The sequence below is a fragment of the Oreochromis aureus genome, linkage group 12 (assembly GCF_013358895.1).
Source record: "Oreochromis aureus strain Israel breed Guangdong linkage group 12, ZZ_aureus, whole genome shotgun sequence".
NCBI classification, from domain to species: Eukaryota; Metazoa; Chordata; class Actinopteri; order Cichliformes; family Cichlidae; genus Oreochromis; species Oreochromis aureus.
The window spans coordinates 27984596-28128774 of record NC_052953.1 but is presented as its reverse complement, the minus strand read 5'-3'; the positions used below and the strand labels follow the sequence as shown (position 1 = coordinate 28128774).

The window sequence follows — 144179 nt, the reverse complement described above, 5'->3', positions numbered from 1 at the left end:
GCAGCTGTCACTACATTACAGGGTGAGTTTTGTGTCAGTAGGCACCCGTGCTGCTGAAGTGTCCTCGAGAAAGCAATAAATCTCTCTCAGCTCCAAATCTGAGCTTTGACCTTCCTGTGGATGGGGAACATTTTCCAATTATTGTCAATAAAAACTTGCGGTTGAATGCTGAAGAATATAATCATCTCTAATGTGGGCATTTCAAACTCCCAGATGCACCCTTTGTGGGTTCTTTAGGTATGCTAATTGTAGTTAAGTATTGTGCAAGCATGCACACATGTATCTGAAACACACTTGCCCTGCAGTAAGGTGTATAATTTTCTTTTTGTCTCACAATATGTAAATCACATCTTAGTCCTGTTTATGGGAATGGGGAGGTGGAATTTTTCAGCTCCATTTTGTTTGGCAGCTGTTGCCCAAAGCAGCAGTCGCGTCTGCCTGCCTGGCGGTGTCTCCGCTGGCCAACCCAGCCCACACACTGTGTGGATAAGAAGTGGCATAGTGAACTCGCTGGACTATGCCATAATCCCCCTTGGTAACAAGGATCAGTCACAGTAGATGCAGGAAAGGTAGAGGGATAACCTCTGTCCTTTGTGTTTTAATGTCTTAATGCCTGTGTCCGAGGTTTTCATTGCTGGGGAAATTCTCCCACAGTGTGAATTTTAGGTTCCCATATGCACCCATTTTGCACCAATTCAGGAGGGGAGGGGGGGTGTTAAGGTGCTTTCAGTCAGATGGAGAGGTGGACGAGGTCAGTGTTTGTCACAAAGGGGAAAATACAGTTAACTGCTGTCAAGGATGCTGCTCAGAGACACAAAGACTGCTTTACAGGCCTAATGGGAACATGTGTGCAACACATGGTGAAGTTTGAACAGAGCGAGAGCCACGGGCTGGAGAGGCCCACAGAGACCTGGCTACAAACAACCACCGCACACGCACACACAAACACGTGCACAAATAACCATGTTCTTGTACATTCTCTACTTTTACAGCGGGTCGAAGGTTCATCTTATTACTTTAGCTTCTAGGTAGGACTCGGTGTGAGTGCGTGTGTGGGATGTGGTGATGAGAGATATCCGGTGCCAGCGTGTGAAAGTATGGTAGAACACCCAGGGAGCTCAGAGGGGCTGATTACAGCTAATTGCCTAGGAAAAAGCACAACAGCAGGATGTACGCTGTCATTCAAAGACAATCACGCACAGACCTTACCTCTCCTGCACATCAGTGATCTCCCATGGTTTATATTTAGTCAGAAAAGAGCTCCCTCTTTGCACCTCACTCCACATTCACCTGGCTTTCTGACTCTTGGCAAAGCCAGATCTGCAGCTCACAGAGAGCTCTGCGAGATGACTGAAAGGTTGTTGGAGTTGATTTGAGCTGGCCACGATTCAGACTGCTGAGCCTGCTTTTTTCAGCTGTGGGGTTTTCCCCCTTGCTGTGGTATTGATGGAATCCTAAAGATGCTTGCAGCCAGATGTCTCAAAGACACAGAGAAAACGGAGAGAACCGAGCAGCGTGCACCCCCACAAGGAGCCTGCAACATGCTTGAGCTCTCTTTGGACTTGCACAGCCAGAAAAGCACACATCTGGATCTTCTAGAAAATTAGAATAGTTTGCTAAATGTTATATCATTTTTTTTCAGAGACACAAAAGCAGCAACAGCCAAGTCTGCTGCCATTGTTTGAATTATAATAATAAATGCTGGAATCGACCTGCATTCTGTTTCTGACAAAGTGTTTTTGTTTCAGGAAGATTAGTGGTTCCAAAAAAGATGAAAAGAACAATTTGTTTATCGTAGCTTCAAGCAGATTTGGTTAATGTGTGTAATCACATTACATTTTAAGAAAGTGATCACTAGCAAGGCTAATAAGTCATGCATCACGTTCTTCTACACTGCTACGCTCTAAACCTCCTTTTTTGTTTTCTCTCACATAAACACAATCTCGCTCCACATTTTCATGCCTCATCTACCTCCTCTTTCTGTCTCCCTCACCCTTTCCTGTCAGTCCTCTGGTCTTTCTCCTGGAGAGTAGCCCTGGGCAGACAGGAAGTGTGGCCTCTTTTGGGCTGGGTCCATCACTGCAGTGTTTATTGTTCTAAGCTCAGAGAATTAGCATTGTAGACACTGAGTACAAAGTCAAGGGCATTGGAGCTGGTGGACATTGCAGGGGAGGTAGAGGAAACAAAACAGGGCCTGACTGGGTTGTATATTTGTTTAGTGTGGGGTGCAGGGCTGCTAACAGGCTGTGAGATGTTCAGGTGGTTGAGGAGGAGGTGGAATCGTGCAGGAGGGATTGCTCCTCCAATTGTGCACCACATCATGTTTCTCCAATAACACATTTCCTTTACTAATTAAAAAAAATATCTTAATGAGCTGGGAATTCGTTGCATGCATTTTTCTGACTGCTGCACTCCTGATTAAAAAAATAATTCCCAGGTTTTTAATGACTTTTAAAAAATGACTTTGCATCACTTTACATTATGTGCAAAATAGGCAGTGGACAATAAGAATGAAAAAGCACTTTCTTTGCTACTTTAGCGGAAAGCTAACAAATTAAAGTGCCTGTTCCTCCTTTGTAAAATGCCAAGTGAAGCTGTTAAAGTTCTTCACCTCCTTATCAGCAGGGAGTAAAAGGCAACAGGAATGTGCTCTGTCCACACAGAGGGAAGAAAGAAACACGCAATACAGTGAAGGAGAAACCTGTGAGGAGACGCCAGCTTCCACCTACACACAGAGTGTGGTAGAATTCCTTCAATTCTCTTTTCTAAAGTCAAACATATATTTACTATAGCCTGAACTGATTCATATGCAATTAAAAAAAACTACCCAATATATTGGCTAAGTAACTCATTTAATTACCTGTAAAATGTTACAGTTAATCAAATAAAATTTGTTGGTACACTACATTCAGTTTATACCAGTTACATTTTTCGTAATGACTGATTATTTGAATAAATAAACATTTGATTATACATATTCCAGTTGTATTGTAATTGGGAGGGGGGGGGTATACGGCTAGTCGTAAGGCAAGACTGTATTGGTTTCACAGGCTGACAGTGTTGGTGTAAGACATTTCAAAGTAAAGCATTAAATGTTTTTCATTTACAGAGTAATATAATTGGTTATTGTACGGAATTCAGTAATTACATTACATTTACAATTATGTCACAAGCTATCTGTAACATGAGTGGTAACATGCCTTTCTTCTGATGCACTTGTTCTGCAACCAGCTGATTTCAATTTGTGTGCAGGGAGGAGGAAAAAAGTGGAGTGGTATACAACCTTTGAGAAGTGGAGATTAGGACACGACCTCTATTTTTATTACACAAAAGAAAAAGATGGTCAAGTGCAAACTGTGTCCAGGACAGAAACATCTGCATTATGCTGCTAAAATAACATCAACTCTTTGCAGCCATCCACACAGACGGCATGCTAACACAGAGTTAGCCAAGAACCCAGAGTAAGTGTATGCAGACCCCAGCACCACAGCCAGAGCCTGAACTTTAACAGGTAACAAAGGCAGTCAGGCTTGTCGCCTCCATTTCTACTTATTCATGTCACTAAAGCAGAATCTCCATTGCAATAGTGCATTACAGGTCATGTTACAAAGTAATGCAAAAGTAATGAGTAGTGTAACAATATATCTTCCGTATAGAGTAATTATGTATTGCAGTGCATTACATTTAAGAAAAGTATTGTAATGCATTAATTTTTTGAGTAATAAATCCAACACTGCAGGTGGAATATCTACAGTTTCTGTCTTACACAATTTTAGCCCAATAGTTAACAATATTTGGCCTAAATAATATAAAAAATATATTACAACATAAAGAAGTCTCTGACTAACTAGCAGTTGCACGTGCATTCTGATTGATTGATACATTGTGTACGCACTTTATATGGTTTATGTTGCTGAAAAGAAAAGTTATCTGCTATCTCGTTATTATTTTCTTATTATTTGAAATGTATTTCAATAACTACACTATGTGGCTATTTGCATGTCCAGATGCAGACACAGATGCAGCCAGAACAGGCTAAGTGTTAAGTTGCTTAATAAACAAAACAAACAAAAAAATGGTGAGCCACAAGGGTTGGACTGAAAGAGAGTGAAGAAGCTGCTAATAACTAAACAAAGCCCTTCAGAAACTCTGTTGCCCAAGACCTCTTTTTACCAAAGTCTGGCTCACTGAAAGCAAAATTTAAAGAAAAACCTTTGGACAGTATCGTATACAGTTATATTGTTTGTTTTGTACATACATATTATTAATACTGATAGTTATATAATAATAAAGCTCCAATAATTAACTTGAAAATGTAGAAATGAGAAGAAATCAGAGTAAATATTTTTTATCAGAAAAATATTTCCACCATGCAGTACATTTACTTTCATCATATCATACAGAGATTATTTTGGCTTTACCTCCTGGGGCCATGTACGAAGCTGACAAAAAGCACTATCACATGGTTTGTGTTGGCATATATTATGCTTATGTATTTTGTTACCTTCAGCAGACCTGGTACAAGATTTGCATTCAGTGACACTCATATTTCTGCCCACCTGATCAACTTTCGCTCTGCTTTTATAATAAAAACCTTCATTATGTTCAACAGCTGTTTATTAACTCTGCGCAGCTCGTGGTTTTTTGTTTTTTGTTTTTTGCTGGGCATGATGTGTGCAGTCACTTTATCACAATCCAGCTGTTGAAAATGGTTAAAAAATGAAATGCAAAATAAAAAGAACTGTGAAAGGGTGCTGTAAAATAAAATGAGCTGAAAAATGCAGTGCTGGGTCACAAAATCCTCGTGGGCTTATTAGTATGAACAGAACTAATGAATATAATAATATAAAAAACTGGTTAGTGCATCCTTAAATTTTCAGTTTGCTTTAAAAAAAATTGATTTCCTGCTTTAAATGTCACATTCGTTAACATATCACAGGATTGGCTTAAATACACACTTTTTTGTTTATTTACCTCGATGAGGAGTATGTGGAGGATCTTTTTGTTGCAAGACTAACAATTCACACAGAACAGATAAGCAAAGAAACTTCTGTAGCACTTTATAAACCAAGTCAAATGTCAATGGCTTATGCAGTTAAAGCTAATACCCGTAGTTTGTGGTACTGAAAAAACGCCAAACGTATGAAGCCAAAGTGGCCAATAAGACAGAGTTATCCACATTTCAGTGTGATCCAAGAAATTATCTGTTTCATTAGACGAAGAAAACTTGTAATGACTTGCAGAGGAAAAACTCAGTCAACCAAGCTCCTCTCTGGTGAAATAGAAAGACATTTTTCTCCCTGCAAAAATCCAAATGGAGAGTAAGCGACAGTGTAAAGAAGCAAAACACCGGCCATGCCGGGATTAGTTACACTGTGAGCAGCCAAAGGGAAAGAAAGTTGGACGTAGCATAAGAAATTAAGTGAATTACAAATAAAAACCAGTGGAGTAATACAGAGGTAACGGGGTAATAGATTTGTCACCTGTTTCCAAAATAAGGTGGGTAAAAAAGGAGTGAGTGCATGGATTTAATGAGGTGAGTTCAAAACACACAGCAGTGGTTTGGAGGTTCACTTGTGCCTGCTTCCATTCAGCCAACTATGAAGGGAACGTGTAAGTAGATGAATTCTTTAGAGGTGATTGGGAAGTTGTCCTAATCAGATGTCACACAGAGTTTATGCCTGTGCCTTTGGATTTGTCAGGAAGGGAAAAAAATCACAGGGTGCGCCACATCACTCCAGTGTAATCAGACTCTGAGGAAATGAACGGACACACAGTGCGACTTTGGGAGAGACTAGTTTTGGCAGGATTAAAGCTGCAGTTGTTTTGCTTCAGGTTAGGACCACAGCTCAGTCAGCCATGTATGACAAATCCTATAGATGTAACTGATAGAAAGGATTTAGCCGCATGGGGACCGAAGGTCTGGTAGTTGGTTAAAGCAGGAAAGCCTTGGCGATTTCAGTCACCGTGCTCTCTGATGCTAATCAGGAAAATTCTGGTTTATTTACACAGCACCACATCACAACAACAGTAGCCTCAAGGTGCTTTACTGTAAGGGAAAGACCCTACAGTGTTCTGGAGGTAACCCCACCAATCAAACAACTCTCTGTGAGCAAGCAGTTTGAAGCAGTGGGAAAGAAAAATTCCTTTTTAACAGGAAGAAACCTCCAAAGAACCTGGCTCTGGAAGGCCAGCCATCTGCCACAACTGGTTGAGGGTGAGGAGTAAGAGAAGAAAGAGTGCACACGGGGAGACTGAATAAAACCCACACTAACGGAGAGAGAAGACAAAAATGTAATGACATGCTGCAGTGGTATATAAACACATTTGGAGTGAAAAGAGGTGAGTGGAGAGCTCTCAGTGGATCACAAGTCCCGGAGCAGTCGGAGCCTATTGCAGCGTAACTGAGAGATAGTTCAGGGTCACCTGCTCCAGCCTCAACTAGAAGTTTTATCAGGATGGAAAGTTTAATTTCTCCCCAAAGTAGAGAAATTAAGAAAAAAAACACAAAATGTTTGAATGACTTGACTCCACGGTGAGAGCTGCTGTAAGGTAAGATATGACAAACTGCCCCGAGCTTAATCTTGAAAGCAGAAACGGTTATGAGGGAGTGCCTGAGATAAAGGCGCTGATTATTGTAAATATAGGCTCCGGTGTCTGATGAATCAGCCCGCCTGGCTATCAAAACACAATTCTACGCCTGGGAAAAAGAAAAATCTGGCGAGTGGTGGTGGAGGTGGTGGTGGTGGTGGTGGTGGCGAACAATAACTCAGAACCTTTAAGCATGTGTGGTTCTGTAACTTTTCCCTCAGCTCTCCTACCACTTTCAAATCCCTGTGAGTTTTGGCCTTTGGGTTGAACTGGCGGGAGAATGCTTTAAAACTGCAGCTTGGGAGCTTGAGTCGAGGCATTAAAACAATTCAAGACATGATCCTAATTTATTTAAACTCATCTGTTTCCCATAAGGGAAAGCTAATTAATGAGCACGGCTGGTGGAAATGCTAGGCTGCACAAATGAGAGGCAGAGAGAGAAAGAGGGGAAAAGAAATGATTGTGTGGCTTGGGGAATTAGAGGACACGGAGATGCTATACATTACTCACTGTCCCATGTGTCAAATAGGATTACTTCTTAAGTTAGACAAGACGGCTGCATTCAAAAACCATTTGCACTTTCACGATGTTTTGATTTAGACCAATTTGGCGCATTTGTTTGGCGACTGGGAAAGCAGGGTAAACAAAAAGAGGCCGAGCTTCTCTTGTGTTTACTTTAACGTTGAGGCGAACAGCGTGTGTCTGCGTACCACTCATGACAGCAATTTTCTCAATCCCTGCAAGACGCATGGAAATGATTAAAGGAGAAATTTGCACTGTGGTGGCCACAGTTATTCTGGCAACAAGCACTTGGCAAAAGCCTCAGCTGGTTGTTCTTGACTTTTTTCTTGCACCTGCACGGATCCTGTTTAATAAAGAGACGTGGAAGATTTTCCCTTTCTTCATTCTTATTTCAATAATCACATCCAAGTGGAGAGAAATGCAAAATCCATCAGCTTCACATGAAAGCATAGAGCACCTGGAGATTTCCCATTCAGACAACCATCAGCCTGTTATCATATCATAGCAGGAGGAAGTCTTCTTGACCCCATGTTAGATTAAATCTGCAGCTAAAGTCTGGAGAAGCACAGTCAGCAGTGCAAAGAAATTCAGGTAGTGAAAAAGACTCACATCCCACCTGCTGCAGGCTGCTCGAATTCTTGTTTGCACAGCTGCAGCTTTTAGACTTTCTCATACTAAACTATTTCATGCACTTCTATTGCATAAGAAGAGCATTACAGAAGCCTTCCCGCAAGTAACCGAGCTCCTGGATGACCACAGCCTGACCGACGCACCGGACGTCCGCTCTCACATTTGCACCGGACAGGCTGGTGTTGACAAAGAAATATGAGGACATCTTAACTGGAAATGTGGTTGTTTTTTTCCACCAATCTAATAAAAGGCTCAGATTTCTAGAAAAGCACTAAGTCTTGGTTGACTACACAGCTGTCAGCAGCACTTGATTTCTTACCACCCAGCCACCTAAGGCAATATATACATATATATATATATATATATATATATATATATATATATATATATATATATATATATATATATATATATATAACCTCTACCAATAGACAGTTTTTGGTAGATGTGATGTATTGCATGAGATAAGACAGGATTTTAAATAGAGAAGAAGTTATTTAAGTAGAAATCCATTTAGATTAACCCGTATTTGATTACCTGCCTGTGCAAGTCTCTGAGGATGAAGTTTTTTTAATCGAGTACCATGAGGTTTCAGTTTAAATATGCTGGAGCCCATCCCAGCTGTCAGTTTTGGTCTCCATCCATTCATCCATTTCCTTCTCTTATCCAATTCAGGGTGGGGGCTGACAGCTAGCCCATCGTAGTGGTTAGTTTGGGTCTGTCTATAGCTAATTTCCCAGTTAAATTATTTTTATAAGTCTAAATGTACAAAGGAATGAAGTTTGAGCATGTGCAGTGTGAATGACAGCTAGGCGTTTGTAATCATCAACTCACTGAACTGGATCTTTCAACCTTGTTTGCTGTGTCGGTGCTTTTTTAAAGCATTTGTAATGCAGTTATTTTTCTAATTTACATGTGGTAGCTTACATCTACTAACAGCATATAGAAGAAGTCTGTTGTCTGCGGGTGAAATTTGTTGACCATGAGCGTCTTTTTGATGTTAATGTGTAATTATGTAAAAAATCCAAACGCTGAGTTGGCTCAGACGCATCGAGGTGGAATCCTATACACAAACACACTGGATAAGAGTGGGAGTGATCTGAACCCATTAAGATCATGCTTTTTCCATTAGATAGTTCATCTGCTGCAGGGTGAGATGGTAATGCCGAAGATAAGACATATTGACATAAAATGTGCCAAATCTGGTGTAAGGGTGTGTTTGTTGACTCTGGGTTTTTTTTAACACGGCTGTGCCACACCAGTTCAAGGTCATGGTGAGGTTAGGTTTCCCTCTCAGTCAACACTGTTGATAAGCCTGGGATATATAAACACAGTTTCACTCCCACCCTCACTTTTGTCTTTCTCAAACAAAAGAACGCTGATGCTATCGCAACAGAAACAAAGGGCAAATATACGTATACAAAAAACCCAAAATGTGCTAGTATTCTGTGGCGCTCTTGATATCTATGATTTTTTTCTCTGTGTGAAATTTCCACATTTTACCAGGAAAAATAGTTTTGGCAGTTTTACTGAACCTGTTCATGAACTAGAAGTAATCACATACCCACCCAAACATCAGCCGCATATTGTGCACTATGTATTTTTGGACAGTGCCACTGTTCCTATAGTTAGTGGAGTCCCAGGATATTTTTAGGGCGATTCCCTTTAAGTATTTTTTTTCTGTCTCATATTGACCGGGTGTGTCCCATTGCCTCTTTTTTTTGCCTCACTAGCAGTCAGTCACAGTCTACAGTAAAAGGCGGCAACACTAGCTATTACGGCTGTAATAAAGGTCCAAACTTCACAATTGGCAGTGAGCTAATTTTAGCACACATGTGCTAGCAACGACCAGGAAGGCCCAGCAACAAACATATAGAGGGAAATGAATGTGATACGGCGAGCCAGAAAATGTTTCTGTGTGAGAGTCAGAGACGTAGATTTGTCATCTAATCTGTCACCAGCCAACAGCCAACAGTCCTGTGCCACGCGATCACGTCTCAGTTTCTTTCTCTTTGCTGTTTAAAAGTGGTACATGTGACTAATATCCACTTCTGTCACTGTCTAGACACATTAGAGTACAATGTTCTGTGTCTGCAAGTGAAAACTGAGCCTGTGTTTTATTTTAGTTCAGTGCAAACACATTTCAAATGGCACAAGAGAGCGTGCAGCCTGTGAAGTATGGTTTCAGTCCAAGTACATGCAGTTCATATGTTATTCTGCCATTTCTAGCCCACTGTAGTTCACTCAGTCACTCTGTCTGTCAGCCCCCCACTAAGATATTATCTCAGCACGAGAGTGTACTGTGCTGAAGTTTGTGATGGTCTTACACAGCTAATCTAAGCTTGCACATTTTTATTTTTTGCCAGTATTTAGTTGGATTGCTGCTTTGTGTGGGGCAGATATTTATGGAGCCTGGTGTCGGTAAAATGTCAGAGATTATTCATGAAGACCACAAGTCCATGTCTTATACGTGTCCTCACTGTTCTTCTAGTGTAAAGTTGACATTTGTGGTTTTGACTGGTTATCACATACAGCACTCACATTCACACCTATGACCAATTTAGATTCATCATTTAACCCAACCACATGTCTTTGGATTGTGAGAGGAAGGCGGAGTACTCGGACAGAACCCACGCAAACACATGGAGATGCAAACTCCACACAGAAAGACCCTGACAAGGTGGTGAAGTCAAAGTCAGGACCTTGTTGCTGTGAGGCAACAGTGCAAACCACAGCACCACTGCGCTGTCCTCTCACCCTATCGGTCTTTAAGTGATGACGCGATGAAACCTGCTTCCGGGTCCAAACTACTCTGCATTTATTAAGGCTGTTGTGTTTTTAACATGTTTTAATGCTTTGTATCTTGTTCTATTTAATCTGAACAAGCCCCTAAAATTAGTCAGTGATCACTGTCGGCCTCTCTCGGTTTTTATTACAGCTATTCATTTTAAAGCTCAGTTTCTAAAACCTTACGATGTAAGCATGCAGCAGTAAATAATGACTAACCTCGTATTGTGGATGGCTTATCTCAGTTGTTTTCCTGACTGAAGTTGGGTCCGTTTACAGCATCCTGCCAAGCAACTACATGTTTTCCTAACCGCGGTAACTTTCATCGAGTGGAAAAAAGTTAGCATTCGTCCTCCAGTTTCACTGCGCTAATGTGTTTATATTATGCTAACATAGCTGTGTAGCTATCCACCACGTAGCACATCATTATATACCAGCTAGTCCAACTTCAGTAACCCTACAAACGTTATTACTGTGTAGTTTTCTGTCGTCATTTATGTTAGTAGCGATAGCAGACCAATACGTTTTACTTTTTTCAGAAATCCCTCAGTCAGAACATGGTATATAATGTTTTAGGTGGAAACTAGCAAGCTAACTCGCTGCTAATTTCTAACTCTGTTAAATTTAGTAAATTCTGTTTTCATGGATGCCTGGATGTTAAACTTAATTGTTACACCTGGTAAAGCAGCAACACTGATCATTTTTATAAAGATGAAAGAATTTAGATAGTTTTTAACTCTCAGTGATGCTGCAGTGTTCGTTTGATTTAGGGACCTGAAGCAGAGGTTGGACCCGGAAACGTCTAATGATGTAAGACTTAAAGACCGTAAGGGATAAGGTCCAGCCCCCCCGACCCTCATAAGGATAAATGGAAGAGATTGGATGTATGGTAGGAACACATACAGTTTGCCATGATCCTTGTTCCAGACATTCATATCAGCCTTGTGATAACTTGGAATTATTTTCGTGATCCTCTAACAACTTTATCCTCGTGACAATAGAGAAGTTTATTCTGTGGTGGACTCATTTCATGTTCTTGTGTCAAACTTTTGCATCTGGCGCCAGAAGCATACATGTGTTCTAAGCTGTAGGTTGGACTTCCATCCATCATCCACATTTTATTTGCACAGACCAACCATCTGGGATCCTGAGTCACATTTACAGCCTCAGTCAGAGAGATACCGGTGTTATGGAAAATATCCTGGACAGTTCCTGTACCGAATAAGTCGATGCCATCAGAGCTTAATGACTTAATGACCAGTTACCCTCACGTCACATGTGATGAGGTGCTGGAGAGAATCATCTCTTGACCATCTCATCCAATGTGTACATAGACCAAATCTGGAAGTGGATGATGCCATAACCTCGAGATTGCAGATAGTTTGCTCCCATCTAGATAGCAACACCTTAACCATGAGGTCCATCCAAAGCAGAAAGTCAATACATTTCTTTAATAATGCAAAAGTAAGAAAATTCAAGCCTGAGTAGCACATTTTATCTGATTCTGGCGTCCTTCCTGGCCTGCACTGTTTTGTTAAGTATCCTCCTCAAAACATCCGCCACCTCCTCCGGGTTTGTCTTCTCACCTTCTCCTCCTTGCCTCACTTTTCCACACTCTGCCAGGAATAAAGCAAAGCATTTATCGAAGCAGCACTCACAGCAATGGATGAATGAAAAATATCACACAGAAATAAATCAGTGGCTCAAAACTGTGCAAAAGAATTAAAAACTTTGATTAATAGCCCCAACTCTATCCTTACATGCAACTGTAATGAAAGTTTGTCAAGCTTTAAATGCATTAGTCATTAAATCTCCAAAAGTTGAATCTGTTCATCTGGGCGTAGCGTTTTGTGGGAGAACGTTTAGTCACTCATCCAAGTGAGTTCTTCAGTCTCAGCGACTGCAGGTTTCCCAAACCTTATAAACAGTACATTTGCATAATGACTGAAACCAGCCCACTGAAGGAACAATGGGGTGGGCTGGTTTCAGTCATTATGCAAATGTACTGTTTATAAGGTTTGGGGAAACCTGCAGTCAGCTGAGACTGAAGAAGTCACTTGGATGAGTGACGAAACGTTTCTCCCACAAAACGCTACGTCCAGATGAACAGATTCAACTTTTGGAGATTTACTTTCCTGGATGATTGAGAATGCATCAAGACATTAGTCATTAAAGATAAGAGTAAAAATGATTGTCTTTAACATGACTATTTAAATGAAATGCTCATTTTGGTTGCTTTAACCCTTTCATGCATGGTGTTCCCTAAACTTCAAGTAAAACCACATTATTTAAAATAACGTCTCTAAATTAGTAGAAAATGTCATCCCAAAGGTTCTCTGAGATTTTTACTAAAGGGTGCTTGTTTTACTCATTACATCATTTTTCACAGATTTCTATTTTTAAAAAAGGAAAACTTCACATAAATTAGTTCTTGAGATTCTCTAGTTTTACAACCAGGATCCAAAACATTTGTGCATGGTCTCCGCTTCCAACTTTGCGGGTCGAGTCTGAAACCCAACACTGGCACCAGGAGTCACCTTCCACATGGCTCAAATACCCACCACCATCTTTGTGCCCTGCAGTCACAAGACTGAGGTGGAACAGGAGGTCACACACACACACCCACACCCAATCCCCCCACCTCCCTTGTGGCGCTTGCATAACTTTAGAACTTGTTGGAGGTCGCTGGATGGGGGACCACCTCAAGGCATATGATCAAAGTACACCATGTTTGCATGTGTTATCAGTGTTGGGCCCGACCGTTAGGTGAGCTCTGCTGTGACCTTCCATAAACCTGCATGACCTCCCTCAAGCACTCTGCTCAGTCTCCCGCTCCCATTCTGAGGATTCAGTTTCAACAGAACCATGCTTCAGATTCCTGCTATCCACACAGGGGCAAACTGGAGTGAGTTTTAGAAATGGAATGGATGCAGTGACAGAGTGAGTAAGTCTGGGACAGCAGAGGTAAAAAGGTGTAAATAGAGGGATGAAGTGGCAGCAAAGACATCACATAAGCTGGTGCTTTTCCTGGAAGTCAGTGCTTCCAATTTAGTTACTGGTGCTCACAGGTCTTTAGGTAACGTGGTGTCAGTGTGGGCAGAGGGTGTTGGGCTTGCTGACTTTGCAAGAGGACATTAGAACCTGAGCCTCGTCAGACCACCCACACTACCTCCAGCCTGTCAAAATGCGGGCCTTTAACAGAGTTGTGCTGCTACAGGTGGTCCCTTGAGCATTTCCAACCATGCCATACTTACCCTAAAACACTTTCTTTGTAACTGGGATTTATAATAAATTCCTTATTACCAATGTTTATGAGTGTACTTAACAAAATAGCTGCTGACATAAGAATTTGCTACATTAAGGCCTGACCATGGAGGAAAAACAAAAGTCACATTATCAGATAACTGCAAAAAGCAGTTTACTTTATATTACCTAAATAACCTAATTTGGAGGTCCCCTACAACTACACCAAATTACTAAATGAGTAAGTAATTCTGTAATCTGTATGCTTGAGCTTACACCAGAAAGTCTGGGTAATAATCGATAGAGATTATCCAAGATTGATCCAAATATCAGCAGTTTCGATACCAACCCTGGTATTGGATCGATACTAGCACGATTTGTTGCTATCCTCTCAGTTCAGTATGTAAATATGTATATATATATATATGTGTGTGTGTGTGTGTGTGTGTGTGTGTGTGTGTGTGTGTGTGTGTGTGTGTGTGTGTGTGTGTGTGTGTGTGTGTGTGTGTGTGTACATATATATATATATTTGTAAATGTTACAACCTCAAAGATTGCAGTATGAAAAATGTCTGAACCTTTTTGCATCAACTGTCACATCTACTTTATATTTATAGTCTTTACCACAAAGCTGACCCAAAGTGCTTTAAAGGTCAGGTCTCCAAAAATCCCAGTTACAAAATACATGAAAAATGAAAAGTTGAGTTGTAAAAGTAAAAAAAAATCACAGTGATGCAGTGGTCCTTAGAAGTGTTCAGAATTTGCAAATTGATAATGATTCATGTCATAAATCATGACACAGTGCTCTCCCTGAAATAAGCTGCCTTTAGAGGTTAAATGTATCTGTATCAGCATTGGGCCTTTATCTACCTGGTATTAGATAAACACCAAAATTTGCTGTATAAGCACAGCACCAATAATCGTACAGTTCACTTTCCCTGTGAGTTTGGTTAGGCTTAAGTGTCTGACTACTTGGCCTTCTTGTCGTTGTCTCTGTTAGCCTATTTTGTCAAATTAGCCTTTAACATGGTGAAAGCAGTTTCAAATTGCAAAAAACCTCAAAACAAATATGTATAAAGCTGGAAAATTCCTGTTATCATGTAGATGGTCACAAACACAAGTTACTGACCACACGCAGCATACAGCTGAATAAATACCGTATTACACATTTAAAATGGAACAAGTTGCTCTTTGTAATGTAAAAGTTATGATATAATAAATTATCTTATTATAAATGTTATAATTTTATATACTACAGGAAGCCAAAATACATTTACCACATCAGCTCTTTATGTCACTTTATTGTGTGAACGCCTTGCTGTGTCTACATCATGTTGCAAACCTCTATTTACACACTCCAGTCACACACAAGCAAGCAGTAATAATATATTTTTTAAAAACTAACTTCCTCTATAAACCTGACAGTAATTCACTTTTCATATAAGGCTCACATAAACTGCTTTCATGCATGCACCCTAAACCTGCACCCTCTGTGACCTTGCAGCCAGTAAAGGTGACACACGCTGTCACAACATGAGATTGCACTCAGTCACAAACTCGAGCGAGTGGCCTCTGATGTAAGCTCACGCACATTAAATTCTTGGTAACCAAATGCCTTGGGCAGCCATACAGGAGCCAGCCTCCGTGAACCCGCAGAGAGATATAAAAAGAGCAGAGTGCAAGCAACAGGGCACGCCCTCTTTGCTTTGTTTGTTTGTTTGTTTGTTTTCATTGTTTCATCTGATGGTTGTCTGTTTTGTTTTGTTGGGTGGGTGTGGGGAGGAGGGGGTGCATTTGTTTCTTTCCTGGCCACATCAGCTTCCTCCACTCAGTTAATTATGATAATTGCTTACACATCTGTTTAAATAAATGTGTCATATCACATTACAGTACATGTATGTCTGAAAAGTTATAATTAACACTGTATCTCCACGTGTGCAGGAATAATTCACACAGAAAATATAATTTTGGGTTCAAGCTATATTTTTAATCCAGCTGAATAAATAATCAGAGCCACCCAGCTTTTGTCCTTGGGTCATCTTTCTCTGGTACACTGTAACACCTCTTTTTGGTCCCTTTATGTACATGAACATGATGCTTATTGTCTCAGTTATAATGGCTATTTTCTGAGTGTGCACAGATTTAACCTGCACTCTTTCTTATGGCCAGCAGGGGAAGACACTGTAGTTTCAAAAAGAAGTCAGGTTGCATAGATGTCTAACAGAAAATAACCCTTTTTTTTACTTTATCCATGATCTGGGTGAACGCTTTTCCAATATGTTTATGGTCTCAGTCACTGGGTTCAAGGCTTGTGTTATAGAGCAACTGTGTTTATGTGACATACCAACATCTTGTGTATCCATCCCTCACCAAAGCATTCAGCTGAAAGGTGATAAAATGTTTAGGGTTTTTATGTAGTTTATATAAGATAGATACTATCTAATCTTTTGGTTTCTTGAGAACAAGAAATCAACTATTCTCTTGTACTAAATGCACAAAATCATCATGTGTTACACCTGGCTTTTAGCCAGAGATGATCAGACATAAACAGCTGTACTTCAGAACACAGGGTAAAAGAATGTATAGCGCAGCTTTAGCGAGGTGTTAGCAGTCCTGTTGGGATAGAGTGTCGAGGTGCTGAAATGGCCCATTGAGCCAGAATGTCAGCTATACAGAGCCGATAGGATGGAGCACCAGTCTGTCCACAGCTGCTGCACTGCTCTGCACAACCTCCCACCCGCTGACAAATCAGGGTCAGTGGAAAATTTTGCAGTGCGCACACAAAATGCACATACATGCAACAATTCTGCAAAGAGGAAGGAAACAGATAAGTATGTAGTTAGAAGCTTGTAAAGAAGATCAGTATACATATACTGTTTAACTGGGTTTTGAGCGTGTTATTCCTTCAAAAGCCATTTTGCAAACAACCCCCACTTTGAAACACAAAAATCCACTGCCATTGTGACACATTCAAAGGAATCTGTTTCTCTGAAATGCCACGTCCCTAACAGAAAACTCATGGAAACCCTTCACAAAGCCAACATTGTTTCTCAGGCCTGTTAAAAATGCACATGGAGACAATGCTGAAGGAAAAGCACCCCCGATGCAGCGCTCTGGGTAAGAGTTCGGGCCACTGACTGATCTCTGGAAGTGAGCGCACAACGATCCACTTTTATGTATGAGTTATAGTATTAGCACATACTTTAACAAAGCAACACTGTTGTATGTTGTTTGTAAAATAAATACAAATAAACTACTAAATAAAAATTACCTGAATAATCACTGGCGTAATATAAAAACCTTGTGAGTTACAAAACAAACCAGTCAACAGAGGATTTAACAGGAAAAAAATTACTTAAGATAAGATGATAAGACAGAGCAGCACTCACACACTGACACATTACTCAACCTAACACAAAGGGTTGTGTAACAAGTAAAACAGCCCAGGAGAAAGAATCCAAAGCCAGATATGAATGCTCTACTTAGCATTCCCCGATCATAGGTTGTGACATGATTTCTGGGTAAACAGAGATAACACATAAAGACAAAAGAGCTATCTGAGAGCTTACAACAGAGCAGCTATCTCTCAATCACTGAGTGAATGCATCACCTAAGCTCAGCATTAGGTCCAGTGGGTCACTTAAGGCGGCAGGAAAAAAACTGTGGGCAAAGCCCGGGTCCTGACTGTAAAGAGATGTAACCAGTGCTTCAGAAAGACGATAACAGCTCCTCCCGTGCTGGTTGTGTTTGTGGTGTGTCAGACCCCCACGGGTGTGAGCCCCCCACCTCCACCGGCACCATCCTCCCATCGGGAGACCCGGACACGTCGACAGAGTTCACCTCCCTTTCAGTGCATGGCAGAACAAACACAGGAACCACATGAAAGCAGCTGAGCCAGGCCGCAGTGCCCCTGTGGACTGGTTTGTTATTCTCCTCCAAAGGTTAATTACAGTGGGGGATTCAAAGGCCTGGCTTGGCCATCTGTAAGGGATCTGAAAGTTAAAGTATGAAATTCCTGTCAGGCAAAATGAAAAAATAAACAGAGCGATCAATCAGCACAGTGCTTACTCACACCCTCCTCCACTGTGGTCAGTGGTGGTGGTAATGATAAGTTAATGTCTTACTGAGAAAATAGCTTGCAACTATTAGGGGGAACTCTGACACCTTTACCATCCAATCTGCAAAGAGGTTCACGTGACAGGGTTACATAAGACCAAATCAGTGTGCACAAGCACCAGAAGGAGCAAAACACTGATGGAAAGCATCTTTGTCTAAGTGAAAACACCTTCATATTGAGGTTGTGGCACTGATGGATGGAGCAAAGTTTGTGTGAGGGGAAATTACAGGGTGGAGGAACAAAACAGAGTGTTTCTCTGTGCTTGTGAAAAGAGAAGCAAATACCTTTAAAAAAGAAGAAGAAGAAGGGGAGACAAAAACTAAAACTCAATGGAAAGGAGAAGTTGTAAACAAATGCCTTTGTTTACCTAGCACTTCAGGCAGCCTCAGTTCCTACCCTGTCATAACTCCACAAGTGGCGATAGTGCATTTCAAGGCCCTCTGGTGTCCCTGGAAGCTCTCATTAGTGCTATGAATAGTCAGCTATTTGTGTTTGTGCAACTGAATCCTGGGTTATTTTATGACTGTTTGTTATGGAGGGAGTCATCCACGCTGTTGGTTGTCACAAATAAATGATACCCGCTGCCAGGAACGAGTGAGACTGCGGTTCAAATAAGGGTTTGTTTTACCCCCTCTAAAGAAGACCACATTGGTGGAGTGGGGGTTGTTATTGTATTGGCACTTTTAAAATAGAGGCTGGTCGATCGCAGGAGAGCAAACCAAAGTCAATTTAAAATGCACCTCTCCAAACTTTCTCACGCTGATTGTACCGCCAGGCACACTCACACTGTACAAACTGCTCCTGTGGTCAGCTTAAACAAACCACAAGATGTATGTGAGCTCGCCTTCAACTCTTTGGTCTGTTTGCCACTCGTCGACTTTTTCCCAAACCTGCACGCCAATTCTGTTTATTCTAATAAGGTACGGAGGGCTAAAAGAGACGCATTAACTGGGTATAGAGGGGCAGTGCCCCTCAGTCTGTATTTATTATTCCAACATGGAGAACAGGCGTGCCTAATTGCTTGAACAGCTATGTGTGTGTGTGTGTGCGTGTGTGTGTGTCCCTTTTTTGGGCTGGGAGCACACAGGCTGAATTGAGAAGTGGGTCCCTTGCAGAGCGAGCGAAGCCAGGCTCACATGGTTTTAATGCTTCCTGCTTGTTGTTTTATGTGTCTGCATTAAATGGAGCCACATGCTATCAATAAACTTATACACATGTGGAGGAAATATTCATCCTTAAAACAAAGAAGAAAAAAAAGATGGGCCCATTTATTTCAACACATTTCTCAGGGTAATCAATAGATGAATCAATGGAAACATGGGCATTGCCGGTGGAGCCATAAAATTAAATTAAAAAAAAAAAAAAACTCGCAGGCCTACAAGGTCTTTCAGTGCCTCGAGGGGCGGACAGGCAGGATTCATTTTCATTCATTTTCATTTGCCTCGTTTGCGTCAGAAGCTGAGTTATTTTGCGCAAGCAGGGTGTGTCTCGGTGACATGTGACGGCCCGGACAGTGCGGGTGTCATATTCACGGTGTGAGTCACAGTCTGCATCCCTTACTGCACAGTCACTCTAACCCAGCGGCTCAGGTGTGTGTAGGTGTGTGCGGGTGTGTTTGTGTCTGTGTGTTTGTGGCTCAGCACCCGCTAATAATATCAGACCTGCTCGGCCCGCCACACTCCCTCCGTGCCTGTGCGAGCACGTTCGAATACGCATACTCACACGCCATCAGTGAGCAACCACAAAAGATGACTGTCACACAGTGTTTGTGTGTTTTCACATGCAAGTTGAATAATGTGTCACATTTTGAAATAACCAGACAACAAAAACAACTGTGCACATGCTTTGGTGTCAAAGGATCAAATTATATGTTATTATTTCCTGCTGGATAGAAGCCTGTGCCTGCTAACATACTGTATATGATCAGTTTTTCTTTATAGCCAGCAATGATTTGTTAACAAGACAAACGTCTCCTTGTAGTTATAAATGTTCGATCTGAGGAAGCAGAGATGTCACCTTCTTTTATAGGCCTCCAAATATTAGTGACACCTATTTTTATAAGCTAGAAAGAATGAAAGTATCCTGTTTTTCTTCTGATCTCAACCTGATATGTATATTTAATATGTGCATTCTCAGTTAAGGTGCACAAAGAATCACACAAGGAATAGGTTGTAGCCAAACTCTTATGAGCACAGCCTGTTCATACAGGTGAGTATGTAACGATGCCGTTTACACATGAAAAGCCAGGAGTGATGGAGCCTCAGTATGAACAGGAACACCATATGTGCACACAGTGCTATACAGTAACATGTTGACCCACTATTTCCCCTTCTGCTCCCAAGTTGTGGCTTTGAAAAATAGTTAAAGTACTTTTGCAAAACATTATGATATCCCACTGAAAATGACCTTTGACCTTCCTGCTTGAATCATTGAATCATTGCATAGATTTGTGAGTTACAGCTAGAGATGTGTTTTGTGTGGTCATCCCAAGTTCATCCCAATTTTAAAAAAAAAAAAAGTTACCTCAGGCTGCATGACAAGTGAACGGATTTAAGAAACAAAACAAAGAAAAATAAACTGAATGGATAACGGACGCGCTAAAAGCACGATGCCTCCAGCTACACCCGTCGCCCGTGTGGCGTAAAATCCCTCTGTTCTCTGCTAGACTTCCTATCAGTTATCACATCGTCAGCTGAGTTTAGATAAATCCCTGTATGACATCCAACCCAAACATCATGTCACTCAGCCCAAGGAAGAGCCTTCACGATGAGCTGGCAATGAAAGAGTGATGGTTTTAAATATATCTGTCAGCGGCGTTGGTGGCAAATCTTCTTCATAGTGGATTTTTGCCTCCCAGTGCTGAGAGAGTAAAGAAGGAGTGCTTTGGGGAAACTATAACGTGACGGATCAGCTGCAGAAGTTCATTCTGTACAAACTAAAACCAACACATGTAGTCTGAGAGCCGACTGCCCCCAAAGCTATTTTTTTACTCGACTATGTAGGATATGTACAGCAAGTCGTGGCTATCAAATATTTTAGCATTGTGGCAAATTTTACATATATATATATAGAGAGAGAGAGAGAGAGAGCTCTAAACGCAATATCTATAGATGCTGGGGGCGAACCCAGGCGACGGCAATAATCGGCACACTCAAGGTTGTAACCACCAAAATGGGCTCCAGCAGATCCCAGGGACAACATCCGAGATCTCTGACCAGAAGAGCGCAGTTCTAGGAACAGCAAAGATACTGCACAGGACCCTCAAGCTCCCAGGCCTCCGGTCAAGCACCCGAGCCTAAATGATAAAGTAAAATAAGAGCAACAAACTTTACAATACATATAAGAGTCTGAGGTTGAGGTGGGACCACCTCTGATGATAAGTGGCACCACTTTCCTTACGGCTGTCCACAAAAATGTTCACAAGGACTCGAAATTACAAAGCGGATGCAAATGAGGTGCTCCAAAAGTAAAAGAGGTGCCATTTTCAGTGAATAGTAAATGATTGCATGCAGCAGGCAGGTTGAACCTTTCCCAGAGTTGACTAACAGGGCCAAGCTGCAGACTTTTAGACTCACATTAGCAGAAATGTGTGTTTAAATCTTCCTCATCTTCCTTCTTAGTCTTCTTGTAACTCCCTTTGAACTTCATGCATTTTTTTTAAGCTGAGGAATATTTCTCTAAAAGAAAACTGCAGAAATAATTGGAAATAAAATGTAGGACCGAGCTGACTCCACAGACCTCTCATCTTAAACCTTATGCACTATACAATGATAGCTCTCAGTCTATCAGCCTGAAATTACAACTGAAAAGCAATATTTCCCTACCAGCCCGTATGTAAAATGGTAAACACAGTCTGATGCAGTGGTGACGCAGACGAGGGGAACTGAAAAAGCGTAATAAGACGCCGGCAGGACCAAACAACCCAGAGTTCCCCTGCAGCTATAAATCACTCGTACGTTTTAATCAGCCAAAAAGGCAAAATGAACATCCTATGCCAAAAACTGCACATTAAATTCATTAGTGGAGTCCTTACAGTAGGGCAGCACATACAGAGTGGCATTTAAAAAGTCATTTCTAATTCGTCTCAACATAAAACTTTTGAGCTGTCGTTTGAACTCCGCCCCGTCCCATTTTCCTTGCGGTATTTGGGCTTTGTGAAGGATAAAAGCAGCCTGTGAAAGTGGATCGGGGAAAATGGACCAGTTGGCTCAGAGCTCAGAGCAACGAATAGAAACACATCTCTCCAAATCCCTCCTATCCAACGCAAATACTGCTGCTGGTTTAGAGGCAGGCAGAGCTGCACTTGCCCCACCATTCACTGCTCTTTATAGCTTACATATGCACAAATCTCAGATCCCTGTTTTGGATGCTCAGGGGCTAATGGATGCCGTCAATGTGAAAATAAACCATTGTGGAGGGAAATGGTCCGTGACTGTCTGACTGAACAAAAATAAATAAACCTTTCTCACGTTTGTCTGACCTGCCGTTCCTGTTTGACGGCCTTGCAGGTCAGCTTAGGGAAGCCCGAGAGGCAGCTGCATGCTGCGTTGGCTGTGTGTTGGTCGGTTAGGGTGAACGTGGACTTGTGGGACAAGCGAGTCTTCAGTCCAGCCCCGCACAGCTGAACAAACTCACTGCCAAAACCAGGCTGAAGCTCAAGTTTGAACCATCGCATCCTGTGTAAAAATGGGTCATGTAAAAACAGAGAAGCATCTCCAAGTTTTAATCACTGCAGGTGGAGTTCTAGGAAATTGCAGCGGCCTGTCTAGACAGGACACCAGAATATTTTGGGCTTTTCTTAAATCGGTGTACCAAATGATTTGCCACTGTTTGTGCACAATATATTGTACTACAGCAAAGAGCGTACATTTGCATGAGTGCTTATGTAGAATATGTCTGACACTTGTTGAAACCACCTGTTGCCAGCAGGTTAAAAAAATGCATTGTTTCTACACTGAATTACAGTATCAGGGGTTGTGCTTAGACCATATCAGAAGCTTTGAGTGGCTCCTTTTAGGAACTAACTTCGTGGAATGCAGCCCGCCTCTCTGACTGGTCACGTCCTCCTGACAAAGTGTAGACACTTACAGGAAAGAAGCCGCCGTGTTCTGTAATTGTATCAACAAGAACTGAGTGGAAAGTGATTACAGTGATAAAGGAAAAATATTTTGAGGTGGCAGCGTAGTGCTGCATGTGTTCAGGAAACTTGTTCAGTTTTGCAGGGAGTTGCTTTCTTTGTTTTTTCTACTTCACCTACTGACTTCCATTGTGTTGCCCTGTTTTTGCTGGAAATACATTGTGATGATATAGTGAATTATGACTTTTTGCCTGGATGGCACAAGGGTGAGGTGGTTAGCACTGAGAGGGGCCAGCTGGGGCTCTTTGTCGAGTTTGGATGCTCTCCCTGTACCAGGTATGCAGCAGTAGTGGTGTGCGATACTGCATATTTTGGTATCGATCCAGTATCAAGGAAATATGGGCCAGTATCGCCGATACCGATGCTTTTCAATAAATAAGGTGGATGCGTCATTGAATTGCTAAATCTCAATTCATTTTCATGGCGTTAAGTATTTTTTGTGATAGTTGAAACCCAGGACGCAATTAGGACAAGGTTTATAATTAAATAGAAAATGCTTATAGAAAATGAATATTATCAATTTTTTTTTAGAAAAATCTTAAATAAAAAGTGCACACAAACTAGTTAAATTAAAACAAACAAGTACTGTTGAGAAACTATTATACAAAAATTTCAATTAAAATCCTGAACAACAAAAACAACAACTGGTGAAAATATAAATAATATGTAAACAACTAAACAACCCTCAACGCGTCTAAGTCACGTCACGTGACGGCGCAACATCTAAACACAAGAGGGGGGGAGGGGGAGCAAAGTGTGCCTGCTCTGCGCTGACACAGGAGCGGCGAGTCCAGCGACCTGGCTGTTTCGTCTTTGCAGAAACCACAGCGCTGCAAACAAGAGCAGAACTTAGAGTAAAGAATAGATCTCACCAGGCTAGTATCGATCAGCTACTGGTGCCGACTTGGTATTGATACAATCGATATTTGGATCAATCCGCGATCGAAATTTTCTACGCGGCAGGTAAACTGCTGATTCTACGTTGGCCGCAGGTGTGAACGGTCTGTCTCTTTCTATGTTAACAAAGTGACAGACTGGAGACCTGTTCAAGGGTTAGCCTCGCTGTCACCCAGTGTCAAATGGGATACACCTCAGACACATCCTGAGCTAGATGAGTAGGGGAGACCGGGGATAGTTGTAACATTTTTGACATTTCTGTCTGTAAATTGGAGCTCTTTTAAGGTAGTGGATTGAAAATGTAATGCAAAGTATTTACATGTCTCTGCTATTAAATAGTGCAGCTATTTTCTCTGCAGCACAATTACCCATTGCATGGTATGGTCTCAAACACAAAGAGTGAAATGTTACAATTAACCCCATAGTCTGGGTTAGTTGTAACATATCCTGGGGTGAAATGTAACACAATGAAATAAGGGTACTGACAAAACATTAACATGTAATCTTTTTTATTCAACACATGAATGCACTTAGAGCCATTTATGTAGCTATGTGTGTGTGACAGAATGCAGAAATCTAGCTTTTGAACATATTCCAACCCCCCAAAAAAGACAAATGATGGAATTTTCTGCAACTGAATATTTCATTAATTTTGGTTGGTCTTCCTTGAGTTTGGCCTCATTGGCTCAGTGGGCATTATAACCTACCACTCTTGCACCAACTTTTGAACATATGAAGCTGAAAAAATGTAGTTGTGCACCAGCATCGCAATTCCATTACTTTTTATCATGGCTTACCTTGGTGTGGTTTGCAAAGTGCTTCAGAAAGATGAGGAAATCTGTTTCTTGCACCCATCCTGATTTATTTCCACTACCAATACTTCCTACTGGTCCATCTCTGACACAGTGGTCTGCATAATGTATGTGTGGGAACACAAACAGTGGAGGTATTGTGTTGCCAATGGCATTAACCGCATATACAAAAGCGACCAGTGAACCTCTCTCTGCTGATGTCGTTGCCCCAACTTGTTTAATATAAGTTAAAGTAATAGTGTGGTAAGTTGTAACATCTGCATTATTGTTACAACTGACCCAGACTCCTATAGCCATGAACTAGCTAACATTACAGCCAACGGCTAAAACATTAGCACTAAAGACCTACACAGAATATATCCCCATAGACATACAAATAACATAATTTAAGTTTGATGAGTTTAACTGCAAAGCAGATAATGCTATTAGAAATTGAAATAAAGTAGAAAAACTTACTTTTTGGCATACAAATTATTTTTTTTCGTGTTAAATTGTCTGTGTTTGACAAAATGTGCGGATTTTTCACATGTGATAGAAGAACTGAATTGGGCATGCACAGGATGAATCACATCATTTGAAACTTAGCCCTGACTGGAGAAATTGGAAGTGTTACAACTGACCCACGTTACAACTATCCCCGGTCTCCCCTAGTTAAGAAAATGGATGGATGTGTTTTCACCTAAACAATAATGAGTCAAAAAAACAATATTTGCTCCAGTTTAAGTTTTTAATAGCTGCTTTTTAATCTTCAGTGTGATGTGAGTAATGACAGAGTCACTGACTGTGATTAGAGCTGTCTGTAGGTAACATTCTCGGTTGTGGTCTGTTAATATGATGGTCGATGTTAATATGTTACCATTTTAATATGGTGGAATTATACGTGGAAAGACACACACCTTGTCTTAAAGGAAAATGTTGATATTTTAATTTAATAGGTGGTCACTGTAAAGCTTTTTCAGATATGCTAATTGTCTTTAATGCAATTATTTTTACAGACTGTTCTGCAATGGCACAGTGTCTGTAAAAGTATGAAACAGACATTTCTTTTCCCCCTGTGTAGAGTATTGCTTTTCAGTGAGTTATCCCCCACAAAAATGTCCTTAAATGATGTTTACTTTTTCCGATTTCTGACAATAAGCTTTTAGCGAAATCGGCTTCAGATTACATACCACTCGGGATTAAACGCCGTTACTTTCCCTGCATAGAAGCCCTTTACATCTCTCTGCAGTGTGCAAGAGATGCGTGCATGTTACGCTCTATGGGTGTGCAAGAGTGCAATTTCATTCAGTCTAACAAGTTGTGGCAAGAGTTTTTGGTGTGGCACTTCGAGTACACCCACTCTGTATCGGTTTGTGTGCCTCTGCGTCCCCGCGTGTCTACAGGTTGAGACACAGGCATCTAAACACAGCCTGTTTACCCACAGCTGTGTTAAGCAACAGCTCAGAGATGTATCCTCCCTGAGGCCAGAAGCCAGACAGGGGCTGCAGAGAAAAACAACCTCAGTCAGCATGTGTCACTAAGACAAGTCTGATTCCAGTCTACCATTAACCAGAGCCTTGAGGCACTTCCAGCTTTGATCAATTATCTAATAATTTTACAGCCTCCGTCTGGTTTTTCTAAAGAATTCCATTTAAAGAGTCCATTTATTGGACTGGATGGTAAGTTGACCATTTTGCTCTCTGGCAGGGTAAATTCTCCCAGGTGTTCAAATGGTTTTTACTTTGGATCTTGGTGCTGAAAATGTAACGGGGGGAAAATATGAGGAATTTGCTTCTCTTTCATGTTTGCAAGGCTTTTCCAGATACCTCAAGCCCCGCATGCAACTGTAAACCATCTCCGCACTCTGCCACTGTCAGACAACAGAGGAGAGTTTCAACACGTGCTGTAAACCGCAGGCTGACATATGAACAGTAACTCACAAGACTATCTCCAAACATAGCCGCACACTTCTCAAGTCATGACCTGGCCAGGAAGGTGGAGAGAGAAGGAAGAGGCAGGCAGTGGAATGAAATCAGAGAGTTCAAAGGTCAGCGCTTTGTTGAAGAGGTAATGCCAGACTGGAGAGGGGAAAACAAAAAAGATGTGAGGGAGTTCAAGCAAGCCAGAGAGAAAGTGCATGAGTAAGTGAGTGATTAACTGAATGGGTGAAACTGGGTGACTTTGAGTGAAGGAGAAAGAATGTAAGCAAAGGTAAAAGAAACTGATAGAGACGAGTGAGTAAGAGCCACAGACGCAGATTCAACTCACCACTCTGTGTACAAATAGTCGCACATTAACATCCATGTACGTCAGCGGTATGATGGTAGGAGCTTTCTTAATTCTGACTAAAATTTTCATTTAAAAAGCCTGTGTGGATTTTTTTTGTGCTTTTCTCACTGAAAGGTTGTCATTGCTTTGAGAAGCTCTCTGAGTTACCTCTGCAATTCACTGAATGTTTATGCCCGTTGCTTCCAGTCCTAAATTACCACTTAACCTTGTGTTTAGATTTGTGTTCAGTACATCGTCATCGCTTATTTCCTGTTTTTCAGCTTCATCTCCATTTTTAGTGCCAGTTTACCTGCCCAGTAATAATGTGGCCCAAAGTCCAGATGAATGTTCTACCTTCCCAAGTCTTATAAGACTCACCAGCTTTGTCAGCTACACCTTACCAGGACTGGGTTGGACGCCCTTAAATTCTTCATGGCACCGATTCAACAAAGTGCTGGAAACATTCGATCTGCGTCCAGCAGACATTTGGGTACTCGCTGTGCTGCCGTGTAAAGCAATCTAAGAAGGGCAGAGAAGGTTTTTAAAACCACCGCTATTAAACTGACGAGTGAGCACGATCTGATATCCCTGTTGGCGGTGTTCCTATATCATCATAACAATGTTTGTCCAGGATCAACTTTGGGACTCTAATGACATTTTCTGAGCATTCAATTAACATTAGTTGACAAGTTAGCTAATGCCATTAGAACATGAGTAACATAAATTTGACAGTAATGAACTTAGCTTGATTATATATTTAGGTTATTATACAAATTGATATATAAAACACTTGAAATGCTTGCGATTTGTTCCAGAAGAGAGTTTTATAGAAACAAAGGCAATTTTCTTCCCCACGCTGCATAGTTGTGACATCACAACAACATTATTGGTCAGTTGTGATGTTAATTCTGGACAAGACAACCTCATTTCTACTAAGAAACGGAAGGTTTACAAGGTTTGCAGATGGTGGCAGTGACAAAAAGAGAGGAGGTGGTGTTGGAAACTTTGAGACTTTCATTGGGAGTGATCAGAATGGATAAGATTAGAAATGAGTAAATCAGAGGGACAGCTCAGATTGAGCAGTTTGAAGACAAAGTTAAAGAGGCAGGGTGGAGATGGTTTGGACATGTGCAGGAGGCAGGAGGCAAAGAAGAAGACCACAGCGAGGTTCATGGATTTCGTGAAGGAGGACGTGAAGGGTTGGTGTGACAGTGGAGGAATCCAACGAGGGGGTGAGATGGAGGCGTATGATCTGCTGTGGTGATCCATAAAGGGAGCAGCCAAAAGAAGAAGAAGACGACGTCGTGTATTGCTACTGAAAAGATTACAGTGTTCCCTAATAATAAACCATAGGTGACAAGAGAACACTGCCAAACCTTCAATAAGAAAAAGAGAGTTTTCTTTTCTGGTTTACAAGCTGATAAAAAAGGAGAACTGAGAGGCCAAGGGTGCTATAAGAAATCTGCCAAACGTAAATGCAGAGACAAAGTGGAACAAAAATTTAAGAGCAGAATTCTTCGCTCGGCATGACTGGGCTTGAAGAATTTGGCAGCTGTGAATACAACCTAGTCCTCCCACGAGTTTATTCAGGTTGAAGGCAGTAGTCCAGCATCAATTCTTAATGACCTTTCACATCAGATTTGAGCAAGACAGTAATTGCCACTAAAATGTTACCATCTCCCCACTTAAACCTGGAGACGCAGCCCTTGCAATAACTACAGAAGCACTCAAGAAGACCTAAGATAACTCAGCAGCTGGGCCAGATAACAAGAATTGTTTTAAGATTGTGCTGAGCAGCTAGGGGGCGCGTTCCTGCTCTTGTTCCTGAATTCTATCGATGGCTCCACTGTACCATCGATGTATCAGCTATAGCAGCAATCCCTGATTACTCCCATTCCAAAGAAGAGTGCTGTCAGGGTCCTGAATGAGCTCAGGCTGGATGAAGGCTATGGAGAAGCGTATTAAAAATCACATCACCAAGGAAGTAGATTCTCAGCTGGACCCACTAAAGTTTGCATATCGAGGCAGAGGGGCTGAAGATTCTTGTGGATGGACACCATTCACAAGTCCCTGGAAACCTCTAACACAACAGCCAGGCTCCTGTTTGCAGATATTTCTTTTTTTCATTTAACACATGTAGCCACATATTCTTCCCCAGAAACTCTTATTTCTGTTTCATCTATGTAACCAACAACTCAGCTGGTTCCCCACAGACTTGTGTTTTCTCACCCTTGCTTTTTATTCTATTTATTGTAGGGCCAAATTTCTTGAATGTGAACAAAGAGATGGTCATGATATTTTTAAAACAAACAGAGGCAAGTGGTTGATGTAATCATAAACACCATCCGAGGGGAACAGGTAGAACTGGTAAATGAGTAAAAGTATTTGGGGACAAACTTTGAAAAACAACTAAAATTCAACACCAACACAGAGAAGACTCAGGAAATGCCAGCAATGGGAGCGTATCCTGAGAAAACTCTTTAAACGACATCCTTGCTATGTTCTACTATTCCTTCATAGAGCGCTTTATGAAGTTCTCTCCTATTATTGGATTCCCAGTCAGAGTCCTCTCCACTCTTTGTGAGCAGTAGATTCAAAATAAAGCTGTCAGAATCACGCGTGGCCTCTCCCGTGTGCTGTGGTGTGTTCATTGGATACCTTCTAGACGCCGGCTTCGCTGCCCAGCCTGCAGGTCTCAGGGGACACCTCCATGCCCAGCTTTTTAAAGCATAATCATTCCTCACCCAGTCCTTCTTCTGTGTGTTTCCATGAATTGCTGTCTTTCTCTATGTGAGTCCAGTCACAGACTGCCACCTGTCAAAGGTGCACCCTGCCTCTAGATAGATGGATGGATACCTAATAATCCTTTATAATCACCGGGCTCCACAGCATGGGAAAAGCATGTCACTATAAATGAGATTACTTTACCCTCTCGTCCAGGATGCTTGAAGCTAGAAACCCATGTGAGTCATTCAGACTGCAGACAGATGCACATGGAGAACAGTTTGTACCCCGACAATGAAGCCAAGTCAAGATGTGTTTTTTTTGTCACCAGAGAGCAGCAAACCGTTCTGCACAGCAGGTCCTCTGACCTCTGGAGAATGGGCAGCTCATGAATAACTCTCTGCCCGAACTTTACAGGGAAGTCCTGATACTGCTGCCCTGTTCTGACCCTCCTTAAGGCTCAGAGAGAAAAGGAGAGAAAGGGTAATGGTAATGCTGATTGCATTTGACAGAAGCAGTGAGAAATATTATACATCTACAATGCAGCACACAGTGTTAAGTAGGAAAAATCTGGCAAGGCTCTGTCAAATCACGCTGTCCACTCCACGCCAAGTGTTCAAAGAAGGGAACGTTTAACAGTCACTTACAAACAGGTTATTGTTAAACTCAAGCAGTGCCGCATCATTTAAGCGAGCATTTTGAGAAGATTAAAAGTAAACCGATGAAGCCAAAAACAATTGGCTCTAACTTTCCCAGAACAACAGCGTATTTACACCAGCTTTCAAATAAGTGTTTGCTTTATGTAATGAAAAAGAAAAGAGTCAATTATCAGTTATTACGGTGTGATCTCTTTAAGTCTTCATGTCAGCCTTTCCAAATAAAGGGTCATGATGCTGCCCAGGGTGCAAGCATGCAAACATAAACGAGGGATTATGGTTTCAAACACACATGCGCACACGCACAAACTCAAACTGGGGAACAGTAAGGCAAAAGCACACATGGGTGGTCCTCGCTTGTCATTTCATTCCTGCAGGCTAGAAGGCAAACACAAAGCACCATGGGAAGCACGGCCATGCTCTGATAGCAGAGGGGCTGTCAGCCTGCAGGAGACAAGTCATGAGAAGTGACTGGAGCACAAATCACTGTGAGATGAGAGTTTAACCTATCCCCCAAGGCAGCAGAGGAGAGGAAGCTCTCTGGAGAAAATGTACTGTAGAGAATAAATCCCTGCGTCACTGAAGAGGAAGTCCCAGATTGTTTCTTCTTCCTACAACCTGGGCTAAATCGCTTTGGTCTAATTGTGTGGTAATAAATATCATGTTACTGTGGTGAGCTGCTCGTCGTTGACATCAGTCTCAAATTGTTGCATTTGATTGGTTACTTATGCACAGCTTACGCTCTAACCCAAACCGCAGCCCTGAGCAAACATGTTGAGCAAATAGGCAAGGCTCCTGTCACGGCCCGGGAGCGGGGCTTGTTTATGCCTCCAGAGCACAGAGCGCAGGGCAGGGTGTAGAGATGAATGGAGATGAATGGGACAGGAAACATAAACAGCTGTTATCGCTCTGTCCTTTACACATGCCGTGACCTTTTCTTGTCTTCTTTGGCTCACTCACTTGGCTGTGTTTGCTCCCCCGCTGAGCCCAGCTCTCCCTGTGACCACTGCACACCTTGTTCGGTCAATAAATACCACTGAAAATCAATAGAGTGTCACTGCCCGCATTTCTTTTTTCTGAGGGTGGATACCACTGACACTCCTGCTCCCTGCTATTTGTCTGACAGAGTTTTGTGACTCATGTGGACCATGTGCATGTCATATCTATAAGCCAGAGACTGACTATCGACTGTCTGCGCACAATGTCAATTTTTTATGACGTTACACGTGTTTAAATTGTCACTATGTAATTACCTCAGCAGAACATAGATCCGCATGTGCGCTGATAAAAGACAATGCTCTAAGTCTGCATCATGGAGTATATCGATAAACACAGTTAGCCGCTGTAACTGACACGTTAAACAAAAGTCAGCGTGCGTGTTTACCTACTTACTGTTCACACAAAGCAAAGATGTCAGAGGAAGAAGAGTGCAGGTGAATCACTGATTACAGCTGAGAGTGGATGAGCTGCTAACATGCAAGGCCAACAGCTGTGGAGCCCCGGGGAAGTCCAAGTAAGGGGGTAGCAGAGTGTGCAAGACTGCACAGAGCAACACAAACACTAATCAGCTCAGTCCAAGATCAAGTCAAGACATATTTATGTAGCTTCCTCTAAAAACAAGACTCTCCAATGGACAGAGCTCAAGGCAATATATGTATATATGGATAGATAGATACAATACATCAGGGTATGATTTAGGGTCTAGCTAAATTTCCTGCGTACATTCATCATTTGTACCGGCAGCAGATTGATGAAAGCATCCTTTAGATCGAGGATGTCAAACTCATTTTGCACTGTGGGGCTTACAGCTCACTTTGATGTGGGGATGTGAAATGGGTTGGACACATGAATCTGCCCTCTATCTAAATGTGAACTTTAACTACACACTGAATACCTCAAATATCTGAATATAAGGAAAAGAAGTGCAATTTTAACACTGTCAGCACGACTCTTTGTGCTTCAATAGTAAGAAAAACAGAGCTGATTGGCTACACTGTCCTGTAATTATACACAAGAAAGCTTTTGTTAGATGACAAAAAAAACTACAGTGGAAAAACAAGCATTTTTATAGTAACTACTCTGGTGTTGTATGATTGACCATGGGGGAGGTCATTATCAATAGGAAAAATGGTCAAACCTATAAAACATACAGTAAAAAGTCCAAAATGTATGCACGTCTTTACATTTACCAAAGCCACCCAGTGGGCTGAACTGAAGTTTTTGCCAGACCGATTCTGGCCCCACTGGCCTTATGTTTGGCACCCATGCTTTAGCTCAGGGGTGGGCAACTCCAGGCCTCAAGGGCCGGTGTCCTCCAGGTTTTAGATGTGTCCTTGATGCATCACAGCTAATTTAAATGGCTAAATTACCTCCTCAGCGTGTCTTGAAGTTCTCCAGAGGCCTGGTAATGAACTAATCATTTGATCCAGGTGTGTTGACCCAGGGTGAGATCTAAAAGCTTGAGGCCTGGAGTTCCCCACCTCTGCTCTAGCTGTTAATACAGTGACTCGTAACTGTGGAACTGATAGGTTGCTTCTACGTATTGAGCCATTGTTAACCCTGCAGTGTGGAACTTTTGCTTCCTCCTTTTAGACGTGACAGGAATATTACAGTAAATGCTTTTACTTTAGACTTGTTCCCTAAGTCTTCCTCGTTGTCATTTTCACATTTGCTGTCTTCCTCATCTCTGGCAAAAAAAATAATAAAATCGCTGCATTCAAGTTAACATGAAATTGTGGGGAAAAAATCCACACAGAGCTAGACTGATGCTCCAGATTTAAATCTCTTGTTTACATTTTTCTGTAGATTTATGAGGTATCTTTGAGTTGACCCCTAGTAAAGAAATATTCCAATTTCAGACCATCTATATAGAAAAAGAGTTTAGAAAGAATGGAAGGAGAAGAGATTTAGTGGAGATAGAGGAAGTCTGTGTACATTAATAAAACCAGATGCAGCCAGGATCCTGAGAAGTGCATTTCACAGTGAACTCTGTGGTTTGGATGGCACACTGAAAGTCAGCCAGGCTCATCAATCATCGTGTCAAAAGCTGTTTCTTTTCAAACGGGCGGGGGTAAGGCTATCAGAGGAGAGGTGCAGCGGGGCCACATGAGTCTGCTGAACGAGCAGTCGCTGTTTACGTCTACACTGTGTGAAAGGCAAACTGGAGAAATGGTCACCTATCTGCAACATGGAGAAGATTCACAGCTGAGTCTGTGTGTGGAAACAACTCTGACGTCCCCGTCAGCTCAAAATAGACGTCCTGCTGGGAACAGCCCCTCTGCACCTTGTTTACACTGAGGGCTACGCCGAAGCAGGCACACACCCCCACACGGACAGTGAGCTGCACTGTGAAAACGTGAAAAATTGGTCACGGGGGCTAAATGCCTGTTGTTCTGTTGTTGCACGCAAACAAACTCGCACAGACACACCTGCGCCAACCCCTCCTCCTCCTGCTGTTACTCTGGTGCAGTTCGTACAGCTGGCTTGGCAGGATTGTGTGACTGCGGAGAGAATGCCAGAGATTTCTGCAGATCAGGAATGTGTAAGAGAGCGAGCCTCTGAATCTATGCAAACATGTTTGTGTTCTCACATTTGTGTGTGTGTGTGTGTGTGTGTGTGTGTGTGTGTGTGTGTGTGGCAGGATGTGAGGAATGATTGCCCTGTGAGGGGGAAGGATGATGGAGTACTTAAAAAAATGAATCATCAGCCGACAGCTTGACTTTCCTCCCCCACTGTGTCTGTCTCAACGCCTCCTGGGATCTCCAAGCTCTCAGAAACTCAGGAAGAATATTGATTGCAGAACTCTTCAATCAACTCCCACAGAATTGGGTCAAAATGGTAAACGTGCCTGTTAAATAATATTTCCTGAATAAATGGAACGAATAAAACAGGTATGCAAATGGCCGTCCCCAAACATAATAATGGAGTAAATCATCTCCCTGAACATGTGATGAAGGACATGGAAAATACATTCAGTTTGGTCATAAAGTAACCTCCTTATGTCAGCTGAACTGACTTCCTCTTTGCAAAACCTGTAAACTCAAACAATGGGCACTGAAATATATACCGGGGAAATTAGCTCGGATGTTGTGTTTGCGTGTTAGAAATGAAGCTAAACTGTGTCAAACTGTCTCAGATTTATTGTAACATAGATATACAAAACAACATTAATGTAATAGTCATAAAAGTTTATAAGAACCTAATCAATATGTTTCTAAAGAGGATGTTTAATAACTTTGCGATCAGTTCATCCAAATATCATCTGGTTGCTGTTTAGTTATACTATTATTATCTCATAGTTTATGCCTTTGCAACGACTTACAACCTTGAATTTGAAGAAACCACAAGACTTCAGTCTGACCATAAAACACCTTGCTACATTTATACCAAGCACAGCAAATTAGCACAAACACTTTATACCAACTGTCAGGCACGGTGGTGGAGGGATGATGATTTGGGCTTGTTTGGAGCCACAGGACCTGGACATCTTGTAGTCATTGACTTTACAATGAATTCCTCTGAATGCAAAAGTATTATAATCAAAGATAGGGTCATCTGTCTGACAGCTAAAGATTTGCCAAGACTGTCATGCAACAGGGCAGTGATCCCAAGCGCTGCAGCAAATCTACACCATTGACCCAAAGTCCATACCTCAACCTGAGAACCCAGTTCTCATGAAACTATTTGATTCCACATTTCTATATGTAAGATGGCTTCAGATATTTGCTTACAAACTAGAATTAGATGGGCTGATTGCAGGTTTGAACTGATCTATCAATGCGCCCACGTGCAGCATGGAGAAACCGACCCATGTGTAAAATACCAAGATAAAATTCTACCATGCTCACTCCTGTTATTCTCACAGCTCTCTGGGTTATCCTTCGCTGAGGTTGCAATTGAGCGACTCCTCCTTTCGGCATGCTCACAGACATGCCTGCACCCACGAAAGTGCTCATCATCTGGGTCCCAGTGTCTTACGGCTAATCTGTACCAGATCTCCACACTAATCCTTGGAATGTCTGAGGATCAGCATCACTGGGCTCTTAAGGATGGACACGATGATACAAAAACACACCTGATGCAGGGAATGCTAGTAAAAGCCTCTCTCCACGGTTTCCTGCTGCGGCTTCCAAACAGAATACACGGAGGAGGGAAAACAGTTCTCAGCAAACAAGATTACAGCTGTGCAGGCTTAACAGGCATGCCATTAAATATATCTTCCAGACAACAAAGGCAAACACAGAGTTATCTTAGTTTTTATGAGAACTGAAAAAACAAACAAGGAGGAAAAAAACCCATCATGCATGATTTCCTGGAAATCTGTGGTAATCACCATGAAGAGCTGCTGGACCATCAAAGATACAATCAGCCACTTAAGAGTCTGTGCAGTTCTGCACTGGCTGTTATTTATGCTCTGATTTCCCTTTTGGCAGAGCTGCTGTTTATAAGAGTATGAACAGAGAGCGCAGACGTTATGCCAGGGAATGATCAACAAGGATTCAATTCAGTCTCCTCTGTCTGACACAGTGACTGCTGCCTGTTCACTCAGGTCTGCTTTGTTTGTGTCTGTGTGTGTGTGTGAGAGCAACTCATTTGGTTGCTGCTGGATGGAGAGTTACCACCCGTCTCCACCCAGTCCTGAAATATACCAGGCAGGATAGCTACAGACACGCAGACACACGGATCTCCTGAAAAATAATGAATCGCTCTTTCCTCACTAAATGCTTTCCAAACAAAAGCAAACTGCTTAAACAAAGCAGCTGACTGAGCATTTCTTCACTTAACTAAACACGGCTGGCACGAGGATGCTTCTTGACGGGACAGGATTATCTTTGAATATATCTGGGGAACTTTTGAATAGCTTTGTGTAAAAAGCTTTCCATATCAGAGCATGTTTTCAAAACAGATTGTGTCAAAAACGATGGTAGATAACACTGTTCTGTTCAGCTGTCGGACTTCTTTCTTCTTCTTTTTTCCAAATGCGTGCCTACACATGTCTACATCCACAGGATACTTTGTTAGATACACTGCTTGGACCCCCTGTTGATTTCAGAACTGCTGAAATTCTTCATAGCATAGATGTAGTAAGGTGCTGGAAACATACCTCAGAGATTTTGGTCCATATCGACATGATAGCGTCTCACAGTTGATGCAGATTTGTCAGCTGCACACCCACAACACAACTCTCGTGTTCCACCTCGTCTCAAAGGTGCTCTATTGGCCGTTTGAGTACAGGGAGCTCATTTTCATGTTCAAGAAACCAGTTTGAGAGGATCTGAGCTTTGTGACATGGACTGTCATCCTGCAGTAAGCAGGTATCAGAAGATGGGTACACTATGCTCATAAAGAGACAGACATGGTCAGCAACGTTACTCAGGTAGAGTTTAGATTTTAAATGGTCCTCAGTTATTAGTAAGGTTCCAAAGAGTTGCAAAAACATATCCCTGAACTTTGTCCTTAATAACCTGAAGGCAGGATGGATCCATGCTTTTTGGTGTTTATGCCACATTCTGACCCCACCATCATTCCTCTCTCCAAGGTTGTCTTTAAAATTGCACTGATGTGTTTCACATGAAGAGGGTTTTATTCATCTTTAATTTTACTGGGACTTAAAGTTCAGAGAGGTTTTTCTTTTCTAAAGCTATAAAGGATACTAAACATTACACACAAGTCTCAAAGGCTAAAAGTCGGCGCTGTGGTTGGTTTAAAAAGTTTATAAAGCTTTAGCATGAAGGTATTTAGAAAGTTTCACAGTGAAAAAGGAGATTATGGGAAAAATATTGCAACAATACTGGCACTGTGTGTTTGAAAAGGGTTGGGGTGAAAAAAAGACTTTTGAAGTTATCTAAAATACACTTGGAAAAGTATCTTTTCATGTTGGTGAAATTGCAAGAAAATGTCAGCATGACAAGTTTCAACCTGATGAATCACAGCGGTGACACAAACAATGGATAATACCTGCTATACTAACATTGCTAACAGCAAACTAAACTACAGTGCTGACTGCTCAGTGCACAGACAGGACTTACACCAGTTACTGTTTATGTATGAATGGCTACTGGGCCCTGCAGAGGCCTGTGACAAACTAAGCTGGCAATGCTGCAGATGATGAAGGAGAATTTCTAAACGCATTTTTATTTAACTTCAGTCATAAATCAATGAGTGATTTATTGATTTGCAAAATATGAGTAAATCAACAATTCATAAGTACATATTATGCAAATGCAACTTAATCTCCAAAAAATCTATCTAAAATAGTGTTGAAATTGTATATATTTATTCGTTTTTATTGACACTTTTGAACTTTCTTCATGACATGAAAACCGAGAGACAGGAAAGCCTCGTGGGGAAGTGAATGGGAAAGAATTTATTGTCAGAAATTCTTCCATTTTATTTTTATGCTTACATTTTTTTTCACTCTCTCTTTGGTTAGGGTGAGGCAACAAAACTATTTGGGTGCAGTCTCCAAAAAATACAAACATGCTTCCAACCGAAACAGTCCTGCTGAATATCCATGCATCCGTACAGGCGCACAAAATCGCATTTTGTGACTACTTCATGAATTGCCACGAAACGATGCAAATAATTAATAAAAGGATTGCTCTGCTCAAGTCGTATATCATTAACTTACAATTAATTATTAGCTATAACCAAGTGCAAACACTGAACAAGTGTCAGAACAATTTGCTTATTATACGTATTTGTTTTTCAATTTTTCTTCTTCGCCAACACTATGAAACGACTCCATCACAGTATCTGTTCTCGTTACTAGCGGATGATGAATTACTTGTCCCTACCTACTAATTATAATATATCTAAGCAGATCGGCGACTGCAGCAGTCAGGAAATTAGATAATTTGCTTAAATGCGCGTCAGCAGGTTTGCAAAACACACCAGCCAAACTGTACAGGAGGAGCTGGGAGGATGTGCTCGCCCCTGTCGGTTGTACATGGAAGTGATCCAGATCATGAGGGGCTGGACTAGATCCAGGTACGGAGGGGGGGCCGAAAAAAGCCTGGCAGGATCATTAAGAGGGAGCTCTCCAGTGAAGAGCGCGCACACACAGTGCGCACACATACTGGAACACACGGTCAGAGCAGAGGAGCTCTCCTGCAGCTCGGTGCCAGACGCGCTGTCGACTCTTTGTTTTTTGCGCGAGTTTTACTACGTAGTTGTTTTTGTTTATTTGGTTGTTTTTTTTAATTATAAAACAGATAATATTTCACTTTGGAGCTGAGTCCGTGGCTACCGTGTGTTTGTTTCAGACTTCTTCGCGCATATTTGGAATATCTTTCCGGATTAAAGTGGATACTTGACACCACGCAGGTACAGTAAAGTTTGAAGTTTGAAGCTGAGCTGATATCAGTCTGAGGGGTTTTGTCCAAAGCCTGTGGCCAGTGGTTAAATGCCATTCCCTGATTTTTTCTTTTCCTCACTTGCAGAAGTCTTCTTGAGAGAGTTCGCACAGGATTGTTTCTGCTCGACTCAGGAGCGCTTCAAGGAAAGAAAAAAGTATTGTGAGTGCGACTGGGCTTCATTTTTTTTAAATAACTGAGCCGTCCCAGAAATGGTGGGGCACCTACATTTACAAGCGATGGATGACAGCCTCAAAGGAAAGAACAGGGAAGGTCTGCTCGACAGTCCGGATTCGGGTTTGCCCCCGAGTCCAAGTCCGCCCTTCTGCTCACTTTCTCCGGCTCTGATCGAGTCGCGCTCGGGGAGCTGCACGACGCCCGTCGAAAGCCATCATGGATATTATAAGAAGGAAAGCAGAGAAGGGAAACTGGTAAGAAACAAACTGCTGCACTTTATTGTTTTAATACCGCGGATACTTATTCCTGGTCTTTGTGCCCAATTTTGCACTCAGACGCTTCAGTGACACAATGAATTAAAGGACAAAGGAGTTCATGCTCAGTAATGACGCTGAAGGAAGAGAAACTGAAAACCTGAAAGTATTTTAGCGTTTGGCCAGAAACAGATTTCACATCAGTCCCCCTCACACAACATCTGGAAGCTCTCTCTCTCTTTTTCTGTGTGTGTGTGTGTTTCTGGAATTCAGTTGCAAACTTATGAATTTGCACTCTTGCTACTGGACCCTCCACAGTACAGTATAACGTTTTTATTTTTCAGCCTCGTGCATCAGCTGGGCCCTGGGTCTAACCGTGTTACCAAATTAGGGCCCAGGGACTCCCAGGGGTCCTTTCCAGAATTCCCTCAGAACGATGACACTTATTAACACCGTTACTTCATCAGCATGAATGAAGGTGGCAGGCTGACCAGATCAGTAAATAGTCAAATGTGATCAAAATGATAATGGTATGTAATGATTTGCATATGAAAAAGCTTGGATCAGGCTTTTACTCAGAGTCTGCTGTCGCTACAGGATCGCGACTGTGAACTTGTAGACAGAAAACCAGACTTTTAGTCCTGTAAATTAACCATCAGCAGCAGGTCTGTGCCCTCTTGTTGAAACCTGCTGGTTCAAATTAGTTGATTTTTAAGGCGGTACTTCAACCTGTTTTGCTTGTTATCCTAAAGCAATGTACAGTATTAGCCTTCACAGTCTGTCATGTTGCATTCCCATGGAGGGGTGGGGGATTTAGAAAAGTCAGTAGCACAAATATGTACAGACAGTCCCCTGCAGGTGCAAAACTGTCCATTTCAAACACTAATTTATTTGGCTATTTTACTCTGACTTTGATCTCTTGCTTAATATTAATATTTTTGTCCATAGCTTGCTAGTCCTGCTCAATCTCTGAACTTTCACAAGCCCAGCTCCTTAAAAAGAATAGAATTACAAGTATCGAAATGAAGTTGCAGGGTATCCGAGAACCTCAAAAATCACCAAAAAGATCACTTAATTCTAAAAAAACAAACAAACATCTGGACATCTGGAAGCCAGCGTCTTTCTGCATTAAATGCTGTTCACAATGAGTTTAAATGTGGAAGTAATAAAAACTCTGTCTTTATATAGCCTTTTGATCTTTGTTGTTTCTTGTCTTATCTGAAAATCCTAAATAGCTTCCTGCATTAGCAGCAGTCTTCCTGCCTATATGGTAAACAAATGTGCAAAATGAGTCAGACAGTGCAGTTTAAGGCAATGTTGCTACTTTGTCTTTGTTTTTTGCTGGGGAATCAACATAACACGAGGCATTGTCTCTTCTTTCAAGGCAAACACTTTTCATTGGCACGTCCTGCAGTGAATCACATGACGAGGCTGATTTGATTGAAAATCATTTCCAGGTCACTCCCAGTTCCAAAAGTCTTAAGAACATGTCTGCACAGGCTGAGGTGGCTTTTAAAGTGTGTGAAAGAGGCCTCAGAAATGCAGCGCTGCATCCTGGGAGGTGCACGACACTGGTGTGTGCTGAGATGTGAAGCAAAAAAAACGATCATCTAATCCTCTGGAGGTTCGGATTAGAGCGACTCCTCCGCTTTGTGGTTTTTCCTTTCCTTTTTCTTTTTTAAAGAAAGGAGCTGCTCCTGTTTCTGTCTGTGGGCCTGTTTGAATTAAAAGAGTCAAATATTTCGATCTAAAAAACAGTTTCCCCAAGTTTACCGAGTACAAGTCTGCTGGCAGGATGAAGGGAGGTGTACCTATGCTCCATTTTTTGTTTGCTTTTTGTGTTTTTACTCCTTCCAAATCTATTTCTGTGTTGTTTTTGTATGCTACCTAAGAACAATCCTCTGGTTCTATTTCAGAGGTGCAGGGGGGGCTTGTTATAGCGTCCTCACGCCATTGCATAAGTGCTTGATGACCTCTCACTTCTAAATTAAACACAGATAAATGCTCAGCCAGCTTCGTCCGTTTTCAAACGTGGTTCAAATTCATGCAGATGCAGGATAATTATTCTTATATCTGCATCTTTTTATGTGTGAAGAGATTCACAGGAGCGACAGGATGCATGAAAAGCACATGCGTGGTCGTGTAATCGCGTGTATTTCAGAGGCTGTGGACGTGTCCAGTTCAAGGAGGTGGCTCCAGCTGCTGGTGGATTAGACAGGAAGGACAGGAAGGAGACAGATCACTTTTTCTTAAATTTGGCTTGCTGTGGGATACTGATGAGCCGGGCTCTGCTCTAATACCTCTACTGCTGTGCAATTCAGCAAATTTTGGTATTGATCAGATAGCAAGTGAATACAGGGTCAGTGTCGATACTAATACCAATACTTCAAATCTATAAAGGCAGCTTTATGTAAAGGAGAGCAGCGTGTCATGGTTTTAGGGCAATGCAGTTATTTACTTTTCATAATAATTAGTTACGACAACATGCGTTTTGAAACTGGCTGTTTTTGGAGACTGTCAGCTCTCCAGCTGTCCGTTCCTGTGTCTGCAGCCAAGTAGAATCTGGGCTTCAGAGGATAGAAACAAAGTATCGATCCTATCAGGCTAGTATCAGTCCGATACCAATACCAGCACTGGTATCAATACTATCGATATTTGGATAACATCCACACAAACACAGACTTTGCTGCAACAAACAGCCCCCAGTTGGAAGTCTGTGTTTGGGTTGGCGTTTCTCTCCATAGCTCTGCATTGTGTGGGTTGCTCAGCTGCACACTATTTCTTCTTACGTGGAAATGTGCTTCCAGTGGGGTGGTGGTGGGGGGGGTGCTGTGCTGTGTGTACATGCTTGGGGATACGGCGCCTGGAGGAGGCCACCCCTCCATTCACGACTGTTTGCTTTGCAGACATTGCCAGAGCGCACCGTCTGCGGCGAAATACCTGGAATGCTCTCCACGCGGGAGCAGCGGTGGAAAGACAATCAGACCCTCGCGCGCTGTTTCCAGGTCACAGAGCAGAAAAACGAACCAGGCTGAAGTTCAGCTTTTTGTTCGCTGCTGCGTGGCAGCTGTTGAAGCGCGGCGCCGTCGCTCGGATGGCACCGCGCGGCGATGATGGTGGGCTGTAGGTAAGACGAGCTTCTCGCGGTGATCTGCAGCGCCCTTGGCCTTCTCTCGCTCGTCCCCTGTAGCGGCATGTGCAGTCCAGACCGCAGCATGTGACGGCTTCTCCTGTGTAATGTGAGAGGGAGCAGAGCTGCGGTTGTGGAGTGGTTTGATTCGGACGGGGTTAGAGTTTTTAATCGCACGTGTACAGAAAAGGGTCCGTTGCATTGTTGCTGCACCAGCTTTTGTGTCCACTGAGGGCTCCAGAGGGGGCCAGTCTTGTAGGTCAGAGGTCAAGTCACAATCAGAGCTTCAACAGACAGATTATACAACAAAACCAAATAATCCCCAAATTTTAGCCCTAGGGTGTGCTTAAAACAAACTATCACTTTAAATTTTTATTTATCATATTGTGTGATATTTGGGAGCGAAGTCTTGATAGAGCATCTGTAATCCACATGTCATAACACCGTGAACAACCCTGTGTAGTAACATATAGCCAATAAACCAAGCTGTACAGGTATTGGATTGGAGCATTTTTGGTTATTGGTTGTAAAGCATTGCAGAGATAATAACTGTTTCTTTAATGAGTCAGATAGAAAATTAAAAAGACTTTTTTTGGCTCTTGTGGGACAGAAAACCAAATCTTTTTTTTACTCTTTTAGTGAGACACAGTAAGAAGTCAGCTTTAGCTTCAGGAGGATATGGGGACAAATTTGTTAATGGATTAAAAGAAAATGTCTTCAATCAACATAATTAATGCATGCGAGGTAGTGCAGCTAACCTTTTGTAATCTAAACTCATTTTTTAAAAAGCACATTGAGTAACACGCTGCATCTCTACCAGCAGTGGTGTGGATGCGTTAACCTCCTTAGAGCTGGGATGTTGGAACAGAAGGGCAGGGGTGCAGAATTGGTCCGGAAAAGGAGGGCTACGTTTTTGAACTTTTAAATGTATTTTAAAATCAGCTTTTCCTGTTGATAAAGACAGGCTGGAGAGTGAAAGTGTTGTTGTCTTTCTGGTCTAACTGTTGTAGTACTGGCCTGTACCCTCAAAAAGGCGAGTTGTTGGGAGGTTGAGAAGAAAGAGGGTGGGCACTCCAGTGATTTGAACTGACTCTGTTGGGATTTCTTAACTGGGATGATTGTTTGCTTATATGTGAGATTGTAACCCGTGTTTTCTCTGCACAGCTGCCCTACCTGCTGCTGAACTCCACGGGAACCGACCCAAAGACTCGCATGCACCCCGTGTTCTTTGGAGAAAGCATCGAGGTCAACCCCAAACCAGAGAAGGAAATCAAGTAAGGGCGCATGGAAAGATGTGGCACTGTTTTTGCATCCTCTTTCATCTGAGCGCTGTTCTCTTGTCAGCACTCCCACCTATTGATCCGCTTCACGTGAGTTTCTAAACGGCCACTTTGTCGTTTTCAGGTGTAACTCTGAGGTCAAGTACGACTCCGACAAGCACTACCGCGACCGGGTGTTTTGCACCCCCGTTCCCACGGCCACGTCCTTCAGCGAGACGGTGGTGGCGGTGCGGAACTGCACCTGGAGGAGCTACAAAACCCAGGTGTACCTGGAGCCCCGGCAGAAGCCCGTCAGCTACCAGAGCACCACCATAATCTACCCGAAACACGCCAAGAACACTTACCGCACCACGCTCAACTACAACGCCACAGGCTCCCGCCGTTGGTATGTCTCCACAGTGAAACTGGAGTCAAGTGAGGATACTAGTCCCTGCATCATCTACACAGAGGACCTGTAGGGTCTGGACTGCATCAGCCTGCACAGGAAAAAAAGGCTATTTGGTGATCGTCCTGGTTCTTTTCTCTTTTTTTCTTCTTTTTTTTATTTCAAGGACAAAAAAAACTCACAAAGGCCCACACTGAGAGGGAAATACTTCAAGCAATATCTGGACTCCATGAAAACTGCTCTGTTCACCTTTACTGGCCATGGAAGAAACTGCAGTGACATTTAATAACCTGATTATATTTAGATTTTCTACTGTTGCAGTCTCTAAAAAGGGCGCTGGTTTTCTGGCAGCTCAAAGCTGCGCTTCGGTGGTTAATGTCTTATTTAATTATAACGCTGACAAGTGGCCTTCGCATTACTTCGGGTTCCTTTGCAACCTCAGTGATGGCAATGATCAGAATGTAGATATCTGTGTATATAGGGAAAAATCGAGAATGACTCGTGTTTTGGATTTCAGCCGAGCCTTTGAAAAATCAGTCACACACAATGTAAAGCTTTCTAAATAATGGCTTTATTGCACTTGTTTTCTATATATCACAGTTCTCTCCGAGGGCTTTTGGCACGACACGGGGGAATTTCAGAACTGCGTATGAAAATTTGGACCAAAGAGCGTTTTGAAGAGTTTGTCTCCCTCGAGTGAGACTGCACACTGAGGCAGCGCGCTCGCTTATCATTGGACACTTTCAATTCAAGCTTGTGCAGTTTGATCGAGAGAGCTAAGGCTAGAGTCTTTCAGTCAAAACAACACAGTTAGAGAGAATATACGAGGAGACATGGGATCTCCGTAAAAACTCTCTGTAGCATTATATTTAACTGTGTCGGATCACAGCCATGACAGCTGTTCAGTTAAAACGAACACGTTGGAGTTTTGGTAACTGGTTTTTGTTTGCTCTCTAGGAGGTGCTGAAGGGCTGCAAAACAAAAATGAATAAATAAATTAGCAATATATTAATTGTTTAATGCTTAAAAAATGAATTTAAGTGTGGGTAAAGGACCACATCACCTGTAGTTCCAGTATAACTGAGAACAGGACCTTCAACAGTGATTTCCTTTTTTTTTTTTTTCCTTTTTCAAACAGTTCACTTTTAACAATCAGAGGGAAGTATGTAACACTCCCCCGTCATAATTCTCGGTACAGAACAAACTGTACAGTGGCGCTCACTCGTCTGCTTCTCTGTCAGGCCTACAAAACAAACACAAAACAAGAAGCTTTTCCAAATTCACTCTGTGCGGTGATCTTACATCTCTTTTAACTGTTCCTCGTGTTATTGCCAACACTGCTCCACATTCAGTGGCAGCGGACACTATGAAAGACATCTCGTTAAGTGATTTCATTTAAAGATTGAGGAATACCTTAGCGAGTAAAACCGTCCATAATAATAAGAATAATAATCGAAGTAATCTTTGATGTCGAATCACAACTTGTAGCATAACTTCCAAAAAGCCAGTCTTACCCAACAAGCTAAACTAGAGTCCTGCCAATACTATCAGCTGATATTAGCAGACCTATCTGTGATAAACACATTTGAAATGCAAGGAAGAAACGGGAGAAACACCCTGAAGTTTAACTCATGTCATGGGTGTTGTTGCACAGTTTGTCCACCAGAGGGCAAACTATGTCTGCGGCTTCCCTCCAGGCAGCACACTGGATCAAACTCCACAACCAGCTGATGTGAGCAGTCAGCAGACAAGTAAATAAATAACTACACAGGAAAATGTGAAAAGTTGGGAAAAAGTAAATCTGCAAATTTTTAGAAAGTTCTGTGTCTGACAAGAAAAAAATATTGGCCGATGTATCGGGATATCTGATATTTAAATCACCCGATATTGGTATCCGTCTTAAATATCCTGTATCAGTCGGGCCTAAGCTAAAGTAACATTTAATTAAGAAAACAGAGCACTGTGTCTGTTTATCAGATATTTAGTCAAAACTACCCTGTGTAATCCAACCTCTGTTAAGTCACCGAAGTGCAGACTTTCATTAATAAAATCTACTTAACTAGGCGAGTCTAGAATAAACTGAGCATTTCCTTTTTTCAGATCCACAGTAGCACAAAAACTCACAAAAGTGAAGCAGTGAACCCACGCCACATTTCTCCATTGAGGGTTTCATCTATTTCTTTATGTGTGTCTAATATAAATATATGTAAGTGTTTTAATTACTGAACATGGCGAATATTGAAACTTCAGACTTTACCTCAAATTTTCTTAGGTATCAATTTTAAGTCATTGCCAGTGTGTGTTGTTGATTGTCAGTTGAGGTTTTCTTGTATTTTCACAGTTTGAAATAGCCTCCGGGTTAAGTGTCAAACGGAAAAGTAAGGCGTGCACGAAGCTGAGGCAGTGCATCAGTACTGTAAGATGGGTTTTTGTAGAGAGGAAGAAACAAATGTAAAGAGCGAGAAGAGACGAGACAAGCAGATCTGCTCTTTTCAAAGAAAAAAATAGAGAGCGGCTGAGGAAATTGTTCAGGAGACGGTTTTTTTCTACAAAACAAAGCTCCTCGGGAAGATGTTAGGAGTTTTGCAACGTGCAGATGGTGCGAGAAATGTCAGAGACGGCCTGTGAAATGTCAGAGGATGACGAGAGACAGTCGACCAGTGTCGAGTGTAATACCTTGGTGGCTTTATGTGAGATCCTTTGTGTGTTTTCTAACACTTGATTTTGTTACTGTAAAATATTTTCCTGTTGTATATGTGGCATCGAGGCACTTCGCAATTCTCTTTCTATTTTTGTACGCCAATCATTGTTGTTATTCTGATCGAAGAAAGTAATTTAAAACAAAAGATGATTATCCTGATGGAATAAAAGACGAGCAGTTCCCAAACCTTACTTCTGTTGTTTTTCTTGCTCATCTGTGATCACGGGAAACAGAAACAGGTGTTTCTATTTGACGGACTGTGCCGCATTAAAATAGAGTCGAGGCCTGTCCATCAAGCAGAATGTAATGTTAATGTTTTCAAAGCGTTATCCAAGAACAGAGGCTGTAAATCAAGGTGGCGATCGTTCTGCATGTTCATCCTCGGCTGGTTTTAAATATCAGACTGCAACAAAAATAACATTAGCTGCTGCTGCCAGTGTTGGTGCGGGGTTTTGGATGGGAGTCTGCAGCAGCCCACATCATCATTCGGCGCCTCATCCGTCTCTCCCACGGCGAGGCAGCAAACGGGGCGTGACCGCACTTTCACATTTAGGACCTCATCTATAAAACGCTTTTTCTCTTGGAGTGTTAATCCAAACTGTACATTTATTATTTTTAAACAAAACACCAAAAGGGAAGGCTCACCCCAAAATCAATATTAGAATACAGCCCTTCCTCTATTTTTTCTAGTGTCTGTTCTACTTTTGCAGAAATGTCTGCTTCCTATTGAATACAATGTAATTATTATCAGCTCGCCTCATGGTGCTCAAAACATCAGAGACATGTGAAAAATTGCTTAGATAACCTTTTAGTGTCAGCTTCCTGTAGGAACTAGTTTGTAGCTGCACCTCAGTAAAAGACAAACTTTCATTGTGACTAGAGGCTTGTTCTAGTGAGAGCATGACAAGATATACACATTAATATTGCCCCACCATATCTGAGCCATTTTGGACGGCTGACAAAATAAAACCACAAGCAGGTAAATATACTCTCACTTTATTGTGAAACTTCATCTCAAATTTGATATTGTATCAATTTTAAGTCCCCCAACAAGGTGCTGGAAACATTCCTCAGAGATTTAGTCCATTTTGACGTGACGGCATCACACAGTTGGAGATTTGTCAGCTGCACATCCACGATGACACCAACGATGACACCTCAGACACCAACAAGGCATCCTGTCCCACCCACATCCCAAAGGTGGATTGAGATCTGATTGGGGAGGCCATTTCAGTAAAGGGAGCTTGTTTTCACATTCAAGAAACCAGTTTGAGATGATGTGAGCTTTGACAAAAGATGGGCACAGTGTGGTCATAAAGGGATGGGAGCGGTCAGTAGCCTCAGGAGGCTGTGCTGTGTGCTGTAAAATAAGTGATTTACCACATCCTAACACCAGCAGCAGCACCAGCCTGAGCTGCAGATGGAAGGCAGAACGGATCCAGTCTTCAGAGATGCTCTTCTGCATACGCTGGGTCTAACAGTGGTTATCTGAGTTACCGGTGCCTTCCTATCAGCTCAAAGCAGTCTGCCAGTTCTAACCTCAGACACCAACGAGGCATTTGTGACCACAGTCTCTTCTGTCAGTCCTAATAATTACATGACAGATTGAACTGGAACTTTGCTGCTGATGCTTACTGACTCTCAAATCTTATACATCATATGATTACAAAGTGAAATTGCATCCTATTGGTCGGTTGATTTCAGGTTTTATCGGGCTTTGTTGAATTCGGCAAAATCCCCACAGAGCACGTGAAGCAGTTTTATTTTGTAGCGGCAACATTAAAATTATTTAAAATGCAGCTCGACTTATTTTCTTCAATTCTTCTGTTTAAGAAAGAAGAAAAAAAAAAATCTTCCACAACAACACATTCAACATGCAACTGAAATATTTGCGTGTACCGCCCCCTGCTGTAAATCAACCACCATTACTTTAGGCTCCAATGATAAGAACAAATGGAAAACGGCAGCCCCTCAATCAAAGCCACTGCCAATAAATAACAAGAATGAGACCATGAATGGCAATAAGCTTTTTATTTAAACATTAAGGCAGTGTCTCTTTTGTTTTTCATTTTTACACTGCTATCCACAAAGCTTGCTGGTGGGCATGTAGAATTTAACCATGTGAATATTTCTTCTTTCTTTCTTTTTTTTGTAATACCAACCTCGAAGCAAGCCACATAAATATTTACATCTCTTCAGTTGTATATACAATCCTTGCTATTATACAGTGGGTTATAATTAAAAAAAAAAAAAAAAATGCACAAAATGGTTGAACAATGTGTTGTTTGTCAATCCCCCACCCCTCCCTCCCCCAACCCCCCACCACTGGACAGTCCAGGGAACACCATCAGCAATCACCTTTGTCCTTTTAGGTTTGAATGATTAATCTGGTTTCAAATGAAACAGGCGTGCACTGAACAAACAGTGAGAACAAAAACAAAATGGATACATGTTAAAATTCATTTTTAGTATACTTAAAAAAAACAAAACGTATTAGTCAGGGAACAGCTGGATATGGCTTAGTCTGTTTAGCGTCACATTCTTAAATTTCATCAGTGGATAAGTGATAGACACGCAGAGACCAATGCACAAGGCCTGGCTGTGTTTCTGCCGTGCCTGATGAAATAAACCATCCATCAGTCTTGACAGAAAAAATCCCAACAACTTTAAAATAAAAACTAAAAGAAAGAAAAGAAAGAGACCTCAAACACAGCTGAGATGAGCTTTTTGCAGGTAAGGCCAGCTAGATGCTTCACCGTCAACAGGTAGGATGAAGGAGGGAGAGGAGGTAGTCCTATAACAGTCATGTTTGTGTTGCGAGTATCACGAGCTTACTGCCGCTGCTTCCCAGTCCCAGGCAGGGAAGGAAAAACAAGCTTTTCACATCAATTTACAGAGTTAGGGTGACCTTTAAAACGCTGCACCAAAATGTGCTAAAATTGTGAGATATCGTCGTGTAAAAACTACCAGGATGCTTCTGAACGCCTCGCCCCTCCACCTCCTCTGACTCGTACAAACTCAGGAGCTGCAATGAAGTACACTTGAATTAATTTGTCATAGGTCTCTGTTTAAGAAAACATCTGATGCAGGCCCAGGTAAGCCGTCCTTTGACACAGTTTTGTCTTGTTTAGTGTAGAAATCTAATGAGTGAAACATTTAAAAGCTAAGGCAGTGATGGATTGGGAAGGGAGGGAAAAAAGATGTTTCATTTGTTTATCTCTTTGTTTGCTTTTTGTTTTACATTTCCCTGTGTGGACAGTATAAATCCCGGCATGTGGGGGCTAAAAAGAAAAATTGTGCGTCACTTGATAACTTCAGTACTGTATATTGTAAAATAAATGGCACTTAACACTAAGAATATCTCATAACTGTACAAAATCTGCCTGGATGAGGAGTCGAGTCTCAGCGCCTCTTTTGGGCAGCAAAAGGTCAGAGGTCAGATCATCACGACAGCTTCGAGACGGGATACCAGCAGGCCAGGTGAACCCGACGCTGCCATGGACCAAGAGTCATAGAAGGATGGCTTCTTTTTTAATTCTTTAAAGTCACCTTTTTTAATGCAAGGAAACTCGAGTGATGCTGTGGAATTCGCCTTTTAGCAGCTTTAAGTTTGGTCTGCAAACTGGCTCGAAGCGGCTTAAGTCATCGATCACCGAAACGTGATTGTCGCTTTGAGTGCGGGGGAGCTACACAATAGAGGTGGCAAGACCAAAAAACAAAATGAGCAGATGCTGAAGGAGACCTCCACAGTGGGATTTTCGACGCAGTTCTTGGGTCCATTTTTTTTTTTCCCACCTGCCACAGGAAACAGATTCTTAAATGCCATTGTGAACAGATTGACAACTAAGTGCTTAATATCCAAAAAACCGTTTCAACAAACACAGACATGGTTAATATAAAAAAATAAAATAAAAAAAATAAAAACAGTGAGAAAGTGTCACTTGTCTCAGTGCCATCCATCTGGCAAATCATCTCTCCGCACATGGATTCCTGAAGTCAAACTAGGGCTTTGCCTTTTCTCCAGGGCCTTCCCCACTATGTGACGACATCAGCAATGAACAGCATGTTTACCCTGTAAACCAATGATATGACCCACCCACATAACAATCTCTGCCCCACCCCCCCGCAAAAAAGATACATCCTTACAACAAAATGACACCATCAAAAGTTCACCATCAAAATGTACTAAAGGTCTCAGCTCACCAAACACAGGACTGGACTGACAGAATTTAAAGTAAAAAAAACAAATCCGAAAAAAAAGAAAACAAGGAAAAAACAAAACACGTCGATTCTCCTCCTGTCCACCCTCGCCTGTGTTCTTGTAGTGGTAGCAGTGCGCGGGCCACGTGCACCTCGAGTTCACCATGAAGAAATACGAGAGGGTCCTCCGTGTGCATGCCGCTGCTCTCAGGTCAAATCATCTGTCACTAGAGCAGCAGTCATCGGCCTCCTGACCAGACAACGACACAATCTCAGTCCCTTCCACACAAGTGTAAAAACATTAGACCAGGATACCCGCAAAGGGTGGAGGTCCATGTGTGTGTATATCGATAAGGCCAGTGAGGAAAAGTAGTAAAGTAAGAAGAAAAAACAAAAAAACAAAAAGTGATTTGTCCTTTGGAGCAGTCCTGGAGTGAATGCATAACATGTAAGCGCAAACATACATACACGTGCGTGCACACATGCATGCACGGGGGGTGCAGCAGTGTTCCACTTCGTCGCTGTTTGGCGTATCAGGTGCATGAGAGGAGGACGCGATCCATTCTCGATGACCGATGGAGGAAATGCGTGTTGGAATGGTGTGGGAAGGTCTGCGGATGCCGTGTTTGTGTAGGTGAGTGACCGTACGCAGGTCCTGTTAAATCTGGCGTTTCCAGTCACTCGCTGTCGGACAGGGTCTCGTATTGAGACACGAGCAGAGGTTTGTGCTCCTCCTCCCCCCAGGAGGGGCGACCCTGTCCGGGTCCGGACCCTGGTCCCTGGCTCCCTTGTTGGCCAGAGGAGGGTGAATGAGCAGGCACCGGTCCGCTGGGGTAACGCATGATCAGCGGGTTGCATGGAAACGGAGTTGGTGTTGAACCTGCAGAGAGCAAAATCAAAGAGTTGTTATCAAGTGTTCATGCTGCTCCTACTGGATCTCATATGAAATCACTGTCACAAAGGTTTATACCTGCAGACAAAGGCCGGTCCTCCCAGACACGGTTGGTGAGTGGGGTTCGCCTGTTGCAGTCTCCCTCTGAGTGGACCGAGGACACAGAGGAAGGTCTCTCACCTCCTGAAAGCCCCGGTCCTGGAGACTTTGCCTTGCGCCCATTAGAGCGTCCACTACCCTTCGAGGACTTTGCGCCTCCTGCAAACAGAGGAGACCAAGCGCCGATGTGAGTCTAAAGTATACTCCATTTAAAGATGCTTATTCTGAGCCACCTTTGGCCACATAAACTATAGTTTCCCACATTAATGTTTATGTGTATGGTTCTGTCCTTCACAGCAGATCTCAGAGCAACACATGAGTAACGCCTAACGTACTCAGGAGCAGGTTTAATCAATGTAAACAAGATTACAGACAGAGCTAAACTGTATAATTTCAGGAAAATTAGGACAAGCGCCGCTGCTCTATTCTTGGGTGAGGAACGGGTTGCAATCGGTGTATTGACAATGACAAGAGCATTGATATGTGTAAAGTGTATGCAGCCCACATTAGGAGACAAATGTGATTATATTTCCAGCCGCTTTCCACCAAACTACTATGAATTGTGTTATTTTATTTTGTTCAATCTAGTCCAGTCCTCATGCAATGAATTAGTCTGAAGAACCAAACAAACCAGATCAGCACACCCGCAATCAACTGATCCTCAATCAGCCAGTTGACTTTGAACTTTTAGGCAACAAATGGAAAACAGGACTCCATAGTGCTTCCTTTATGGCTTAAATGTTGCTTTAACCCCAAAATACACTTCGGCACAGTTGCACAACAGATCATATAATCAGGGGTGCACGTAAGTGGTCCGCAGGTGCACATTTGCTGTCAAAATAAAAACGTGCACCAGATAAGAAGTTGCAATGCGCGTTTGCATACATAAGATTTTCTGGAGGAGGACAGACATTTGTTTAGAACTCTTAAAGATGTCGAAGAAGCTCCTTTAAGCAATTACTTTGGTGTTCCTCCACCTCCAGAGAAATGTCAGAAGGAGTCCGAACCGCAAAAGAAGCGCATATTCTCGGAGAAGTGGTTGCAGGAGGTGAGCTGGCTTCAAACAAATGATGAACGCACAGAGATGTGGTGCAGAATATGCCGTGAAAATCCCATTCTAGCAGACAAAAACAGTGCCTTTTATATGTACGCGAACGCGCATTGCAACTTCTTATCTGGTGCAAGTCTTTTATTTTGACAGCGGATGTGCACCTGCGGACCACTTGTGTGCACCGCTGCATATAATACACCTAACTAATAATATTTATTACTATAAATGAGAAGCATGTTAGACAAATTGTTAAAATGGAGACATCTGTTTAAGTAGAAACACCACCCCAAAAATAGAAATGCTGGCCACAGAGATTTCCATATATATGCCAAACGTTAGGTAACATGATACAAGGACGATACAAGGTGCCACTGATCAGATGGCAGGGATGCAAATTCTATAAAAATATAGTGTAGGTGTAAAATTTGAACCTTATCTGGTTTGGATTTGATCCAAACCAGATTATGTATGAAGGTATCTTAAGTGTTGGCACCTTGTGACAAAGAGTCTTCAACCCGCCCCTCTGCAGACAAACCGGAGCTCAGCGGGGTAGCGGCGTTGGATGGAGAGCGCTCCTCAGATTGATCATAATTGCCCATCAAAGCCTTTCTTATAATGGCCTCCAGGCCTATTGAGTTACCAGGCGTTTCTGGGGCTGGGTTATGGCGGACGTTTACAGGTCCTGTGAAAGAAGAGATCATTATAAATGTTAATAGTTGGCCGAAAATCAGAACACTGAGATGCAAAAAGGTCAGAAAAGTAAAAATATGTCGTTAGGGAGGACAAAGAGCATCAGCAGTGAATAGTGTCAGATATCAAAAAAATACAGGATTTCTAATTGTCGGCGTGAGTGTTTCACACTTGTACTTAATGTTACATCTGTAAATTAATTTGAGTGATTTTTTTTTTTCTTTAAATGGTTGAGCTGCAGCCTCTTCTCTCTCACACACACACACACACACACACACACACACACACACCAGCAGAGGCAGTGAAACCAGGTTAAGTTAAAAATAAATGTTCTGGCAACAAGAACCTTCGTTACTGAAAGAGCAATCAAAGCCTTGGTGTAGGCCACTATGCAAAACACCTGTTAAATTTAAAACCACTGAGCAGCTTCAGTTCACACTTATTAGCACCTGCGTTAGAGCGCAGAGGACTGTGGAGAAACCAGAAAACTCCACTCAGTGTTTACTAAAGCCAATTTCCAACTCTGCTGGTTTTAGATTTCTAACGGACTTACTAAAACTTGTTCTTTATGTTCAAGATGAAAAGACCAAAAAAAACAAAAAAACATAAAAATTTATTTAGGAAATGACAGAAGATACATTGTTTGGGGACCAAACTGACTAAGAGAACAAAATTAGTGCAAAAAATTATTCCAGAATCAAAGCATCATTTTTAATTCATGATAGATTTGCAAAATCTAGAAGACTGGCTGAGAGAGCGAGGAATGCACACAGAGTATAAGTGCAGATTTCAAGCATGTGTTCCTCTTCAGAAACAGCACAGCAATTTAGATCAGTGATCGACAGCTGAAGAAATATTTGCTCTGATATAAAAGCGTGCTCTTCTGTCACAACCTGACAGGTACTGTTTGGAGTTCAGGAAAATCTGAATATGCTATGACTGATTACTAGAGAGAAGTGTATATACATCAAGGTGTGCTGAGTAAAAGTTTTCTTTATGCACCGAATTCTGTAGAAATATGACAAAAACTGAAATCTGTTACTGCTAAAAGTACCTTTGCTGCCTATAATACATCTCTGTCATGTATACCTCTTGTATCAGGTAATGTTTTCCTCCTAACAGCTCACTTCAAGCTTGGCTCAGTTACATTAAGATACCAGCCTTTTTAAACAGCAGAAATGTGTGAGGCTCAGGTCTAAACGTTCTGCAGGACCGAGCCAAAGCAAAGGCAACACACACTTGAACAATCCACCTGTGCCTATAATACTGCCAACATCTCCCACTTGCATCCCAAATAAATTAACACTCCTAGTGTCATATATCACAGCTATGTCAGGCACAAACTAAGACATGCTTTCCTCCCCTGGCATTAAAGATTGATGCAGTAAATTGCTTTGTGTGGTTAGTTTAAATCATCTGCTCCTTAAATATTGTGCTCTGAAAGGAAAACTACTACAAATACATATTCAGTCCACTACTGTTTCAGTTGCAAACTGCAGCTCTGGCAAAAACAAAACAAACGTTTTGTTAAACACTTTCAGAAACGGTTAGTAAACCGGGTCATAATTGTCAGGCCTGTTATATTCAAACTATGCGTTTAAATTCAAATTTAAGCAACAGAGGAATTCACAGGCTAGCATAAAACTGCAGAAGACGATCGTCTTACAGAGAAATGGAGCCCACCACCACCCACAATGCTCTCAGACATGTACCCAACCACACCCATCATTGACTGATTCTAGCAGTGCATTAAGCTGCACGTCTTCAAGCTTTCGTGGCTGCCTCTTGCATGGTTGTGACGTGCCAAAGTACACAAAACTGACTTTGCGTAACAGTACAAGTCTCCAAGAGCACAGTTTGCTGATACAGAGCCTTAAGTACTGTGGTTGGTAATGAGCCAAAGCTAGCCTTCAAATCAGAGCTTTGTGTCTGCACACAGAAATGGGCTGTTAGCTAACGCTTCCTCACCGATGGAAGAATGTAAGAGGAATTTAAACTGTAAAGGTAACATGTATAGATGCTCTCATATAATTTCTCATATCTAACAAGTAGGAGACCAAGTCAAGCCTACACTGCAGCACACTTGAGCAGAACTTGAAAACATGCAGCTAGCGCTGTTCCCCAGTGAGCAGCTGATAGATGTGATCCATAACAGATTAAAGTCTGCCAAGGTGGTGGACATTAATCTTCTTAACCCTAAATCAAATGTGGCGTAGTTGCGTAAGTACAAAGGCCGGTTTTTCAAACAAAACAGAGCTAAAATGAAATTTCTGCAATTGGTCAACAATATCAACATGACTGATTTCTTTCCATGTTTATTTTACTTCACACTCATGCAGCATCTGCCTCTTGCAGACCCTTTATTACCACACAAAGGAAGATCAAGCGCAAGTTGCATTTGGAATGTTTGACTTTATGAAAATGCTAAATTATTTTTGTTTGGAGATGATGCCAGCTATGCAATTCTTTGATAAAGCTGCCGATCCATTATTATCAAGAAGGCACGGGTATCTCGGCCTAAACGTTCGCTCATTGTTCTGCTGTTTATTAATAGCAATGTGGCTTAAATGATTACCTGCAGTTGTAGATGCTGGCATATTGAAGATTTCTGTTCCAGGCTGACCAGCATCTGAAAGTGTAAACAGGGTTTCTTATTAACTGCTCCATTTAAATTAAAATAACATTGTTTACCACTGAGCACTCGGTAAGACCAGTCCTGAGGTCAGACTTACTGAAATCAGTCTCACTTCCCACTACTGTCATCTTCTTGATGATTTCCTGTTTCTTTGATTTCACAATAGCCGAGTTGCTCTCAGTCAGTTTGCTGAAGAAGGCAGGAGGCTGGGAGGCATTTGGAGGAGAGTGGGAACCCATCCTGTAGAAGAGAAAGTACTATGATGTGAACATGCACACAAACACAAACTAACCCGACTCCTGTGACAAGACAATTTAATAAGCACACGTGTAAATATAAGGGCTTCATCATTTTAAAATTGCAAAAAAATCCAAAACAACAACAAAAACCACTCATTTATCCAACTATCTTCTGCTGTGCACTGCTGTGATGACAAGGCAAGCCCACATTTTTTGTACTCAGCTGTGGTAGCTGCCTTCTATACTGAGAATTTCCTAAACAGTTAAGGTGCTACATTCAAGGCATCAGGTCATGCCACCTTATCAAGGAGCGGATGCTCTTTATTGGCATTAAAGCTCCTCCTTTCTCCTACCTCAGAGATGAAACACAGCACAATCAGTTGTTAATAAATCGTGAAACCTGGCAATCACAATTTATGGCCCCGAGGATTACGTGACAATCGTGCCACCCACTTCGGTTGTAAAAACCTTTCCAGTGCAACGAGGCTACCAAACAGATACGCAGTCATTAAAGTTTCCTCTTTCTCTGACTGAAGAAAATTAAAAGTAGGTTTATTAACCCAGAAGCAACTCGGTTATCTGGAGCAGAAACTCAGGAAACCACAATCCAATGTCAGAGTCTGTCACTGTCCTTTAAACATGACTAAACTACACATACACATGTGACAGGTACAGTATATATGCAAGCATAAAACAGTAGGCTAGTATTTCATGACCAGGACCCAAATTTTGACGTTGTGTTACAGAATTGCTCAGTGAAATAATATAATTAGTGGTGCTAAATGTAAATAAACTGTACTCATAATGGACTTTTTGGAGCGGACTCTTGACTTTCATGCTGCTGCTCCAAACCAAGTCCAAACTTACCCTTGTTCTCCCTGCTCGCTGGGGTAGGAGGCTCCTCTCTGGACTTCAGGTTCAGAGTTGGCTCCAGCAGGAGACACCGGTTCGATTCCGTCAATAGAAACACTGACAGGTGATGTTTTAGGCTGAGGTGGAGATCTGGAAAACAGCATGTATACCATAACTCTGATTATCCATTACATATATTCTATGACATAAAAATCTATTTATCACTTATTTAATATATTTTTAACATCAGTGACAAAAGGTTAGATGTACTAATTGTAACCAACAGGGATTCCTACCGGTCTCTGTTGCGTTCTCCACCAGGTCCCTCGGCATAGCGGGTCCCCTGAGCAGACTCCTGTGAAGTGGGAGGAGGCTGGGAGGCACTGGGTGGACGGGTCAAGTCCAGGACAGGAGAACCGTGGTAGCTTTGCTGCTGGCTCTGCCTGTAGTCTTTAGTTATCACCTCCTGTTTGGGTGAAGATTATCAACATCAGACATTACACAACACTGTCCGAGATAAACTCTATCAGGAGACCTGTGTGTAAGGATTTTATTTTACTCTAAAGAAAACTAAACCCATTCGACATGCATGCATTTGCTTTAATACAAACGCCAACTTCTTTTATAAAGCACTTCTAATTATTATTGTTTGATATTAGATTATTTTGCTGTTTGTCATGCAGTAGTTGAGAGGGCTTACACTGATGTGCTGTGCCAGAGTGACCACCCTTTGGCTGCCTTTGACACAAGGGGACTGGGGCTGCTGGCCTGGAGACAGTCTCTCTTCAGACGGAGGACGGTAAAGACTGTGTGACATAGCTAAGAGTCGAAAACAGAAAACAAACAAGCACGCACGCACACACACATACAGAGACAGGCAAAAAGCACACCCACACGTTTTAAAAATTAGTTTGGATTTTCAGGTTAAGGTGACATAATTCCAAACCTTTGGAATGTCCTAATGAAAACATGCATTTTTTTTTTCCTGAAATGTCTCTACACTCATCCAGACTTTCATAAGCTCAAGGTGCAAGCTTTGAAAAAAATAAAAGAAGAAGAAGAAAAAGAAAATGTATCTAAATATGAGTAAGTGTGAAGAGCTGCTCAAGATATTTTCAGTGCACACTTTGCATACAGGCTTGGCAAACTCATCTTTGACCAGAAACTGTGCTAAAATTGACAGGTTTTGCATCAGTAACTCAAATGAAGAAGTTCAGAAAGTAACTTTTTAAGTCCCTGAATAAGGGACGTAAAGGAGGATGTAAAAGTGTGTACTGCATGTTATGAATAGAAATAGGCTATTACTATCATACTAGAGTACAAAACGTAACTCCAGAAATTCCATTCAGTCGAGGGTCTAAAACATTCTCCCTGTAAGCTCTCGAGAGCACTACAGCACATGGATTTCAAGACTTTGTGTCCCTTGTGTGTCATATCTCGCTACGTGTTTTTCTTACACAACTCTTACACTACATTATTCATTTCAGAGGATGATGTAAGTTGAAAGAGGGGACCAGGATTGACTCTGTGAATCCCAGAGAGGGAACGAGTGATCCTGTGGGGACAGCATGCTCTGCCTTTTCTTGTTAGCTAGAAAACACATGAGAGACTCTGGGTTCATTTCAGCAGCAGCTTTATAAGCACCTGTATTTCTCTCTGTGGATCCATCTACTGTTTTGTGAACAACATCATCTTGGTGTTGTCATCTAGCTCAACCATCTCATCAGCTTTGAGAAGCATGCTTCCCGAGTACATTAGCTCGCAACATCCATTCAACCTCAGCATGCACTTGCCTTAAAGCCTTGTATAAAAAAAAACACTATTCTACAAGCAGAAAACCACAAAACAGAATCACATTCCAAATGACAGAAACTCCCCAAAGGCTTGACCGAGAGAGAAAGATGTGTTTAGCGCTTGTGGTGAGTGTGTGTGGGGGGGCAAAAAAAAAAGAAAACCTAAATAAATCAGCATAAATTACAGTGAGCAGTAAAACAGGAACATGCACAGATTTGGAAGGCCAGAAGCTGTAGTACCCCCTCCCCCTGATTCGCTGAAAGTGTCTCCGGTCTTTGCCGTGTTACTTCTCCTTCCCACCTGCCTTCTCTGCAACACTGGTGCACTCTGGGACCCCAGGGAGTGAGTTTGGTGGATGGAAATGCTTTTCCTGTTTAATGAAACTATCAGACCAATTTTCTATTTCAATGTTCTTTTTCATCTGAGTTACATATGTTTCAATTACAGCAGTCTTACTGAACAGAGGGTATAAAAATACTACTCTGATGATCTAACTGTCTGTGGTGAAATATTTTCTTAATGTAAGCAGCCGAATGGCAGGGAGGAGGGTGCCACATGTTAAATTCAAGTCACATCCTCTTAGGAAATAAAATGAACATAAGCAGCAAGGGATGCTCAACCTAAATGTCCCACCAGCTTTAGCTACCTTAAAGGACACCTAGGATCTTCTTGGAAAAATCAAGTTATCACGAAAACGCTATCAAAACTCGCCAAATTCTTTTTAAAATTTAATCTAAACAAGTAATGTCCAATTTGGAAAAGCTAGAAGTAAGGCTTTCCAGAGGGCACCCTTGGTGGACTTTAAGTCTATAAAAGGGAGAAACTGGGAAAAAAGGCAAAAAAAAACAAAAAACCAAACTACAGCATTGAAACAAAAAATGTAAATGAATTGGGCTGATCTGATAATGCCAACCACCACAGCGTGCAATAGGCCACAGACTGACGGGGGAGTGGGTCTGGGTGATGGGGGGGACCCCTGGGATCCAGAGCGTCTTACCATCAGTGGCGCTGCTGGCAACAAGCGAGCCCATCTCTGGCATCCCCGTTTCACAAGAAATTTGACGCATAATAATCGCGTTTATGAAGTTGGCCGCAGTCATGGTGGTCTTACCGAGTGATCGGAGCTCTTGTTCCTGAATGGACATCGGTTTGTTTTGAGTCTTTTCCCTACTAGGTGTACCGCTTTCTCCACGGCCAGGAGGGTTGTCTGACTGCGGAGGCAGCAGGTGCTGGGGACGGCCTGAAGCAGAGGTATAAGACCCGGGGTATATTCCACCTGGGCTGGGGCTGGACAGCTTGGGGTCCGATTTACTGGATGGGCCATGCTGGTCCTGAAAATGTTTGGGTAGACCTCCCCTGTTTTTGCCTGCATCGCGACTCTGCTCTTTGGGTGCGTTTAAATCCATGGCAGTTGGGTAGGCCTCAGAAAGCACACCTGTCCTTTGGATATGGCTAGGGTAACCTTGGTAGTGGGATGACCCTGAGGGCATGGACCTAACAAAGCAAACACACATTTAAAAAAGCGGATTGTATTTATAAAACCAAACAAACAAACAAACAAACAAACAAACAAAAAACAGCGTACAACTTTTAATCTGTTTATTCAAATTTTCTGTGTTAAAGTTCAGTTTACCGTAACACAGATGAGCCGGAGTGTTCGTTGACAGAAAGACTTTTCCCCCCAGTGTGCAGGACACTTGGCCTCTGCTGGACGTTTTCCTGGGTACGAGGCGACACTGGGGAGTGCTGGTGGCTGTGCGGCTGGGACGCAGGTCTTACGCTGCTGCTGCTGCTTGACAAGCTGTGCTCTGTACCTAAGTAGCAGAAACAGGCGCGTATAACTTTACAAATTCCAAACTACATTCGTAACTTAAATAAAAATGAAGAACACCATATTCTCCACACCTGGTCGCCAGATGGGGGCATGCTCCACATTTCCAATAGAGCCGCCCTTGTCTCTCTCACGCTCTCGATCCCTCTCTCTCTCCCGGTCCCTTTGCCTTTCGCGGTCCCGCTCGCGCTCCCTTTCCTTTTCCCGATCTCTCTGACGGTCCCGTTCACGTTCGCGCTCCCTCTCCTTTTCCCGTTCCCGCTCCCTCTCACTTTCACGCTCCCGCTCCCTGTCACGTTCACGGTCTCTTTCACGCTCCAAAGATGAGGCTGTGCCTTGCATTTTGCTCATGTGTGAGGAGCCAACTGCACATGCAAAAAAAGGGAGAGATAGAGAAGCTTAGAAATAAAAAGAGTGCAACATATTTATTGTGCGAGTCTGCTTGTGTGAAATGAACTGTACCGGGTGAGATGGGAGAGGTGGTGTAAGGTCTGCCAGGGAAGGCGGCGCTCGTCCCAGGGATGTAAGGGATGCGATCCACTGTCCCTGGAGTGGGAGGGACCAGTATGTGTGGTACCTGAGAAAGATCGATGATCCCTAGAGGACAGAGAAGGGTCAGCTGATTACAGGGCATAAAAGGTAATGAGAGGCTCTCAACAGTGATGCAAATGTTTTATGAGGGAATGTGATGATATTTATATTTATTAAATCTGAAATGACGGACTGACTATGTGAAATTCTATATTTTTGACAGATAAATGGGAAAGCGGAAGCAAATTACTAAAACATAAACCCTTTTTTAACTTATTAGATTCTGCTCTAGTGTTCTAAGACAAAGTAATAAATGAGTCAAGATGTGTTCCTTCAATGGGTTATATTGGAAACTAATCTGACTGGTAGCTCCCTCAATTATCCTACATGACAAATTTTCGGCAACCCCTAATGCAGTTCAGTTTTTTTGCATTATATTTATTTGTTTTTGTGGAAAAATGTGGAAAATGCCATAATAAAGGAAAATAAGACTCTCCCACAGAGTGTGATCGAAATTAAACGCTGCTTTATTACTGCACACCAGCTGACTATAAATAAACTGTCCACCAAACTGATCTAAATAACTCAGAGCATGAACAGCACTAACATTAAATTTTGGCTTGCAGGTGCTTCTATTAACAACCACCCTGCTGTTGTTTCATACTCCTATTTGTATTCGTAGTGCAGGTGCAGCACATTTGACTGCACTTTCAGTTTACCAATCAACGGCAACAAATGACTAAGTATTAGCCTTACCCCGAGGAGGGTAGGGCAGGGGGACAGCCTGGTCACGCGAAGGAATGCCCCTCATGATTTCAGATGAGCGCTGTGCAGCCATGGCAGCAGCTGCAGGCCACTGATGCATCTGCTGAGAAGTGATATAGTCGTTGAGCAGCGTCTGACGGTTCTCCAGGGCGGCGGTGTCAGGAAAGCCACGGATGATGTAGGGGTAGTGGGGAGAGTATGGAGCGCCGGAAGCGAGGGGCCTATGCAAGTAGTATGCTGTTGTATATAAAACAAGAAGATCATCTGTCAGGAAGTCACTCAACTTGAAGCAAAACTCTGATCAGATTATCACACAAATGCTGTGCAGATGATTAAACTGTTCTCTAATGAGGATGGGGGCAACATGTATAATGGACACAGTACCTGAGTCGATTGGGATACTACGACCCAGTGCAGAAGGATCAAAGGCTAAGGAAATGTGACGGTACATCTCAGTTCCCAGACCCGGAAACAGGGTCTGCTGATCTGGAAGAGTGGAAAGTGGTGATTTGGTGGTAGTCATCTCTCTGGGGGTTGGTGTGGCTTTACGCTCCTGAGTCAGATTCTTACTGGAAACTGGTGGGAAAAAAAACAAGGAAATAGAATAATTTTTAGTACACAACAACTCTTTTACATGCCTGCCACACATATACAAGACTTGTGCATTTTCATATGCTTCTTGGTTCTTTTTTAGTTTAGATTACAAACTCTCAATCTTTTACGCATGTGATATACTTACCCTCGTGCTGCCTTTGACCTGCCTCCCTGGACAGTGGGGAGCCACGATGAGAGGATCCAGGGTAAGGTGTCCTTAAGGCTCCTTTATCATCGTAGCCCACTGGACTGTGATGGGCTTTGCCACCCTGCTCTGACCCCAGCGTTAGCGGAGAAGAGCGCGATATGGGGCTAGCTGTACTGACCACTGCACTGGGGCGCCCTTTAGGTGCGTCTTCATATCGGCTTCTCTCAGTACGCATCTCCAGGTGTGACTGTGTACCGTGGTAGGGACTGCCCATGATGGAGCGGACATCGTGACGTTTCCCTGAACTAGCCACCTCCTGCTTCATGGATGCTCCCTTCAGAGACCACAATGGGAATTAACTCAGTTAGCAAGCATGAAGTATTTGATTGTCTCTACATGTGTCATTAGCATTATCTTTAGTGTGTACCTGTACAATGATGCCCTCCTTGGCAGGCTGTCGGAGCTCTTCCCTGGGAATGAGGTGGATAGAGCGCCCAGCCTCCTTCACTATGGTCTCTCGGCCTTTCATAGGATCAGACAAAGAGCCAGGCCCACGAGGTGGGGGGCTCTCTCTTTTCATCTGTTTAGGTTCCCTCCTCATGTAGCTATCCTGATCTAGATGACGAGGTATACCTGAAATTTTAATATATGAATATTGTTAATCTTCAAACAAGAGCAGGAAGCCTACTGTTCTAATTTCTCTTCATAATTTAGCCGGAAGTGAGCCGAAGGATAAAGAAACACGAGCGACAGACACAAAGGTTTTATAAGTTTAGCTGAACAACCTGGGGTTCGAGATCTGCTTAAAGTGCTGCTCTTTAGGCAAATAACTTCAGGTTAGCTAGCACTATCCAATTACTGAAAAGTAAGAAACAAAAGAAAAATTCGTCTTTCAGTTCACTGAAGGGAGCTCTGAGAGTTGAGTCAGATGAAATGAGAGCACAGACTACATCAATCATTAACCTGCTATGGCTTTAACCATGCATCATCACAAAACCAATGGTGACTGGTAAAGCGGCATCAGTCTTTTCTGGAGTCGCCAAAAACACAGGCTGCATTAACATTCTCCTTTAATGTATGTTCTGCTTGAGGAAATTTTTTTTAAGTACTTGACCAGGATGAAATCAGAATTCAAAATAAAATCTTGTTGTAAGTAAACCGCTTGCTACCTTGTGAGATGGAACCACGGATGTGATGAGTGTCCTTGTAAGAGGCATGGTGGGGACTGTCACTATCATGAGGCATGGTTCGTCCAATCAGTCCTGAGGTGGAGGTACCAAAGAAGGATGGTAAGGTGTAAGACTGATTATTTATGAAATAACTTACCATAAAGTCAAACCTCTTTAAATACGTCATCTGTTACCTTCACAGTTGGCAGCAGACAGCGATTCCCTCATAGGCACTCCCCTTGAGATGCCTCCTTCCATTACATCATATGGACGCTTCAGGCCCAGAAGTTCCCCAGACTGCCCTCCACCTCGGCCCTCATCTTTAGGAGTCTGAGATGCTGAGCCTATAAATGACAAAGATCACAGTAAATATACTGACAGTATTTCTTAAAGTATGTGCAATTTGAATCAATATTATTTCTAAGGTTAACTGAAAGCAACATAGCAAAAAGTAGGACAATGCGACCAAGTCCTTCTGCTTACGATCATATGTGAGAATGTGCCCACTAATGCCCTCATAGAGCACATGTCCTTTAGACAGGGCCTCATCGCGCTCCCTCTCTACACGGCTGGCACTGTCCTCAGTCATTAGTCGCGCTATGGTTCCCTTATACAGCGAATCAGCCGGCGTCCCCTGTGGAGAACAAAAAGAAGAAATGAGACCTGTACTTTGCACCATCAGTGTGCTGTAGCAGCTGTTCTTGTGAGAAACAAAAAAAAAAAAAAAGTCTGATTAGGATTTTGATATGTAAATGACAGTGAAGCCTGACAGTAGACAACCTTGACTACAAGCAGACTTGGTTAACAATCCTCATTTCAGTAAAACTAAACAGTGCCAACGTCATAACAAAAAATGTTATGGAAATTACAGACTTTATATCACGAGTATTAAACTGTTATTTACAATTACTCCACTAATAAAAACAAAAAAACAAAAAACAAGTGAACAAACAGCTATGGGAGTTTAAGCTGACTAATCTTGAGTCTAATCAGACTCAACTATGTCAAAGAAGGAATCATCAAGTCAACCCACTCACACAACTTGAGTCACGTCACTAAAGTGGACATGAAAAGTAGTAGCTTAGAGAACATTGTTACTGTGTTGCTTGCAGCTTTTTCAAGAAAGGACGAGGCCAGACTAGCATGGTTTCTTATTATAGGATCAGATGGCGCTGACTTAAGTTACCCGTACCTACCCTTTAAGAAGAGGCATCAATGCTATATGGATTCGTGCACTGAACGGTAGCCTGCACACATAAAGGTATCCCTCTAACAATGGAGATGCTACACTTTCAGTTATCTCTCCTTTGACTAATCCACAACAGCAGATAGAAGCCAGTATGGCAGCTGGATATGATATTACAGTGAGCATATCAATGACTGGTTTTGCCCGCGTCTAGAGTAAATAGATAAAGTAAAGAGGGAACAGACGCGGTACATTGTGTACCTGTTGCTAAGGTGACGGGGCCACCCAGAGCTGCAGTTATGTCACAGCACTGTGGAAATCCACCAGCCTTATGACCTCTAACCGGCTCTGCTGCTATCGTTTCCATCAAAAGGACAAAGCTCAGACGCATGAAGGCTGCTAAAATTGACTGTGGCAATTTTAAACAGGCATAAAGACATAAAGCCTTCAACTTTATGAGCAGAAACCAGTGACAGCATCAAAATGAACCAACGAAGTACTGCTAACAATGCGTGGCCCGTCAGTGTATGAGCTGCACATGCTGCTGTCACTATGAACCTTGACATAATTTAACAGTGTTAGTTTCAGTTCAATATTACAAGGGGAAATGGTGAGCTAGGGCTGGGCAATAAAACAATAAAGATAATTATTGCAAAAAAATTCTCCCCAACAGAAATATGAGACATGGTCAATATCAAAGTCAATAAAAGCCAATTCATGTTTTGAGATATAACACAAAAGGGTCAATGACATCAATCATGTGGTTGGAATAGAGTTGGAGCCAGCAAGCGCCTTGCTAGATGGAGGCAGTGTCAAAAATGTGTGATATAACAAGACCGTGGGCTGTTGTTGGCCCATCAGTCAGAAGGAAGAGCAAAGTTTTAACATACAAAGACTGCTGCAGAAGCCGTCTTTGCTTTTCATGTTGTACTTTTTCCTGTCTTTGATTTTTTTTTTCTTTCTCCTTTTCCTCGAGATCTCTGCTGTCACTCCGTTCCCTTTCCCAGCCTGTTTATTAACAAATCGGCATTCAACCAATGCACAATGTCATCTATGTCGAGCAATGTGCAGTTGAGATTTTGGAGGACTGCACAGGAGTAGCACTGCTTGAAAAGCACTCTCCTTATATCTTCACTTAGGAACAAAAATAGACTTTTAAGCTTGACTTAAGAAACTGATTTGATTTAGATCCTAGCCGTACGTGCTAGTTATGATGTCAAACATAAAAGCAGGTCACTTCTAAACCTGCATACTGGGGAATTATTTATAAGCGTGTTCAGTGAATTTGAAAGGTTGCTCGGAGGTTCCTCGAAAAGGGGAAGAGAACCGTTTTCCAGTTGTGTTGTAATGCACAACTCAAACTAGAACAGAGTCAGCAGAATATTATTAACAAACACGAGGATTGCCCCACCCAACAAACTGTACATATGGGAGACTGTTGCAATGAGAGTTGTAACAGTGGTCAGGGATTATCTGTAGGTTACATCATCAAACCAACAGCCTATGAGTATTTTCAGTGGAAAAACAAGGACCTTCATATGAGTAAAATTCTTTGGAAAATATGAATAAGCCTGTTGTTATTTTCTTAATAGAGTTTGTCTTTTGTACCAATTTTGAACTTTAAACTGGAGCATTTTTAACTCCAGTATAGCAGCTTTATGAAAAGGACCAAGGACTACTTCAGCGGTCAGCACTCACCTGAGTAATGGAGCCGCCTCGATAGGGAATTGGGGAATCAGGATGCAGTCTGGTCCCTGGGATGCCTTTAGTGATACTACCCCCCTGAACAGCTGAAATAGATGCTTTAAGGACAGTAAGAGAGAGACCGCTGTCACTATAATCCAACATGTAAAGTCACATTAAGAGTAAAAAAGTGGAATGCATTTAACTGGAAATAAATATTTGAAAATGTTTTGCAAGACCACCCGAAAAGAAAAAGTTGAGGCATCACCGAGTACAATCACTTCTGCACATACAGATTTGGGCAATTTCTCCCAATCTTCACATTTTCCCCAACATCAGTGAACTCAACTACCCACTGACTTTATAATAAACAGATAGATGGATGGCCAGACAGAGAGAGATTTAAAGTCTAGCCTAGGTTACACTCAGTACATTTAGAAAAGTCACTCCAATTTGGTGTGCTGGAATAAAAAGCAAGTCATGATTTGACTTTGTTCAGAATCTATGGCTTATTGCTTGTACTCAGTGTGGCAATAAAACAGTGGGAAAAGACAGAGCACCCACCACGTCCAGCAGCACTATCATGAGTTGGCCCTTGGGCTGACAGGTTATCAGCTTGGGAGGACGAGCTGTGAGGGGACAGCTGTTCCTGCTTTACTATTGGAAAACCACCTGCTATATATTAGATTACAGAGAGAAAAGAGAACGAAATGAATAGAGACAATTTTATTATCCTTTATTTATCCAGGTAAAAGTCTCACTGAAAGTAAAATCTCATTTTGAAGACAGACCTGGCTGAGAGGGGCAGGGCACAATAATGAGAAAGAGTATTAATCCCCTCAGCCAGATTTACTCACCGCCTTTCCTCTGATCCATCCAAGGCACCCCCATCGGTGCGGAGGGCATCTTCCCATGGTCCAACCCATGAGCTGGGCTGTGCAGCTGTACTGGGGTGCCCTGTTTATTTAATTAAAAAAAAATGTACATGGTCATAAGAACAATATGTAGGAACACTGATCAAAACAATTACATGATTTCTACTCTCAAACTATGTCTACTTAATGTTACTGGTGTGGTGGTGTACCTGTGTGATAGAGCCTCCTGGCTTGGAGGAGGAAATGAGAGGTGGAGGCTCTGGCATTGTGAGCGGTCTCACTGCTGCTAGCCTTCCGCTGTCCTGCGGCAGTGAGGGGTGGCCTGATGGCTGGAACGCTGGCAGATGGATGAGATTGTGAGAATGAGATTTGAGCAACTGATCTTTTGAAAAAGGCTTAAAAAAGCAAGTTTAGTAGACACGGATTTGCTAAAAGTTCCCACAGTACAGATAAAAGATTATGTAAAGAGAATGCTCACAGTTGAAGTGGAGCAGGTGCTGGTCGTGACTACTCTTGGCCATGTCTCGTGGGGACACGGGGTAAGGGGACAGAACTGCGCGCCCCAAGTTAGAGGTCCTCGGGTCATCAGGGCCCAGCGCCTGCTTCTTAGCTTCACTGTGTGGAGAGAATGCTGGGGGCTTTTCTGCAACAGTGACACACAAGGAGAGTCAGGACCAGGTAACAACACACAAATGGATATCCACTAATCCAAGAAGTTGTCCTTTGGCCATTACCAGCACACTACTGTCCACACCTTCATCACTGTCGTCATAAGAATTACAAAGAATATCTCATGCTACTTCCCAGACAGAGTGACACGCCACTGAATTAATACCCTTATTTAATACAATCACACCATCCCAGTGCTAATATTTAAAGTGAAATCCAGCTGAGGAGAAGTTAAAAGGCAATGGATGAACCTACTTAATCTCTGCAGGAGCAGCAGCAACTGCTTCTCATTGCTCTGAATGGACATAACCAAACCACAGATCATTAAATCCTCACAGCATTTTTAAAATCATCAAATCCTCAATTTTTAAAATCCCCACAAGTGCTTACTTGTAACTATTACTTCTCCCACACGGTGATTAAATGCTGAAAAATATCAATAAATATAAGCTGGAATACATTGTTTATATCTGTCCTTATGTTACCATAAATGAAGGACTTTGAGTTCACAGCTGCCATGCACATGCTGGTTATAAAAGACCTCTCTTTGTGTGGACCTTTAAAAGTCCATTCAACAAGCTTACAGTAACTGCACTGAACCAGACTGTATTCCCTTTTGGGTCAATAGCAATACCAGATCATTTATCAGTTCCCTCACCATGAGTGTCCCAGAAACACTTCAATGCCCTAAACACTAGAGTACACAGACTCAAGGTTACAGCATGTAGCAAGGACCAACAAAGTAAAACTAGATCAAATGCAACTAGAACAGCATGTTATGCTGCATTTTCATTAACCTCATTTAAAAAAAATAATTTCATTAATCCTCTAATCTTGTTTTCATAAAACACCAAGCTGTACACCCTGCAGTCGAGTGACACTAAGGTCATGCAGAACAATGATAAAAAGGATCCAAGCTGAAAACCTAAAACTGTGAAGAATTTCTGTGTTTGCAACTTTAGCAGGTAAATATAGTTTCCAGGCAGTAAGAGAAGTTTCTGTTGCGATGGAGGTGTGCATACCATCCTTTTCGCCGGCAGAGGGGCTGCGCGGGCGAACACGTGGGCTGCCGCTGTGCAGAGCCTCCCTGTCTCTGTCTGCCTGTGGGGTATAAGGCTGCTGTTTGCCTAGCTGGCCTGGAAACTGCTGCTGCTGTTGTTGCTGCTTGACCTCCTGAGAGGACTCCCCATGAGCCATGGTGATCTGTTGCTGGTACAGTGCCAAAGCGTGGGGAGGAGGTAATGCCTTCCCACTCTGCTGACCCCCCTGCACCGAGGCTTCTTGCATCTGCACACAGGGCGACAGGAAAATAACAAGAGTTACATATATGCCACACATATAACAAAAGCCCACTCCTTTCCAGGAGCTGACATATGGTTAGCCACATAAAATATCTGATAAGCATGTCAGCTAAGACGCATCTCTTATTTCTTGACAAGCTAAAGTTTCCCTAATGGCCATTATCTCATTTCTCGTCATCCTCCATCTGGTTGGCTTATCTTATACTGTTATGACTTAACAATTTCACCTACTATGGTGTTAGCCTTGTAAGCAGAGAGACTTTGATAGGATTCACAACTGCAATGAAAGATTGTGAGTGTGTGAGTACATCAGTTTTATGTGGCTAAGACACTTTCAAAGGCTGGAAAAGCCAAGATGCGCTTCACTTACAAAGGGACATAAAGGTTTAAAGGGACACAATAACAATGCTCATTATCAAGTCCATATGTGTATTCTTGGATTCTACCAAAGTAGTTCTGCATGAGTCGTATTTTTAAAAAAAAAGAGAAAAAAAGATCTGTTACTGTTTAAAACAAGAAGTAAAGCTAGCAACTTTAAAATTAGCAACTCACAATAGGTGGTATAGCAGCTGCTCTCTGTTTCAGCTGTTTCAGATCCATGGGCTTCTGTAGTGGGGATGATATGACCCCATCATGAGTGTAGTTCAGTAGGCTTGGCCGTGGAGACATCATTCTACACAGACGGACAGAAATAAGTTAGTGGGAGTAAAGAAGAGGTTGAAAAGAAGAGCATACAAAATCACTTGTTTAGTTTTTCCACCCACTAATGTAGTAGGATGTGTGCTGACATAGCCTGAGACCATGGAAAAAAAAAAAGTAAAGATTCATATTGATGTATTACACATCTGTCAAAAAACACAACAAACTCTGAATTACAGTTAAACACACAAATTGATGCACAGAACCACACATGCACGCCCCCCACACACACACTCCCCCCCCAACCCTCCCCCATTTGTTTGCCTTGGCAGAGGGCAGCGTTTCCCTGAGCTCTGCCAGTACATGCAGTCTGCTGTCATGGAAAAAACTGAACAAATACCGTGCAAACACGACTAATCAGTTCTCCTACGCACTTTGACACCAATTTCTAGCGGCCTCATTCACAGACACATACGACATGTTTTGATTTATTTTTATGTATTTTTATTTATATGGATATATATTATGGATATCAATCGATATATAGGTTATATATCTGTATAGATTATAGATATAGATATATGTATATATATTTATATCTACCTATTTTCATACTGATGTACAAATAAAATCCTTGGCTAATAGAAAACTGCAACCTGTGGTACATGAATACACAAACACAGCTTGCCAAATATGGCTTCAATGCTGTACAGTGTAGCTAGGCAACTACTACCACTTCAAAGCCCTCACTGCTTTGTGTTCTTACGTCTGCTGTGTCAGAACAGAGATGTAAGATACCCAAGAAAACTCAAAAACCAGAAGATTTCTTACAACAAAGCTCTCAAACTGGTGTAAAGATGTAAACAGGAGAAATAAAGCAGGGAAGGGCTACACTGATCAGCACTCAATCTGCCTAATACTGTGTGGGTCCCTATTATGCCTCCAGAACAGCTCTGAGGCCTTTGGAGCTTGAACGTGGCATCCTTGTGGGTATCTTATGACTGCATGACATTGGTGATATTGGAGTGTTTGGGTGCTGCTTTGGTATTAGGCCACTGTGCCTCATACTTTCATATGCAACAGATGTTTGATAGCATCATTGTCTGTAGAGTTTGGAGACAGGCTCACTGTCCAGAGGTATTTCTTATATTCTCGAGATGGTTTCTGATATGTTTTTTGCTTACTGTTGGAGGACATTAAGGTACAGCCATTGTTGTCGATCTGCAACAATGTTAGGTGGGTGGTAAATAGCAGTAAAAGTAATAACCACATAAATACCAGGGAAAAGATGTCCCTGTAAAAGTCAGGGTAATGGCTATAACCCTGGTTCTCTGATTAGTGCTGATGGTTCTCACTATGGGCCTCCTGCATGACCTCATCAGAACCCCAAATGTCCCTATTTCTGAGAACAGCTGCAGCCTGAGGGGCTGGTACTTTGGGAAACCTGAAAATGCAATGCTGGGGGAGACGCTGCCTGTGCTGCAACCAAGAGGCCTTGGCACATGACAGAGGTGCCAAGGAAATCCTTTTTCCTTTGTCATCAGGTTGGGGAGCCCAAGCCAGAATGCCCGCCCCACAAGAACCATTAGTCCCATGGCTCTCCCAGTAGCCTATATTGCCACTTTCTGGAACTGGAGGACATTGTCGGATGTAACAAATATTTCTTCCCACATAGTGGTATCTGGTTTAGCTATCTTACCCTCTTCTGATTCCTCCTGGTAAGCCAGCAGAATAGAAGAGGCTTTAGCACTCATCAGTGAGGCGCGATTGAAAGTAGTCTGACTTGGAGGGGTACGGCGGGGCCAACGAAGAACGAGGTCTAGGGTGAAGGTGGCTCACTAAAAACAGATTCACCTGTGGCATCTGGTGGAGGCCAAGGGAATCTATCCCTTCACAGACAAATAGGGAGCTTTTCAAAATGTCACTTCGAGCAGCTCCGGGAAAACAGGCAACACATGCTTACCTGACTTGTCATCAAATTGAGATTTCAGAACCTTAGTTTGCACAGTGGGCCACAGGATGTTGATCTTAGCAGCTGTGTGCTTGCACATGTCCTGTATGTTGCGATCTAAGGTAGACAGCGATGGAGGTTTAGCTGGTAGTGAGGGAGTTGGAAATTATAGTTAGAAGACAGGAGTTCTGAATCAGCTGATTCATCTCCATCATTGTTAGCGTTGCTTCCCAGGATAGTTCTAGTAGAGAAAAGCCCTCACATCGTCAGTCTGCCACCAGTGACGGGAAAGCATTAGCAATTGGCCCAGAGAGTGCTTCTGCATAAAAGTCCTTAGGTATTAGCACTTTTCCCTGTGGCAAAGCTGCCTCACACACCAAAGGGACACTGCCCTGCAGGTTAGCCTGGTGAGCGAGCCTGCAGTGGCACAGTTTGTGTCATAAAGGAATACAATGGATACAGACTTGGGTGGAGGTCAAGGCAGCCTCAGCAGTCTACACATGTCACACAAACTGGGTGTGTATCCCAGAGAGAGCTCTTGTTGCTGCAGAGAGAACGTTTTCCAACTTCACTCAGGTTGTTAGCCATAGCCATGCTGGTGGGCCTGACAATCGGCTAAACAGCTGCCAAACTAATGTGCAGGGAAGAATACTGCTGTTCTTTGGGTAGCGTGGACTAAAAAGTAGTGCTACTTTTTTTTTTTTTTATACAGTATTGCTACCTAATAGGGTACGGCTAGAGTCGTTAGCTTAGTACCCAAAGGACAGCTGCCAACAGGCTTCCGTGAGAAGAGAGAAGAGGTTTTTGAATGACATCTCACGGTATGTCACACCCCATTATGTGGGTGTCACTGAGAAAGCCTATAGCAGGTGGCGTAACAGTATTTCAGCTTCTGATGAAGTCAGGGAGGAGGCATTACTCCATAGTCATGAAACAAATGCGATGAAAGAGAATAGTGCATTGTAGAGAGAGGATCCACCATATTCACTTCAGGGGTCACAGTTTTAATGTTGTGCCTGTATAAAATTGTTGTTTTAATTTAAACAAATGGGAAATGACCGTTTACCATTATCCACTATATTCATTGCTACGAATCCTCACCTGTTCTTATCTGTGTTGTCCGTCTCCTCCACCTCATCAGCACTGCAAGTGGCACTAGAGTCACTGTCTCCATGGGAGCCAGTTTTGGCCGCATGGTCCTTCTTGGAGTTCTTGTTGGAGCTCTTGACTTCCTCCGTGCCTGCAGTGGGAGGTTTTGTATCTGTGGCATCACTGGGCGGTGTTGGCTGCAGCTGGTCTTTGTTGGGCTCCCCTATTTCAGTCTTAATCTCCTGTTTAATGGAATCTGCATCTTCCTTGACTGGAGGTTTCTCATCCCCTGCCTGACTCGTGTCTGCGAGGTCCTCCTTCTTGTCGCCAGTGTTTGAGCTGCCCTTTACCTTGCTTGAGGTTTCCTCCTTAGCCTTGCTGTCCTCAGACGAGTGCGGCGAGGGCAGGCTCTCCGTGTCAGAGCTGTTATTGGCTCCACCTGGCAGGGACACAGGGTCGAAAGGAAACAAATTAGAGGTTTGTACTATAAATGTTGTATCTCCTTCACCTTTTTTTCTTCCATTTTTCCTCTTATCTCTTTCTGCTAAAGAAGATTCTTCACAGTGCCAGTCGTCTGCCTAATCAGGTTTCACTGTACAATAAGGGGAAAACAAAACCAATTGGAATGATGGATGAAAGCCCCCAGGACTTCAGTGCTCTATTGAGGAAGTACAGTCTACGCAGTACACTTCTGTCAACAAACTACAGCAGCGTTTCATGATAATTTTCCCATTTGTAGACCATGATTCTTTAAGCCAACAAGAGCTGCTCAAACATTTTTTTCTGTCATATGACATGATGCCACTTTATAAAGTTTGTGTACAATAAAATGCAATTAAAAAAACAACTCTGGCATAAACTCTACATTTACAACCATTAATAACTAAACTGTAAGAGAGGTATTAAGTCTATGTATGCAATCTAGTTTGTAGTTAGGTTGTAGTTGTCCTGAACATTCAATGCAATACAAACAACTTTGTAGATTAAATAGAAAGCTTAAAATCAAGGCATAAGGACTGATATACCCTCTCCATCCTCGGGGGCTTCTTCTTCATTGCAGCTGGCTCCTGAACCCTCCATCTCCTCCTCCTCTGCTGGATATGGGGCATTAGCTTCCTCATTCTGTGAGGCTTTGCCTCTACGACGGGCCTTTCGTTCCTTCTCCTGGGTGAAAATAAGCACACACACATAAAAAAAAGCCTCAACAGAAGCAATCTTACAGCATAACGTTACACAAAAAGTATAGAATTCTCTTTTTTTTAAAGCAATATAGAGGCTTGCGGATGTCATTTTGATTACCGATTTCATTTTATGCTGCTGCAAAATTTCATCCAGTTTCTGCCTCTTCTTGTAGTTGAAGTAGAAGTTCTTGCACTGTGACACGGTCTTTGATCCCACCATCTTGGCGATGGCGGACCAATTCCTACCATACTGGAGAAGGCCTAGAATTAACAGATGGACAGGCAGTGGGATTAGGATAGACATACAGAGACAGACGTGTGGATGTGGCCTTGATGACCTGCTATTCTCTCTGCAGTTGTAAAAGATGTAAGCTGTGCAAAGTGCACCGCTTGTGACGATTGTAAATTTAATGGTTATTTTGGCTTATATACTATCAACGCCATCTCTAATCTCTTCAAGTGTACAGCGTTTCCATTGTAAATCAATAGCCAGGAACATCTGTCTCTATACAGCTGTCTAAACTGCGGCACAGCCTGGGAGTTTTACCCACAGTGTAACAGAGACACTGTCCCACTCTGCCAGGAGCAGCATGGCTTGTTAACATAGACTTCCAAAGTACAGACAGAGAGTGAAAGAAAGAGAGAGACTGATAAAGTAAAAAGGAGAGGGAAGTGCTAGTGGTAGGTAAACCGCCAGTCAAACCAATGACATCACTAACTCACTCCACTGGGGTCACTGTGTGTCATATTCTAACTGACTTTGATGTGACCCACTTCCAAGAAACCCAAGTCCTTTACTCAGTCAAGCACATGATTGGGCCTTACACAAGAGTCTACAGGCACCCGCTGGGCCAGAGCTGTGATAGATCAACCTGTCATGAAACACACAAGAATGTAGGGACGCACACACAAAGTGTGTATATGTGCTATAGTACGATATACAGAGAGCATTCAGTGCATAAAGACAAGTGAATGAGAAATACAGATAGCATAGAATCTGCTCCACCGCCCCCCTCCCAGAGTCTGCTGTTAGCTAAAAGGCAGCTCATTAACAGTGTGTTGTAAGAGGCTTAGCTTACACCACCCACTTGTTTCCTGTGCCAGCCTGACAGGTCCTGGCAACAGGACAGCCTCTCAAAAGGTTGCTGGGGGCTGGTGGGTGGGAGGGGTGTTATTAACAGGCACAGAGCCAACACGTCTTGGGATAACCTTGGCCATGGGTTCAGAGGTCTCTGCATCTCATCGCTTAATGGAGGTAGTAGGACGACACGCAGAGCTGCGAGCCAAAGGAGAGGAAAGGACAGCTGTTTACAGCCCCGTCAGTTCAGCTCTCATAATAATCTGAAAGCCTGAATCTGATACCAACACTTGATTGAGTAGTTAGTGATAAGACTATTACTAAGTAATATCTGCAATAAAAACTGATCTATTAGTTGTTTACAAGTCTCATTTCCTGGAAATGTTTCATAAGACTTTGTGCACAGAGATACTTATAACACTGATATTACGACACATAAAACGCCACCTAAATATGGAAAAGCATTTATTTTTTTTTTTAAACTGCGCAGTAGTGGTTCACTCGCACAATAGTTGCAATTATATTAACATTAGCACCTACATAAGTCCTGTGTCATACATACCTACAAATGTAATTTTTTTAAAAGGATCTCTAGCTAAAAGGGCTAGTAAAGCTATGAATCATGCAGAAAAAGTGCAAAGACCTATAATAGTCACTGTCCGGCTGAGAATTTATTAATACTATTATAAAAAGAGCTGCCATAACAAGCTTGGGTGATCTTCATGTCTGAGCTTCTGGAGTCTAAAAGCGGCAGCGCACCTTGAAACTGTTAAAGTGGAAGAGGTTTTTCAGCTGAAATATTCATCGCTGCCACAAAAGGTATTGCTAGAAAAGCTTCTCCCAGGAAGAAAAGACTGGTTTCCCTGACTCGCTCCATGAGGACTGAGACACGTGACCACTGATACCTAATAACCTTTTACAGTCGGTGGGTGGGTGGGGGTGGACTGCCCTACAAGTCATACACCCTCGAAACTGATAAGAGTACAGACAAAAATATATGCCTTCACACCAACCATGAAACAACGGCGGCACAAGAATAAGCACATTTATAGAAGTTAGATTAACTCTTTGCAGCATGCAGTGAAGCTGAACTGCTAAAGAGTTCAATTTATTTACTGAAGGTCAAAGGTCACTTTGTGATGACCTCTAGCTATATCCAGTTTGATCCGCCACACGCAAACACACAAAGCACAATCCCAAGAAGTTATAGTTGGCTCAGGGCCTCAGTTGCTCAGAGCAACACACATGTAGCATACATCCAATCAGCTGTAAGAATACTGAAACAGGTGGTAGCCTCACACCCAATCAGGACATCGTATTTTCTTTAGCTCCTCCCAGATAAAGTCCAATCAACACCTGGTGCGGCCAGAAAGTGGTTATTCCTGTCTGTCACATGCCTGTCGCTCTGGTCGTCGTCTCGTGCCCCTGCTCTGGATAACGCTATCAGACCGTCTGATCTCTCGAGGGCCAGCAGGGAAGCTCTTCAGGGCTGGGCCTTCCGGATCCAGAGCAGAGGAGATGAAAACAGCTCAGTCTCGGTGCTCTTCTTGCCAGCTGGCTCGATACTTGAGCCGGTGTCAGGTTGACATGCTCCAAACCAGCACATGCTCCTGGCCTCTCCCCTCCTTTTCTCTCTCCCTCTGTCCTCCCTGTGCTTCGGTGAGTGCTGCTCTGTTCTTCTCAGTCGCTCCTCTCCCCAATGGCGGTCGTCTGGGAAGACTTCCACAGGAAAGTGGGACTGTGGGGCGGTTCTATGTGCTCAGCCTCTCTCTCCTCATCTGATCTCTCCTCTATCTCTCTTTTTTTCCCTCCCTCCCTCTTTCCGTCGGTCTGTCCCTCCCCCTACCTCACTCTGCCAGCAGGCACCGCGGCATGCACATACACACACACGCACGCACGCACACACAACAGCATGAGTGAGTACAAACTCTCTCTCTCTCTCTCTCTCTCTCTCTCTCTCTCTCTCTCTCACTCTCTCTGTCTCTCTTGTTAATACTCTAGCACACAGACACAAACATACACTCGGGCAGTCCAAGAGTAAACAGAGAGCAGAGAGAGAGAGCAGAGAGAGAGAGCAGCCTGGAGAAAGCGAGGAAACACAGAGAAAGCAGAGCCACTGAGCCAGAGAGACAATGGAGAAAGGGAAAGGATACAGAAGTGGAGAGTAAGCACAGAGAGAAGAGTGGGGGCAGCAGGGGTGAGAGAGGGAGTTGATGTTGATACCATGAGAAAGCATAAAGGCTTTCACATTTTTCCTGACTGACCTGCTTTTCATCTTGAATGTGACCTCTCCAGTTTATAACAACACACAGTGAGAGGAGAGAGAAAGTGAGTGGGGGAAAGAGGCGCTTGCCAAATCTTCCACAGCTCTTGCCAATCTGGGCCGTTGCCATCTTCCCAACCGAGAGACAGAACGAGAGAGAGTTGGAGCAACGGCGGAGGAGAAAGAGAGAAAAGATAATATGGCATTCTCTACCTGCTGCTCCTTTAAATGGGTTCTTCCAGCATGCAGAGCTGGGGCTATTATCCAGCTGCCTGGCTGCCTGCACCCAAGCGAAGCCTGGCAGATTAGCACACTTACATAAATGCTGGCCAAGACTTGTACGCACTCCAGCACACACAGGCATAGCCTTTGCTACACATTACTTGCATGTCCCCACATTCACGTAGGCGGAGGGTGGTGGGTTTAAGACAGAGTTACAAAGCCTGCTCATCCCTTGGTTGAGGTGCCAATCTTTGACTGGGGAAGACAAGGGCGATCCATCTCCAAGTGTGGCCATGCCATCCTCGAAGGCACTGCTGGCTGGCACTGCCACGCAGGAATGGTGAGGCTCAGCCAGACACTATAAATGCCATTATTCAGATCTGGTTAGCTCAAGGGGATAAACACATTAGCATCGGGACACCTAAGCCTCTTTAAAACATATACATGTCAAGCACCTGCTGCGGAAAGCACCTTGACAAGCTTATTCAAAACTAAAGCGTAACTGAGGAAATGGGAGGACGGAGGTTGTGATCTTGGAATGTCTGAATTCTTGGAAAGGGAATCCCTTTTGACAGGTGTGGGGGTTGTTGCTAGAACTGATGATAAAACAACCTCCTCCTCCTCCTCAGCCCTTGGTACTGTAGCTGGGGTTCTGTGGTTGTGGTTACATAAGCCCTTCATAGAAGCCCCGCTCCCACAGAGCTGCCAGGCTAATCCTCTTGGATGGAGTGCCCCACTAATCCTACAGCAGGAGAATGGAACTGAAGACATTAACCAGGATTACTACACAGGACCGTGTTCGAGCCAGGCTAGTGCCAGTTATCACAAAATAACCTCTTAACACACAAACCTGCACAAACACACAAATACCAATTTGCAGGAGACGGGACACAAAGCGCAAAGCAGGTGCAGACTAAATAGGATTTTAATATCACACTTGCAAGGCACCTCATCTCCTGTTCAAAACATTCAAAAACAGGCCTGCCAGTCGCACAAAGCACAATGACACATCACCTATAAATTACCACAAAGCAGCCGCCTTGTGAAACCCAGTGAATCATGTGCAGAAGACCTAGCACTACAAAGAGGTAGTTGATCAACTTTGCCCGCTATTTTAGAAGTTATCAAAAAAGGACGCATTTATCGTGAAGAGTAAAGAAAGATCTTTATATACAATGTCCCTGCCAACACACACACTCACCTTTTCTTGCAATATGTAAACGTGTCTTTAAAGCATAGTAAACATCACTGCAGGTAAAGAGCTCATTGAATCAGCAAATGAGGGTAATGTACTGCATATTAAATAAAAAAAACAAACACAAAAAAACTTTAAAAGCATTCACAGAGAGTGCTGGTGCAAGGAAAACTGACAGAATGTCAGTGACCTTTATGAATCAGCCATAAGCTAAGTAATCTTCAGTGAGAGACAATAAACAGCCCGAGTTAATGACTGCCGCATTCGCAGGGGTTGGTTGATAAGGGGCAGACTTTACAGCCTCCTTGATAAAAGACAGGCTTGCCTTGACCCAGAGACACAAGGAAACGGCTCCAAAAAGCAGCAGACTCCGTCCAGGCAGACTGACATACACATGCATAGACATAACCTAGCAGCACGTGGTGGTTGCTACCACACCAACAGGAAGTCACAGCCACATCACTTGTCTATGCTTTCGAACAGTGCTTGAAGCTGATAAGTATTCTTTGCGTTGACGAGTTTATTATAATACATAAAACCTGCAATAAAGCTACTTCACACGAGAAAAGAAAGGTGTCTTACCTTTTTTGGCAGTTTCCATCTCTTCTTCAGTCCAGCGAGAGCTCTCATTCATTTCAAGATTGGCTGTTTAAGAAAAAAAAAAAAAAAAAAAAGACAAAAAAAAGGAGAACCACCAAGTTAGAGAAGGCGGGAGGAGGTGGAGGGGGGAGTGGGCAGTTGTCACTGTGTCTGTTAGGGAGTGACTGACGAGAAGAAAGACAGAGAGAAATTAAAGAAGAAAAAAAAAAAAGAATAAGAGGGGGAGGGTGGCTTGAACTGCTTGCCAGTGAAGCACTGCAGCACGGGTCGCTGGGGACTGTTTGTTTTAGATGGTGGAAGCAGGAAATCCAAGGAGAGAAGTCAGTTAATGATTATAGACATAACAACTGGCTTCTTTCCCTGCACAGGCCATAAGCCAGGCTGTCCCTGGCCCTCCATGACAGGACAGCGCAGCAGGAGTCTGTGCTCACGTGTCCTCTATATGGACCTGTGAAGGGCACATTGGGCCAGCTAGCACTTCTGCTAGCAGGGGAGCAAACAGTGGCAGGGGTGTGGCTGCTGACTGAGAGCCCCTACAGCCCGAGTCACCAGGGGATTCCTTGTGACTACACCTGCAGCATGTATGCACAAATGCTGAAACATCAAAAATGCCATCCCAGCCTGAAGCTAGTTTGTCTGTGTGTGCACAGCTTACACACCATCTGTTAGAACATGAAACAGAGCTAAGCAGGGGGACAGTGCTGACACAGTCCTTTATTAATAGTTCATCTTTTGCCAATAGCATTTTGTGTGCGTACCTAATGCTGCCACATTTTACACCCATTACGATTTCTTTTTATGCTGTTTGAGTGACAGTGAGGCAAAAGTAATGAGTTTAAGACTGAATAAGACTACACGAATAAAAGACAAAGGATCAACAGTGCACTCTTGTGGTACGGGACCAAAGGCCACAACTAGATCAAAGGTGACCAAACTCAGTCCTGAGTGATGATGGCAAATATTTATCTGTAAAGATTCTCTCGTTCAATTGCTGTTAACAAATGCACACAATCTATTCCTGCACGCCATCTTAATCTTTTACATCCCGTTAAAAATTACAGAGTTAATTTAGAATGATTTTGTAATAAAGTATGTCATTACATCTGTATATAAGTCTAATAGCAATTTGATCATGCCGTTTACCTACATTGTTTTCTAAGGCTACAGAGTTCAGCGTGGCTTAAGTCATATGGTAATTTGTTGGGCTTTTTTTTTTTTTTTTTAAACTGAAAGAAGAGAGAGAGAGGAGAAATCTGCACCAATTTGCTGCAGTGCAAGAGATACTGACCGAGCTCATTGTTGAGTGGCGGTGCTGAGGTCTCCTCTGCTTCGCTGGTCATAGAGCGGGTTATACGGCCCTTGCGGCGTCCCTGGCTATTGGCTGTTCGTCGACCCTTGAAAGCCACGGGAGGCTCTTTGTCCTCTGCATCTTCTCCAGAGGTGTCGTCCCTGTATTTGGAAAATGTCAACAGAGTCAGCAAGAGAATGCACCGGGTTGCTGAATGCTCAGGTCTATTAAACAGGACATTAATTTCTGGGCAGCACTGTGAGGCACTGATAATAGTCTTTTAAAGAAAAAAAAGAAAAAAAAGAAAATAGGTAGGGTGGTGGTATGATTCAACAGCATAATGGTCTCATTTGTGCAGTCAAAGTTATGCATCACAAAATGATGACTAAAGATCAAAAAAAGTGGATCCAAATATTCATCAGGGATAGAAATTTTATTTCGTATTTATTGGGACTATAGTAATTTCTGAAAAAACAAAAAATAATTCAAAATGATAGGATGCAAATATCCAACAAACAGGAGCTGTGACACTTTTCAATACTACAACGCTAAAAAACAGCAGGACCAAGAAAAAGCATCTCACTGCAGTAACACAGGGAAATTGTGGTACATTATTCAATATGTGGACAGAGAGGCAGGTAAATAAAACTAATGCACTGTTTTCTGATATGCAAAAATAATGACCTTATATGCCTGATGCAGTTACTTGCGTGGGTATACTGTCCCAATCCTGGACATGGACATGTTTGTCCACATGAGGACGGGCAAAAATACCTCAGAATGAAACAAACTTAAAATCCAAAATTTGAACGTGTATGCAGACGCTGCTTTTTCCATTCTTTTTATTTCCAGGATAATTTATCGAGTGTCTGCACAATGGCATGCCAGGAGACAGCCACTGAATTTGAACCTTCTGCTCCTCCATTCATCTTCCCCCAGCTCCATTAATCTTGCTGAGGGAGCTGGTGGCACACTAAATATAGGCAAGCCAGCTGTGCCAGGGGTGACAGGCAGGCAGCGGGGTGTGCTGGGAGTCACGGAGTCCCCTGGCCTCGCCTCAGAGCAGGCAGGCACCCGGCAACGCTTCATCATCATCATCCTGCAGTCTGACACATCGGCAAATATGACCTACCATTGCTTGAAACTGCTAGAGTGTACACTCTCAGCTGACAACATAATATAGTGCCTAAATACACACGCAGAGGGCTGGATTTATCTAATAATTTTCAGGCAACAGAAAGCAATGAAATTCCTACTGTTTCTGCCTCGTTCAGTGGCACCATGCCTAAAAACACCCCCTCCTTCAACACTGCACCCAGCTAGGTTAATTACACTGCTTATTTTCCTCACCAAAAACAACTCAGACTAACAAAATAAGCAAAGCGTTTTAAAAATGAGACTTGGCGCTATTTGCAAAGGGATGAACGTAAACAGGAAAACAGCTGCTCTACTAGGGAGAACAAATGGAAGCTCGAATTTGCTGTAGGTGGAAAGTCTGGTTGGAGGTGAGGGAGAAAGAGCTCAAGGGTTACAGAATGATTGCATTTCCAGATCAACTCCCAATAGCCAAAAATTACTCCTACTCCATTTCCTGCATCCCGACATGGAACAATTCGAAAAACTGTGACTTGGAGAAAAAGATCAAGTAAGAAAAATTACTTCAGCTGTATGGGTTCACCCACTCAACTCCATCTTTTCTTTGAGCTGTCAGTGTGCTCTCAAACTTAAAGCTCACAGTGCTAAAGCTTGCTTGGAATGTTTAGACTTCTTTTTTTAAATTATTAACGGCAACTCACTTCATTCCATCTTCCTTGTCTTCAGTGTCATTTTTCTCTTCATCCCGCTCTGCCTCCTTCTCTTTCTCCTCCTTCTCCTTGTCTTCCTGGCTGTTCCGGCTCACTTGTTGCTGCTGCTGCTGCTGCTGCTGACCGTGCTGTGAAGAAAAAAACACAACAATGAGGTGCCGTATTACAAAGATAACCCCAAGTAGTTTGGCAAAGACAAACAACCCAAAATCTCCTGCAATTTGCACATCTTTGATGCACACGCTTCAGTGTGCAAACGCAGAAGCATTCAGATTTTGTCAAAATCCTGTGCATCCTGCCCATCAGATTAATATAAAAAGAAGCAGTCGGTGGTTAACAGCTTTACTTGAGTAGATTACTCAAGTATCTTTCTAGCATTACAAACCACAGTTTATCTTCACGCATGTTCTGCTTGCTTCCAAACAGCGAATGACTTAGCAATTTTGGTGGCAGAACTCAAGTCTGAGACTTTCCAGCCGACGGTGTCGAGCTGGCTTTTGTGGTGGTGGTGCTTTTTTCTTGTGTTTTTTTTTTTAAACATAGAATATGAAACCAAAAAAAGAAATTCCACTCTTCCTCATTTCTAAAACCTTGCTTTCTTTTATTGTTTTTTCAAATGCATCTCACTTTACCTAAATGAAGAATTACGCAGCTTCAATTTTAGCAAAGGCAAAACCAAAGAGGATGCGAAAGTTCCGAAATTACAGCAGCACATTTCTTGCTCCTGAAGCACCCAGAACCACTTCCTCAGCAGTTTCCTGCTTGTCTGGGCTTTTATGGTTAGAGTTCACAGCACTGACACGCAGCTCGACCTAAAACCATAAATACTGCTTTAACAATGATCAGTCGGCTCTTGATCAAGAATTAAAATCTCATATTCTCTTTCTGAGGTATTTGCAGTATCAAAATCTTACTTAGCATTTGTTGTTAGGGAGGGAGAAGAGCAAATATAAAAATGCACCTTTCACACAGAGAAGCTAATTCTTTTTTCTCCATTTGCACAGCATCCCTAATGTCCTCTCCCGCTCTGTGAAATTAATAATGATCTCAACACAACACTACAATACTTAGAAAAAGATTGGACTCTGTGAAGCTGGAAAGACATTAACATTTATATTAAGTCGTTTCCTATTATATTTTCTCCTGTCCCCGAAAATAATCTGTTACCATTTCAAGCCATCCTGATGTATAGCGATGCACTTTCTGTTCCTCCTCTGTAGATACCTCCCTCTGTGACTGTGAGCTGTAAATGCTAGCTGCTAATCAAGAGATATGGCGCCAAGTGCCTGGTAATGAGCAGTTTCTTCAGGAAAGATGAGATGGTTTGCTCATAAACATACGAAAAGGTCGCCCTAGATGTGCCATTTCATTAGTGCCACCATGAAGTTAGCACCTGAGGTTAGGTACATTATAACAGAGTTCATTAGGAGCAGAAATAACGTCACCCTACTACAGAAAAATGGTTTAACACGGTGAGATGATGATTGTGTTTACAACGGACATATTATCAGCCTCATTCTGAGTTGATTTTAAAGGGACTGAAGTCTTTCAGTGTGCCATATTTACACATAAAGTACCCCATGTGCTCTACACAAAAACAATCGTATCTCAACTCAATCACAATGCAGAGAATCTATCAGAAGTGTAAGCCTCAAAGATCAAAATACCTGGCTTCTTCCTCTGCGTCGGTAGTTCCTTCGCACAATGTTCTTGTAGTTCTCATTCTTTTTGGTCAGGTAGTAAAAGAGCACACACTCTGCCACCGTCTGAAACATGAAACAAATGTCATTTCTTATGCCTTGAAAAAAGGGAATGACACAAAAACAAAGGAGAGGAGAGGGAGATAAAAGTATACCTTTCTCTCTAGAAAAGATGCAATCAGACCAAAGTTTTTGGGGTGCTGGATAAACCTGTGGAAGCACAACAAAGGCAACAGAATGAATCCAAAATAATGGTAATTTCTGGAAAGTCACAAAACATCACAAAGAGAGTGCCTGGGGGTGGGATGACGTCAGCGATCACACAGAAAGAAAATGAGAATTTATGACTCAGCTTACCTAAAAAAAATAAAACAAAAAGAACAGAAAAAAGGAGAAAAACAAAAACACTGCTTTAAATCTAAAATCTATTACATAAATAAATGTTTCAATAATTAAATAAATAAATAAATAATACCGGTTACTTAGTATTTCTTTTAGATCAGTATTGTTAGAAGAAGAAGCTGAAGTTTGTTTGTGGCCAAACTTTAAAGTTGACGATTTTACAGCACGGGTTTGATTTGGCTGCCTGAACCGCCTCTTCTCAATTCTCACGAAAGAGGAAGATTCACTTCCTTACCAACAACTCCCTGACCCTTTCTCGGTCACACACGTTTCACAGGGAGCAAAAGACGCAGTTCACCATGTTATATAAAAAGCTAATCTCAGGAAATTTTATGAAAGTAAGAGCTGAACTGAAAGTTAATACAGCATCTGAAAACAGAATAAACCTGTAAAGATGAAGGAAAACCTACAGTCGGGTCACATGCTGTGCTGTGGGTGTCCAACAGCTTCTGTTTCTAGGTGTGTTATTATCAAAGGAAAGGAGCTTACTTCTCTCTGAAAGTGTCCTTCTCTTGATCGCTCCACATATTCATAACCTGCCGGTCCTTGTACACCTTCATGGGGTCGCCCATCAACCCATTCATGTTGATGAACTTGATGCGTTGCTGCTCAGCGTCAAACAGCATAGGAGGGATGACTGCCAGCTGTCGCATTTGCTTCTCTGTGTTCTGGTGTCCACGCGTGCCACAAACCCACACAAGACAGAGAAATTAACATCCTGGAGTGAGGGGGCTGGTCTCCAGAGAGAGACATACAGCCTAGTGCTAATGCAGACATGCACTCTCTTAAAAAGTTGTGTGGTAGCAAATGATGTTTGAAGCATTTGGAAAACAAGCACAGAATTTCAGTGTGATTTGGTGACTCAGCAGGCTCTGTTATGCTAGGTCTAATAGCAGCTCTCCTTCACAGACTTATTTCCCATCACTCAACTATTTGCAACCTAACAAAGAACCAAAACCTCAGGACTGGTTTGTAAATGAAAAGCACCGTCTTGTCATCAGCTTTCCAAAGACTGAAGGGCTGCAGTCTAATCGACTGGCAATAAGTAATCATGACATTGTCAGGAATAAGTACGAGTTTTTGTGCATATTTTTGTGCGTTAGAGTCCCGACTTCAGTTCAGTAGATGAAGCTTGTGGTGAGGAGGAGGAGGATGACGTTTTATCTATATGCCAGTCACGTTGTGTCTTTCCTTTGTGTTTTCACTTCTTTGGTGATCCTTCATATCTTGAGTCTGAAGGTGCAGACATGAATTAAAATTTGCATTCATGGCACTTTTCTCCTCTACCTTTGGTGTACTTTGTATGTGACCGGTCTGTGATATTTTCAGTGACTATATTTTCAATTTGAAAATACACTTTGAGAACTGAATTTCATTTCAACTGGAGTAATTATTAGCTTTTGTACTTTAAATGCCCCACGACACTTGGTTTAGTAGATCTGATGTCTAGTCTTTTTTTTTTTTTTTTTTTTTTTTTTTTGAATGTAAAAATATTTTTAATGCTCAAACTCTTTCCAAAACCTGCAAATCTCCAGGCAGTTACTCAGCTGTGATTTTGAAGTCCATGTTAAAGTTCCCCATTCTCTGCCTGAAGGTTTAGATTCATCGCAGAACAACTACACAGAGTGTAACGGGCAAGAACTATGATTACTGTAGCTAAAGCTATGGGTCAACTGTGCAGATTACACAGTACATAAAGCAAAGAGAAACGAGTGAAGACTACAAGTGACAGAGCCAGTAGAAACTGCCAGAAACTCCTAAAGCCTTTGAGAGCATTCCAGCTGAAAGCAGCTGTGCTAGCTTCTGGGTTGTGGTGGCCTCAAAGGTATAGTCGGTCGTTTTTTTAAAAATACACAGGACCGGGTGCTAGTTTGTGGAATCTGCCATGCTACCCTGCTATCTTGAATACGGTGGCTGCGATGAACATTGTCGTTCTGCCTAACTGCATTTATCCATGTGGCTAGAGACTGGTCACATACAAAGTACACCAAAGGTAGAGGAGAAAAGTGCCATGAAGGCAAATTTTTATTCATGCCTGCCAAAGAAGTGAAAACACAAAGAAAGACAGCGCGACTGGCATCTAGATAAAACGTCATCCTCTTCCTCACCATAAGCTTCATCTCCTGAACCGAAGTCAGGACTCTAAAGTCGTGTTTATTCCCGACAATGTCGCGATTATTTATTGTCAGTTGATTAGACATCCAACCCTCCAGTCACTGGAAAGCTGATGACAAGACAATCACAGCCGAAGCAAACCAAACATTTCCCACTGCAGCGTTTTCACATTTAAATTTACCTACCAAAACACAAGTTGACTTATACTGAAGTCAGAGCAAATGCATCGTTTATGACAGCATCTCTGGCACTGCTCTGTCAGTGAATCAGTTTGAATTATGACAGAGTGTAAGGAAACAAGGAGGAACTGCTAAGTGATCTGTTCAGATGAAATGCTGCAGGCAACAGCACACCCCTGACTTCTCAGCAAGGTAACAAGCTTTCACTTTTACAGCAAGTTTCTGTTCAAAGACTCACGTTGTGTGTTTCAAAAACAAACAAAAAAAGATGATTGTTCAACATGATGATGGGAAAGGCCAATTACTGACAGATTTTCTGGTCCTTTTTCTTCTTGGTACACCTATAACTGTGTGAGGTGCAGCATTAAACTGATATCACAACTGCCACCAGTAACTGCAGGTGTCACCAAATCAAGGAGCAATAAAAACATCCAAAATGCAGTGAACCTAAAATGCTACACATCAATATTTGGCCTGAGCTGCACTTGCCTTTAAACCAGCAGCAATTCACATATAGACAATTTTTAAGCTTACAAACTTCACATATTTAATATGAAATGGGTGAACGCTCACATATACAGATTTACATATTAAGGCATATCACATTTCTCCCCACATGAGCACGTACAAATACAAGATGCGCACGAAGACCAATTCTAGCGGCTAAGCCACTTTAACAGAAGAGCTTACCTCATGCTCTGATATTCCATCAATGATTTCAGAGACTTCATGTTCACTGCGAGCTGCAGATGAGGTCAGCCCACCCCCTCGCTGCCCAACACGGCTACAAAAAGAAAAAAAGAAGACCCGTTCATTCAAATCTACCCACACATTGCTGTCAGTGAGTACCTACATCACATGATGAAACAAATCCACGTTAACGCTTTACAAGAGCAGCAGTAATAAGGCAAGAAATCAAACTGATTGAGTCTGTTACATTAACAGTGTCTGTTGTGCTGGTAGGGAAAACAAATCATCCCACCTCTGCATTCGCTCCTGCAGCTCTCTTTGCTTGCGGATCTCTGGGAACTGTTTCTCGTAGTACTCCCGCACCTTGCTCTCCTTGGCTCTGCGCCGCGGGTTGTTTTCAATGCGCTCCACCTTCTTCTCCCAAGCTTCCATTAGCTGGTCATAGCGCTGGCAAAACTTCTGTTCCTGAAGGATCACAGAAACAAAACGAGCTCAGTCTAATGTGGATCTATTTAAATATGATCCTTATTATTATCCCTCAACGTATTGGATTTGAACTAGGGGGAGTATTATGTTTGAGAAGATGCATTTCCTGAAGATTTGACAGGGAACCCTAAAACACACGGCAACCCTCAAAGAACAAAGTGATTGTTCACATTGCGTCTCCTGGGTGTATCCTACCATGCACCCCTGTGTGTTCAGAGGGGGCAAAGTGACGTGTTGGTATTCTATGAGGAGTCTAGCCTCGAGTCAAATCTCCGGCAGCCAACTGTTTTTCCCAGCATCCTCACAGGCAGGCTGTAAAGCAGGCCATTAACCCTGGTGGAGACACGACCCTCGGCGGGCTCATAAATTACTATGTAACGTCTCCCTTCACTTTGCCCACAAGGAGCTCCTCACTTTGAGAAGAGTGGACACCGTGACACTGATGAGGTGCTGCATTTGAACCTTTTTTTTTTCCTTACATCAACTTACAATACAGAATATGCTGTGACACAGTTCCTCTGGCACTGACTGAGAGATTAGATCCTACTTTCTCATCATATATTTTTTACTTTTGGATACACGCAAATGTCATAGTAAAAAATAATGATTTCCTGTCAAGTCAGTAGATTTTACAATGGCTGCCTGGCTCTAGCATCAGAACTCACCCCATTGATCTCAGCTTTATTTATAGTCGTGCTTTTTAGCTCAGTCTTACTCAGGCCCTGGCAGGCTGGAGCATGGAGTAACTCTGTACACTGCTCATTACAGTGATTGGCTGACAGTGAATTCAAAATTATACTTTCAGATGACAACATAGGTTATTTTTTTGGTTGGTTTTGAAAGCAATTGTTTCCCAAGAGCATAGTGCAAGTACCAACAGCAGATCATACCCACAGCCCTTTTCTTTGGTATGCCTAAAATGGCCACGCACTTCAAGGAGCAGCTGGCCCACTTTCACGCTAGTCATCCGTCACGGGCTAAGGCCAGCAGAGAGTCAAAAATGTGAAGTTCTATACTTACCCACTGCTTACGAGCATGATTTCTCCTTTTGAAGTATAAGATGAGCTTCTTCCTCATCGCCTGGTTTCTAAGAGGAGAAAACAGAGGGCAGAAGGACGGGAATAAAAGAATAAGGTGAGAACATGTGGGGGGGATCCAATCATTATCAGACACTGCTCTGGCTTTCATCATATTCCTCTCACATAATAGAGCCAAGCCTATGATGTCCTCAAGATCCTCAGGTACATTTTCTATTATTTCAGGAGCTTCTGTGCACCACTTCTTTTCTCAATACATAAATAACCACATACACACACACCCTCTCTCTCAGACTCTCACACACTCACATAAACACAAACAATGCCTGTCCTTGTATGCCACCGCTCGATAAACTCAAACTTGCTTCTGGGTGGAAAGGACAGCGAGGGGAGCCAAACTTATAAAACTTGTCTGTGCTGGGAACAGCCAGCCACAGAGCTTCAAATAAAGGTCAGGGCCAGTAATCTCCTTAGGCAGCCACTCAGTTTGTCTCTTTCTTTGCTGCAAGACAGAGTTTTATTCCTGACACTTAATCTGTCACTTGTAAGGTCACGTTCCCCACTGATTAATGTAATCTTATTCTACATTAGTCACTTCAGCTGAGCCGCAGGGTCCTTCAGGTCATGGACAAGGACGGAAAACTAGGAAGTGGGCTAACAGGGGTGTATGACTCTTGTGAAAATTTAAAGATAGCATTCAGAGTAAGCAGAGATATAAATGCTGACGATGGCCCTGCTCGTATTCCCAACTTTTTATCTGCAGTACCAAAACCAAGTCAGATCTACAGAGCCTCAACCCCCAACCTACAAAAACACTCCCACGCACACACACATAGACATACAAACACAAACACATGTTGAGCTGTGGCATTGCAGCAGGGTTAAAGAAAGATAAAAGCTGCCAAATCCAGCTAGATAATGTAGATGTCCACACAGTGTGGCCTATAATGGATGAGAACTAACTCACTATGGCAAAAACAGGACTGATAGATTAAGCTCTTTAAGGACAGAGATGGCTTTGTCCTCTAGACACCAGATGGCAAAGGGAAAGATTAGCAGCCCTGAACCCCTACAAAAGGTTTCCTTTGTCCTGCTGTAAGCCGGTGCCATTTCTGAGATATTGGAGAACACTGTAATTTGGCATTATACCTCTAAAACATGACGGCTGAAAGACGCATTATATGCAAAATTGTGACAGATGTTCTCCAGTGGTGCCACCACACTAAGAAAAAGAAAAAAAACCTTTTCAAACCTCATAATTAGAATATGCCTTTACAGAAAACTGCATACACAAAGGATATTTACAGATATCCTTTGTGATAATACACAGATGATGAACTGGGATGGAGACAGAGCTCCACAGAGATACTGCTAGTCCCCTATCCCAACATGAATACCAAGGTTATCAAACCAGTTAACAAAACAAAGGAGTCAATTGTGCAGGTTCAAAGCGACACACTGGTATTTAATAACATAAACACGAAGAGCGCGAAGACAGTTTTCAGTTAATTGCTTTGAGGCAATAATACTGATCAAACGATGAAGGGATCAAAAGGGGTGAAGACAGCAGTGAGCGGGTAAGAGGTCAGACACATCTTGTGGTGCGCCACTGCCCAAACTACAGTGCCAACGGTGCAGGCGAGCCACTACACCCTCCCAGAGTCTTTTGATGTGCCTCACTGTGAATTACAGTCCTTAAAAGATTACAGATGGACATAAGCTATATTGACAGACATGGCAGTGCCACACAGGATTGTATACTTTCTGCTCCTCTCTTATTCCAGTAGGCATTTTTTTGTGTTTGCTTGTCTTTTTAACCCTTTAGCCTCCCCATTGTTAAACACATTAATTCCATCAAGTTTCACTACTTAGCTTACATAATGACAACTTACATCTCCCTCTGAAATGCATTGTTTGTGGTCTGCCAATGGGTAAAGGATAGTTGAAATATGGGATGTGGTGGAAAGCAGCTAGTTTCTCACGCTGAGGCAATATAAAACCAACGCAGGGATTAATGGCTGCTAAGGTTACCAAGTTTCAATCACTAATAAAAACAAAAACAAAGGCTAAGTTAACAGGTTACCAACAGGAATTGCCTTGTGTATACCTCATTTACATTATGTAGGTGTTGTTGCTCTTAATGTTTTACTATCATGGTTTCAAATTCCTTGTATACACTGATTACACATCAATCAGTCGCAACATTAAAACTAGCTCCTGAGTCTTCTGCACCTCTTCCTTGTGCTGCCGAAGCAGTTCTGAACTGCCAAGGGGGTGACTCCCCAGGACTTTAGCAGCAGATCCTTAATATCCAATAAGTTGCAAAGGTCAGATCAGCAGGGTGAAATGTTAACCAGTTAGCAGCTGGTGTGGAAACCACTACAACAACAAGGCAGAGGACACTATGATTGGAGTTGTGTGTCATGTTTCATAATAATATATCTGGAAAGGAGAAGTATGAATTGACACTACGTCCGTGGTTTAAAGCACTCAATTTGAACATAATTTGAACAAAAAGAACTATTTTCTTTATATGTTACCAAGTATAAAGGGAGTCATTAACCCTTAACAGATGTCTCCACCAGCAAACTGCAGGTCCTGGTGCCATTGATGATGGTTTCCAAAAGCTTGAATAACAAATCCTTTGTGCCTACATTACCAGTATATGCCAGTCGACACCAAAAGACAGCAACCAGTAAACCATAGCAACTTAAATTCCTCCGCTTTGGTCTCTGTGGCCTTTTGACTTTCTTGTAATCTGGATTCAGCTTCATAATTTTTCTCAGTACATTGTGTCGCTGTGTGTGGTTACCACAGGCTGCAAGCTGACAGGAAATGCAAGCAACTGTTTTTACATCTCTCTTGACAAGTGAATTTGCACTGCATTTCCTCCATACCATAAAACTGACTTTTGTTCTTTGTTTTTTTTTTTACACAGGTTTCTGCCACAGGGCTGTGTATGGTTAGTTTTGATTCAAGAAGATCAACTTCTTGAATCAAAACCAACCATACACTTAGGTAGGTCAAAGGTTTGTGCTGTGCTAGAAGCAAGACTATCATCCCCATTTCTTAAAGTGCTGACACACAGACACAAAAAAGGGATATTAGGTAATTAGAACAATGTATACGTTTTTCTGGTCTGAAAGCATCTAATGTTTTGGTAGGTCAAAGCAAAATCCAGTTTTCCCAGATGAACACTGTTTTCACCAGGTCTTCTTCCAATCTCTTCGCTAATTTGGGAAAAAGTGGCCCATATGATGTAAAAGAAATCATTATTTAGAAGAGAACACCCTACACTGTTGAAGGATCCAGTTCTGACACCGATGTTCACCATTTAGGACAGAGGTCAACAGCAGCAGCTCTTCAATCCCATGTGCATCAACACACACTGACTACCGATGACCTTCTCGCTAATTCACCAGTTGTTGACACACTTTCAGTGGGCGGTCTTTGCCAAAATCACTTAGATCTTTAAAGCTCCTCCCTCTTTGTGTTCAGTCGCAGCTTAATTTATTCCATTGCTTGGCAGGTGCCGTTGTAACAAAAAAGACACAAAAAACACAACACTGACACAAAAAAGATCAGTGTTATAAACTTAATCTGTCAGTGGCTTTAGTGTTTTGGCTACTCTGTGTACATCTTTAAATACATCTGTTTGTAATTAATTTATATAAAACCATGTCCATCAAGATCTCTAAAGTGACATTTATCCCACAGGAGGTCCCATGTCAGTTAACTTATTCAATATGTTACACTTGTATTTCAGTGTTTGTGTGTAAAAGACTTGGTGATGAGAGTGTGTAGGCATATGTAATGACAGACTCACATTTTGATGTTTTCATGGTACTGCTTGGTATCAGAAGGCTGGTTGTACAGAGGCTGGATTGGAGAAAAAAAAGCTGATGAACAGAAAGCCATTTTTTTCCAACTGTATAACAGATAAAACATATTTCATTTTTTCTTCCAACATGTGATGAATATGACTCTCACCTTACAGCAAAGGAAAAAAGAAAAAAAAATATGACCAGGAGTTAACCTCTTAAACCCCAGGGTTTTTCCTGAGGTTACTGCTCGAAAATAAGATGTCCAAAATAAATATAGTATTTCTCTGCATACACGCTGAATAAACAATCTTAGTATCAAAACAAAGCTAAAATTTGTGAGACCTTATCAGAGGTGTAAATATAGGTGTCAAAGTAACTGAGGATGGAAGAAAAACATATATATTTTTTTTAGGAAAATATGAAAAAAAAAGGCCTTTGAAAATATGCTGCAGTACACAAACTCCAGAAAATCATGAATCACCATATGGATATTATATGTGCAATAATTGCAATGCTGCGGAAGTGAAACTGAGAAAAGTTGCAGAGGTTTTAGTGAAGACATAGCCAGGCGTTTTGCAATTTGGCACAGTCTGTGAAAGTTGAAGTTTCTTAGGTATTAACAGCATTAACTTTCTTTACATGCCTAAAGATTTCTTGTATTTGAATATTTTCTGAAGAATTACCCACATACACATGCATAATGGGCCTTCCATGAATGTAATGGATAGTCTTTGGGCCTGAAAATTCTGAGGGGCAGTAACTTTGGCTTCTATTGACCGATTTGCATGACTGACCCCTCTTTTTAATCATTTGAGCCAATAGGATCACAGTAACATCACAATTTTTACACGTTTTGGCGGGAAACGGTCTGAGGCATTGTGGGAGATGGAGCTTTTCAGGAAATGAGACATATCCACGATTTTTAAAGTTGTGGAATACAAAAAAACAAAGGTAAGGCTGAATTCATGTTACAGTTTTTAAACGTGAAATATAATTTCGGTCTTCTTTTGTGGCTGGTTCAGTGAATTTTGGTCAGCGCAAAAAACTTTCATCAGCGTGTGATGAAAGTTGCAGTTTTGGGATCTGTGCGATATCAGCTTTTAGAAATTTATTATTTAAGGGTTTCAAGAGGTTAGCAAGACTGACACAAAGCTGTGACTGACAGAAGACCGATAACATGATATAATTCAATCCAGCGAACTCACTCAAAACAAATAACCTAGGGATAGTATTTTGCATGGGCTCTTGAATAGGCTCATATAAAAAAATAAAAAATAAAAAAAAAGCCAAGTGGATACACTCAGTGTGCTACTATGCATGTGGGAGTAAGATGTATGGACAGCCAGATGGACACACATAGTATATCAGGATGTAGAAGAAAAAAAAAACATAATAGTCTGGAAATGTATAAAGGAGCAGAAGTACTCATTTCAATGCGACTGCTAGAACAAGCAACATGCGAGTCATTTTATTTAAAATTAAATATTTAACATACCACCTAATGGAGCTTTAAGATAGCAAACAAATGCTTTCACTTCATTATTTTTAACCTAAGAACTGAGGCCATGATGTGATCAGGCTTGTTCCTCTCCCCTAAGCATCCTTTATCCCTCTAATGTGACCTTGTGAAAAAACACGGGGGATGCAAAAACTGAATTGTGAGATAAAATAAAGTCTACTCACCAGCTCTACCCTGGGTCCCAGTCCCTCCAGTATCCTGTGAGCTTCTTCTGCCTTTTTCTAGTGAGCAAAGATAAACAAGTAGAACATTAGCCGGCCGCCTGCACCTCTGCCATCACCACGGCAACGCAATGAACATGCTAACTTGATCACTAAGGCTACACCACTGCTTGCCGGCTGGATGGAGAGATGGATGCGTTGACTATTATTAGAGCTTTTAACTGAAGCTGGGCCACAGCTCCTTGCCTCAGCACCCTCTCCTCTTTCTCTCTCTCGCTCAGATAAAAAATAAAAGATTACTCACCACCCCTGAGCAGAGAGGTAAGAGAGGAAGAGCAGGCGGGCAGGAAAGCAAGTGGGAGTGGAACAAAAAGTGAGTGGGAGAGAAAGAGCAGAAAAAAAGAAGAGAAAAAAAAACAAGGAACAAGGAGGGGTGGGGGCTACAAGGCATTGGTACTTATCTAATAAGAGACATCTGATGAAAGACAGAGAAAGCTCTCACCCCAAGCTACCTACAGCCATCAACCCCTTAAAAAAACAAAATTCCTGGTCCAGGGACCATAAAACAAGAGAGGAGGGGTGTTGGGGCATGAAGCTGGGCAGTTAAAAAAAAAGAAAAGAAAAGAACACACCCATCTCGGGGTGACCTCTCTGCTGCTCTGCTCCTCCATACATTTATATTTAGCTCCCTCCACTAGACAAATGTTGCAAGCAGTGGCCCAGACTGCTCCTCTCAGTGCTTTTTCATGCTTTTCTTTATTCCACTATGTAAGCTTAATCAAACAGACCCTCCTTGGTGGCACACTGCACGCTCCGTTTTACATCTCAGTTCATTTTCCTCATTGATTAATCTAAACTGCCTGGGCTTCAGCTCTTTTTCCATTAGTACTACCTCGACGCGACTTGAGGTGGTACGACCTGTCTCAACTTGTTTTCCATTACAATCAAGTACCGCCTAAGGTAGCGTGGGGTCTTTATAGCAATGCGTCCGAACGTCCCGTTACGTCATTTGTATGCGACAAGAACACGACAACTAAGGCGGCCTGCGGCTTTTTGTCAGACTCGTGTCCACCGTGCTGTTTCCGTGTAGCCATTTCCCTTGTCGCCTGGTTTTAAAAATGGCGGTTTCAATTTTCGTGACGCAGAAGCTCTAATGACTCATCACGTGATGCCTCCGACTAGCCAATTGGTGGCACACAGTTTTTGATGTCATTTTCCAGTCGCCCTGGATCGCTTGGAACCGCGGCTGAGTAGGTACCAAAAAAAAGCATATATGGTATCAGGTGTTATCACGTAATGGAAACCCCTAAAACCCCAAGTAGGTACTAATGGAAAAGGGCTATTACAGACAGGATGGCAGTATAGGACAAAGGAGGGTGGGTGTGTGATGAAGCCTACACGCTTCACTTCCCACCATGTTTCTTCACTGTAGAGGTAACAAAGGAGGTGTTTGGGGACCTTCTCCTAAGTTTATACAAGACTCACGCAAACAGACTTGAAAGTGAGACCCCAGAGAAGCTCAGCACAGCTCAGCTTCAGTCAACACAGGCTGACAAGTAGGTCACCTGAGAGGGAATCCAAATGACACAGCTCCTACCTTTAGAACTACCGTGCATTTCCTCCTACTATAAATGCAAGCGGAAGCACTGATGCTTTACATATGCACAGCATACATATCTTTCGAATGCAAATACTGTATCGGGATGTTATTATTCTTCCTTCAGTCTGATTAGCGTTTTTCCTCATTCCTGTTGCTCGTCACCAGTGAGTAGGTGTAACAGGCTGCAGAGTGTTGCCTCAGAGCGCTTGCTCACTACAGAAGCAGTTAATGAGCAGCAATTATTAAAAGCAGCTTTTCATCCTCGGGGGAATAGGGAGACTCAAGGATTTATATTCATTTCCTGGCTGTGACACTTTAAGCGAATTTGAGAACAAGACTGCATGATTTCTGACCTCAAACCGCTTGAAACACACATTCAGATAAAAATACTTGAAATGGCATGTTCAGAGATAACGAGTGAGGAGGGGGAGCAGACAAGACTATTCTGCTTATTTCATGAGGGAGGGAAGATGCTTTTAATAACTGCTCTCTTGATCCATGTCTACCACACATAGCCCATCACACAACCGAAGCGGAGAAGCTGGCTCCATTATTTCAATCACACTCCCCTGTGGTAGCACACTGGACTTCAGGTCTGAGCAGTTGTAAATCAACTATTTTCTCCAGCAGGTCATAAGCTCAAACTAAAACTACAACAGTGTGTTTTTTTGTTTGGGGGGTTTTTTTTGTAATGTGACTACAATCACAGACCTGTGAAACTCCCATTAGGGGGAAAAAAAGAAACGAAACAAAAAGCAGGTACGAAAAGACAGCAAAGCCTAGAGGGCAAACTTAACACAGAATAATGAAAGAATTTAGCATAGCTCAATTCAATTTTGATAAGCCGGTGTAACACAGGGTCTTTTTTCCTGTTGTGTTTTGTGTCCATGTCCTAAATATGAGAAGAGAAGAGTGAAGCTGAGCTGAGCCTTCCCCAGGGTTTGATAAAGGGCTGTCAGCAGAAATGAGGCTGTAACCCTGCATGAGAAAGCTGGTGATGCAGAGCGTAGAAGGAACAAATGATAAGACAAAGACATGAGCTCAAAAGGGTACGCGGAGGCTGAAGTAATAATAGACAGATGCTTAAATACATACACCTGTGTGTGGTGACATGTTAAAATACATACTCAAGGTGGTGTTCAGCACATTTTTGTTTGAAATCGGGTATAGCACCAAAGCTGAGGGACATAAAGGATGTAAATTATTTTGCAACCTCTAAAAATAGCAAACACTTGAGGATATATCATTTGCTGTAAAAAATTAGGGTGCACAAGCTGTAACTTATATCGATGCTGTGACTGACCACTAATACATGTCGAGCTTATCCTGTAAGGACAGACAGAACAGCCAACCACACAACAATAGGTCTCCACACATATATACATATATACATATATATAAAAAACAATACACACACACACGCGTGCGCGCTCCAGGAGCCGTTGAGTCAGATGTTGCCAGGTGTAAATGATTTCTATCTAGAACAGGCTATTTACTGTTAACTGTTGTCTGCAATAAAAGATGGGGCTGTACAAGTTATTCTAAGATTTCCGTACACCTTCAAGTGTATTATCACCTCTGGGCTGAGTAGAGTTTACACTCATTTACATGTAGTATTTAAAACCAAGCTAGAAAAAACTGTTTTCTCTGAGCATGATATCTTTACTGCCTCAGATCACAATACCTGGATTCATCTTATATCTTATTGGATTATGTTAAATTTTGGTTTTCTAAGATCATCATCATCTTCATATTTTAATTTTTATCTTGAATAAAGCTGAAATTCTCTTTTGAGAAAAAAGTTGAAATGTGGAGATTACAGTTGTTGTTTCAAGACAAACTGCCACAGCTCCTATACCCTCTAGGGAGGGTATAGGAGAAGTGAAATCGTACTTTATTTTCAGTTTTAGTTACAAGGAAATTTTTCTTTTAGCACATAAACACAGTATAAAGACACTGAAAAGATGGTGCAGAAAGCTGCATCTGGCTGGAAGGGAAATAAAGCCAGACTTAAAAATTTGGCTTAATTTGTAAAATATGAAATAGCAAGGATATTGATGGTCACACCCTTGTGCAATAAAAAGGATGTATGTTGTATCACAAGATAAGACAGCTGACCAATCTGTTTTACTACATCATCAACACCAGGTACTTTGTAGAGGGTATAGAAGCTGTGGCAGTCTGGAATCTCCACATTTCCACTTTTTAGCTAAAATAGTATTTTGACTTCAATCGCAAAATTTTGACTTTATTCTCAAAACATAGAATTATTTCTTAATATGGCCCTAAGACTCCTTCATAGAGAGGGAGAACAAATGTAAAACTAGAAAGAAATAAAAAAGAAAGGGAGGATCCACCCTCCCTTTAGACAGGGAGGGTGGAGCGAAAGCAAGTTGGAGGGTCGGCAGTAGGCCAAAGTACATCATGTCAGTGAGAGGGAAGTGGGAAGTGTTACAGAGGTAACGCTACAAGTGAGCCATTTGTACACATCCAGATAACTCTTAAGCAATGTCCTGCTATTTCGCAGAAATGCTTTGAGTCGGCTGTGCATGATGACAGTAATAGTTGTGAAGGACAACCCCTGTTCTCTTAAAAGGGCTTTTAATGCCATTTGTGGCCATGAACTAGCAGAAAATGATTGTTCTCTAAAAACCAAGCTTCTGCACAAAAACAAAACCTGAAGGCAAACAAATGATGCAAAAATGTTCTGCTCTGCAGTCAGATCCAGGACACACAATACCAAGATTTGTTGGTTTGTTTTTTGTGTAAAGGACCGACATACTGCCTTTAGCCAAAGGCAAGGACATAAAATGTAGCTTTAAAAGATGTAGGCTATGACCAACACGTCACTTTGTGCTACTAGAGCCTCCATACACAGACTCTGAATAACACAGAATGGATGACCCTACAGTGACATGCCCAGGATGATTCAAAACAAGCAAAGATACAAAAAAAACAGTGTCCCTGAACTGGTGATCTTTTTTTTTTTCTTTTTTTTTTTTGAATGACATTTAATCAGGGTTAAAACTTTACATCTTTCCAATCAATTCTTCATTTTCGGTGCCCTGAATGTGCCAGAAATGTTCCTAAACCCAGCTTCTTTTCCTGAATCTGGGGGCATAGTGAAATGAAAGGAGAACTTCCCTGCTTAAAAGGCCACTTTATTAAATAAATAAATAATAAAAATAAAAATGGAGGTACAAACCTCCTTCCAACCACTAGAGGGACCGAGAGCACAGAGAATCACTTCAAATATAGACTTCTGTACACAACATATAATTCTCTGCAGCACATAATTATTGCCTTGATTTGGGCTTTCAAATAAATAAATAAATATGACTGACCGCATTTTCTAATGGATTTGTTATTTTTCATTTTTGCTTCATTTTTCTTTTTGGAAAGAATTGAGAATTTGCATAAACAGACCTGCATAAAAGACACAATTGCATTTGTATAATTTCCTGATAGGTGTATGTTTTTTGTTTGTTTTGGGGGTTGCATGTGTACACCTGTGATTCATCATACTTGCTATGCTGACCTTTAGGAACTCATTCTGCCTTGCCTGGCATTAAAGACTAGAGTAGAGAACAGGTATGAGACGCAGACTGTGACACTCACCGTCTCTGTTACACAATTTAGGGTTGGGCTTTTTTTCAAGAATTTAACCAAATAAGGTCTTTGAAAATGACAGATCGCAATGAGAAGAGAAAAAAAAAAAAAAACATTCTTGCTAATCCTAAAAGACATCTGTCTCTTCAGAGACTGTATAAACCCACCATGAGCAACACACACTTTGATTATGGCGTCCATCAATGAAAAACAAAAGTACTATGCACTACTTGTATGTTATGCGGTTTCTTCAAAGCTACACCTGCTGTGCAATTTAGATTAGCATACAGAAACAATTTTCAAACTCTGAGCAGCTTCTCATCTCTGACATTAGAACACAATTAGCATACATCACGCATCAGAGAATGTTCAGAGGACAACACCTTAATTTAGGGGCTTATTGTGCACCAGCCAAAAATCACCCAAACATGAGGAAACGTGCGCCCTCCTCCTCCACTATCATTTACTTGTGCTGATAAATATAGTCAAAATAAAGTGAAACTATTTCAAATGCTAGGTGCGTGTGTGTGCACGCATGTGTGAGTGTGTGTGTATATTCCACTGACCCTGTTCTCATCGTAGATGATCTGCACCAGGCTGCGGTGCTTGGCCTCACTTGGTGGTGGCGAGATGGGTCGCTCTGGCTCATGGGGCTTTGCGGCCTCCTCCTCCAGCTGTTGCTGTAGCGTGCGTGTAAACAAAGATGACAGTTAATGCTTAAAATAGGGCCTTGGACTTCAAGGAAGACCTGCGGCTCACAGGTTTCTGCTGTGAGGTTAGACAGTGTGCATTAGATCAGCTGTCCTTCTCTAGCTCTCCAACAGGGACAGCATTAACTGGCCTATTTACTGTAATAGCTATTAGCTCCCCAGGGTCTAGTTAATCAAAGAGTTACCAAAACAGCTTGTAAACAGAGCCAATGCCTGGTGTGTAGCTTGAATATTCAATGACCAACAGAGAGAGAGAGAGAGAGGGAGAGAGAGAGAGAGAGAGAGAGAGAGAGAGACAGAGACAGAGAGACAGAGACATAATGACATGAACATGTGGAAAAACAACACCAGACATATACTGGAACAGAGGAAGTTCTTTAACCTACTAGTCATCTTGGCAGGTGACCAAGCTTTACTTGTGATTACACTACAGGACCAGAGGACTTAAGGAAACTACTGTGGAGCATTCTGGCATTCAGAAAGAAGCTAAACAGTTTATAGAAAGAAAAGCAGAAATCATAAATGGAAAAAGCAAAGTGTAAATGCAACCAAAGGCTTTAGACTGGGACTGGGGACTGCTATTCGAACGGTGCATTCTACCCATATGTGGAAGAGGCTAAATGGACCAGTCAGGATAATTAATCCACCCACACTTTATGACACCAATATGCAGCATGTGGACACAGCCACTTCCTTCTGACTTTGAAAATGGAAGGCGATGAGGAGCTTAAACCTATTAAAAACTTTTAGACACTTAAAAGAAGAACACAGAAAGCTGGAGCTTTAACACATTCACTTTTAAATAGGACATGTTGCATATGTAGAATCTACCTATGAACAACCGTTATCCTTCTTATTATTCAGCAGTGCCAGTTATCAAAGTCTGTGTCTAACAGTGATTTGCTAGTTAGCAAGAAATTAACCGTTAGCCTGTTCTTAAACTCCAAAAACTTAAAATTACCTGATTAAATTATCCAATCACAATTCAGTTTTCTGCAGTCCTCCTTGTGAGATATGTTAGGTAGTGCTTAAACTCTGAACTACTAAACCAAAAGAACAAGTATCTAAATTAAACTTGTATCAATAGATGCGAAGCAAGGTGGAGAAAAATCTGATTACAAGGACTTTTGCATTTAATTTACTGCTTCTTTTCAATCGCTACACTGAAAGAGCCAGACCCAAGGACACACTTTCAGTAAAAGCTTGACAAAAATCTAATTCAGCAGCAAGTATATTCTGATATTTATAAGAAACTCAACTTAAAAGGCATCAAAAGTCTCAATCAGGTAAATCTAAGACCCAACTATCCCACCCATTTACAGTAATAATAGAGCTATGCACCTCTAGCTAAAAGGAAATGTGCATTTCAAACACTGCGCATGAAATACATTGACAAATATCACAAAACTATCAGCACAAATCTAACAGAATTAGGCACGTACTAAAAGAAAAAACATGTTTCCCTCTTATTACAGCAGCCAGGAAACTAACATTTCTGACACCCTCTCAAAGAGGTGACAAGTCTATAAAAGACACAAAAGAGAGCTGAGATCTCACTTCCTGTTTACCTGATTTGAATGAGATTCAGTCTATGGGTCTGAAAGCTGGAGACAGAAACTGGAGAAGTATACTCAGCTATAACTAGCTATCTGGAAGAATAGACCAAGTGCTGCTGAGCATTCCCACCCCCACCCACCCCTACTCATCCTTCTGATCTCCTGACAGGGGCTTCAGAAAGGGGGAAAGGCAGCCTCCAGAGGATATATTTGAGAAGAGTGTAAGATGGATCATCTTTTGCCATTATAGCCCTGGATAAGAATCTGGTGAGGCAAACAGACATCCCCACAGAGAGCCCCCTTCCCTGTTCAATCCCACCATGAAGTAAAACAAAATAAAACAGCCATCCTGAGCTTGGCTGACATGAATCAGGCTGGCTGTAACCTAAACCTTAACCACCACCCATTCACCAACTCTGCCAAAACCTTTTAATAAAGTTTTAGCATGCCACCTAATTAGTCCAGATGTTTTAATGCTCGAAGAGAGCCGGACTGTAAAAATATCCATAAAAAATACTGTGTGTATTAAGCGACGATGATGAGGGGAGGGATCTTGATTTATGCTGGTGAGCAGCAGAGTTTAGGTTCTCCATCATTTAAAAAGGTTCGACACCAAGGTTGAAATCCAATAGCAGACTTCATTTTGGTTCTTGTGGTAATTTGAAAAGAGGGGGTTCAGCAGTCGTGTTGTTCTTGCCAGCAAATTTTTTACAGCAATGGTTGATTTATGTTACTGTGGCAAAAACAGGACAAACTAAAGAACATGTTGTGATGAGACTACATCAGCTGTGACACCAATGGGGTCTCAGACCACCCCCCATCTCTGATGTCAGAGCCATCATTTTACTGTCAGCTTTGCTGCGCAAAAGTTTTGAGCCACTCTCATTTCTGTATTTTTTCCTTCCAACCCAGACTTTCTTGTATTTCTTTTTATTGAAGTACTGTTGAGCAATAGCTCTCCAGGCTTTGAGGGTTTTTCAATTTGCTGCTTTTTCACTCCTGCTACTTAGCACAGACCTATGAATCACCCAAGCATAAAGAAGGAACTTAACTCAATGGATGAACCAGTATTGTGTCATACCTACAACTTTGCAAAGAACCAATTTTAAGAACATATTTAGTCAGTTTGTTACCAGAAGCCAGTTTGTCAAACATATAATTGCATTTTTTGCACAAAAAACTATTAAGTAAAAGTTCGGCATATCCCAGCATGGTGCAGTGTGCCTTTTAAAAACTGGAGGAAACCGGACAGCAATGCAAAATCATTTTAACACAACAGAAGAGCTTTCAATGTCGCTTAAGAAGCCTAGAGAACTATTGCTGAATACTACTTAAAGTAGAAAGCCTGCCTAAAAGAGGCTGTGTTGAAGAATAAATGTGGTCATACCACTTGTACCTCAAGCTTGTTCGAGTTGTACAAACTCTTTCGCGTCATATACTTTCTATGCATGTTTTCATGTTTCAATAAATCCTACACATCTTTCCTATTTTCATAACAAAATATGAAAAAGTGAGCGGTGAATAAAGGCTTTTACACGCTACTATAAACAGAAACCACAGACATGTAAACATATAAACATCTGGCAAAGTACTCAAACCTATTTTGTGGTAGCTCTCGTACAGCAGGTGTCTCCGGGAGTACATGTGACACACTTTGACAGGGTGAAAACCGTACCCCTCACAAACTATCACATGTATGTTGAAGGAACAATTTCAGTAAAAAGAACAAGCTTGGCCATACAATTCCATCACTGATCATGGAAGGAGGCCAAAGTGGAAGTGGTGTGGTCAGCATACGAGTGGTGTACCATAGTCTCACTCCTCCCCCAGAGAAGCTGTTATATATAGCCCCATATACATTTTCAACTTACTTTTCTCCCAAATTAAATAGTGAAGAGAACTACGCCTGGTGTAGTTTGTGAACATAATCACTGCACACCAAGCAAAAAACAGCTACAAGCTCAAACGTGGTGATTACAACACAGCAAAGACTATTTAAGACTTTATTGCTCTGATGCCAACTGAAGCCTGGCAGGGAAAGTCACGCTGGAAAACCAATTATTTCAAACAAACACGACAGTACACTAAGAAAACTCAACACAGGCGTATGCAAGTGCTGGCAAAGTCTTCTATGAGCACGACAAACAGTTCAGTACTTTTTCTTTTTTTTAAACCCAATTTCACTGTGATTTATTAGCATGAATGCAGGATGACTGCACATGAATGACATCACAGCAGTTTCTACTGAACTTCTATGCACAAAATATCTCATGCACACAACTGATTATGTGTAGAATGTTTAACTTAACTCACATGGATACTGAAAAAATTTAAAGACTCAAAATTAGTTTTCCCAAAATCTTTAAATGGTTATAGAATTTTCTTAAAATGAAAGCAGAAATGTCTGACCCATGTGATTATCATGCCAACTAATGTGCTTAAAATAGTTCCAGGGTTGCTGTGGCAGCAGAAGCAGCAAAAAAAAAAGAGATAGCTAATGAAGAAAGAAGTAGGTTATGAGGAGGAGGAAGAGGAAGAGGACAGCAGCCAATATGCCGTTTTGGGAGCTAGAAGAGCAGGTAAGAGCGACATGCACACAGCAACCCACCACACAGTTACCATCACAAACAGAATCCACTTTTGTGGGAAACCCTGCATTATTATTTACAGTCTAATTTTATGTTTAATAAAACCATATTTTGTAATCTAGGAAGGTAACAATGATTGCAATATGACACGTGGTAAATGTGTCATACTGACTAAAAAGGGAAGAATGGCAGCTTTGTCTTGTTCAACAATGAAGACAAACTATTTTGCAACCTAGTTAGCAAAGACAATCTTGTAACACATGTTCCCACTGATTAAAATCAGCTTACAACACTTTTGTGATGCTAGTACATTCATAAGATGGCAACATTCTGCAACCAGTATATTCTCAAAGTTAAGAGCAGAACTGTACATGCACACACCTGTTTTTTGCGAAGCTTGCAAATCTGCTGCTCCACCATGCTGATCTCCCTGTCTACACGGTCCATGTTCTGGATCAGCTCTTCCTTGGAGAAGCGAGCTGGAACCAGCTCCAAGTCAGGATCCATATGGACAGGACTTACAGGGGAGATGGGCTCCAGCTTCCCAATGGCGCTTCCACGATCCTACAGAAGCACAACAGAGAGCACAGTGTCATGATTAGATGTAAAACATATAAAAGATGTGAGAATTAAGCAAAGGGGTTTTTTTTGTAATGTGACACATGTATACAATGTTATAGCCAGAAGTTTAGAGAAAAAAAGAGCCCTCACAAACAACAAGCATAAAAGCTGTTGCTAGAAGCTCTTTATAGAGAACGACCTTGTAGGTTTCCTCCCATGCCTTCCATTTCTCAAGGCCACTCTATAAGAAAAATCATCCAAACAGTGTGTGTACCCTTTACATCAATAGCACATGCCAGTAAATAAATGCCAGCACATGTGTGCCAGCACATTGGCTCCGTGAACACACAGATCCTCTCACCAGATTTAGGCACAATAGTGACTGTTTAAAAATACAAAATCACTCCATTTTTGTTGCTGTGACGACACTTTGGGAGATATCGGATGGGTAGTGGGTGTGCGGGAGGTTTAAGTTCTGGTGATACTCATTAACCAGCAAAGTAGAAATGATGTGAGTCAGTCAAAAAAAAAAAAAATACAGGGGTATCTCCATTAACTGAGCAGGGTTTGTGGCCCTGCATTGGTATCCATTTCTGTGGCTCTTTGGCTACACAAAGAGAGGGATTGCGGGAATTCAACACAGCCGCAGCTACAGAATTGCAACAGTGTGCAGCCGCCCACCAGCACTTAAGAAGAACATAATCAAAAATAAAAAGCATGGATGACAAGCAGAGAAAAAAAATAACAATGCCACACATTTTATACCGGTATCCAAAATTGTTTTTATGAATTCAACATATCAGGAAAAATTCACTTTTACTATTTTATGCATTTGTATTTTCTTTAAAAGCTGGCCTGCTGTTTCCAGAGCTGCTAACACCGTCTTACATTTTCCACAATGCCCCCGCACAACTTTGTTTATATTAGACTAACGGCTGAAGCTACAGTGGGAGGTTTACATGATCACTCATGGTCTCACTGTTTTCTTTTTTTAGACCACAGATTGGCTTTCAAACAGCACAAGCAGCTAATATTAGCACCCCACAGCGCTGAGTGCAGGGAGCTACTGTGAAAGCTCGTCTGAAGTCACTGCACTAGAAAACCACTTGACACTGAACTGACAGAGTTAAGTGTGTTACGTTAATGATATTAGTTTATTGCTATATAGAGAGACAGTATGTCAAGCCTCCGTACTGTTACTCCTCTGGCTTTCTGCCGTAATGGAAATACCAGTGCTTAATGCGTGCCTGTTGGAACTGTGTACAAGTATTCACGGTATTTTTTGCAGCCAAAGGAAAAAGGAGAGAAGCAGGGAGAAAAGAAAAAAAAATCTCTACAGTACTTTTATTCTCTGTGCACACAAACACAAAAGATTCGTGTGATCTCTACACCAAAGTTTTGGCTATGTGGACAAACACCATTGTACACTCAAACTATAATAACCGTCTGAACAAGAGTAATGCATTTTTTTTACTGTCTAAAATACATCAACAATTATTAGACGAAGAAAGAAAACAGCTGGCTGTCATTTCTCAATAAGAATTGGGCCAAAGATTTGGGTGCTTGTGAATGTTCCTACTTTCTGAATATATGCACACATTTTAGTGTTTATCCAGCTTGGGTTTATTGTGTTATTTTTAAACGTTTGAAATGAAGGTTACGTAAGTAGGCTAATCTGGACCAGGCAGGTGGCATTACAGCCCTGCAGATCTGCTGTGACTGAAAATGTCAGTGCCAGAGGATGCTGAGGCGCTGTCATTAATGATGAAATCCTAGGATAGCCCTAACAAAGCACTCACCATATATAGCAGTACACTACAGGACATATTCATGTTGTCCAAAAAACATCAGTCAACTATAATAACTTTCAACAGCTGCAAAATAAATACTTGAGTTGAGACCTTGTTTATCCAGATGGGATTTGATGATATGAGAAAACTATGAAGTTTAAACCACTACACATTTTTCAAGTCAACTTCTCCCTCTGATTTTGCTCCCTACACTATCCTTTGTTTGGTTAAGCGGTACGTCAAGAGTTCCTAGACCTTTGACATTGTGTGAAAAGGTCACAGTTCAATCGCTAAGCCCAGGCCCAGTATAGCTTATAGCTTAACCGCTTCACACTCTTCTGCATGATGTAAAGCCTTCGACATCCTGTTCTCATGCTAAGTTCAGGGCACTTTCTCAATTCTAGATTGAGAAAGTGCTAGAGTCAACCTACTGAAACCGATATGACTGAAACATGACTTTCACATATGTCAAAGGTGAATGTCATTATAATACTTTGCACCTAATATAACAACAATGCCAAACAGCACTTTGTTTAATTGGATGCCCTACCAACTAACCACTCATTCACAGATGCTAGAAAGGCTTAGAGTAAGGTACAGCCCACAAACACAATCCTACTAATGCCACCACGTGTGCAAAAGCCAAATCATATCATTCCCTCCTCCTTCAAAGCAATCCCGGTTATCAAAGGTGGGTCAAGCTAACCAACATATTACTGCTTTCTGTGATAAACCTCAGAATAAAAGGATTGCACACACGCAACAGCAGCAGAAACCTTATAAGAAAATACTCAAACAAATTTTTCCAATACCCAGTATGCCTTTGAAAAATATCATGTGGAGCAATGACACCGTTTTTCCTTCCCATGTAGTGTCGAGACCTCAAGTAAAGTCACTGAATGCTCTCAATGGGAAAACCACAGCACATGCAGTGCACTTCTGTATTATACACAACCTCGGCACCAACGGGAGACCGGCGTTAATCTGCCAGGAGAGAATGGCTGTCATTCAGATTTTTTTAAAGACGAGAGAGAGAGAGAGAGAGAGAGAGAGAGAGAGAGAGAGAGAGCAAGAGAGAGAGGGGGGAAAGTGCATTAGTCAGCTTTGTCACACGTGAATTCCTACAGTGCCATAAATATTTCATAACATCAACAGCAATGCTCATTTTTAAGCCATATAAGGCCAGTGAAGTCTGAGATCACCCCTGTAAAGACGATTTCTCCTAGTGTCTCACTCGTATGCTCCCTTATATTTCATTTTCTTTCCAAAACCACAAATTCAGGATGACTGAACAATGGTTTACTGTAACATGCTGCCTTTGTCCCTCTGATTCTCAGTCCATGTGAGTCATGCTGCAAGCATCAGCTTCGTCTGATACTACTGGCCTACTCCCTTTTTACTGTTAGTCTTTTACTCTTATTTTTTTCTATTACCCTTTATCTGCACCTCCCTACATTTGCCCTTTGCCTCATTTCAGCCGCATCTCCCTTTCTAACTCAGTATCATTAGGTGCACTTGTTCCACACAGTGACTGCATCTGACATCACTTACATAATGGGTTTCCAGCCCTTGCCGCTCTAAGGGGGAATTGCTGGCATTCCTGAATGTTTCCCTGCTAGCCTAAGAGTCTGTGTCTTTTTTCCCCTGCGCCGTCTGTTATTGTTGTATCTATTTACCATTCCTTGGCTGGCTGCCTCCCCTGGCAGTTCGAAGCACTCTGTGTAAAATCAGGAACACCTCCTCATCAGCAGCTCTACACACAAGCAAGTCGTTTTGATCTGTAGTTCACACAGTTTCGTGCTCAGTCTTTTGAAATCTAGGTCAGCTCTATTATTTATTAATTGCTGTTTCACAACTCCCTTAGTCTTCCTACTGCTGCTCACAGAGAGCCAGCTTAGCTACAATGCTGAATCTCTCTCTACAACCTCGGCTGTGTGTCTAATAACATCCTCTGGGGCTCTGAAGGAGGCAAATAAAAAACAGATTTCTAGGATGATTTTTTTTGTGTGTTATTTTTCAAGGAAATATGTTACCCATTTTTACATGATGAATCATAATTGTTGAATATCATTTTGTTAATACAGCAACCTCTCAAAATACTGATTGTGTTAATTGAAAAACTTTGTGGTACATCTAGCCCTGTATTTTGCATTTAGCATAGCTTTCTTCGATTGTTATTAACAGCAAAGTCAAGGACGAATGTTTTTTTGTTTTCATTCGCTTGCTGGCACTTTTACTGTACTTCATACCAACTACTGACCTTTGTCATGTCCTCAGGCCCTCCCAGAGGCAATGGCGGGCGGTGGGATGAAGGCCTCATCATAGACTCTGGTCCCATCTCTAAACGAGGCCTTTTGATTTCTGCATACTCCACCTCTGATTGGCCAGTGGGCTCTGTTAGGTAGATGTGCTCATAGCGGATATGCTGCTCCTGACCTCTGCAAAAGAAAAAAAATACAAATGCAGCAGATAAGAAAAAGTACAAAATGTTACAGAAGGAAAAAAAACAGATACTGATGAAAAGCAACATTTTCCTTGATATCTTGTTCTTACACAGACATGGTGACTCCATCTTGAAACGCACAGGACCAAAGATACTGCTAAAGTCCAGGTGCCACATACGAAAGGGCACTTAAAGATGTCTTGGTGATTTAGTGCCTTGTTGGTTTTGTGCTAAGTGAGTACAGTTTATTTATAAAGGTACTTTACACAGACATGAAGTCAAAGTGCTCTACAACAAAACAGTATAAAAATAAATACAACTACTGGAGAGAGAGACACAATAAAACCTGCTCTATAACAGATAATTAAAATATAGTTAGTAGCGAGACAAAACCACGGAATAAAATAGAACTACAGTAAACAATTAAAGGCAGTTAATATCAAACAGAATCTCTTGCTCTCCTTTAAAAAAAAGTTACAAAGTTAGCGCTCATATAACCAGAGTGAAAGACTACTCCATTACTGCCACCGAGTGAAGGCTCTGTCCCGCTACTCTTCAGTTCTAAAGCCTTATTATAATTCCCAAGTCCGCTTGGGTTCACCTGATGTAAATTTCATAAATAGACTGTGAGCGTGAGGGTCCATGTTCAACAATCCACAAGCCTGCCCATGTTTTGTGACAATGCAGACTCCACAGAGAATTTACATTAAATGGCACCAACTACACATGGGCCCAAAGTGGTAGGCTTGACTGGAGCTAGTCCATTTAGTGGTCTGTATACAAGCATTTTGAAATAAATTCTAAAATCCACTGAGACCAATGTAATGTATGTATGTATAAAATAAGGGTAGTATGAGCTTACTCCCTAGAACATGTTAGTCTGCCTGCGCCATTTTCTCTTGAATATGAGAAAGATGGGTCATCTAACCCGGTAAACAATGTCCACAGTCTGTGCAGCAATAATCATGATACCCAATAGAGAAGAAAATAAAGAAAATTCAATTCAATTTTATTTTTAAGACACCAAGGCTACGTCCACACGTATCCGGGTATTTTTGAAAACGCAGATTTTTCTATGCGTTTGCACCTTTCATCCACACACAAACGGCATTTTCGGTCACTGAAAAAAGACTTTTAAAAACTCCTGCCAGGGTGGAGATTTTCGAAAACTCCGTTTTTGCGTTTACGTGTGGACGAGGAAAACTGAGAAAATGCAGCGTCAAAGGTGTGCGCTTTTTTGACATCACGCTGTGCGCCACGTTATTGTTTTGGTGAAATGGATTTCTATAATGGCGGACTTAGACAGAATACTGCTGCTGTTAATTGTACTCTCTGCAGTGTTTAAATGCTTACATATACACACACAGTTACTGTCCCTCCACACATAGGACTCAGTTCTGCTTCTATGCGCCATCTTTGTTTACTCTTTCCCACCCAGGCTTGTAGACTTCTGATTGGCCAACATTTCTACACGGTTAGGAATATATCGCAACCTGTTGCTTTGGCATGTTCCTAGCAGCGTTTCCTTCGTTTTTGCATTTACGTGTGGACGGGATTTTTCTTAAAAACAAAAACGGAAAATCTCCGTTTTCAAAAATACCCGTGCACGTGTGGACTTAGCCCAAATCCTAACTGTTGCCTTAAGGCACTTTGTGTTGCAATGTAAAGCGCGTACAATAACACATAACACAAGAAAACAGAAAAACAAAACAACAGACTCAGGACTGAACCCCGCATGTTAGTAAGCCATGGTAGAAGAGAACTTCAAGCTTCAGTTACAGTCCAAATTGGACTGACTGAAACTCTGTCTGAGAGTAACTGCAAAGGTATGAAAATAATTGCCATCTAATTTATAAATGCGGAATGCCAACATGTTACCATCAGTCTGAATGAGTCTTTATCAATAAGCAAAACTTGTGGGGACTTGACTCCCCTGGCTGCCCGCTGTTTGTGTTCTGTATTCAAGTTCATATAGAAAAGGAAGGTTGTTAACCGCAAATGTAATAGTTAAACTGTGAATTTACTTCTATGTAGACAGCAACACATGTGATTTTCACTGATTTGTCACAGTTAATTGCTGTATTATCAGAAATAGATTGCATGGAAATGCCAGTTTGACCCCATATAATTGCAGAATAAAAGCAGACCATCTTATGGCAACATTATAGGCAGGTTTTAGTGCCAGTGTTGGAATGCTTAACAATCTCATTTTGCAGTGTTACAACTGTTGTCTTTGTTTCAGTTTCCGAACAACGCACTGCATTATGGAAACTGTTAACATTGCAGATGTATGGCAATTCGACTGTGCCGGTGCTCATCTGTGATTGGTGTGCTGATGTACAGCTCCTGGGTGACCGCTTCCAGCCTGTGAACCCCACCCTATACATACAGCCCACAGAACCAATGGCGAGAGAGGCTCACTTGCTTCCCCGACCGCCTAAGTATGAGTATTGAGAATGAAGTGGTGTTTTCTTTTCTTTTTCTTTCTTTTTCCGTGAGTTAATATAAACGGGCATCGGAGCTTAGCTTAGTTTTTGTTTATTATTTTAGCCTCGGCTCACCCTGAAGTGTTGACACTCCTGTTTTGTTGTTTTCCCCTCACGTTTTTGGAAATAAAAATGACATTTAAGAGAGATATGGTCCGTGGTCAAAAATGATGCCATCAGTTAACGAATCTGAGAGGACAACACTAATCCTGTGGGCTAGAGACAAGACTCAGAGCAGGCTTGTTTTATCATGATGACCTAATTAAATCCCATTTACACAGACCACATGTAACAAAAACGACACGTGTAAACAAGTTGACAGTTACAGCCTGAGATCAGGCTGTCCTAAATCCTTACTGTTGTGTTCAAGGCTCACACAAACGTCAGCAGGCTTGGCTCGGTTCAAACAGAATCATCATCAAATAATCACTGACTGCCTTTTTTTTGTTGTTGTTGTAATATGGCAGCATGCAATTGGTTACCCAGGACTGGAAAGTGTGTGGGGAGAGAGAGAGAGAAGGAAGGAAGAAAATTGGAAATGGTGACTCACTGTAACACTAACATTTACAGCAGCATATACCGAAGGTCTTTTGTGGGGTTTTGTATGCAGTGACCACACACAAAGTCATAAAAGGCTTTGTTTAAAGCTTCCGAGGAAACTATGACACTCCCTATACTGCACACCAAAACAACAATAGCTCTGGATGTTTGAGCCTTACTTACTTACAATGTGGCATGATCTAATCATGATATGCTGCATGTGCAGTGCCAGTATAAATCACACTTTTCGCATTCATTAAATTCATTAGTACACTGGGGAAACCAGTAAAAAGGGGGTCTTGGTGTGTAGTCAAATGACAGTTTCCACATGTTAACTGCACTCGCTACTTAGATCTGGGAAATTTTATTAGCCTGGTTGTAAATGGTTCTCTGTTCTTACTAAGGGAGCAGTTTTCTCAAATCTGCCCTGAAGGCAGATGCCAGAATGTCAGTGACTTTGCTGCCAGTGTCAAAATGGAAGTGGCTTCTGAAGAGAAGAGGGAAAACACAACCATAATTGCTGGTCCAGACCCACAATGGCCTAGTGTGAGGTTTCTTTATGTGCCAAAGAACATGTAGCCCATCACTGTCTGGAGGGGTGGTGTAACAATCAAGACATTAACATAATCAAAAAATGTGGTCATGCATGTTGGACTGAAATGTGTTATGCTTTTTTAAAAAATAAAATAAAATAAAATATTGAAATCAAGAAGAGCAATGGATTGCAGAAGATTCTTAATTTTCTGCATTTTTAATCAATCTGAACACAATACTCCACAATGACAAGGCAAATGAATTTGTGAAGTGCTAATCTTTAACCTCTCTCATGAATAAGAAAAATATGACCTGATCCCATTTAAAGACAAGTATCAAAGATTATGGACTGCAAACGGTAAAAGATAGAGCTATAGATATAACAAAAACAATCGCAGGGCAAAAATACTACCCAGATGGTGTGCGATTTCTCCCCCGGACACAATTTTCTCACTCATTCAGTCGAATACTTCCTCATCTCCATAGAGGACTGGCACTTACATAATCACATCATCAAACTCTAGCCCACCCCCTTCTCTCTCCGTCTCTCCCCCTGTCCTTTTCTTCTCTTCTCTTTCTTTCTCCCTCTCTCCCATGTGAGCGTGCAGAATAATCTGTTCACTAGGGAGGATTTGTCTGGAGGATAGGAGAAAGATGTGCATGGAGGTGAGGGCTGAGAGTGTATGGGAGAGAGAGGGAAGGGGCAGCACAACACCCCACAACAGCTCCATTACTTTCTTACTGGCTTGGGCCCCATTATGCCAAGAACAGAGATCATGTATGCTGATCGCTGCCTGTTGTTGTGAAAGCACTACAGCGTTTGTGTGGCTGCCAATCTCTTCGTTGCTCCCCAGAGGAGCAGCTACACAGCTGTGCACAGTGCAGGGAAGGCTAACAGGGGGAGAGAGAGAGAGGGAGAGAGAGAGAGAGAGAGACTGACTACTGGCTAAATGCACCACAGCTGGGATGAATGAAAGTGAGATAATGCACAGTAGAGTGGGGACAGCGGGTGGAGCTCAAAAACTTCATGCAAAATGTGCAAGCCATCTACTTTTCTGTTCACATTACGGAATAAAGTTGCCCAATGGCCAAAAATACTGGGGAATATTTACAAAATATCGTAGCAACCACATTTATTCAAATACTTAAAAGATCTGTTTCTAGGAAATCCATGTGTGAAATACAGGTAGAGGCAGAACAATCAAATGAAATAATGTATGTAAAGTAATTCAGCACATTAAAGGCCTTAATCAAAAAAGACTGCATTGCAATTACAACTGCAACACATTTGAATGAAAGAAAGACTGGGATGTCTAGGCATTCAAAGAGCAGCAATACAAAGGATTCATTTAAAAAGACTACGAACACTGCCAAACTGCACCTACCCATATCCCCAAAAGACTCTGATTACTTTCACAGAATAATTCAAGAATAATGCAGGCTATGGTGCAAACTAATTTTCCATTCTTGCACCAGACACGTTTAGACACTCTGTTCTGTCCAGAAAATAAAGTGTTAAGTGGTTTCAGTATCTTGTTATGCTTGCTAGAAAATGTATTCGCTCCCTTTCTCAAGAAGCCGGGATGATCTCACACAGACGGGAAGAGGGGGAGTGAGCGAGATACTGCAAGGAGTAAAAAAGGAAGGTGAAACAAACAACTACCATAGTGGTTCACAAGTGATTACACTGCAACGGTTTTCTGACCTGTAATTAGGTTAAAATAGCACATTTCCTCCTCCCTTCAGTCCAGATTATTGAAGAGAATACATTGATCTGTCAAACTGTTTCTCAGTATGAGAGATCTCTGCAGAATGGCACAGTTTCTAAAGGCCATATTAGTGCTCACATTTTCTCCCCGAGCTTGCTACAAATGGAAACATGGTGTGCAGAATTACCGAGACTTGTGAAAAGACAAGCACACAGAAGAGAATAGACTGAAGGATTCCAAAGGCCAAAATTACACTATTCACACTCTGAATGAGCTTCAGTCTGAATTCTGAGATCTCTAAAGGAATGCTGAAGCCCTGAAATATTCAGTTGAAAGATTCCCCACCCACAGACGCCTGCCAGCAAGACCACCGGTTTATTTCAGCTTCTAGAAAGAAATGTGGGCTACCTGTCTGTAATCTCTCCTTCTCATATGAAGGTTATTTTTTATGTGCTTAAAAACATAATTCATTGCCACTGTAAAAGCTGCACAAGGCACAAGTGAGTCAACTCAGAGAGACTGCCAAATGATTGAATGAAGAGTCAGAAAATCAGAAGCTAGTGGGAAGCATTCAAACTGTGCAGTGTTTATCTGTTTATCAAACCATGACCCAATGTTCCCGCACTGCGGGCTAAGCTAATAACTGTTAAATGGGGCCAGTGCACAGCTCTCTGTTTTACAGTGAAGACCATAATGCTAGCAGACTGACACTTAAATAAGCCAAAAATAAAAAATATGCCACAGCCCCACAGTGCTACAGAATCATTTTGCCATCTGCTGTCTGCCATGTCAGACACACAAGATGATTTATATACTGAAAGACAGACCCCAGCCTTCTCCTGACTTACTGTGCATGTAATATCTGTCAGCTGATTTCTAGTAAAGTCTGCCTACATTTTGTATTCCATGCATGTTTTAATACATGCAAGAAAATCTGCCAAACAACTGAGGAGGAAAAAAATTCTTGTGACTTATCCTCTGAGCGTCATGCAAAATTCATATCATGCACATAAATTATTTATAAGTGCTCATCAAGTTTCATCCTCAAAAAGAGAATGGCTATATAAATAAAGACCATTAGCAGGTACAAGACCTGCATCTCCAGAGACAAGTTACTACTCATACAATTCTTTGGCTGATTTACTGTTTAGTCGATTGGAAAAGCCTTTTTTTTTTTTTTAAATAAAAAAAAAACAAAACAAAACACCTCTGCAAGCTTCATTGCCCAGCAGAGCAGTTTAATACAACATTACAGAAGAACGGCTGCAGATGTCAATTACATAAGGATTACACTGGGGGAGGGTTAACGGGCACAGGCTTTAACAGAATAATACTGCATAAAAAACCCTGTCTGCAAGAAGCCTCTATCGAGCATGCTGTGGCTAGCAATCAACAAGAACAAATACATCAAATTTGGCAATGCCACATAAGCATCATCCATCCAATATCCAGAGCTGGCAGCCCAAAAGGCCGCTCCCTTGATGCGTGACATCTTCCCCATTCACCACAAAGTCTCTGACTTTCATCTACTACTACAGCTCAAAGTCCCACATTTCTAAAATTGCACTATTAAGGATGAAAATTTTTTTTTTTTTTTTAATTGAAATGAGCATCTAGTATAAAAATATGGTGTCACCAATAAAACTAAAGCAGTGCCAGATGCTGAAATGATTTGTAACAATACATCAATAGCATTTTTTTTTGTTCAGCAAAAGCTATAATTATGGTAACCTATAATATTTTTTGTAGCAGACATTTTGGGGCATTCACTGACACCAATTTTATATCTACACATACATTCAATTGTAATCAGTGACCTCATGCAATTTATAAAAAGAAAAAAAAAAAGATCAGGAGAAATCTTCTCTGGTAGGTTTCAAAATTAGAGAAATGTGTTCCTCGTGAGGGGATAGACCATATTCATGAAGAAGGCACCCTTACCTTTCACTCCCAGGCTGGAACTCTGAAAGCAAAGAAGGTCGACGACGATGGGGCTGGGTGAGGTGGGGGCTGTATTCCCTGCTATGATGAGAGGGGTAGTCAACCAGTCCGACGTCCTACAACAGAGACAACAAATCTTGCATAAACTCCATTTTCATTAGAACACCACATAGTAAGAAAACCACAAATATTTCCCCCCCAAAAAATCTCCTGCCTTGGTTCTCCTGTAACGTCTTATCTTTTATCTTAAGCTCTCTGTGACATATCACCAATTGACACAGTCCATCAACTTTCATAGTCCAATGAATATGATGACATAAAGAAGCAGTAGGGTTAAACTACTGGTGGCCTAAAGTCTTGGATCTTCCTGCCATTCAAGTGGGGGGAAAAAAGCCTTGCAAACACTGAAGGTCAGTGAATGAACTTTTATGTCAGCCAGAGGCCTCTTCTTTCAAGCACAGACAGCTTTGTCCCTGATGCGTGGAAGAATATAATCTTGATAATTAGGAGATGTGGGTGGAAATCATGCGGAAGGCCTTGATGCCGACTCCACAACAAAAACATGAACTTTCAACTCAAACATCTAATAAGAGAACCATTTTCAGGTTACACCAGTGTAATCTGGAAAAACACCTATGGGGGTCTTTAGGGTTAAGCCCTTTCCAGTAGATCTGATTAAAACCCTGTTTACTAAATATCCAAGTAGGAATGGCCAAGCCACAACTACAGTTTTCATCTTTCAAATGTTTTCCCTATAAAACAAAAAAGCAACACAAGTGATTCCATTAAAATCATTGCGTGTAAGGCTCCTTACCGTGTGTGCCCGTTGCAGCTGCAGTGGTAGAGAGGCGGGGTTTGGCAGGTGCCGTGTGTCCACAGTCCTCCGGCCCGGCGGCACAGTCTGGGGATGAGAGGACATGCTGGCACAGCCGCTTCCTCTACAGGCAGGAAGTGGGTGTTGCTGTAGAGCAGATGCCGCGCATTATCGGCCGTTTCTTTTAGCCTGCAACCTATGAGAAAAGAAAAGAAAAGAAAAGAAAAGAAAACAGATCAGATGTTTTGAAAGTTAGGTCAGTGGAATTGCTCTCAACAACAGAATAATCACAAAACTGGCCGTAAGCACAGCTCTTTGATGCTTTCTGGCTAGTACATCCAGAAAAGCTAGAGATCTTAGAATGTCATCACCTCCCTACCACAGCTGCTCCACCCTTAGTAAAGAAGTGAGAATCCTTGCACCTGCTAGACGCAACCTCTCATTCACAGCCTACTGAATGGCCCACTGTCCACACACGGAGGACTTGCAGACAGACACCGGCCAAGACAAGCAACCAGCCAGTAAAAATACTCAGAGTGCAATGGGGTTTTAGGACCAACATAAATAACCCATTTCCAGATAGAGATGTAGGTCTCAAGAGTCAGGCCACTAGATTTTAACTGCAGATGACATTATGTAAACCAGAGTGGTCACATCCACAGAGTATGGCATATATGGACCAAAAAGCTGGACAAAAAAATAAAAACAGCCCTAAGTTGTAACACATCTCTAACTACATGAGGTATAGCCAAGCCTGTCACATAGGACTGAGACAACTTTAATTATCATTACTGAACATATATGTGGACCTCAGGCACCTCCTGCGACAAGGAAGCAAGTGAAGAGAATGTGTTACTTAAAGGTAACAGATGTTAATCACAAGGACAGACATACAGAAGAATAAGTTACAATTACCTTGCAAGGCAAAAAAAAAAAAAATAAATAGTTAATTCAATCGATCATTGCATATCCATTCAAAGCAACTGCCTTAGAGTGTCTTCTATGGATAACATAATCATACAAAATAAGCAAGAATCATCTAATGACATGCTAACTGCAATGCAAAGGCTCAGAAGTGGTGGCAGCACGCAGTACTTGCAATACACTGGCCGCAACCCTGTAATTGGGTTTAAAGCTCCATGAAAAAGAGGGAATAACTGCCATGTCCTCATTACAGCGACCATGCAAATTACAGCAGACATTGGAAAACATATTTGCAATATAAAAATTAAAGAAAATATTGAAGAATATGGAGGATATGTGAAATTTGTTTCTCAATGGGATCGATGGAAACATTTATAGTCTTATTTGTTTCACACTCCACATGATGTTCACCGCGATTCTCAGGCACACTTACAAGCCTGCTTTGCTAGTAGTAGTAGTGGATGGACTAGTGCCTGCGACATGTGTCCCTGTGACTTCTGCCAGCAGAGAAATTAGGCCTCCTGCCATTTCTGCAGGGCTTTGGCTAATGACGCCTCCCTCTCATAGCTCATGTTTCAGTGCTGTGTGTGGCTCACAACAAGAGGCATGGTGAAATATGGGCACTCAACAGGGGCACTGATCGAAATCTTGACAAGATAGCAAAGTGCTTTAAGTGCACTGCAATTTTGTAAACTGAATGGGAAAGCCACTGTCACTGAGCCAAACGCTCAAAACAAGTCCAAATGCATTTCACTGCTCGACGACAAGATAGGACACGGAATAGTTTCTTACTTTAGTCTAAAAAACACTATGCAAAAACACTTAACAACAAACATAAGTAGTTATTAAACACATGAAATAAGTAATACTAACTACGTATTCATACTTTAATATGCAACAATGTTTAGTGATTTGATAAATTAATGAATATTAGAACAGAAACTACAAACACATTCTCTTGTTTCATTTGGTTACTTCCCAATTTTATTGATGACACACATATGAAAGACATGCCCTATATCCTATGTAGAACCCTTCTATTTCCAATACTGTATTAACAGATCTAGCCTTAACTACTGCTACTGGCTGTTAACTGAGCAGCACTACTTAATTTCTTTAGTGGTGAGTAATGGAAAGAGAAGCACTTTGCCTACACTGAGATTAGACTAATTTTAGATTTAAATTATTAAAGAATAGATAATAAGGAAAAATAATATGCTGTTTAGCTCTACAACGAAATATTAATGTTCACTATTTTACAGAAAGTGGCAATGTTATTGTGCTGGGCTGCTCCAGAAAAGCTGGCAGGTTACCAAGTAATGGCAGACAAACATTAAAAAACTACAGTCAACCACTGCAATCTGCAAGCAACCAAATGAATCACTTGGTGCAGCAATAAGTTTAATCCAGCAACAGCCAGAAGCCTTCAGTAACCACTGCCAACCAGTCGGGGAATACATGTTGTTCCCTAGCAGCCGATGGTTGTATCACATCCAATATGGCGAACAACTCTAGAGTATTGCGGCCATGACATCACATGACAAACCGCAACTACTGGCTATAGTTCCTCATAGTGAGCTCCTTTCAAGTCTCTCAGCTGGGACAGGCTGAGTAATAATCTTAGCAACTGGTAATAAAGTAGAACTTTTTATAGCACAATGAACCAGAGACCAAATAACAGCACTACTTTGGGCAGAGTACTATTGTGCCAGTCTCCATTGTCTGACTATGATTTTGACTCTTTTTTTTCCCCAGCACAAAGAGGGGCATTATCTACCCTTCCTTCCTGTTCAACTGTCACAAACACAAAGTGTCACTTGATTTCAGTTACGCAAAGGGCTCTATTACGAAAGGCTGAACATGGCTCTGACTGTAAGAAACAGAGGAGCTCTGTAAACATAGGCTCAGAGGCCACAAGATGGGAAAACGCTGCTCAGAGTCTCACACCAACTAGAGACTATGCCTTTGTGTCTAGCAGTCTAAACTGTGGCTTCAAATATTTTCACAAAACTAGTGCACACTCATTGTTTGGTCAGACAGACTTGAGTAAACAGACCACAGAGGGAAAGTCCTTTAGCAGAAACCCTTAAATAATTTAAGAAACTCTTGCTGTATTGACATAATGTGTACTATTCAAAATAAAAGGTCAAAAAAAAAAAAGGCTAGAAAGACTGAGATGAGCCTACCCACGCAGAAACCTCTCTTTGATGACTGTCGTGTTCAGAGAGATTCCCCTGAGAAGTGAGAAAACAAGTCTGCAGGCAGTCACAAGATCAGCAGAGAACAAAAAACCTCAATCAAGATGAGAGAACCAACACAATGAGTGATCTTTGACATCCACTCTGAAGCGAAAGGGGCCTTCCAGACGACGGGCTAAACACATGCACTGGCACTGCTACAGACACCCACAGGCAAGTCGTTGGCTTGCTTCCAATGCTGCAAATGAACTCAGTCACCTCACTCTCTCGCTCTAGCGTGCCTTCCTTCCCCACTCTCTCTTTTTACTCTCGTCTTTTCCACATAGTAGAGTGGGCCTCAACCTTCAGCAGTGCAAGCCAATATTTCATCCTCTTACCCCCACACACCCCACCCTCCCTCTCCATTTTAGGAATGGCTGTGGAAATACTAGCACAGAGCACACAGACGGCTTGCAGCCTTCAAGTGGAGCAGAAGGCAGACTTCAAACAACAGTTTCATTCTACTGACATAAACAGTTATTCAAATCTCTGTGTGCTCAGACTTTGTAGCTCGAGCACAATTGATTGTCCTCATTCCTGAGAAAATTAAAGGATTTTTTTATATACATGATTGTGAATACTAAAATAGAAGCAAACAACTATTTGCCATGTAAAGATACAACGCTGTAACTGTATCCTTAGCAGGGACCTAGTAAGCTCACTACCAGCTCCATATGTTTATTCTGAACTGAAGTAGCTTTGCATGATTTACAGTTCAAGGTAATCTGTGTTTATCCTAAACTGGGTCTTAGTGTATCCCCTCAGTCCATCCACCATCTGAAACAGGCCATTTTAGCTCCCTTACCCCTTCCTTTATGCCAACTTTCTTGTGATTGGCTACCACTTGTAAACAACAAGTAGGTGAGGCTGCTATACTCCCTACCCAGCTCAGATACCCAGAGAGTGCCTCTCTGGGACCTCCCTGTATTTTAAAGAGATGCGAGTGAAAGCAGCATTCAGCTAAGTGACAGGAAAAATGTGGCCACTGCATCAATTTGTTTTTGTCTTTGATTCTGGTGTCTCATCCAACATCCAGAGGTTACAAATGTTGCTTGTTGCCCCTTGAAGAAAAACAAAGTTGCTTGGTCATCCAAATTAGATACTGTACTGTTATTTTTGTTAATTTTAAACCAATTCGATTACCATTACACAGTAGATTCTCTTACACATTAACCTAAAAAACCCCTCGTGCTTATCTGACGTCCTGCTTAGAGGCTTCAAAACCATTTTATCTACATGGCAGAAGATTTCTTACAGGTACTGAAATCACACTCTCCTACAGTCTGGGTAACCTCCTGTATTAACATTTACAAGTGTGTAAGCTTGTGTTTCAACAGGACTTTAACCTAAGTGTGTCCATGTATTTTTTCGGTCTTTACCAGTCTGCAGCTGATCCAGTGAGAGGAGGAAAACCAGTCTGGTCACACATCTTTGCACTTCCTGTGCAACTTTCTGTTTGTTTATACCAAACCAAACGGTTATGGGCAAAATACATTTCAGATGTACGAACTGCCCAGACATATCAGGTGATCTGAGACAGGTCTGCTTAATGTCACTAGACACCCTTAACATCTTGTGGTAGTCATAACATGATTTCATATTTTTCAACTCCTAGTTTTTTTGGGGGGAGCAACCTGCAGTCTTATAACTAATTCTGGAGAAACTTTAGCATAGTCTTACACATTCATGTGTAACACTATGCAGCTCTACTCCAACATTTTTCCTTGTTCCCCATCCACTGAAATTTAACACAGAAACAGAGCCCTTGCAATTAATCCACTGAAGCCTAACAATTAGGCCCAAATAGATCTTTTAAGGTCAAAGGACAGAGAAGGTCAATGCCCATCCTAAGATGATACAGTGGAAATCATTACACTATTTGTTTTATATCTAGAGACAAAAAAAAAGGTTTCTCTTGACACTGATGTTTCCCAGACATGGCCTTGCCTTGTTTCACTGTTTAAATAATTCATTCTGATCGGCCTGTGTCATGAACAGAAACGCCAAGAAGAGGACGTACTACAAACAGTGAAATGAAAAAGAAGAAGAAAAAGAGAGAAGGTGATTGCAAATACCTTTCAGTTAATCCCAGAACAAAAAACACTAAAGATCCAAACCAAAGTGCACCAGCATTTCTACTGCCAAGCTGAAATATCCAAAACAATGACGACAAGGCAGACTGCTCTGCCTTTAAAAAGTAGGATGATGACATAAAAATCAATGCTGTAAAGAGGTCATGATGTAAGATATCCTTATTGTGAGTACATATTTAATCTAAGACACAGCCATAAAAAAAAGAAAGAAAAAGAAAGAACACAGGCACGATTTGTGCCAACAGACAACTCGTGTGATATGCGATGATCAGCGGCATCTGGCCAATGAAGAGGGTATTTGCCTGGTGTGCTAATGCATTAATTAAATATTAGAGCTGGAGACTCAGGCTGGTGCAGTTGTCATTAGTTAGACAATCACTGGTGTTGCTTTCATAAGGTGACAAGTGCTACATCAGTAGCCTTTCAATTATTTTTAGGCAGCACGAGGAACAGCGCGCCTATGAAAAATATTCCCTTTTTTCCGCAACAGTGGACTCACCCAAACTTACTAATAACTGCTAGGTTACTATTAGACACCCGTCAAAGCAGTCACCAGTGTGGCTTAAATTCTCAAAAACAGATTTCTTGTGTGTTCAGCATTTAGGCTTTGAAATGTGCATCAGAATTGGCAAATCTCAATATGTTTGGACTAGTAATGAATATGGGGATATGAAGATATATCATCTATCACTAACATCTGCTCTACCCAGACTAACAGGTATCTGAAGCCCTCCTATGTAATCAAAACAGAAAGACTGCTCAGAGTTTTCAGCTTGAAATAAGGTTAAACTTACACAAATGTTAGCTTTCTGTGTCTATTTTAAAAAGCAGTGGGACCACAAAGGCTAAGAGGTGAAGTGTACTTCACACACTGTGGCAAATTCTGTTAATCTAGAGATAACATACAAAGATTTCAACATTCAAATATCTAAAAATCAGGCCAGAATTTGTGTTTTATTTTTGAATGTACTCGATCTTAATCTGGCAATAGCTGCAAGGATGCTAGAAGCTTTCCTAATGATAACACTGCTAGCTGCCACATAGGAAAGCAGTTACCCAAACACTGCAGCCTACCCCTGCTTGACTTTCACAAAGGAAATCTGCGGTCACAACACACAGTCAGCAACTGAAGACATTGTGCAAAAAGTGTGAACACCCACAGTCAACTTTGACACAGCTGTAATTTGCCTGATAGAAAGAGTTACAATGACCCTTAACCACAGCCTGTCAGACCTTTCATTTTAAATCTGACGGAACAGCACTGCCTATCACACTAACAGCAGCATGATTAGAAACAAAGACACCTGCAGCCATGAGACACGAGTAAAAAAAGAAAAAACAACAACAACAACAAAGCTATTTCAGATGCCGTGACTGAAAATGAAAGTGGAAGTATTCAAGTATAAACAGCACAGGAAGCTTCACTGATATGGCTCTTATTAGGTAAAATAACCAATGTAATGCTACCCAAATAAGGTCTTTTAAACGCAAACCTACTGTGCCATTTAGTTTGACAAGAAAAGTAGAAAAATAATGCTTGCCATACAATGCAATACGATGATTAAAAGCCTTTATATTCTGTGCACTGAAAAGCAATGTGTCAAAAGTAGGTCACCTAATTTGTTGCATATGCATCACATATATTTTACACTTATTAACATTAATGCTGCTTAGATGTCTATTTCAGGCTGTAGTGCCAAGATGTGAACCAGTACTGTGTTCTCATAAGAAAAGCCAATTACAGAACTCTCATAAATCTTAAAACTTTTAGATTTGGTGGGTATTAGGGTTCAGTATTGCTGCCAATTTATGGTTGGACCCTACACAAGGCCACAGCCCAAAAGCTAAGTGAAGCGCTAGATTTGCTGGGTTTGTTGCAGAGAACCATCTGAGAAGTCATCCCTGAGAGCTGTTTGGAAAAGGGGTACGTACTTTCAAAAATATCTTGGCCATGTCTACCACAGGCTTTAGCCAATCAGATCAACGGACCGCAGGCCACAGAGGAAAAACAAGGCAGAGTTTCAGAAGCTCTAAAAGATAGACAGCAGAAATTAAATTAATGACACATCACAGTTTATCTACCTTTATAAGATGAGTCAGCTGACTGCATGACTCATCTGTTAACTTTCTGACCTTACACACAGATAAAACTTAGGTCTGAAACCATTATAGTAGTTTAGCATTGGGAGATGCTCTGCTGCACACCTTTAAGGTAAACCTCTATGAGACTGGTATGCTGAAGCTATTAGTATAAATGTGTAGTTTAAAAAACAAAAAGAAACAAAAACAAAAACAAAACAAAAAACAACAACCTATGATTCACCTACTGTTATACCCACAGGAAATAACCAAAAGAAAAATATATAACTAGTCTGAATAATCCACTAGGATAGCTGTATCAGACATCAGGTAAAAAGCATGTGAGACCAGAAGAAGGAAAAAAAAATGCATTTGTATTTTGCAATAGACTGCATGCATCATTGTCACCGTTTCAACACAGACTTTAAAAATGGACTAATCTGACAGGAAAGGACTAGCCAGGAGGAGGTGAGAGACTAACAGAGCCAGCGATTGGCTGTTCTGAACCTCCAGATGTGGTCATCCAGCTGTGTCTATGGTGTACAGTAGAGCCATTATTGGATTTCCTGCCTGTTCCCTCGCTACTGGCCGCTTCAGCGACACTGTGTGAAATTACATAAGGCTCGCCCTGCCCCCTCCCTGCTGCCCAGTGTAGAACACAGGCCTTCACACACTGCCAACTATGACTCCCTGTAATCATGCAAGCAAAGCCACTCAACCAAAACACTCTTGAGGATCTAAAAGATACTCCTCCTGTTCACTGACACATGATGACGCCAGGGAAGCAAAATTTACGTAATTTCTCTGGTAAATCCATTATGAAGAATCAACAAAAATCTTAATAAGCACCTAAGAATGAGTTTACAGGAATACGCCTACATACAAAACATATGAAACCACAAAGTGAGAATGCAAAGTATTGAGGAAACTGGTTAGAAAGTAAACACTGGTACACACTGAACTCAATACAGTCTAAAGAATTTACAGAACATTTTCCGAGCTTCTAATCCAATATATATACGCAGTGTGACCCGTTTGTGGAAGCTCTTCCTAAAACCCATAACATCATATACGTGACCAACAAACTAATCAAAACCATTCCCCTCATACTGGGGAATGGAATTCTAATAGACATCAAGAAAAAACAGGCTGACAGTCAAATTAATAAAAATGGTGGCCACCTATGGTGGTGATTCAGACATCCCTGTACCAATAAATACTGTGCTGAGGCTTGAGACTGGCTCCAAAAGAGTCCACTGAAAACTCCCATGTTAAAATGCACAACTGAATAGTAGGTTTAGAGTCCAGTACAAAAGCAACTTAGGTCTCTATGACTATTTCTCCCCTTGTAGAGCAACTAAATACATGGTAACTGGATATCTGTACGAATACTGTTGATGCTTGGAGTTAGTGGTATGGCTTCTTTGACTGACAGATGTGCTAGGAAAGGCCACGAAAACCAATGTCTGTCCCAAGGCCTCACCTCTGATAATTCATAGCATTTTAATAGTCTGGTAGCACTAATAAGCAGTTTTTGTGTCTTTATAAGTGCAGCTCACTAACCAAGCTAAAGTCCAGTTTTGAACCCTCAAGATGGGCGTTTCTTTTGTCACCATCTTGGTTTCAAAATTCAGATGTGACAGGCAGGGGAGGGTTTGATTGTGAAACCACTTGCTGGCTGGTTGACGGCTTGTGAAACAGAAGTCACGACCCAATAAGTAATAACCACAAATAATTCTACTCTTCAAAACAGTGCGCCCAAGATTTACAAAATAAACCTAATTTTTAGTACGACCCCAAATGAGAGACTGAGACCATAAACTCAGCAGGAAATTGTTTACCAAGTCAAATCAGAAAGCTTTTCCTCGTATACTCCCATAGAAACAAGTCTTTTTGCAACCACAGCTATCACCATCTGGTGGCATTCAGATAGAAAATAGGCCGAAGGCACTTCAAATTTGGCTCGACTTTTCCTACCTGGAAGCTATGTAAAGCCATGTTTTAGTTTGTATATTGACAAGGCTAAATGATTACATCTTCTGCAAAGTGTTCGCATTATGTCCGAGATATAAAGGTACTTTCTTTCGCTTCCGACTGTTGTATCATCACATACTGTTTATCTGGGTTTTATTAGCCAAAACTGGCCTATCAAGGATATTCAATGGTAAGTAGGTAAGTAAAACAACTGGAAACAACTCAAGTTCTCTATCACAATGCTAAATTATATTGTTCATTTATTCTTAGAGTATACTTGTAAAATTAACAGACCAAGGCAAATGCACTACAAGTCAGGCAAATACATAAATCTGAACTAAATAATATAGAAATTCAAGTTGTCTAGATAAACCTTATTCATTCAGGTCAGAAATGTCAGAAAATGCACAACAATACTCCAACTCTGCCTTCATAACTTGTCTGGTAAAGTTCACAAAGTAAAGATAAGGAATTGTTCATGTAACAGTTTACATTTTATGCAGAAATTGTTGTATGGCCATTACTGTTAGAGTACAAAATATCATTTATCTGTTACTGACACACAAAGTTATTTCCCAGCTGTGTGGGACATGATAACATGAAGCCTTAACTTATGAATCTCCCTTTATTCTCCAATGGTTCTTAAAAGTCCACCTGACATTCAGCTCTCAATTCTAAGCAGCAGGAAATAAAACTGAGGAGTGCACTTGTCTGCTGAGCTGACCTACGTCCCCCGCACTGCTGCTCAATTATTCAAGAACTTTGAAATGTTCTTCAGTATGGCAGCATGCAACCCGAGTGCCTGTTTGCCCCTCATGATAGCAGCTTCATAGAACTTCCAGTTATGCATGACAAGGTGTCTGTGTGTGTACACTGACAGCGTGCATGTATTGCCAAATACTAAAGTCCATACATCCCTCCAGTATTGACACAGATGGCACAAACAATACACCGTTCCCAAATATGACACACAAGGTTGAATTAATTATAGTCAGGGAAACATTTAAGCAGGGAATAGATCCAAACATTACAAAGCAAAGACCAGATGTCATATCAACAGTTTGATGTACAGGCACATTCAAAAGGACTAATTTGTTCCAAACTGCACTGTCATGGATCCAAGGTACATGTCAAGACAGGAGTTCAATCCTCTCACACAAGCACACGCAACCAGTAATTACACTTTCATACCTCTCACTTCTACAGTGGAAATACAGCTGATATGTGTTCATCAACTCTCAGCTTGGCTAACTAACATCCTTTAATTGGGGGGGTGGGGGGGGGACAAATAACAATGCTGTAACACACTCCTAGTAGAAAACTTGGGCTAATCAGAGAGGCAAACGCAACACTACCCACACTGGTAGCCTACACACAAACAAGAGTAATGCCCTTTACCATGCTGTCATCTGTGTTGCGTAACTGAGTCAAGTGAATCACTTACCACAGAGCCATTTCTAATCTTTGCTAATCCGCTGTCTGGCTCTCTTTTATAGCGTTTAAATATGGGTGACTGGTTTTAATAGCAAGAATATTTCATAGCTAGGGAAATCAAAACAGAACACCTTATGAATAATAAATGACTACCTTCTAATAACAGTTCCAACACCTCTATTAAGAGCATCCAAACGCAGGTGTATCTGAAGAGGTTTTGAGATGGTTTTTACAACACAATAAGAAGTGCTAAGTATCTTTTCTGACCATTTAATTATCTTCGTAATTGTATCTATGAAACAAAAAAAGGGTAAATTAAGTAGCTCAACATTAAACATTTGATTATATTCTCTCGTATTTAAAACGCAGTCACATCTAATCTTCAAAGACACCGACTAAAAGAGAAATTCATGACATTTCTCAAAAAGGAGCAAGTTAACCAAAAAAGGAAAAGATACCAAGATTCCTGTAACAGATAATTGTAACAAAAGGAAGTGAAGTTTGGTGCTCAAAAAAACAAAACAAAAAAATTCCTGTTACTCACCTAACATTCAAGTGTATTATGATAAAGCGTGGGGTTATAAAACATGTTCTTCCACATACCAAAAAAACCCCACTAGAAACGCATACTGCCACAACATGAATACAAACAATAGTAGCAGTTTAGACTGCTGTTTATACAGTTTTTGTAATTGGCAGGAACAGGTAGTGCATTAACGTAGTGATAGAGTGCCGTACCAACTGTCAACATCATCTACAGCCTATTTACCACAAAATTATTCTGGAAGTACTTTGTATGCAACACAAACACACAAAAGCCAAACAGCCAAAAAATAAGTTATTGTTTAAAAACCTGATAGACTACTTTACAATAAAGGTCAACATGAACACCCTAAAGAGTGTAAATAAAAAAAAAAAAAAAAAAAGTCTGCTATAACAAGACAGGCAATCAGTTTTCAATGTTTATACATATGAGGAATTTTACATGTTATTTCTCAAGCGACACACATTCCTGATTGAAAAATAGATCTCCCGTTTTTAAACTTTGCAAGGTGATGGACACAGAATCTGTCTGACCTCCGTACCCTTTTAACCCCTAGGCCAGCAGACCGAACATGCCCAACCTCCTCCTCTCTATAACTGAGACTCCCTAAATGGGATAATTAGATTACTTATGATTAGGGCAGAAATCTGAGGCTGCAGGATAACCAATATCAGAGACATTTTCTTTGAACAACACGTCACAACAAGTTTTTCCATTTGCAATCACAAAAAAAAAAAATATATTGCACAGCTGCCTAACTTCAGCCCCCCCATGTAGCCACTATAGCTGGGGTGGTACCATTGTCCAGTTCAATGGCACTTAGATTGTAATCTGAAGCAGAGCAACAGACCAGCTGTGCTTGATCATAATATTCTATCACACTGAGTCATGCATAACATTCTCCACACACAAAACCTACCAGGTGCAGTCCACTAGTGAGCAAGAAATGCTAGACAGCTGCACTTACTCATCCAGTGAGAAGGAAACTGGGTTGGAGGAGGGAAAGAGCCTGTGAGGCAGTTTTACAGAGACTGCCTCATATTTCTCTCTTAGGTTTCCACATGTAAACTTGAGGGTTCATGAAGTGCACCACGTACTAAACTTGTGTCGTTTCCCTATAATCACTCTGTTTGTGCAGCAGTTAGAGTAAATAAACATTTAATTTGCTGTGTCAAGTGCTAAGTGTTGGAAAAGTCACATCTGCTTGGATTTGTTGCATTATGAGGGTAAGAAACCATGTGAACTTGTGATTTAATTCCTCATCCAACCGGCCTGTCAACAGCCAAGATTCGGGTAGAGATTTGAACCAAGGCTTTATCTGATATAAAACAATGTCTTGCAGCCCTGACACACCAAAAATTACATTCGCCTACCCTACATACATACGTGTGCATGAATACATATCTGTACATTTCTTCATTCCCCACCTGTTGCTCAACATGATCAAGCTGAAGGTAACACTGCTAGAGAGCGGAGGGGTGAGTGTTGCATCATCTAGTAGCTAGTTTTTTTACAAGAACTGGTCAAGTCTGAAGACATACAGCATATAAAGCTAGCAGTTAGGATGTATATAGACGGCTGTTGTTTGGCCTAATATGCATGCTGTGCTAAATCCATTATCAGAATGTGAAGAACCAACCGCTATGACTTCAGTCCAAAACTTGTGTGCACTGTGCTGAAGAAATATCAACTAAAATTGGACTATAACCAGGCCGTACTTTCCTGTAATTCAAATATGTACCACGAGAAGGAACAGTGAGCCAGTGTAGCATATATTTAACCAGCAAGTCATTAAAAACATTCTTATTTATGATGATAGCATAGGAAAAGGAAAAGCCTTGTAATGAAACGTGGCTAGGGCTGTAAATGTTTTAAACACGCGTCATGATTTGAGTTACAAGAAGGTAGGGCTGCACGATTTTGCATAAAATGAGAATCACAATTTTTTTGCTTAGAATTGAGATCACGATTCTCTCACGATTTTCTTTTCCAGTATAAATATTTATTGCACATCAACTTCGTAACAGTTGAGACTGAACATAAAAACAACAAATGTCTCACATTTTGTCGTTGCCGCAAAATATTGTACTGCTTGAAATGTCGTCTCCACCGTTGCTCGACACTGCGTGTATAGAGCAGGTAGTGCAACAATAGAAAAATAGTTGCGGGACGGCACTGTGTAGCGTCTGGGGGGGTGTTGATCATTTTCCTAAATCCCTCGTTTTGCACAGTGTTGATGGGAGCCATATCTTTAGCCAGGAGATAAGTGATAGCCTCCGTAATTTCTTTGTGTCTGCGGGAGTTCGACGGGTATGGGGAAGCACTGTATAAGGTTCCCGTTATTGATGTTTGGGTGGTTGACCGGGACTGATTTTCTCCTGTCACTTTCTCATCATCTCTCACGTACTCTCCGTTGTTTTTTCCCCTGCCAATTTTAGCAGCCAGCTGGCTTCTGTATCACGTGGTATAAGGCTCCGCCCTTGTCATTTGTTGAGCAGGAAGAGTGAGCGCTTGTTTTCATGCAGATTACGTCCCGGTTAATCGTTGTCATTTGGAAATGAGATCGCACATAAGTATGAATTGAGATCGCGATTTTCTAACGATTAATCGTGCAGCCCTACAAGAAGGTATTCTGTATCGCTTCACTTGGGTTCACCATCTCCACCATGGTGTTGCCTATTTGCCAAAACACCCAGTTGAGGTGTTTTGGCAAATATTTAATATTTTTTTCCCCAAATTAAAAACATGCTTAGGCACTACACCCAAGTCTCAAGCATTCATTATATAGTTTCTACATCCACAAGTCCACTAGAATCAACTCAGGTTTAGAATTTGATTGCAAAGATCCATGTGGATGTTCGTGTTTTTTGTTTGTTTATTTGGAGGGGGTAACCATGCAAAATCTATAGAAAATTTACAGTACATTGCAAAATCTACACATGCACAAGTTGACTTCAAAGTAGTATAACAGAATTGATTAGTCTGTTATCGGGTGTCCAGCTGACCATGCATGTGTCTGGAGTATATTCAAGAATGATCTAACAGTTCAAATGTAACAAATGCAAAAAAGAAAAAAAATTAAATCACATTTGAAGCAGTCTTTTACTATGCATGTACTGCAAATGCTCACATTACTCTGACTATAACACCATTTTTAACTCATCTAGAATATGTTTTTAGTTACAAGAGTTAGATGTGTTACACATGCTCTTCCTGTATATGGTATATTTTGTTGTTTGTGGAAGATTACCTGCTATATCAGAGGCAGCCAATGGTGACATAAATAAAAAATAAAGAACTTGTGACATTTATTATTATGAAAGAAAGACATTTGGAATTTTAATGGAAATCATTGATTTATGATGATGCAATGTGCTTTGTCTTCCCACAAGAATTTACTGTAAGGATTCATCTTTCACAATGAAATAAAATGAAATGAGCAAGAACTTCCCCTTTCCGGTTTCATAACTCTGTTGTGTTTCTTAATAAGAGAAGAAATTGAACTAGCGGTGTAACGGTCTCCCTGAGGCTCCATGCAGAGCACGGGATTATCTCCTGCCCCCATTACCCTTGTGGAAAAGGGGGAGATATCACCTCACTCCAATTTAACTCTTTACAATCCTGACACTATGCAATACAGACTCCAATTTTGTGGATTCACGTCAGAATTTGATTTTTGATTTTGAGTGCATTATGGATTATTAGAAGGTTTAAAAGCTTTTCAGCCTGCCGCATCACACACACCAAGTGTCTACAAGTACTACAACTGCTTGTAATACAGAGTAATTTTACATTCATGTACTAAATAAGCTAAATAACCTGGGCAATCAAACATCACACAGAATTTGTACTAGAGACTTTTAATGTCCAGTCCAACCAATTTTATTATGCAGCTGTCCAGAAAAAGTGAGGGCTGAAGCTTAGGAAAATGATATTTGTTTTTAATAATACTTAGCATTAAGCCCCCAGAATAACATATTACGGTGTCATGACGCAGTACCGGCGCAATATTCCCCCCCACCCGTTCTGCTGCCACAGCCATTACTGTCATTACTTTACCAACAGCGTGGGCTTCAATCCAATACATGATTGTATTTAGCTATGGTGGAGAAACTGAGGGATTGCTTCATCATTGTTGTTAACTGCAGGAACATTATTTGTACATTAGCCAACCTTAGTGGTGAAATATGGCATTAAACTAAACAGCTGATTAGCTATTTTCAGTGACAAAACACCCTCCTTGTTGCTATAAAGAGCATGTGTATAAAAATAGCTTCAGTAACACACACATGCATCATAATATCCTAACTACCCATGTGCTCATGTTGCTTATGCTAATTAGCAATGTGGAGCAGTAGGTGGTTAATGGGTGGTTAAACCATGCTAGTGTTGGGGGAGGGGTGGGATCTGATGTATAAATATCAGAGTGAAAAGGAAATAAATCAGAGGGTTTTCCCCTTTATCTTCCAACTATCTTTGGATATTATGGAAATTTGTCCCAATTTAACAATGACTTGCACACTGTACCAGATGTTTAACAGGAAACTTCCTGCTGATAAAGTTAGATGTTTCAGTTGATAGGAAGTAATCTAAATCAATCAGTTGTTTAGCGTAACCTATCACACAAGTGTTATAAAACACTGGAATAGCTATACGCAAAGACATGCAAAATAAATACATGGACTGCGTTTAATACTGATTGATTTTGAGTGAAACACGTTTCATTCATTTGTGATAAGGCATTGCCTGCTTTACACAAACACACTCATCATATTGTTGTACAACTCCTTTTTTTAGCTCTGCTACAAACCTGTGGTCTTACAAACCACAGATCACTATTTTTATCATTGGTGATGTGATGTGAATAATCTATGTACTATTGGAAACAGGAAAATGCATCGACTCTTTGGTCATCCGTGATAAAGTGCATCAAAGTGGTTTACCAACTTGGTCAAACTATATCCTGGGGAAAACCCTGTTTTATAACCAAAGAGGACAGATCAGTGAATACATCATTTAATCCCAGGTATCCAGACAGTTACAGTTTAAGGTTTGCAAGTTTTTAAATACACATTACCACACCACTAGTTTATGTATGTTCGCAATTGTGTGTTGGCACACGTTTCAAACGTGGGCACATAAAAGTAAGGTATGAGACAAAATATGAGTTTGTGTTTCTTAGGGAACAATCACAGCAACAAAAATTTCACAGGACAAATGACTATTATTTGATTGCTGATAATCAGCTTTTATCTACAGTACGTGTTACAAGAGTTGAAGATATACAATATAGAACAAATAACTTTAGACAACAAGGACACCAATCAAGCTGAACGTCCTCCCTAGCATTCAATATTAGGAAAACGTCTTTTAAACTATTTACTGTTACTATTTTGTAACTCACTACCTTAGGTATCCAACCAAAGTGTTTTTAGTCTTTACAGAATTAACAGATGTGTCTCAATAGCGATTAACTACTTAGAACAACCAAGATTATAATGTTTTTATGACGGACTATCATTGCACAGACTGTAGAGACAGGAAAGCACTTTACCGGAAAATACACAGGTCCAAAACCCCCAGTCCAACTCCAGCAAGTATACTCACTCAGCAGCAATGTTGAGAAGCCAAACATTAACGCAAACTCCCTACAGTCCATCTTTACTTTTGTTTTTAGAGACTTGACATCAAGCTGCTTACAAAACTACTGCACGCCAAATATAGCTTATCAGCCATCTGGCAAACCAATGCGTCCCCGCTAAAGCCGATACAGCGCATTAAGTTCAGTTCATGTAAAACCAGTGTTTACAAATGCAAACCGGGCGCTATTGTGCATAGCCAAGTTAGCAGGCTAAATGACTTAGCTTGAACCCCTTTTCTGGTACCGTATAGTAAAAAGTTGACAACCACTAATATTGTCGGATATTGGTCGTGTTGTGTGTGGAACAGCGTCGGTAACGAATCACCACCTGTGTCTGATTAATTCACCTGAATAAAATTGGCGCTGGCTACTCGGTCATTCTGACAGCTAGCTTGGGAAGCTAGCCCTGGTTAGCCATTAGCCAGCCTAGCCTAGCCTAGCCATGTAGCACGTGTTCCGGATTTATAAAATAATTAACTAGCTGGGAATAACCAGCCAACTGGCACTACTGTGGCAAGATGGGTAACCAGCTAGTCGAACACCACTAAAACATTTAATTTCATAGAGGTCTGACGGACCGTGTAACTATAGCACAGCATAGAGACTCGAAAAGGTCAATACTGCTGTTTCTCCTCCAAAGAATAGCCGGACCCCGTCATCCAACAGCAGAACAGACCCCCCCAAACCAATGGACAGCGAGCAATGAAAGCTAACTAACCTTAGCGGCGGGGCAAAAGAAACCATTCGGTGGTGTTATCGCAGTGTAACTAACGTCCCAATTCTCGTCACTCGGTCCAATTTCGCTTAAAGGTCTTCTCTCTTCGACTGAACGTCTCTCCCCGGGATTAATCCACATGAAAGAGTAGTTTTTGTTTTCATTTATTCCGCTAGCGGTTTTCGGATACGTCGTGCATGTTCCTGCACAACACAGTGGTCTAGTACTACTCCCTGAGCTGCTGCTGCTGAGACCATAGCAGGGCTGAACCGCCTCTCTCTTTCTCAATAGGTCCATAAGCTCTCTCGCTCCTCCTCTTTACTCAAAGCACTGCACATTTCCCATGCCCACAGCATATTCAAAATTATAGTAATTTGACATGACTCATTTTCATTGGTAAATAAAATATTATGATTAATTTTCCATATAGATTTGTAGGTGTGCTATTTAGATGATTAACAAATATATATGTATAAAGCATACACTGTGCAGCTGCTTAAATTTCCATCATAATCTAACACACTCCACAAACAGTCCACAAGATTTTCCATCTTATCCTGGACTTATTGCTACACATTAGACTCAAACGCTAACTGGCCCTCTCCAGCTACAGCCCCCCACCCACCCCTCCCTGCTCCTTTATGAACCCAGAGACGCCAAAAAAAGGGGGTCAACTCAAGCATTAAAACTCCAGGAAGTCTACATCTGTGCTGCTTGATTCCCATGGAGAAGTACAAGCTGTGAATACACTGACTTAACATTGAAGGATAGTATTCGGGAGATCACAACATGCCATGCTGTGAACTGAGTTGATGACTCTGCTGAAGCCGGTGCCCTGCAAATGATCTGAAACTGCTTTCTCTACTTCACATGGGTTTCTAAAGTCACCACCCATGCTGCATCTACTTGAGTCACAGAGAGGATTTTGTGGAAAATGTCTGGCTGCCTTGTGTTTCTTTGTTGTTGTTTCTTTCACTCAGCGGAGCTCATTAAACAGAAAAAAAATCTGCTGAAACGTAATCCTGGTTTTTACAGTCTATGGTAGTAAGTTTCAGTTAATTTTATGATTATTTATTGTGTTATTCCACTTGGAGAAGTCCTTGGCAACCTGTATTTGCCACACAACTATCTGGCACACTCCAGGCAGGCTTTATCTCGCCCTAAATTTAAGCAGCAGCCTTTCCTATGATGTCAGTTGGGATTGTTGTTTTTTTTCTTTCTTCTTTCTTCCCTGTGTTTTTCTTTCTGCTCTGTGGTTTGGGAGACCCCCTCTAACCATCAGTATAACCACCATCTCTTCATTCAGCCATCACAGAGCAGGAGAGATAACTGTTTATTTCAGCTGGGTTTTCTGGACCCAGCCGTTTGTCTGAACAATCTCTCCCAGATCTACAATGCCCAATTTATCAGCTTGTTGATAAAGTGCAAATGTTTCTCACTTGCCAGTTTTGATGTCAACAGCTGTGTTTCATCTGCAGCCAGACTCCTCATAATGTTAAACAAAGCTCCAGACAAAGGCCAAATGGACACAATGCTCTCTTTGCCTTTCTCTCCAAATTCTCACAACTGATAAATCTGGACAGGTCGCGCTTTTTCCCGAATGCAAAGCAAATTCTGCAGCTCACTTTCAGATCCTCTGGGGTATCTTTTCTACAAGTTACTCATGCAACTAAAGGATTGCTTCAGTAGATCCAGAGCCCACATGAAAGGCACCACCAGGGGTGAGAGCATGAACTAAGAAGACTTTGGAGATTTTAAAGGCAATCAGCTGGCAGATGCACTGCAGACATCCATAATGGCCATGAAATAAAACACCAACTAAACACCATCCTGTGACGGCATTACCACAGCCACAACTCCATTGAGTTATCAGCCCACATCCTTCTATCACCAGATACATTTCTGCAAATAAGGCGTTACACATATAACAAATTAATGGAGCAGAAGCCGTGGGTGTAATGTGCAGTCCTCCTTTCTTTTAGATCAGACCATCAGCGGTATGAACTGACCTGCTTTTTAATCTCAACCGCACACCTGTAAAGTTGTGTATCTTGCACTTGTGTGACATGGTCACGGTGACATCATTTGTACACAGACTGCTACAGTTGCTGTATCCAGAAGCACATTTTGCATCGCTGGCATGCAGAAACACACAAGGTGAAAACAGCAGCAGCGTAGAAAGCTTTTTAGAAGTGAGAGGAGGCTGGAGGGAAAATCCTCATCAAAACAGCACTTCTTAAAAGATGGGCCGCCATCCGGAGTCTGCCAGATTAATGGAGCTCCCCTTTCTGAACGATCAGCTTTGATTACAAATTCAAATACTCTCATGCCGCATGGTGCCATCCTTCAAAAACCTGTGGCCGATTAGAAACACATTATTAGACTCTGGCATTTGTAGTTTGTTTTTTTTTTTTAGTGCATTCATGGGTAGTATTTAAGGAATGTTCACTTAGGCTTAAACTAATTGGATTCAAATACATTTAATCCGGGAAATGTGCCTGTTCTAATAAATAGAAATTTAAAAAAAAATAGAAAAAAACATCTCTAATTGAAATCGAGTGTGCCATTTCTAATGTGATTTCTAGATGAAGGTGATGGATACTTTGAGGCATGTGTCGCTATTTATATCTCCGGTGTAATTACATGCCAGCTTCTTCCTATTGCTGTGATGTACATTTTTAGCTGAGGCATAATTCATCCTGTCACTTCCGCCATTTATTATTGTCACGACTGGGCTCGAGTCAAACAGCCTGGGAAAATTATCTTTCCCCCTTGGATGCAGGCGCGAGAGAGGAGCCTGATTTTGATGCCACTGTTTGCTTTGTATCATTCACACGTCACTCGCGGTTTTTACAATTCAGAGCGAGGGCTGAAATGCATTCACAGCCACAGCATTTCACCTAACTGCCTCCTCGCCGCCACAACAAAGACAGCACTGAGAGCAGAAATGGCAGCACCTTCGCTGAAGACTCTAACGACTGCCTGCATTGTTGGAATTCCGGTTTAACTTCCTGAGTCTGTCCACACCTGGCCGACAGCCAGCAAACGCTTTTTTCTCTCTCTCTTTTTTTTTCTTTTCCTGCCTTTTATCAAGATCATGTGTAGACTAAATCTTACTGCTGAGACATAATATGAGTCTTTCCAGCCTCGCCCACATGTAATACAAAGTTGGATAGTGTTCTGTGTCTTTGTTACATCATGCATCCATGTAATTTAGCAGCTTTAAAAAAACGAAATCACAGATATTGGTTTGGAGCACAAGTAACTGTGCAAGGCAGAAATGTGATTGAACCCCCTGACTGAAATAACCATAGATAGATAGATAGATAGATAGATAGATAGATAGATAGATAGATAGATAGATAGATAGATAGATAGATAGATAGATAGATAGATAGATAGATAGATAGATAGATGTAAAAACACATCTATATGATGCACACTCTGCTTTCATGTGACAAATCATGCTTGAATTTCCTCTGGCTGGTGTGGGCGTGACAGGCATATTCACACTTGTCCAATGTCCAAGTCAACCGATGGAACTGGGCTGGAGCTGGAGCTTAGCTCAGTCAACCATCTGTCAGGTTGCATGGATTCATGTGGAGTACACTAAAGTGGACCTTGTATGGACATGTTCCAGCAGGACTGTCATGAGATCAGCGTTCACCATGAAAGGAAGTTAAAAAAAAAAAAAAACTCTTTTAAATGGAAAACTGATGTGAGGAGGATGTGTGATGATTCACTGCATTTACCACTTTCAGTACATAGGTAGATAGACACATGGTTCAGCATATATTATACATTTGCATATGGATGGAGGTTTGGCATTTGTAAAGCTTGTCAGAAGTATCAGTCAGCATAGATAGCTGCTCTCTGATTGGATGCTATACAATCAACAGATAGGACCAGCAGCGATAACACTGATGCTTTGTACAGATGCAATCGGCTCCCGATGCTGTGGACTTTCCTAAGCGTGCTATCAAAGTTGTGACATAAACCTTGGCAGCTAAGAGGCAATAGTGATGAAAAAGCTACAAGGAATCAGTGTCATATTCTGCTGGCGTAGAAGTGAACTTGTTCAGCTCGAGCAGTGAATTGTGCCTGCTTTCCAATTTTGGACACATTTTCTGACAGAAAAAAAAATAATATTATTTGATCTGTGATGATGATATGAGTTCAACTAGTCCTTTACAGCAAGGTCCAAAAAAGAATTTCTTTTCTTACTCAAGTGGCTGCTTTTTGTTGTTGTTGTTGTTACAAAGAGAGCTGTAAGCCCAGAGGTGAATTGCTGCTGATCAGCCAACTCAAATACAGCTCTGCAGGAAATGCTGAGCTCTATAGACTTGGATCTAATGCAAAAAGCCCAGGATGCCGTTCACTTTCCATTCCAGCCCTTTGTCCACTGTGAGATAACAGGCTGTAGGCTGACTTTTACATAAACTAGACTGAGGCTAGCACTAGTTCCAGGAAAAATGTGTGGGAGGTCGAATACTACCATTTCGATGGAAAAAAAAAAAGAAGAAGAGGAAGAATGGGGTGGGGGTGTATATAGGTTGCCATAGCACTAAAGGACGAAGAGAAATAGCAGCATTTTCAGTGGGAGGACAGAGAGGGGAGGGCTTCAGAAGAGTGCAAAACCCCCATAAATAAAGCTAATGAAATGGCAGTTCAGTGTGGAGATAGGTGGAATGGCTGGTTGGGTCTTACCCACTGTCTGATTTATCTTCAGTGTCCCTGTGAGCACAGCAGGGGGATCCATTACCTTACCTCATCAATAACATCCCATGGACAGGGAAAAAGGTCTGCTTTCCACACTGACACCCACCCCAGGGACCTGCTCAGAAAAGCTCACTTAGCGGGGGGATGGGACGTTGCTGTAATGTAGTCACATAAATGTCTCAGCTGGGGGATGGGTTACTTCAGTGAGCTGTGCGGGTGGGGGGTGGTGGTGGTGGGGGTTGGTTGCTCAATATACACCACAGAACACCACTCAGCACATTGCTCCTACTCATGATCATATGCATGCTGGAAATCTTTTGGCATTTCCCACATGGACACACGGAGCAGCTTGGATGTTTTCGTGCACGTCGACGGTGAGGTGCAAACATACACTCTCTGAGCAAGATGACGCTGGGAGCTATCATCTAAGAAAATGACAACACAGAGAGGCTCGTAAATGATTGATAAGGTTCACCTAATTCATAAGCAATGCCGGTGATAAACTGGATGCGTACAGGTTCGTTCATGCCCAAGATCGTGCTGTACCATAAACAGAGCTGGGATTTTGAAAGCGATCCCAAAAGGTTGGACTGAAAATGTGAAGCCACAGCAAACAGTTCTTTAGTCTAACAGAGACTTTTTGGAATTAAAACACGCCATGTGACAATGATAATAAGGCTTGGAAGTCTTTTACACTAGAAATGAGGTGAAATGTTAACAGGGCTTACGGTCTAGAGGGAGTTGATAACAGCGGAGAGATAAGAATAGAGTGCAATAGTAGATACTGTGACTGAAGTAATCTCTGACACACATCCCTCACTCTGTGCATGTGAGTGTGTGTGTGTCTGTGTGCGTGTCTGTATATCTTTCATGTGCTTTTTGCAGGGAGATCACAAGATAGTGGCGGTGTCTGTGCAGGCTGAGTAAGTCGCCCTGAGGGAGTAGCTTTTTAGCAGTGTGGCTGAAAAGGAGGAAGCTCGACACTCAAACCACAGAAAGACACAGAATGAAATCCTTGTGAAGTCCCCCTTTTTTTCCCTCTCTCTCTCTCTTTCGTTCTCTCTCAGCTGCTCCAGTGTCAGCTAAGTAAACGTTGGACTTTGATCACAAAATTGAGGATTTCACTCCTTGTGTCAAGTCAAGAATTCACAATTGCCCTAAGAGAACTTCTCCAGGATCGCGTCCCGTCGGCCCGAGGTGTTTGCAGTGGGAAAGCAACTCTAACTTTACAGAGAATGAAGCTGACTGAATTTCACCTCTGAACACTTTTATCTGTCATATTACTCTACGACCTCTGTGTTGCAATATACAGTTAGCCTTAGGGGGCATTTCTTTTAACAGACATGTTAAGCAGACATGCAGATGTAGCTCCTCCGGGAAATGCAGCAGGACTCAGGCCCTGACAGGCCAGTGGAAGACTGAGCTATTTTTAAGCTGCTCCACACAGCTTATACAGATTTAACAGTTCCACTCCCATCTGTAGGTGTCTATAACGTGCCTCCCTGCATCTTTGTTTCTTTTCTTCTTTTACTTTTTCATTTTTTACTTTTGGCTTGTCTGCAAACACAACCAAAGAGATAAAGACATATTCGCCTCTAATCGCTCAACCCTTAGATCTTACCGGACTGTCAGACATGCTGAAAACTGAATGTCAAATCATTTTTTTTTGCTTTCAAACTGATTGAAAAACAGACATCTGTGAGGTGTTCTCAGCAGCTAGCTGAGATTTTGTCCTGTGGCTGTGCAAACAAACAGTAAACACAGCTTTGATGCAGAGTATGTTAACCTCAGTCTGTAACTTAATATTGCTGTTAATGTCTCAGCAAACAGTCTACTATTTACACCAGTAATATTAGCAACAGTAGCATTCACAGAGCTAATGTAGAAAAAGGGTAATACTTAGTACTTACTCTTTTTGTTTCCCCTCAGGTTTTAGTACCTGCCAGCCTTTAGCCCTTCTGTTACATTAGCTTGTTGGTCATTCAGGGTAGATAGTGTACACTGGGTTTTAGTGAAGTTTTATTTTGTAGCTTCACCAACTCTAAGAGGAACTTTGATTAGTGAAATTGGAAAGAAAACCACAACAATGCGTTAACTAATGCTCAACATATGAAAATATATAAAGAGTGTTCTATATTTAGCAGTGAGGAACTGCATGGTTAGGTGGCAGTTCACTTTTTTAATAGTGCAGTGGAAACAAATGCATTCAGCGCTACTATCAGTCTATAACCACGCTAGTGGCACTGAGAGGTTATGCTAATGCACAATGGTGCTTTAAACTAAATGTTAATACTGGCAAACAAAACTCCCATTAATGTTATGGAGTCATGTTTGCGCTCTTGTGTGTTAGGATGCTAATATGTGCTAACTAGCAAAACCAAAGCATTCATTTTACAGATATCTGGTCATAAACTGAAGTGGAAATGGAAAGCTTAACCTGATGGTGGCACTATGGATATAAAGAACCAAAAAGGTTTGTAAGATTTCTCTTCAGTGAGATTTATGACATTTTGGTTAAATGCATATTAATGTAATGCTCCTTATATAACACTTTTCAGCATTCACATGTCTCATTAACTCATACAAGCGCTTTCTATTTAACATTCTCAACTTGAAGTTCAATATCCATATGCATATCCAAACACATGCATCTGTATCTGTGTGTAAACAGATGTGTGTCCCTATATAAGCGGCACATATGTATGTATGTAAATCTGTTATATATATCGGTATGTTTGCAGCTTTGCATTTTTATATTTGTGGGTATATATGTGTAGATAAACATATATATCAGGATAATGATTATTGTTGCTCTTGATACTGCTTTCTTATGTCATTTGATTACATTTAAATCTTACTACCCCCCCACACCACCATTTATGCCCCTTCCAACGTGTCATGTCCATGTCCTGTGCTGTTGTAGGTATTTAAAAAAAGAAAAACATGCTCACATGTGACATAAGATTAACAAAACAAGCATCTGAACAGTACTTTGCAAAGAACAATGTGCACAGAATAGATGAATACACACACACAAAGGAGGATGTTGCTATATGCGTCCTTGAGGAAGAGGGTGATATCCTATTCAGCAGCTTCTGTTTGGTTGTGCTGACATCAAGGTCAAAATGTACACAGCCCTGCTTAGGAAGGAGGGAAAATAGTCCATCAAACAAGCAATGAACCAAGCGTTGCATCGTGGAAAGCGTTGATGCAGGAATACCGGGTCCTCTGAGAATAGCTGCTGCTCTGTAAGCATCTACGTCTCTCCCTGAGCATCCACACTGAGTATTCCTTTTTCCACATGACCTGAATTTTGTCCTTTAGCAAAGACCCTCAAGTTTCTGTCTGCCGAAACGCCTTTTGTCATCTTCTGGTGAATGAAAAGGGATTTAATAGATTTATGGATTTGATGATATAATTAAATAAACCACAGCTTCTTTGCATGGCGTTCATGCAAATATAGTGAAGACCTCACTTTGACTGTGTGTAAATTCCTGTAAAACAATGCGAAAGTCTGCTGTGGGTGACTACAAGCTACAAGAGGAAAAACATAAAATAAAGGCAGTGGAAAGAGCTGAGTGGACATTATAGGAGAGAGTAACAGAAGAAAAATTTAGTCTTACACTGCCAGAGCTAGTGAGTCACATCCGATCTGAGAGATTCGTGT

At 41.7% G+C, this 144179-nt stretch overlaps 2 protein-coding genes across 4 annotated transcripts; one reads left to right on the top strand and one right to left on the bottom strand.

Moving 5' to 3' along the window:
* Window positions 1-38410: 38410 nt before the first annotated feature.
* rflna (refilin A) lies at window positions 38411-46834 on the top strand. Its single transcript, XM_031731285.2, has 4 exons — window positions 38411-38687; window positions 38804-39147; window positions 43442-43551; window positions 43682-46834. The coding sequence occupies exons 2-4, from the start codon at window positions 38929-38931 to the stop codon at window positions 44013-44015; spliced, it is 663 nt and encodes a 220-aa protein (XP_031587145.1). The 5' UTR covers window positions 38411-38687; window positions 38804-38928; the 3' UTR covers window positions 44016-46834.
* Window positions 46835-48657: 1823 nt separating this feature from the next.
* On the bottom strand, window positions 48658-136036 carry ncor2 (nuclear receptor corepressor 2). 3 transcript variants are annotated; one of them, XM_031731286.2, is made up of 46 exons: window positions 135797-136036; window positions 118153-118348; window positions 117339-117454; window positions 109946-110123; window positions 105716-105898; window positions 101047-101160; window positions 95275-95331; window positions 93594-93646; window positions 89751-89817; window positions 88537-88709; window positions 88245-88338; window positions 85750-85928; window positions 85014-85068; window positions 84826-84924; window positions 83150-83286; window positions 81354-81514; window positions 80048-80110; window positions 74826-74968; window positions 74552-74690; window positions 73539-73965; window positions 70400-70520; window positions 69569-69833; window positions 68356-68520; window positions 68087-68214; window positions 67860-67959; window positions 67567-67677; window positions 67018-67121; window positions 64617-64767; window positions 64328-64477; window positions 64134-64226; window positions 63392-63597; window positions 62962-63298; window positions 62607-62798; window positions 62214-62459; window positions 61389-61523; window positions 61001-61291; window positions 60729-60909; window positions 60207-60589; window positions 58002-58120; window positions 57598-57767; window positions 57317-57451; window positions 56308-56450; window positions 56151-56204; window positions 53379-53567; window positions 51814-51993; window positions 48658-51723 (listed from the first exon to the last, which is right to left on the bottom strand). In XM_031731286.2, the coding sequence occupies exons 2-46, from the start codon at window positions 118255-118257 to the stop codon at window positions 51521-51523; spliced, it is 7095 nt and encodes a 2364-aa protein (XP_031587146.1). In that variant the 5' UTR covers window positions 118258-118348; window positions 135797-136036; the 3' UTR covers window positions 48658-51520. The 3 variants fall into 3 exon arrangements, with proteins under 3 accessions (XP_031587146.1, XP_039476415.1, XP_039476414.1); XM_039620481.1 differs by having other exon boundaries at window positions 67567-67674; XM_039620480.1 differs by lacking the exon at window positions 135797-136036 and adding an exon at window positions 125339-125357.
* Window positions 136037-144179: the final 8143 nt, after the last annotated feature.

What these genes read in the sequence shown, in the direction of transcription:
- rflna (XM_031731285.2), top strand. Translation starts at nt 38,929, where the DNA reads ATGGTGGGGCACCTACATTTACAAGCGATGGATGACAGCCTCAAAGGA. An exon ending in AAAGCAGAGAAGGGAAACTG is followed by an intron (nt 39,148 to 43,441) that starts GTAAGAAACAAA and finishes TTCTCTGCACAG; the next exon opens with CTGCCCTACCTGCTGCTGAA. An exon ending in AAACCAGAGAAGGAAATCAA is followed by an intron (nt 43,552 to 43,681) that starts GTAAGGGCGCAT and finishes TGTCGTTTTCAG; the next exon opens with GTGTAACTCTGAGGTCAAGT.
- ncor2 (XM_031731286.2), bottom strand. Translation starts at nt 118,257, where the DNA reads ATGTCCTCTCATCCCCAGACTGTGCCGCCGGGCCGGAGGACTGTGGAC. An exon ending in ATGGAATATCAGAGCATGAG is followed by an intron (nt 85,929 to 88,244) that starts GTAAGCTCTTCT and finishes CGTGGACACCAG; the next exon opens with AACACAGAGAAGCAAATGCG. An exon ending in GAGGCGGCTCCATTACTCAG is followed by an intron (nt 64,768 to 67,017) that starts GTGAGTGCTGAC and finishes TGTTCTCCACAG; the next exon opens with GGGACGCCGGCTGATTCGCT.